This window comes from Megalops cyprinoides, chromosome 9 (assembly GCF_013368585.1).
Source record: "Megalops cyprinoides isolate fMegCyp1 chromosome 9, fMegCyp1.pri, whole genome shotgun sequence".
Classification (NCBI taxonomy): Eukaryota; Metazoa; Chordata; class Actinopteri; order Elopiformes; family Megalopidae; genus Megalops; species Megalops cyprinoides.
In genome coordinates, this window is record NC_050591.1 from 18,914,762 (window position 1) to 19,058,940 (window position 144,179).

The 144,179-nt window shown below is 43.3% G+C and overlaps 3 protein-coding genes across 6 annotated transcripts; 2 read left to right on the forward strand and 1 right to left on the reverse strand.

The window, feature by feature from the left end:
* Positions 1-28,739: 28,739 nt before the first annotated feature.
* gria4a (glutamate receptor, ionotropic, AMPA 4a) lies at positions 28,740-108,103 on the forward strand. Of its 4 annotated transcripts, none has more exons than XM_036537815.1 (16): positions 28,740-29,042; positions 30,093-30,251; positions 62,343-62,582; positions 68,201-68,385; positions 70,123-70,176; positions 71,095-71,253; positions 75,828-75,995; positions 76,325-76,429; positions 77,429-77,539; positions 83,240-83,446; positions 85,142-85,515; positions 97,964-98,162; positions 99,689-99,936; positions 103,830-103,944; positions 105,750-105,887; positions 107,324-108,103. In XM_036537815.1, exons 1-16 carry the CDS (start codon positions 28,955-28,957, stop codon positions 107,486-107,488), a joined length of 2,715 nt encoding a protein of 904 aa, XP_036393708.1. In that variant the 5' UTR covers positions 28,740-28,954; the 3' UTR covers positions 107,489-108,103. The 4 variants fall into 4 exon arrangements, with proteins under 4 accessions (XP_036393708.1, XP_036393711.1, XP_036393709.1 ...); XM_036537818.1 differs by lacking the exon at positions 103,830-103,944 and adding an exon at positions 104,577-104,691; XM_036537816.1 differs by having other exon boundaries at positions 105,750-106,006; positions 107,324-107,401.
* Positions 108,104-113,985: 5,882 nt separating this feature from the next.
* On the reverse strand, positions 113,986-117,661 carry msantd4 (Myb/SANT-like DNA-binding domain containing 4 with coiled-coils). Its single transcript, XM_036536844.1, has 2 exons — positions 117,081-117,661; positions 113,986-116,832 (listed from the first exon to the last, which is right to left on the reverse strand). The coding sequence occupies exons 1-2, from the start codon at positions 117,540-117,542 to the stop codon at positions 116,134-116,136; spliced, it is 1,161 nt and encodes a 386-aa protein (XP_036392737.1). The 5' UTR covers positions 117,543-117,661; the 3' UTR covers positions 113,986-116,133.
* Positions 117,662-120,724: 3,063 nt separating this feature from the next.
* aasdhppt (aminoadipate-semialdehyde dehydrogenase-phosphopantetheinyl transferase) lies at positions 120,725-129,484 on the forward strand. The gene is made up of 6 exons (XM_036537120.1): positions 120,725-121,347; positions 122,238-122,466; positions 123,433-123,554; positions 124,459-124,620; positions 127,476-127,553; positions 128,038-129,484. The coding sequence occupies exons 1-6, from the start codon at positions 121,177-121,179 to the stop codon at positions 128,203-128,205; spliced, it is 930 nt and encodes a 309-aa protein (XP_036393013.1). The 5' UTR covers positions 120,725-121,176; the 3' UTR covers positions 128,206-129,484.
* The last annotated feature ends 14,695 nt before the right edge of the window (positions 129,485-144,179 follow it).

Sequence of the window (144,179 nt, forward strand, 5' to 3'; positions counted from 1 at the left end):
TGACAGTGATTTAAAACTTTGTTTCTAAACGTGCACAGTGCGCGTTGCACAGTGCACAGGTTGTTGCGTACTAATAAACTTATGCTGTAATTCTGCAAGCTGTTTTTCTACAATACGGGTGAGTAATGAACAGTTGTGTACGTTGTTATTTTTTATTGACCAAATTATCGATGCATTCCGTAACAGGCTAGCCGGTCCGTTACACGTTTTTTTTTTTTTTTTACCTTTAATTAATGGTATAATGACCAATATCCAAACCCAACTCAAATGCAAATTATTTATTCAAAAAGGACTATATGCAAACAACATAAAACTTACTCCCTCTTGCAACATATGTTTAACAGACAAACAAAAATGATGATAAATGTGATATGTGATGTGAATGATGATAAATGTGAAATGTGAATGATTAAATGTGATATTTGCATTAATTCGTAATTAATTATGTGACAAATACTTAAGAACGTTTTAGTAATCGATGGATCCAGGCCAATTTCAGATTGCTTTGTAGGACTAATATAGGCGCTCCCAACAAAATAACATCCATCCTCTGTCACATGTAAGAAACATTAAAATATGGCTTGCACTGTTCATGTTTATTTTAAGTTCTCAAAATCTGATGTGCACAGTGCATTTTCAGGTTTTTAAGCAATTTCGGAACACCTGACACAGCGTGAGAGTAGGTTATTTCTGGCCCCTGCGCCTCAGTGAAGACTTTACCCTTAAGCAACAGAGTGTTCCTCACACTTCAGAAGAGCGCAGCTGCTGCCCCCTGTGCTGTGTGCTATGTCACAACACCTCCATTTTAAACACTTAAAGATAAAATACCCAAAAGCTCTTCAGGGATGTGAGTCTGTCCAGGAGCTTTCTGTCCTGACCTCACACTTGGTGGCAGCGGCAGAGAAATTAACCCCACAGTGATAGCTGGGTCTTGCTCCACAAAGGGATGTTCATTTTTCTCTCTCTCTCTCCCTCTCTCTCCCTCTCTCTCTCTCCCCCCCCCCCCCCTCTCTCTCTCTCTCTCCCTCTCTCTCTCTCACTTTCTCTCTCTCTCCCTCTCTCTCTCTCTCGCTCTCTCTCTCTCTCGCTCTCTCTCTATCCCTTCCTCAATTCCCCTTTCTCCCCTCTTCCTGCTTTGTTTCCCTTCCTCTACCTCCCTCTTCTCACTCCCTCATTTCTCTCTGTCTTCATCTCCCTCTTGCTTTGTCTCCCTACCCCCGTCCCTACTATCTCTGCCTAAATTTTCATTTCTTTATGGTCACCCTGTTAAATTTGTTAAAGCTTTTTTGCTTTGAGGAATGAGGTTAAAAGCGCTCAGTAGCTTGTCTGAGCTCCATCTGTCAATGGTAGTGAGGCAACAATCTATCTAGATGACTGTAGTTCTCAGTAACATGACTGAATTGACCCACATTTAGAATATGAGTTAACAAAATCACTGTCAGCACGTTCACCTCTCAAAATGCTACATCTACATCTTTTTTTCAATTAGAGTTTGAATGAGTTTTAAAATAGACAATGATGGTTATATTTCCAGTTTGCTGAATGTTCCTTCATTAACAAAAATATGAGAAAAGATGAATGTGCAGTTTTTATAGCATTCCCCCGTAATATTTTAAGTCACATACCCACTTTGTCTGTAACAAATATTTATGCAGGGAATGTGCTGTTATGGGAAATCCAGAAACATTTTTAAGAAAATTGTGAGCAGAGTCATTATTTCTCAACCTGCACTTCTGGCTTTCAATCAAAGCTTGCGGAGTGTTTTGCTTGAATGATGCACAGAGTCTGATGCATCTGAAGCTTTCAGTGAGCATCCTGTGTGTCAGAGTGCATCTGAGATTCAGAGCTCTGTAGCAATGTGGTAAACATGTGCTGCGTGCTGTTGGGATTCAAGAAACGGCTCCTTCTTAGACAGCATTTCTGAGCATTTTCTCTGCTGAATGTTGATACGTACTGTAGTGATGTATGGATGGTTAGGTTTTGTTCTCCAGGGGTCCTCGGCTAAAAGGATTGTGGGTGAGGAGAGCAGAGCTCTGCTTCTTGTCTCAGTGGCTTTTTCTGACTCATTCCCTCAACGCTGGCCTCCTATGTTGTGAGCTAAACATAAGCATACCTCCTCTCTCCTGCCGTAATGCTTTCATTTCTCTGTCTCCTTTCTCTCTTTTTTGTTTCTCTCTCTTTGTCTCTCTGTACCATACTAATTAGTTAAAAACTGCAGTTATGCCCCCTTCTGTTAGCTGTGATCCCTAACCCTTACCTCACAAACACCAGCAGATATCAGGTCCTCTACACACACACACACACACACTCACACTCACATGCACGCGCACACACACACACACACACACACACACACACACACACACACACACACACACACACACACACATACATACACTCTCCAGGTGTCTCTTCTTCAGTGAGGTGTTCCAGTTCAGCTCCATACTCATCAACAGCACAGGGCTTTCCTGGCTTTGTTCCTTCATCCCATTTTTCCTGCATGTTTCTTCATGGGCTTTTGTGCCAAAGTTCAAAAGAGAGGATTTGGGGAAGGAGATTGGAGATTTGGTGTTGGTGTTTCTCTTGCAACAGGAGAGGTTATCAGAGACAGGCAAAACAGCTTTCAGGGGGGGGCAAGGATGAACCCCTCCCCCATCCTTCAAATTTGCATGAGTTTAGAGCATTACAGCTGGACTTCAGGGGACCACTGTCAGGCTCCTTTACAGCAGCTAGTGCAGAGAGGAGCGGTTTGGGAAAGCACACCTCTGCTTTTCCAGAGATAAGTACTGGGAAAGCGTTTGATGCTTTGCTGAGTGCTGAACTGGTCATGAGAATGGTGTTGTCTCACAACTGGGATTTGTTGTCAATTTGAAGAAGAGGAAAGAGCTGTGCATGCTTCCTCTCTTCACCTTCATAGGTGCCTGTCGCTCCTCCTCCCCAGGAGCAGGTCCATGGCTGCACTGACTCATAGATCTCTTTTCATGGCTTTGAAAAGCTTCTGTAAATGAGATTACCTGATGAAAAGATATTCTGGACACACGATATCCATGGAGTTCACCATGTGGTGTGTGTGTGTGTTCGTGTGTGTGTGCGTGCGTGTATGTGTGTGTGCATTTGCGCATACATGCGCACACCCGTGCATGTGTGTGTGTCTGTATGTGTGGTTGTGGGGGAGGGACTTTTCAAGTGAAACATGTATGTCTAAGTGAAGGGAGGGGGAAGGAGAGGAGCTAATGCAATTTTCACATTCTTTATTCAGGGTGCTAAAAGAATTCATTTTCGACAAGAAACCATCGATCAAACTTTAATACACAACCTCTGAACCTGGCCACTTTGAAATCATACACTAAATGAGTAAAAGAGCTCCGAAAGGAACTATGTAGCCTTTTATTCCACTCTTCAGTTCATATTATTTTTCTCATGAGGATGATATACTAGGAAATCTCACAAGTTATTTTAAATATCTAATATTCCACTTGAATTTCCTTGGCAATCTCCCAAACCCAGGGCACCATATAAATCCCCTGTCATGATACAAACATATTGCCTACAGTGCTTTTTCTGGGCAACTTTTCAAGCTGACATCAGAGACACTATTTTACCATGTTAGTGTTTGTGCATATGTTTTTTGAAAACACAGAATTACCAGAAATTTCATAAAATTTAACAAACTGTACTGCCTGTTGGTCAATTATTTCTAAAGAAAATCATTTTATTTGATAGCTTAAGGTTTAATACTTTTCCCTCCAAAATATGGCCCTAGAGAACTGGACTATGTTTATTATCTTCTGAACATCGGCCAAAACTATCTCCACCAAGAATTCTTTAATTACTGAATTTGCAGGCATGAATTTCATAATCCACTGGTAGTTCACCTTCTGCCTGACACTCTTGCCAAGTTACAAATCTTTATCTTTTTTGGCATGCCATACTTAAAGTATGGTGCATATGTACATACACATGCATACAAACACACACATTCACACACACATGCACATACAGTCAGTGCCACATTCCTACAAATGTGTTGAGCTGTAGCATTTATAAATCAATTATTGTCTTCAAAAAATGGTGATCTTTGACTGTTTGCTAGCATAAATACCCAATCAAACACATGTTTGTACACTGCATAAATTGAGAGATGCAGGGGCAAGCCATAAGAGACAGGGTAGAGAGATATTATTGTAACATATATTGTGTAATATCACTTTGTAATCATCCCTTTCTGATAAATAATTTCACGTATTTTGCATTTCGCAACTGCTATAAAGTAAGATGGGTAACACATATAACATCATTTGGATACTTTCTATGCAGATACCATAAAAGGCAACTTAAAGCTCACCTAGGATTTTTCAATACCATGTGGTGTAGCTTGTTGAGAGGGAGGAGGATGTCTGTCATTTTACCTGTCACACAAATAGGCTTTTGTGAGGGGGAGGTGGGGTTGCATGACTGAAAGAGTTACTGGTCTGAAATCAGAGCCTCCCAAGAACTAATCACACAAGGCCTCTCTGCCAAACACCATTGGACAGGGGCTTGATTTCTTTGTCTTGACCTGCAGCTCCAAAACGATGTCACGGTATGAGTCACACAGCCTAAGTATGGCACACCAAAGTGGCAGGGTGGAGGGGTGATATAGCTCTTTTGGCTCAATTCTTTCATGGTGTGCTCTGCCAGCTCGATCAGTAAGGCAGGCTTCAGAAGAAAGGGCCTAATTATACCAGTGAATAACTCACTGCATAATAAAAGTAAATTGTTCCTGTCATAACCATTTGAGTAAATATCCCCTGCAAGGCTCCAGGCTGACAGGCTGCAGCGGGTGAGAGTGAGATGACACTAAGAAAATGCTCAGTATTCTGGCGGACAGTGGAAGGAGACCTGGGTGGAGGTGACACCTGTTCTAGGCCCAGAATGTTTCCTAATCCAATACTCTTTTCATTACCAAAGAGGCGGAAGCTTTATTTCTCACTCTTGTTTCAGCAAAACTGTAAAAAATAGTTTAAAAATGCTTTAGCAATTAAAGAAGAGGGTTGTCAATGTATTTTAACTTTAATATTCCCCAATAATACTGTAGCATACTAACACTAACCCCCCACTCTCCTCTCTCCCTCTCTTTCCCTCTCTCTCTCACTCACTCTCTCATTCACTCGGTCTCTCTCTCTCTCTCTCTCTCTCACACACACACACACACACACACACTCACTCTCTCTCTCTTTGCCTGTCTCTCTCACTCACTAACTCTCTCATTCACTCTCTCTCTGTCTCTCTCTCTCTCTCTCTTTGCCTGTCTCGTACTCTTTGTTTTTTTTTTCCTTGGGTTAACACACTGATGCACTTGTTGTCTGGGGAGTTAGTTTGCTGTTGGTATGTAAATGAGATGAAATCAATGTGGCTGATTGTTATTGCAGTGCGGGACTGCAGTGTGCATTCTTCAGAGGAAGGTTTGGATTTTTTTTTTTTGGTTTTAGAGGGTTAGGGAGGAGGAGGGGAGAGACAGCTGCTTCACTGAGCTGAAAGTGTTGTCTCTCACCTAGTCACTTTGCTAAAAGCTTATTGACGTTTTGCCTAGCTGCTATGGCTCCCTAATTGGTGACAGCATAAAAGCCTGAAGAAAGGGATCAAATGATGGTTATCAGTCTATACTTTACCCAGTTGCAATACCGTAGTCCCTCATATAAGAAGCAAGTTTATTAAAGGACCAGACTGCTCTAAATTTGGTGTGTCAAAGTAGGGGAGGAGGTTAGCAGGTGATGAAGACATGGAGGGGCAGATCAGATATAGCACGTATAGGCACAGTGGTGAGCCCATTGTGTACCTTTGCATGTGTGTGTATGTGTGTATGTGTGTATGTGTATGTGTGTGTGCGTGTATGTGCATGTGTATGTGCATGTATGTGTGTGTGTGTGTGTGTGTGTGTGTGTGTGTGTGTGTGTGTGTGTGTGTGTGTGTGTGTGTGTGTGTCTGTGCGTTTTGCAGCTGTAAAAGAAATAAAATATTAAAACATTTTTTTTGGTCTTTCATGGCAAATGATCTGTTGGTGATCATAACTGACCTGACCGCTCTTCACCACAGCCTGTCTAATCACTCCTGTCCATAATTTACTGGTCCACTACAGAAAACAGATTACCTGATCACTCATGACCATGACCATTATTAATGCAAATAATCCAGCTGGCCATTGCTGAATGATCACTCAAGAATGAGGTATTTAGATGGAGTTGACACACCATACTGGAATTTGATCCACACCACAAAACAGTGTAGAGAGAGGATCAGACTAAAGGCTGCTATTCCAATTATTTGAGCACTATTACACTGGATGGCTGAGAAAAAGGAAAGCTTAAATCTCTCACTCAAAGTAAAAACTGTGAACAGGATTGTGAAGTGTGTACATTTGCATTGTCATGGACACCCAGTGCAACCAGTTCTGAGAGTCCTGTGTAGATTCTGGGTGTGGGTGATTATGTGTCTTCAATACAGGTCTTGGTTCCCTATTCTCAAAGGAACCCATGCGGATCTCTACTCTGAGATATGAATACTAGTACAGCATTTCCATTAAATTCCATTACACTATCTGCTTAGCAGATGCTCTTCTCCAACTGACACCATTTCTACAATCTATTTATACAGCTGGATATTCACTGAAGCAATTCAGGTTAAGTACCTTGCTTAAGGCTACCAGTACAGTATCCCATCCTGGAGGCGGGCCTGCTCCTTAACCACAGTGGTAAACGCTTTCCCCATATTACAACCCCGTCGTGAGCAATTACACCTGCCATGGGAGAGCAAAGCCGTGCAGTGTAAGGTCAGGCCTTGGGTATTTGTGTGGTAGTACACACCCCTGATAAGAGTTGCAGGGGAGGAAGATTTTAGGTAAATTTTGAAATTTTCCACAGGAATTTTGTCTTGATAACTTTGGGAATTTGTGTTTTTTTTTTTTTTTAAATTCAGCACATGCTGAACATTCAGCACACTGTAGCACACTGCATCTTAAGTTTGGATCAAGCCCACCTTTAAATTTATTAATAAAGGGGAATTCCTAATATTTAAACAATTCTCTCATCGCTTAGATTATACTGTTTTTACTGCTGAAAGTCCATCCAGTCCTCAGTTAGGAGCATCAACACACATATCATGCTTGCTTCACAAGCACATTGGCAGAATGAAAACTCACTCCCAGCTCTCTGCCTGCAACTACTGTTCAACTCAGGGACCTTGCTCTTGTGGATGAGGTTGGTGGTGTTGATGATACCTGTGGTGGTAAGGTGTAAATTAATCTGAAAATGTTATTGTGATATTTGTTGTTATGAGTCTACCATTTTAAGATGTTATGTACATCATACATTTTTTTAATATGACAGAAATCTGTATTAAATAGAATGGCGAGTCAGTGTACTGTTTGATGCTAATTATTACTAACCAACGCTAAGTTTCCTAGCAAACATACAACACGTATTGTAGCTAAATTTAGTACTATATTTGTATGCACTGCTTTGAAGATTACACACAGCTATGCCTGTACGTCCTGGTAACATTCTGAAGAGTATACAGATAGAAGAATTATTCAATTGAGTTATTATACCCACACAAACGTAACAGCAGGCCTTAAGGTTATTGTAGATATTAATCTACAACTTCAGTTTAATTAACCGAACTAACAAATTAATTAACTACTTAATTAATTGCAAAGTCATACTTTTGTTTCTGTTTCATCATTCATACAAAGACCAATGCACACCGAGAACAAGGGCACCCCCGACAGTCTGTCGGGTGATATAGCCACCAGAGGGTTACAGCTTCTGCAAGGAGCCCGGTTAAGGTGTATGATACCTGTCCCATTCCATAAAAGGTGGCAGGTAAGGGTTTGCTGAACTGTGCTTGCCTTCAAGCACCCAGCCTCAGATCTTGACCCGTTTTCTAATGATTGATGTTTAACACAGACAACGATCAGGGATGTGTAACAGCTTTATTGATAATGCCGTTAAATGACACACTGCCATTAATACTTTGGCACTGTGCATCTGAGCTGTTAATTTTCTTAATCATGTGTAATAAGATATTTCCAAACATCAATGCGCTATTACTCAGTTGAATAGAACGCATATCTAAATGTATGGACACATATTTAAATCCATTTTGTGCTAAGAAAAAAATGAAATGTTGATTTTCCTATGTATCCTCACATTTAAAAAAAGAAATCTGAAACAGAAAGAAAAGTCAGAAGTAGTTCTCCACAGAACTTTGTCAAAGGTGGCTTAATTGAAACCTCTGCTCCACAGTTACTAAGCAACTTCTGTTTAGTGCTAGAAAAGTAGAAATGGCATTTTAGCTTCTTCTTGAGATTGCTTTTGATTAAAAATTCAAGAATTACCAGTAGAGACAAAGAACATAGCTAATGCATTAAAGTTTCTATGTTTAGCTGGGCAGATTACATGAATATTTATGGAATTGTAAATGCTTGCCTTTCTCCCCTACACCGGTGTGTCTAGTGGGTAGTGGCAGGGGTATAGGAGGTGACTTGCTGATTGACCCATTTGGATTCGGCATGATGCCCACTGTATATAGGGGGCGATGTAGCCCCCCCCCCAGGCATCTCCAACTCAACAGTGTGGGGCAACCTTGGACTGCCCCCCCCCCCCACCCCCCCCAGGCACACTTCGGTATGCATGGGGTAGAAGTGCGCTCGAGTTCCCAGAGGTCCCCGAGGCAAAGGGGGAGGGCAGGGGGCTTTTGGCAGTGGAGAAATGAGCGGTGCTGCCTATACTCTGTCTGTGAAGGAGAGTAACGTCTGGCACTGAGCTTGTGAACAGAAGATCACAGTTGGGGAACCCGGGGGGGCACTTCAAGGTTCTTCAGTGTGTTTCTCCATGTTTAATGCTTGCCTTAATATGCAGAGATATAAACTGTAAGGATACATACTGGGCACATACTGAGAGCAGTTCTGGGTAGGGGCTTGGGCTTGGCAAATAAATGAGGTGTGTTCTCATATAACGTGTCTCCCTTTTGATTCCTACAAGAATGTTGGGCAGCTTAGTTTTACAGAGCATCACCGCCATGGTGCTGTTTGTCTGAAATGCACTAGTTTGTTTGTAGAGCACTGCAGTGTTCAAAATCGAACAGCAAGCCCTTTGTTTAACTTGCAGTAGGTAAGAAGTTAATTGTATTGCTGTAAACCATTTGGGTTGTCTTGATGGAGGCAAGGGGATAAGGCTACGGCATTGTTTACTCTGCTTATGAGTACACAAAGAAATTTAATGCATGTTTAAGACATAGCCAGGCAAACAGTGCAAATTTTCCTTTCTTTCCCAATGAATAATTGATTACCATATTTTTGTACACTGTAAATGCACGGCTCTTCTAGCACAGCTTGTTTGATGTTTGCAAGCTGTAACACAGAGTCTCTCACTCTAGTGCTCACAAGTGGCTTAACACAACACAATGTAAGAGTAATGAGAACAAACAAGTCTTTCAGCAGAATCTGCTGTACAGCTTGGTAAAAATAGGCTATCAATGTCGTCATGTGATTGGGTATGTTGCTCTCAAGTAGTAGCAGTTATTACACTGTATTGCTTGACTGCCAATCAAAAAGGGAGCACTTCCAGCCCAGGATGAAATGCTAGGCATCTGAATGGAAAAAATATATTTTTTTCTTTCTACATTTCCCTCTGCTGCTGTGCAGGCCACAGTTTGATGCTGAAGCATGTCACAGCATTTGAAGATGTGATAATCACTGTTCTTCCCTTCCAATTCTACATGCACATATGCAAGACAGTTATGCAGACCCAGAAACACAGGGGTTTTTTTTGTCCACAAAGAATGGAGTCATATTTTGGCAATAGTTGTTTATGTAGATATGGCTGTTCTTTTCACACTAATAATACAAATACTTTTACACGATTTGATACCCAAACCATCAGCAAAGTGGAGTATCCAAATGGAGCATTTTAAATGGAGCTGAAAGCAAACAAGAGATAAGTTAATTGGAGGGGGTTTCAACATATAGCTAGTTCACCAATTAGCAATAAGGTTTGCAGAGAGGTCCCTGACACTACACTGAGGCTTTGTATGATTGAACTCAATGTCATGCTTAACATCCCTCTGCTGGTTTTTCATTCATTCAGGCCCTCATATAATCACAGCCTGTGGCCCACCCAGACATTCATCTGCACATAGTGGCCCGCCATCCCTTCCTCTTTAGCACCAAATAGATGCTGTTGCCAGGCAGTTTTCTGAAGGCCTTCCTGCACAGGAATGAGCCATGAGCCTAAGTGTTGCTGTGTCAGAGTGCTAATCATACACAGAGTGAAATGGGTTTGCATAATCAGCTGAAAAAGGGAAACAAATTCTTTTATTAGAGCTCAGGTGTAACAGAAACATCACAGGCATATAGATCCTTCCCCTGAGGCTGAACATCAGATTTTTTTCTGCTGGATGCACGAAACATCTTTAAAAGGTTGTCTTGAATTTTTTCGTATGTTCGTTCATAGAATCAGCAGCACAACCCCTAAGCCCAGCATGCAGGCTGCAGACAGCCTGTAATCTGTGTGATTTAACCTGGTCCCCGCTGATGCACACAGGTACGGTCTGGACTGTCCGTTTGCCTCCAGAACCACCCCTGCTCACAGGCAGAGCAGCTCTGGATCCCAGCCCTGCATGCAGATGATGTCATTTTGGGCGGGGGGCGGTGAAGGTTACAGGAGAAACGCTATACAGAGCCTCACAGTAAGGCTGGGTCCCCGGGGGACCAGGGGAGGGAAAGGTACCGTTTGATGTCCAGTTTGTTTAAAGAGGCTGAGGGGGAGGGAGCCAATAATGAGCAGGAGCAGCAGCGCTCTATCAGCACTACTGCAGAGGAGGAGCACAGGGAGAGGAGCGCAAAATATCAAAAAAAAAAATGCTGCTTGGCTTTCTCTCTCTCTCGCCCTCCTTCCTTCTGTTTAGGATGCGTGCCGACCCTCCGCTCTGCCTGTGATGTGAAACAATTTCAGCAGTAATCAATCGAAATGCCTCGCCCCCCTTAAAAGGCGCCCATGCGCTGCTGTCTGGCTCTCCGCTCTGTCAGTGATGAATACCTCACCCGTGGCCCAGGACGCCGCGGCTTACACGCGGTACAGTGTGTTTGACTTTATTGTTTTATGGGCGTCTGCGGCAGCACGGTGTGGCGTGACTGAGCCGCCGGCGGTCTGGACATGACCCCCACGCCGCACCCCGTGGCAGCCGGGGCTCCACCTCCCAAGCACCATTCTCACGCCCTCCAGCCACATCGATCAGGCGTCTGCCAGGCGCTCTGCCTCGCTCTGACATCCTGAGGGACTCTATGCACGTCCACCCCCCCCCCCCCCCAACCCCCCGCGCCTCCCTCTTCATCTCATTCCTCAAACCACCGTGTTCCCGCCCCGGTCATAACTCAGCCCTTCCCCATTCTCAACCCCCCACACCCCAGCCATAACTCTCAGACCTCCTCCCCCCAACCCACCCCCCTCTTGCCCTCCTATCCTCCATTTTATATCCCACCTGTGTCATGTGACCCTCACCCCCTTTCCCTGTCCATATCTGTGAGTTATGTACTTGCATGCATGAGCACACAGGCCAGGACAGGCATAAACAGCAGGGGGTCTAAAGTGGTTGGGGACCACTCTGTGTAGAGATAAGCTAATACTGCGCAGGCCTCTACAGTATCTTCGTATTGAAATATTAGCATTGATATCGATATCCACTTTAAGAGGGATATTAAATTAAGCATGTCCGAACACCACAAATCACACATAGGGGGATTCCTTTCAGTGTGTGGGAGCAGTGATTATACTGTAGCACTCCAGACCTGAAGGTTATGGGTTCAAATCCCCAGTCGCCGTATCATTTTTCAAAGGCCCGTAAGGAGGCCTCCATGCCCAGAGTACTGAAGTGAAATGCTGAAAGGCTGGAGCTATTGGAGTGAGTGGAGTTTCATGGAGACTCACTTCTACTTGATGGCTCACAGATTATGTACTTTACACAGTAATTGATTTAGATGTATTTTATATTATTCTAATACATTCCTTTTGCTACTACACGTGCATGTAGAGTCCCTTAAAAATGAAATAATTTCATAACAATAGAGAAACTTGACTAAATGTATGATAATTATACTCCTCCAATTTTTTCAGCTAAAGTGCTTTTGAAACTATCCAAACAAAAAACTGAAAATGCATTTAACTTCTTTCACTTCTTTCTAAAAGCACAAAACTTTCGATGAATTTAAATTCTATTTTTTTTCCCTTTAACTTTTAAGTTTATTTTTCCTTTCATGGGACACTTTAAAACTATTGAATAAATGTGACATTTCATGAGAAATAGGTGAACTGAATGCTGCATGCGCAATATGAATATGTTTTCCTTTGTAGAGGACTGTGATGCCAGTTTTTTGTTTATTTTCAGGATGGAACAGAATGTGTCAGGCTTTAACTTCTTGCAGATTGTCAAGAGCTCTTTAAAGCAATTTGTGCTTACTTAAGACAATGGACTGGTAAAACGCACAGCTCATCAATGAGGGCACAGGACAAGTAAGGCACAATCAAGGAGCTATCAAAATAATGGAGGAGGATTGATGTAGATTGATGGTGAATTATCCAAAAAGTCTGAAGAATAAAGGTTAGGTTGGGGAGGGCAGGTGGATCGGTGACAAACAAGTACCCTGATAGGGTCCACTACAATATCATACATTTGGCAAAGCCCTCACAGTGAAGCTCATAAGATTTTGTGGTCATCAAGACAAGGAGGTGTGAACACTTAACACTCTTTATACCTGATCACCACAAGGAGCAAATTATCTGGTGACAGCAACACTTCTCATTGGCTGGTCATTCTGTGGTGTTTTCTTATGCCTTATCTTTGGAAGCCACAGACCTCCATAATCACCTGCAAAGATTGAAGATGTTGAACCTCCAGAAATCATTCAGGACAGATGCGGAAAAGTCCACACTGTTGTTGTCAATAGCTTTGCCAGGACTCCCAGGTGTTTGAGCAGGCTTTTACTGCAGACACTCTTCATCATGACAGAGAGGTGTCACCAGCCTCAGCTCCCAGTTATGGGATTAGCCCATTAGAAACAATTACAACTGCCAAAACGTATCAAAGAAAATTTCACTTTACTGCAGTATGGTGCTGCATTAATCGGGGATAGTTTATTTCCTGAATCTCATTTGGATGGTTTTTATTTAATCCAGGAGTTAGTTGCAAGAGAAGGGACACCCATCAACATTTGAGCCTGCATTAATAGGATATGTATCAAAGCCCATTATTTTGATCCTACTGTACTCTACATTTGTTTCAGTGACATACTTCAATGGAGGAATTGTCACCATAAACAAAATTACTGCAAAGGGACTGAACCCTTTAATCAAAACCACTAAGTCATCTGATGAGAATCTGCACTGCAGAATCTGGCACAATTTTACAGTGGAGTGACTTGTGGTGTTGATTGAATCCAAGGGTCACCTTTGTGTTGCCCAATTGTGTTGCCCAAAAGAGTGCTAAATTAATCAGTGTTTATTTATTTATTTGATTCATTACCATGTTCATGGTAACACCACCAGTGTAAAATATGTTTTATCTTCAAATTGACTCCAAGGATGAATCCCTGCTGCCAGCATTGCTGAATTTCCTTTAAGATTAAACATTTTAAAAGTCCAGTTTTCCTCCTTTTCCCATCTCATTACCAAAAGAGAATATATGGACACGGACAATGCAAGAACGCAAAGCACACAAGTCATATCTCACTACTGCATGGATGGATCTGTCTGTCCCTATGGGTAAATGAGAGGCCCCCACTATAGCAGAGGTGACAGAGCTCTGCTGAAAGCGATACAGGCAGCCAAGTGTATTACGGGCACTCTATATGCAACAAAGAACAAGGAGGCAGAATAAGGGGAAGAATGCTATTACCCTTGGGTGTCTTTTAAGGATGTCAGCCACCCACAGTGAGTGGACGTTGCTTGTGTAATAAAACCCTACCTCAGTGTTTAGCTGTAGTGCAGTGGCTGTACAGCCTGTCCAATTTGCTCCTTACATGAATACACACAGATTAGGAGAAACACACACACACTGAAGGTAATGTCCTGCTACAGCATATTCTCAAAGCTCATATCTGAGCTGAGGGCACGTCAGTGATTTAACACACTGAAAGGCAGCACAGTTAAATCAATACAGAATTCCATGAATTTTCATAGTTGTTTACTTACAGCCTGTTCTGAACATTTATGGTACATAAATGTTGGTGTACATACACATATAAACATGCACAGTTTAAACAAACACACGCAATGTCCTCCGTATTTATTTATGTCCCTGATTTCATAGGAAGAATGACCATTAGATAATTTTTCTGATTAAAAAATGTTGTATTTTTAATTTATTTGCATTGTGTATGGAGGTCACATTGTTCACAAAATGAGGTTCCCAGAAACTGAGAGTACTGGCGCTATATGCATATAAACACACATACACACACATACACACACACACACAAACAGAGCTGGAGACAAACTTCATTGGTTAGGCCATACATGTGATAAGCTCTGACGATCAGAGTTCAGGTAGGGGATTTGTATTAGACTGGCCATAAAGATGAGAAGGGAGTATACCAGAAGGAATGCTACGATGGCAGACTTTGCATTTATCGTGAACAGTAAAATGTGTCTGGGACTGATCAGAGGGGACGCAACAATTAAGCACTTCTCACAGGCATTGCAATGATGTTGTTTATTGATGCTGGTAATTCGCATGAGTGCATTGCCAATATGCATGATTTACATATGCTCCTAAAACCCCATAAATGCATGTACACATGCACACACAGTGAGAATCAGCAGGAGTGTGTCTGTTGCGTTGCCAAATGAGACACGGGAGTTAACTGTCTGTTTTTGTTTTAGCTAAAGGGTTAGAGCAGGCATTGTGGGAATATTTTGCTCTCATTGAAAACAGTAAATTTCAAACACAAGCTGTGACTGATGGCCTATAATCTCCTATAAGATGAATTATGATTCTCTGAAGTGTAGGCTCCATTCCATGTTCACTGACCTGGAATCCCCAACACCAAGGCTCACTCTTATGAGCGTTCGCTGGAGCTAAGACGGAGAAGGAGAGAGATATCACAAACAGCTTTTTTTTGACAAGTGAGGACCTTTAGAGTGTGTCTCCCAACACGCATGCTTTTTAAATGTTTCATGGTAATCCATTTGCAAGATTAGATCTTTCACTTAAGGAATGATAGTTCTAAGTTTGCCATAGCTCAGGGCCCGGAGCTGTGGGGTTCAACCAGAATATTGGAATTATGGGTATTTTCCAGTGCTCTCTCTACAGAACAGAAAAATTCAATTCTGCAGGATGTGTTCTTCTCGAGAGTCAGGGACAGGCACATGGCATTGAACAACGAACAGTTATTCTACTGATGTGAGACAGCTGTTTGTGTGAAAAATATAGTTTGTTTCTGTCATTAGAATACATACATAAAATTAAGAGGAAAATTGAAACAAATATCAGTTAAGAGCCTTCAGTATTCTTCTAAGCTCTGCTCAAGTTGCTATGATTTTTCCTGGTGGAAAGCATGAGTGTGCATGCATTTGTGTTTCTGTGTGACTGTATATGTGCATGTGTGTGTATGCATGTGTGGAGCTGTGTTGTAATTAAGGCTGACTTGTACAAGTCTGAGGCCAGGGCTGGTGTGTAACAGGCATTAACATTTAGTCCAAATCACAATGAATGCAGAATACAAACTGGTATGAAAATATACAATATGTCTACCAAAAATTTCCACTTCTGTTGGACAATATAATTTCATATGCCTTCAACAGTACAATCCATATTTGAGACATACTGTACATGAATACAGTAGCTGTGGTAGTCCCTTGCCAACTGCAGATTTGATTTTAAATGCTTTATGATGAAAAAATTACATCGCGTTATTTGGAGTAGAATGATACTGCTCATGGTGTTCTAAGGTGATTCCCCTTTGGCAGAAAGAGCAGGAATCTCTTCACCTCTGGGACAATGCCAAGTGAGGGAAATTACCTTTACAACACAATACACTTTATTTAATAATGTGGGTGTTTTCTTTATTAGCAGAAAAAGTCAATGGTAGGAAACACAGGGAACATTTAGTGGCATGTACAGAACACAATAGTCACTGACAGTTTTATTCTTTGATTATTGGCATTTTGCTAGAAAGCTAGTTAGCTGAGAGTTAGATGATTAGATCTGTGTAGTACACAGAGGGAAAATGGCACAATCTATGTTCAATCAAAAGTAGTAACGCTCAGGCCACACAGCTACATCACCTCCTACTGTATGAGTCTCTATTTATTTAGATAGTCTGGAATGTCAGATACAATTAATTGATTTGGCAACCAAGTCACAGCATATTAGCAAAGAGTCCTACACTAATGGAATCACAAAAATAGTTAATATAACTTGCTAGCAGCAAGCAATATAAGGGCCCAGTTATGATTGCCCCGAAACAAGTTTTAGTTTTTAACTGGACATCAGCAGTCAGCAAAAATTAAAACAGTGATATTTCACCTTTTGTACTAGTGTGGGAACTGTAATGTATACTGCAAGAAGCATTCATTTCAGTTGCTGACTTTCATCCACTTTTCATCGATTGACATATTGCTGTATGTTGTTACTTTAATATCAGACTATGTGATTGACTTTGGAGCATGGCAGCAAGGTATCATTGTGTGACAGGTGTGCTGGACAGCAGAAAACAGAACCACTGGGTGGATGTCACTATTAGTCTCTGAGTTGGTGTCTCCACAGCAATCACTCCTTGGCATCTGGAGAAAAGGCCACCACATCACCCCTGTCTAGTCTGTACTCACCGGGCACCTGCACAAGCAACTGGGACCTTTCACATATCAATGAGTGTCCAGATGTTTCTCTTCCCTCAAACTATCTTGCAGCTGTTTCTGTCCTCTACCCTGGGACTGCTGCACTGCAGTGCACTGCTGTATACATGTATGCATGTATGTATGCATTCATTTTGTAATGATGGTGGGTAGGAGTGGGCAGGCGGGTTGGAGATTGACGCACCAGCAACAAATAAAGTGTTAATGAACTCTCCTTTCGACTGTAACCAAACGAGGCCCACATTTACATGCATCACTTTGTCCTCTGTCTTGGAGCAGATAATCCTTGTGCTGGCTTGGAAAGGGCCCAAAATGTGAAGCCTGCCAAGCCTGGAGCAGCTGACTCAACCCAATCTAAAAGGGTTGGCATCCAGCTGAGAAGGTGGGGAGACCACACACCCGTGGGCACCATAAGAGACAAAGCTAATCTCTTCCTCTTGGTTGTCACATTCAGAACCCACCTCTTCTTTCTGGAGACGTTCGCTCAGGGTCTCTCACATCAAGTGCTTACACCTGTTCACACCTCACAGGCACTTCCTCCTCACATCCGAGTACAAGACAAAAAGGTTATTATTCAAAGGAGGCATCCTTAACTAAGGCATGCTCTTCCTCAGTTACAACCCTGTTGCCATCTTGAACAGCCCACCTGTTTTCTTTAAGTATGACGTGAAAAACTGCTGGTGCAAAATAAAGTAAAGTTGTGGGGAGCAATGTCATAATTGATGCCCAGGATGCTAAGTTGAGAGCCGGTGTGGTGAGAAATAACACTGAGGGACAGAATGGCCTACACGTGGGTTAGGACACCGATGCTGGGGTCCAGATCATCTCTCTGAGCACCGCATTAGACCAGATGAGAGGTGACGGCGGGGCCCAGCCGGGGTACCTGCAATACGCGGCACGCGAGATGTGGCGAGACAGCGCCCGACTGCCCGCTCCCCTCTGCCGGGCATTGGTGCGACTACTCGGGGGCAAGCAGCGTCTAAAAATACCAGGCCCTCCAATGAGTCAGCCAGCCCGAGAGCAGCCGTCAGGAGAGGCAAGGTGGCGCGGCGGACGCAAATTAATTTCCCAGGGAAAATGTCATGTGTGTTAGGCAGGGACAGCTGCCCTGGTTCACCCATCCAGTGCGCGGGGACGTGAAAAGGGTACAGAATAATTACCCGCACTCATTCAGGGGGGAGAATCCGAATCGCAGCCGAAATGGAGCAGCGAGGGGAGACGTCGCCAGAGGGTGTTTGTGGCTCACACCATCGTGAGGTGCACCGTGTGTTTTGCGTTACACGCCTGTCATCTCTGCATGCCTGTTCAACAAGAACCGCTGCGTATCACCTGCCAGGATGAAAGCAGCCTAATACACAGACTATCAGTGTCTCCCAATGAAGCTTCACTGGTGTTTCTGTATTTTAAATGTATGACGGGGAACACTACTTTGACCAGTTTTCATTTTTTTCGAACTCCTCAAACTGCGTCAAGAATAGATCGAGCAAAAATCGTTTTTTTGCTCCCCTAAGAGCCCTCTTCGTTACGCTGAGAGGTGGGGACATTGGATCGATGAAAAATTACATTTTGTCTGGAAGCAGTTTGGCTTTTAATTCCCAAGCCCTCAGTGGAGGGAGTCAGGAAGCTGATTTGGAGCTGCCCTGCCTGCCCCACTTCTGAGCTTTTCATTTTAAGTAACTTTCTCAGGCCCCAGTCTCCCTGTGAATAATACTGCTATGTACCCTATGTGATTTCCTCCAATCAAACTGTCACCCCTCCCCCTTGACATCCCAGCCCTGAATAATTGAGAAAACGCAGCACATCCACATACTTACCACAACCCCCCACTGCTCTGCACACAAATATGGGGCTTGGCAAGCGCAGCACTGTCTCTCTCAGAATGGCAGAGGCCTTCAGGCCTGCAGGGTTTTTGCGTGAATCGAGAGGAAGTCTGTATGAGGGCGCCTGCCAAATAAACATATAAATATATAAATCTCCGAATGTGAAAAGGAAGAGGAAGCGAAAAGGGAGCTGTACTGGTCTTGTCCAGGGCAGGCCAGAGTGCTCTGCTTTGTAGGATAGTTATAAAGTGATCTCCTGCTGTTCTAATTTCTTTAATGTTCCTTTTTTTCAGACTTCACAATGCCCCAGCCCCTGTAATGGCCCTCTCAAACTGTCACCGAATGGCAGAAAATCATTTGTGTGAGTTTGAGTCCTGTGCCAGCCAATCCCAAAACATGCTCCTACAAGATGCAGTTTGTACATTGATCTCATCGCAATAGCACTCCAATATAATAAATGCCATTTGTTTTCATTTTTGGACTGTTCATTTCACATTTTTTCACATCATCAGCCCCATAAAATTTGGCTATGGAAAGAAGCGAGGGATGCAACTTAGCCTTGGCATGGGGAAAAAGGGAGAGAGGGGTGTAAAGTCCAGTCTGCAGTCAGCGTCTGGAGAGAGAGGGTGAGGAGGGGGGAGTCTGACACTAGAGAGAGAGAGAGAGAGGGAGAGAGAGAGAGAGAGGGAGAGAGAGAGAGGGAGAGAGAGAGAGAGGGCCAGCCTTCCGTTCAGCTGTGGGCCCTGGCATGCGCTGAAAAGCCGCAGCTCCTTCCGCACGGAGGAGGAAGCCGACAGAGCGCCATTGTGCCCTCCCGCAGTACTGCTCTTTGTGGTGGGGCCCTGTGTGTTTGCACAGCTGGCCGGGCTGGACCGAGACTTGCCGCTCTGGCGTCCAAGGGCTCGCCATCTTTCGGCAAAAAAGCGTATTTCTCTTTTTCGCCAAGCTGCTAAATGATGTTACAGAAGAAAAGAGCCATCTTTGATTCCTCTGGGAGATAGACCAGAGTATTAGACTGACCAAAATCTGAGCTAATTCTATGTAGAATGTGGCAAGAAAATGGTATCCAGTTGTATCTGTGTCATTCTATTTGTGTCATCGTGGGCATTATGGGACTTGCATTTGCTGTAGTATAAATGTTGGTTCTGTGCAAACTTGACCTTTCCTCTGACATAATGCCATGGCTACATTATTTCTAACCTTACAGGCTGCAGTAAGCCAAATTTTGACATCTGTTTGATAGGACTGAGAGAAAATGGAAATGCAATATTCCAATCAACAATGCAAACATTGTTCTCTTCTTCTGTGTGTGTGTGTGTGTGTGTGTGTGTGTGTGTGTGTGTGTGTGTGTGTGTGTGTGTGTGTGTATTGAGGGTGTATTTTCAGCTCTTTGTGAATCCACTACTGGAGCTAACAATGAGTCCTCTTGTGTCTCAGCAATGTACTTTGACATTTGATACAATCATAGAGTCATTATATACAGAGGCCAGGCATCACTGTCTTCAGACTCTGAAAGTAGGTCAATTAAGAGGCCTTCCAATTAGTCCCCTCTCTTACTTATACAGAATTATTGTCTTTTCAGGGCGTTAGATGACATGTCTGAATGTATTACTTTACGACAATCAGGGCTGCAATATTTACACTTGTCACAACTGTTAGGTTCCTGTTTTATTCTCTTATCAAAAAAACACAAAAATAAGAACTTTTAAATTATACTCACGGCTACATAGCCATGAGCGGTGACATTAAAGGAGAAATTAAAATGGCTATAATTGTCATTTGGATCTACCATTACTGTACTGTAGCATAATTTAATTAACTCACTCATTGAACATGTCAACATAGTAACATGGCAAAAAATTTTCCCTTTAACTCATGGTCGTGTGATGGGGTCTGTCTTGCCAGTGCAAGTGTAACACTTTGACGTGTGTAACCCAGTCATGAATGCTAAATGAGCTTATTGGGTACAGAGGAATAGTGCACAGGGCATGGACGTATAGGAATCCACATCCCTGAAGGTTTCGGCAGTTAGAAACGTTCACGGCTACACCAGCGTCACTAGCAGAACAGCATGAAACCGCGCTACTCTTCCCTTGGCTTTGGGATGCCTCGTTTCATCGTGACCAGCACAGCGAAAAACTACAGATGGTGGACACCTGACCTCCCAACCTGCAGCCTGTTTCTCCAAGGATGGGTGCAGAGTGGAGGATGTCCAAGAATAGCGCTGCCTCGAGGGGTGAACGATGAATTAAAGATGTCGCCATGAGGCTGTGGAGGAAATGGCTCCAGAAATGAAGCAGAGAGCAACCAGCAGGATGGCACTTTGGATCTATTTCCCTTTAGCACAAGAGTGCCAGCCACACCCACATCTTCATATACATTCATACTAAATATCTGAATCAAATTTCAGCTTTTAGCAGCACAAAAAAGAAAAAAAAAACATTTAGGATCTGTAATATAGAATTATTTAGCACTCAGTCAATGGAGGTATTAACTTCATACGGACTTGGGACCTGAATGTTATTTAATATTTCCATGATCATCATTCATTAATAGTAATGCCATTTTGTTTCATGTCACGCACACTAGATACACACTCAAGGTTCTCAAGGTTGTTGTTTTCTTGCCTTCTTTTCTTCTTATCTTTATGATAGTGTTTTAAGAGGAATCAGTCTCTCGTCTAAATATCCTTTTCAGCCTAGGCAACCTACATGATGCACTATGCAACATAGTGGGACCATAATTGTTACTAGTTTTATTCTATTACTTAGCAGCCATCCAAATTCAGAGCATCTTACATATTATGTACTTAAATAAACCAGTTTAAGTGCTCATGAATGAATGGGAAGTTGTCCTATGGTATGGAAACATACTGGACTGATTCATGCTAGCAGATGATAAAACTGGATCTTATAAGAGTGCTGCCCACATAAGTCAGTGAGTCAGTGTGGAAGCATTTTTTTCTGAAGATTCATTTCAATATGACAGCAAAATAAACAAAGATGTCTCCCAAAGTATGTTCTGCATTATCTTCACAAACAAACTGTTATGAATGATACTTTGGCCTTTCTAAAATAACTGTGTGAGACAGTGGGTGAAGCAAACAACAGTGTCTGTAAAATGTGGGCCCATATTATGTCATCTTAGCAATGCGTGGAGAAATGACATAATGTGAAAATCTTTTGTCAGGTGCCTGTGAGCTGCTTGGATGATGTCAGTGGAGTATTCTCCAATCAGTGTCCACTTCACAGTGATGCACTGAGTGACCACTTTGGCTATATACAAGTGTATTGGAGAATCAGATTCATCTCCTGCATTAGTGCATATTTGAGACAAGCTGGCATATGCAATTGGCAATTCCAGAACAGGGCTGCATAAAGGGGAAAAAGCATAAAAGTTTCAATAACAAAGCTAAAGTTCTCATTTATAAATGAGTGCTAAAATACCCAAAATTTCTACAAAAAGTTAGCGAGTTTAAATAAAAACAGTTGACAAAGCATTGGGTCTTGCACCTCACAAAACCTCTAGACTGAAAACTGAAAAGTCAATAAATGTTTTTGGTCCCAAAAAGGTGACCTATGATCATTTCAGTCTTACTTACTGACAGCCGACAAAAGGAAATGAACGGTTCACCAGTCGAAATGAAAAGGGGAAAAAAAAAACCGTCAGGATGTAGGGATGGGGAATGCTCCAGGGCTGTGGGAGGCAAAAATAGAATGTCTTTAATGGCTCACTTTTCAGTTCAGAAAACACAACAGCGAAACTGTGAGCCTGCCTGCCAGTTGTTTTATTAATCCGAGCAAAACCAAGTTTATCTTCATTTGCTGTGTTTACACTCTTCAGTGCCAGATCTACGTGGAACTGCTGCTTCTAAGGCCAGGGTTCCTAATGTTCTCTCCACAGAGCCTTTTAGCCCGTACTACCATTTCCTTTTTTGTTGTTGTTGTTGTTGTTTGTGTTGTTTTGTTTTTCAATGAGTCCAGAGTGCAGTATGGGGTGCCACAGCATGTATGAGTGCAGCTCTGCCAAGCACAACTCAATTATTAAATTAATTACTCAATTATTTCATTTGTGGCATACTTGTCATGCATAAATAACACAGAGTGGCAGGAAACAGCGTTCAAGCACGGTGAAAAGACCTCTGAAATTACAGTGCTTTGACAAGACTCCGTGTTGTTTACAAAGAGAAACAAAAAACATCAATAATTCATTTTCATTAACAAAACAGTTGCTCAGAAAGACATGCAGCAAAGAATGGACACTAAATTTATGGAGTGTCAATCTTAATCAGCGCACACAATACGCTTCCTTCAGGGTGCTGAACTCAAGGAAGTGTTAGGGTCAGATTACTCTTAGCCTGTCATGTCGTGTTTGCCCAGATTATGTATGCCACATTTACTCACTCTTTTCCTTTTCTCAGGAAACACCACAGGCTTCTATTATGCTATGATGGTGGAAAAAAGTCTGTTTTTTGTCCACTGATCCCAGCTCTTTCTTCAAAAAATAAAAAGGAGTTTTGAGGAAACTGCGACATTTCTCCACATTAAAAGGTACAAACACCTTTACTTTCTCTGACCAATTATCATTGATTGTACACACATTTAACACCTTTCAGTACAAGGGCATATCCCCCACTTCTGTTTAGGTTTTTTATCCATTACCTATTTTACCCATGTTCCAGCATGGGATATTAACCCCTGGATTCAATTAAAATCATCAGGTTATCCTGCGGGGAGGCTGCTACTCAAACAAATGAGCACAAAGCCTGCCAGATTGCAATCTCATACTGTATTACATGAAAGTAATGAGGTTCAAGGTTGCCATTTTAAGGTATGACGTCAGATTGTTGTAGGATACTGTTTCTGTATATACTGTATGTATAGGATACTGCTCTCTCTTTAGGCGGCTTGTCAGTTTGGTTGAATCCGGGGTGAATTCCTCTGCACTACTGATTTCAACCATTAGAGATGGTCCATCTTCTATAACAACATGAAGGACAATACATTCTCTCCTGTCCTAGGCAGAGTCCTGATAAAGTATAATCCCTAAGCACTGATCAATGTGACTAAACTGTGTAGAAGCGTGATGCTTAAGTTTCTGAATCTTTATCAGTGGCCCTGCCCTTATGTACTAGAGCAGTCATGATCGGTAAGATCATACGTCTTTACATTGGGCTTGAACAACAGTGACTCCAAGGCCCACCCTCGAAGCCTGACCGCTCATATCAACTAGACCTGAAGCAAAGCCATTCAAATAACCGACTCTGCACAGGAACGCGCAGAGCGATCCAGTTTCCCTGGAAATATTAGTCTGCTGAGGATTGCCGATATTCGCCATCTTATCGGCGGGTTTCTAGGTTGTGTTACGAGGGTATCCTGAATGGGGTTTCGCCCTGGCTGCTTATTGACATATTTACATTAATAGGCAGAGCGGACGGAACGTGCGATTGCGTCTTACAACGGGAATATCACTGCCGCTCAGCTCGACCTCTTCCCTGGCCCCTCGCGCACTGCCATCCAGCTCCATTAACATATCATTAAGAAACATCTGAATTCACAGATGTTCCATGCTTGCCCGGGAGCCTCACGGCGCACTGACATGATTACAATACTCACTGACAAGAAGCTAGACTGGGCTGGGGTATCCAGGGCTTCGCGTGCATGTGTGCATCTGTGTGTGTCTAAACTGACTACATTACACTGTAATAATATCAGACTTCATCCACGGTATTTAAAATGGTTGATTCATCTAAACGAAGTTGATGTTTTGATCAGGAAATATAGCCTAATTCACCACTCTAACATGCATAGCACGTTTCAGACTAATAATCAGGTGGCAGTGTAGCATAGTGGTTAAGGAGCAGGACTCGTAACCGAAAGGTTGCCGGTTCGATCCCCGCTGGGACACTGCTGCTGTACCCTTGGGCAAATATCCAGCTGTATAAATGGATAACATTGTAAAGAACTGTAACCTATGTAAGTCGCTTTGGATAAAAGCGTCTGCCAAATGAATAAATGTGAATGTAATACGAGTGTATCGCAAATGCCACATCACATTTCTACCTACTTTTACCAGTTCTTGGATAGAGAAGTTCCTCTACGTACGTAATCCATAAATTCCGTCATCTTCAGTGGACCTTGTATTTGTACTACAACAATAAAAACCATAACATTAGCTGTTTACCAGGAGAATAACGCATGTTCTCTCATTCCAGTACCAATTTCGGGACAGGTAAGGCCTGAGTATGAAATCTGACGAGAGCGGTGACAAACATTTGCGATGTAAATACGATGGACTGACTATTTTCCGACGATATAACACCCTACGGACAAGCCCGACCTTGACAGTCAGCAATTGGCCGCCGCAGTTAGATCACACGCGGACGGTATCTTCTAAATTGTGCGAGGTACAGGGGTGGAGAACCTGCGTCTTGCAGAGCGAGGTGGTCGTGGAGCAGCGTGCATTCCTGTTCGACTGATTAGCAGAATCATCAGCTCAGACAAAACCGAAGGAGGCCCAACCATTGGCAGCTATCCCTCGAGGCGTGCACTGGAATGGAAAAATGAATTTAGTATGTCGCGCTTTACCGTCGAGAAATGGGGGGGGGGGGGGGGTGCTAGACAGAAAGAAACACGGAAATTACTTCGAGCGCCACATCTAATAAATACACAAGCTGACCACCAAGGTCTCATTGAGTTACAAGTTAAACAGTCAACTAATTAATGGTCAGTAATCATGCGTCTGCAACACCTTCTATTGGTGTTTTGTAATGATATCTGGCAAGCATTCACATGCCAGACGGTTTGATTCCGTACCCTGTCAAAGCTCATTCGTTTTTAAAAGTAAGGTAATTCACATGAACTTTAACTTACGTGTTTACTGTTATTTTAATACTCAACTGTTATCTAACCTTCGTTTATCATTTCTAATTACGTCTGCTCCTGTTTGTCCTTTTTATGGTTCAGGGTTAATGGACCAATGTTGCATCTTCATTCTTTCGTTTCACAATAATGAGGTGTCACACGACCTGTCAATAAGACAGAAACAATATCTCGGAAGGATAGAGATGTCAAACTTAACAAATTATTTTGGAATTCCCAAGAGAGCAACGCAGGGATCCCAAATGACTGAGACGAGGAACGTGAAAAATAGTGAGTGAATTCAAAAGCTGCAGAAGACTGATCAAACCGTCTGCAACGTCTCTGGTCTGGCATTTGTCATAAGGGAGGATAATCTATATGACATCGCCAGTAGGGATGTTTTAGCATATGGTAGCTCTCTAAGCCTTTTTCCTCCTGGTTAGATAATCATCTAGCTCTCTTTAATAGAAAGCCATAGAAATTACTTACTGATAGGGAATATTTGACTCATCATGGCGTTGGCTTTTGATTGAAAAAAAAGTCTCATTGAAAAGTGAATTTGCGCACGTAACAACCATTGTTCTTGAGCAATGGCAAAATGCAGCTGTAGCGAGCTCAAATACAAAATTCTGAAATTACTTTTTTTTGGGGGGGGGGGGGGGGGGGGGGGGGTTGCTGGCGCTAATGGAAAGGTTTTATAAAAAAAAAACAAAAAAAAACAAGGCCTTTTCTTCTTTATACTGTATCAGTGAATGTCCTATTCATGTTCTCTGGGTGGTTGTATATGGGTGAGGTGGACATTTGGCCCGGCTTATATTTTGGAACAAATCAACTCATTCCTTTAGAAGACGCTTTCTAAACGCTTTAGCTTTGCATAAACTAGTTCATAATAAATGCCAAGTCAAGATTAAATAAAAGCTTCAAATATATATATATATATATATGAGGGGTCTTGATTAATATGCATTGTGATTGCACGTTGTGATTGCGCCACTAAGGGAATCTTGTACTGCCCAGGACTTAAGTGAGCATTTACACAGAGTTGCCCTAATGCGCCATGAACCCATCTAATGGCTTATATAGCAAAAAGGAAAACCGTTAACAGCACTCAGATCTTAGATCTGCAACCAACTTCTCGACAGCTCCGCTATGTCTCTTCCTCCCTGTTTGATTCGCACGTTGGATTAATCAACAATTAAGATCAATGGAAAATATTTTACTGCGTGCGCAGTGGGTCCGCAGGAACACTTCACAAATCACTTCGAACCGAATCGCACTGCCCTGCACAAAACATTTATGCATTTATTTATTTTTAGCTAAACAAAATGGTTTCCTGTGCACAGAATGATGTCTTGATTGGCTAAAATTAGTCTGTTATTAATGACACCTTATAGCTCACTACGTTTAATAATACGGTTCAGCCTGTCTCACGTGCTGCTTATTAGTTCTGACTAATTGACTACGTGGAGAGGCCTTCAAAAACAACATTACCATGTACGCACAGGATGCAACTCGCGTAGGGTTGGCAGGGTTTCAGTACCATGGAGAGCGGCCACCGGAGTACAGCTGCGTCAGACAGGGTTAGTTTAACCTGCTGCAGGTGGTACTTTAACCAAAGGAAAAAAACCTAACGCCCTGGAAATGTGCAGGTTAGAACTGATATGGTGGAATTGCAGTGGGTTTGTCTTTGCGATCTGGCGGTTATTTATGTGCGGTCGATCGCGTTCTGAGTACCTGTGCTACTAGCGGCACGTATACTCCATCTAATGTATCATTCGTTAAAAGCTCTTAACGTTTTAGAATCATCTGTATAGTCTTTAACATCACACAGGTATCGAACTATTTAAATGTGCTAACGCACAGGTGATGCTGTTGACTGATATTATATGTCAATCACAGACACTGTGCGCTAATAGGGGTCTCTTTCGTTGGCAGGTCGGACTGTCTTTTTACAGTAAATCACATTTTGCATGAAGAATGAGGAAACTTGTCTACTTGTATGCTCAAAATGCACTTAAAATGGCACCTGAATTCCACAGATTAAGGAATATTGGCAATCATCATCCAGTGTATTTAGATTTAGGATTTACTGCAATTTACTGGAGAACGAAAAATCATGAAAACCTATGACCTAGTACGAAATGAGGACTGATTCCATGTGGAGAATGTCACTAATATTCTGGTTAGAGAGCCGTCGAGAAGTTCTCTAAATTCCCACGTAACACTCACGGAACAGAAACATTTCTTTGGAGTTCCTGCTGCACTGTCCGATGAGACGTTTTAGCGTGTTGTTGGTGCATCGCAGTTACGGTTTGTAAAGGCCAAAATCAACGTTCAGGTTACATTCTGGGTGTTCCAGTCGTATTAGCAATTTACGACTGATATGTACTATGGAATGGAATAACAAATCGACATTATATTGTGACATTAATACAACCAAGACCCTATGATAACGTGCGTTACCTACCTATTTCTTTGTGCTAACATGTAAACGGCTTATGTCATAAAATAAAGTTATTCATGAATGGAGTAATTCCTAATCAATTTCAATATCTTATGCGAAGAACATGTGAGATGTAATCGTATGGATTAAGATGCAGACACTTCGTACTTCCCATGATTTTAAAGGGTGTAGCACTTTAAGAGCTCAGTGTTGCGTTCAGTTCTTCATTCATTTCCCCCTCACAGCGATGGGAGACAAAATGCTGTTTTGTTGTATTTGTATTGATAGCGCAATGATACAGCACGAAGTTGCGGCTTAGGAGTGCGCTTGGATGTCTGGGTTTCAGAGTCCCGAACTGACTGCACATACCTGAGCTCTACGTGCTCCAGAAATCGAAAGGAGCATTACGTCGGGGTGATAATTCCATCAAAATGCAGTCAGCCAGTTAGAGTACCATAACCAAGGAGCTAAATGCTGTCACAGCTGCAGGAATCACTTAATGAAACTGTCATGGGGCACGCGGAGAGTTGTCTTGGTTTACAGAGCTCGGCGATACATGGTCAATGGAACTGAATGAGTCGTAGTAATAACGAGTTAGAGGAAGGGAGGGGAGGAGGGAATTTGAGGGAAGAGCAAACGGGAGCGAATGTGTATGTGCGTGTATGAGAGAGAGAGCGAGAGAGAGAGAGAGAGAGAGAGAGAGAGAGAGAGAGAGAGAGAGAAAGCGCATGTCTCATCTCCATGCAGCCACTAGACGCTCCTCACCACTGGCGAGTCTCTCCCCCATCTTGCATGTGAAACATTTACCCCCGGACAGAGCCTTTCCAACGGCTGTGGACAGTGCAGGGAAAATCACACGGAATGGATTGCTAAAACTCGTTTTCTTGTCATTTTTCCCGCATGTCACCATCCTCAATGTCTCCCAACAGTTTTTAACTAAACAAAATGAGGATTACTTACCAACAGCTTCTCTTGCTATTTTCTGGCTTTTGGGGACTGGCAATGGGGGCTTTTCCAAGCAGTGTTCAAATTGGTAAGTAAAGACAATTAAAAATGTACAATTCAGCTGAGGAGCGGTGAAGATGGTGGTAAAATACCGTGGGTCTGTTTTGCTCTGGGTACACTTTTTGCAGTGTCCTTTACTACATACATGTATTGGTCTTTCATTTTACGGAGTGGCTTAAACGAGAATTTGTCAATGTGGATAAACTGAAATGGGCTAATTATTCATGTATTTTAATGGTGACTTTCCTTCAGGTTGTAAAACACTGCATGCGTTCGTTTTCTACGTTTGTGGTGTTTTTATTGGTGTCCAGCACTCATAAATGTTTTAGTATGCTTTGTTCTATTCAGTTTTAAAGCGGCACTGCAGCATTCTTGCCGTCGGTCTTTGACGGGATGCCCTGCCTTATGATACTATCAAATCATTGATGGGATCCGTTGAAAGTTTCATATTGCACAGGATCACTGATTAGTATTGGCGTATTATCCATGTTTCCCATAACCTGTATGATTTTCAGTCACATCTTCTTTTTTTTTTCACCGAACCGGGAGGTGGTTTAATTTATTCCAACACTGCATCATTTATTGTGGAGTACAGAAGACGTGGTCTAATGAGATTCTGGTAGCTGACTCTGCCTTTCATGTCTCACGGAGCCGCTGATAAACTTAATACGTTAAATATGGTCCAATGAATTCACAGAAACCCTCATTTACTCGACAACGATATTTGCATATCACTGCAGTGCACTGCTTTCCTTTGGTTATTAAAGGTAACTGACAGTGTAACGGATTCACTTTCAGGCAAAAGCAGGGAACAGTTCATGGACTGGATTTAATCTGATTTGCTCGAATCCGAATCTTAATTTATGCATTTAGTGTGTGCAGACTCGATCTAGTTTATTGCATTCTGTGTGTATTATAGTTAATCATCAGATTAACCAAGATCTATAAACACTTAAGTGACATTGTCTCATTATTTGTGAAGGGATTTTTTGCTGTTGTTTTATGAGAGCCATGCCTTGCTCAGTTCGTGCTGTTTGCCCCTCTCCTCCCCTCTCCCCCTCTCTCTGTCTCTCTGCAGGCGGACTGTTCATCAGAAACACAGATCAGGAATACACTGCGTTTCGTTTAGCAATCTTTCTGCACAACACCAGTCCCAATGCCACAGAAGCGCCTTTCAACCTGGTCCCTCACGTAGACAACATCGAAACAGCCAACAGCTTCGCTGTGACCAACGCCTGTGAGTACATCTGATGAATTGTGTCAATCATTTGATTGGAAGCATGTAAAGGGGTCTGCAGAGTGACTTTGGGGTGCTGAGGGGGAAGGCAAGAGGAGTTGAGGTGGAGGTTTGGGGTCAGCCCATCAGACCAGTCCATAAGGATGCTTCTGTTTCCTGTGCCAGGACATCAGTGTGCAGGACCAGTGCTGCACAATGTCATGCATCCAAGCTGTGTCTCTCATCCAAGAGTCTGCATTAGAAGATGTGCAGATCATCAATACTGAGGGTGCTTATGCATACAGTGTAAACCCAGGACACCAAAAAATATACATGCATAAATGCATAGAATTGAACACGGATACATGCAAGCACATACCCCGCAAGCAACCATACATGTACACTCACTTACACGTGCACTCACACACACATACACAAACATATGCACACACGCTGTCTTCAAGGACAATTACTTTAGGTTTTTATTCTTTACATGTGTGGGCCGATGTTCTGTTCATTTTTGCCACTCTGCAGTGCAGGCTAAGCCGAGCCGCCTAATGTTGTTTTAAAAGCCGCGGCTCGTGGGTCCTGGTTGTGGCATTTGGAATAAAAATAGTAGGTGCTGTGAACGGAGTGAATTGTGACATGCCCCAGGTGGTCGGGATGTGACTTGTCCCTGGTTTTTAATGACGCCACACGGAGACCGCCCTCCCCAGTGCGTCTGGTTTTTCGTCGGTTCCCATCACTTCATCAATGCTCTCTCTAAAGGGGACCGTGAGCGTGGCTTTGCACTCACGTCACTGCATCCCCGCCTGGTCTGGTAGCCAGTGTTTTCGCTGTTGTTTCCTGGACCTGTCTGCGGAGTGAACCTGACCTGCTCTGCCTGCACCGGAACAGTTACCTCTCGGTTATTGTTTTATCAGAAGGATTTCATTTCTTGTAAGGGATGTATCTGCAATGAAGAGCGAAACCATTAACTTATTAGTTTCTATCAATGGTTCCATTTCCAGAGGCAATGACAAGGGAGAAAAGCAATTTATCATTTCTTTTTTGCAGAATGATGAGAAAATCAATAGCTAAATTAAGTACTGAACCTGTGTGTGAACGATGGTTATGAAAATGGATATTCTGAAAGCTCAAGGATCAAAAGATGCTCATATCATGATGTCTTTTATGAAATCTGTTTCACTTAGTACGCATGTGTTTCTCATCTGATTTGAGAGTCACATTTTTCCAGAATTGGCACTGCAGCATTTAGAAATATTTTTTGGAATCGAGGAATCAAAGTCAAGCAGAAACCCTTGCTTTGCAGAATTGTTAGAAAGCCTTCTCCTCTTTGTATTCATACATTTTTTTCTTTTTTTTTCTAAATAATGTGTGTACATTACAGTACCTCAGAATGGCTGTACCATTTCCTGATGTCTTCTTTGAACTCTTCATAGACGGGTCCAGCCTTTTTCACCAATGCACAGTTGCTTACATGCTAATGTTGGCAATTCACAGTGAAATGCTAGTATCACTCAGCAGCAATGACTCTCTCATTCTCAGTTTCACCAGCTCTGAGTTTCTCCTGCTGTCACCAAGATCTGTGTCTAACAGCATGAGAAACAGAGAGAGAGTGAGAAATGATGCATGTGTCTGTGTGTGTGTGTTTATGCACGTGTTAGTATGTTTGTGTGTGATTGCATTTGTGTCTGTGTATGCCAATGTATGTATTAATCACAGGTGAATCTGGTTTTTGCTCAAGAGTGGCATTGAGGCGAACCTCCAGCAGATGCGGTCAGGTTGTGTTCTGGTGCCTCATTCCCTCAGGCTGTGGGTCTCCAAGGCCAGAGCATCCAGTGCATCGGGATCCATCTCTGCTTCCTCTTAATGGTTTTGGTGTCAAATGCCAAGGATTAAAAATAAAATCATAGAAAAGAAGAGAAAATAACAGGAACAGAAACAAGGCAGAGCTGATAATAAAGAGGGCAAGTGGTAAGGGAATGAGTGTACTGCGTGTCCCTTATGTTAAATCCCAGTGGAATCCAGGCAACCAGAAGCCCATGGTCCACTGGCTATAGGACAGGAGGATCCATGAGATCGAGTGCAAAGCACTGTTAGGGACTCCCCAGCGGGTCGCTCAGCTCGGCTGCACAAACATTCCCAAACCTCATTAAAGGAGAAATGGCTGATCCCATTTTCTCTTTCTACGCCCCAAAATGGGCCGTCAGCCTAGGGCAGCGGTGCATAGCGGGTCGTGAGTCCGTCTGAGGATGAGGTGCAGATAGATCCGTGTCGGGGAGCAGGGATCGGATCCCAGCCCTCCCTCCGTGCGCATTTATATCCCTGGCACGTGCGGCTAATGCAGAGGACCGGCAGTCAGGAGCTGGCTGAGAAGGAATGAATATTCATGATAGGTTAACATTCAACATGCAAGGTGACGTGAGCGGCGGTCAAGCTGGGTCGCAGGTCTCTTCCTCCCTCTCTTTTCCCTCCTTCACTCTATCCCTCTCAATTTCTCTACCTCTCGTCCTGTCCTTCTTCTTCACTTTCTTTCCCTCTCTGTCTCTCTGCCCTGCAATACTGATGACGGTTTGAATCACAGAGCCATAACCTTTAGCACAGCGGGACACCACTGCGCATGGCAATCAACCTCCTGCGATTTGGCCAAGAACTGAGGAATGATGGGAAGTCAGGAATGCAAGCAAGCCCAGGAAATGATTGGTTCCCCTCTTTGGTCTTAGAGTCACAAGGACCCATTCCTGGATTCATGCTGTGCCCCGTCTATCCATTGTGCCAGAGGTGGGCGACCATGGAGGAGCAGCAGTGCTCACTGGCTCTGGCCATTCATTGGATAAATTATTGGGCTTGATTAGTCCAGATGGCACAGGTTGGAGGTATTCAGCAGTAGAGAGACTGAGAGAGCCATTGAAAGCTCACCTGATTGTGGCCATTTAGGAGAAAGAACTTTTTCTGCCTTGTCGGAACTTGTCAGATCCCTCACAACGGAGCTCCTGATTTCAGGCCAAAGAGGAAGGGTGTTTCATTTCTTCAGACTTCGCTGTACCTCCCCACAATTTTCCTGGACCGCCCACATTCTCACCCTTGACACGAATGCCTTGTTCTGGGCCAGAGTTCTGAAGTGTTCTGAGCCCTGCAGACTGCCAGTACAATATTGGAAGACAGGTAGTAAACTTCCAGAAATGAGCTTTTCCAAAGTTCAAACTAATATTCATATGAATTCTTATGTATTTACAGAGATGCATAGACTAAATGTGTGTAGCTGGTACAAATTGAAACAGATTTGGCCAATAAAATCAAAGGACTTGGAATGAAAAATTCAGCATATATTTTCCTACAAGATTTGAGTTTTAATTCCTGCCATGGCAGCTATTCATGGCATTGAAGTTCAGGTGAATGGGGGAAATCATATCAGACTTGTGTAGCATGCAAATGTGTGTGGTGTCCATAGGATTTTCCTGCACGATTTCTGAACCATGTCATCCAAGTGCCGTTCTCTATTGTATAAATTCACAAGAAGAAGAGAGATAAATTGAAGAAGAGAGAAGATGCTGCTCTCTTTGTACACTTGTTCACATTACTCTATTACGCAATTACTGCTATTATGCAGGATTTGTTTTTTGTTTTTTGTACCTTTTGTGGGAGGGGTCTGGTTGGTTTATTGCCTCAAGTATGTTGGGCTCGAGTGTGCCCAATGACACTATTACATACCTTCTTTGGCATCACTGTCTTCTGCCGAATTGCATTTTGGCGTACCACTGGTACACTTGTCTCACCACATAAAGGTTTTTTTGAACCACGGGTGGTATCATGCTGTTTTTCATGGCAGAGAGGTCCCTTTCAGCCCACCTCATTTCCCCCCACCCCAGCAACTGACAACTGCCTCCCTCATTAAAGCTCTCTGAGACTCGGCTCCCTGTGCGCTCTGAAAGGATGCGAGTGCTGGGTGTCACCAGACCGGCGTGCCCCCTCAATGTCTGCAGTGTCCCAATGGCAAGCCCTGTGGCAGATCTGCTTCAGAGCCAGTGTTTCATTCAGCAAACCCCTCTTCTGAACGTGTCTTTGTGCCCCTCTGGCTGCGGGTATCATGTGGCCCATCTCCAGCCTGCCACACTTACACAGACACACAGACACACACACACACACACACACAGAATCACCACCTGGTGGGTCGCACGTGTTTCTCCTTCACCTAAGCAAATAAATGCCGTACCTTCTACATGCATATTCATGGTCCTGATGGCAAATTCTCCTGATGTGTGTGTATGCACTCACTGGTGTGCATATGAGCGTGTGCGTATGTGTTTAGCTGAGGGTTTTCTCTGCATTGCTGTCATCTTTTGTTCTGAACGATTGCAGCGTGATAGCATGAAGATGGGAGGCAGGCCTTCCACTATCAGTGGAAGGAGAACACGTGCCTTTGCTTCACCTCACAATTTCCACCTCGCATAAACTGCCCTTCTTCAGTTTCCGATTTCTGTTTTTTTTTTTCTTCATTTTGCTCTTTTGACCAGACAAATGCCATTGTTTTAAATGTCCCAGGATGGTTGAGTTTGACAGAGGCAGATGGGGTTCATGTAGGAGCTGAGATGAAGGTGTGAGCAGTGCACACAGATGGTGCTTTCAGCGCTCCACCACAGGTCAGTTTGGCCTGGCAGTGAGCCTCTTTCTGAGGGTGACAACGCTCTCCTGGGCAGGCTAGGTTAATGGGAAGTGGGCAGGAAGTCTTTCCCCTCTAACGAGGGATTAGGCAGCTGGAGAGGGAGATGAAAGAGTAGCGGGAGGTGTCTGTGCAGTAAGGGGGGGGGGGGGGGGGGGGCAAGCTCATGCTAAGCACGGCAAGCTCAGAAAGCTCACACAAAACCAGGTGAACAGAACCCTAGTTAGCCACATGGATTTACAGCAACTCTGAAACTGCTGGAGATTAGGGGGATGGTAACTCCTAAAGCTAAAACCTGAGCTAACTAAACTGGAACTTAAATAAAGAGGAATACTTTAAAGAACTAGTTTGTTTCATTGTGGCTGTGTGTGTGTGTGTGTGTGTGTGTGTGTGTGTGTGTGTGTGTATGCGTGTGTGAACATGTGCCTGTCAGATGTACGGATCCCCCATTTTGCGAGCAATCCATTCAGAATTTGATACTGTCATTATAGCCTAGGCCTGGCATTCTTCTCTACTCTTGCACTCTTCTTACAGATGCTGTCACACCACGCACTGTCCTTCAGACTGTAGGGAGACATATTTTGCAGCATGAAAGGACACAGCACTATTGATAAATTTCCCCTTGTCAGTTGTACTGGGACAGCGGGGGGAAGCAGGACTGTGGCTGCCTTGTCTTTGGTAGATGTGCTCTGGTGCAGTGTTGTGTCAGGTTCCACTGGAACTGTGTGTATGACTTTGCTGGAATGGCTTGTGTTGGGCTGTCAGGCAGCGGGACCTGAAACGAATGCAGCCACCACTAGTCTCTGATAAATGATGAGTCTGGATGAAAGCGTTCAGCTATTTTACATTAATTTTTTGCCTCGATTCATTAATTTATTTTCCCTGCCAGCACAAGGAGTAATACATTAATTGTTGGTTTCATGACAACTGTACTCTCTTCTCTGAGAATCGCTGTTGATGCTATTGATGGCTTCACTTTGTCGTTTTGTTTATTTTCTGGTTATAAATCTCATGTGGTAGCCAATAAGGAGTATGACCCATTTGGCATTTGTTTTCTTTCCATTATTGCTGTTAGACTGTCATCTTTATGAACCTAGTTGTGTTTATTCAACATTATTTCAACCACTTTTTGAAATAATTTTGAATAATCTTTAAGGAGTAAGTCAATGGCCTAATCATTAACACAATGAATGTAGTTGTATCTTTCTGTAAGTGTGATTGTCTTTATTGTTCAAATAGTTTATATGTTTATATAGTTTATTTCTTAGAATGGATGCTTACAGGTTGTTTCAGAGGCCAGCTGAAAGAATCAGACTCGTTGCTTCAGATGCAGTTACAGGGTCTTATGCTTCAGATTCACTTTCATTAAAATCATCTGATTGGCTTATCCCATTTACTGTGCAGACTTCACTCGATTCACACTCCATAAACATCTGCGAATCCACACTGAATTCTGCACTGCATGACACAGTGAAACATAGCCATAGATGCTCGTAAACAGAGCTCTGTCCATGGTCCTGAAAACACAGCCAGGCTTCAGGACTTGTGTGATCGCACAGCTGCTATGAGGATGGAACCCACAGCGCCACGGAGGAGGCTCCGTTCACTTCCTGCCTCTCTCCAGTACCAAATAAACGACCTCATCAGGTCCCCTTTTCTGTGTAAGAGTGAGCCCTCCCCCTCCAGAGAATCATTCCTCAACTGTTACTAGTTTCAGAGAGGACCTGGGGGGGCTGTAATGGCCAGATTAAAGCCATTCATCTCAGTGCTTTGTCTCTGCCCTGAAGGATCAGCGCTACTTCGTTTGCATCGGGGTTAAGTGGCCAACGTGAATTATTTATTTCTAAAAATACATTTCCCAGCACTTTCTGCTGAGTACAGAAAAAAAAGACAAAAAAAAAACTTTCAATCTGCTATGACACGAGATTAATTCAGTGTGACTTTTTTAATTTACACATATTTTTTACAAGTTCATGTTACACCTCTAATTTGTGATGTCTCTCAGTGCATACCTGATTAAATCTGCATTCTCTTTGTGTTCAGCTCCTGACAAGAGCAGGCTGCACTTTTAAAAACTCCTGAGAAATAATTGCAGAACATCTATCTCTCACTGAACAATATCCTTGAACAATTACCAAGCATTGCCTTTTGTAATTACGATACATGTCACAACACAGTTTTGCATGTCGGCAGTGGTTTTAATTTTTTTTTCATTTTGTGTGTTTTAAATTTACATTGATTCATTTAGCTGATACTGTCATGCCGAGCAATTTCCAGAATAAGATACATAAAATGCACACAATTAGGAGACATGCATAATAGCATGTACCAAATTCATCGCCACGTTTGGGTTGTGTTATTTGTTGAAAGTGATGATGGATTTCAAGCCTCGTCTGCAATCATTTGCAACAACAGCCCAGTGATCTTAACGGCCTTCACTGTGAGCTTGTGTCAGGCTGATTGCCTTGTAGATTTTGTGTGGAAAAACACAGCGACGTTTAATAATGATGAGAGCTGATCCCTGCCATTTGTCACCGTCATGCAGAGGTTGACCTTTCCCAGCTCCAACCGGATGCTCAGACAGGAAATTTCCCCTGGTGATATGGCTGGCCCCAAAGGACTTTCTTGGTTTTAATGGGTCAATGACGAGAGAGTGCAGGGGTCTCTTGACCTTTAACCTCTGCACCTAGGCTGCCTCTCCAAGTCAAGCTCTCTAATGTCTATTATTAGACCCAGCCCTTTGGCTTAATTAGGGCTGAACGAGTCTCACTGTGTGTCTCTGCACAAGCAGTTACATTATTTATTTGCTTGGCAGATGCGGTTATTCTGAGATGACTCCCACAGCTTGCCTTTTTGCAGACTATCTATTCATACAGCTGGATATTTCACAAAACAGTTCAAATTCTTCACCCAAGGGTACAACAGCTGTGCCCCATGCTGGATTCAAACCTGCAATGTCCTGGGGACAGTGTCCAGTGTCCTAACAGCTTTTTCACAGTTTCAACCAACAGAAGACTTGATTCAATGAGGTCTGCCTTTGGGAACAGGGTTTGAAAATTGCATTTTGTCTGAAGCTGATTTTTCTAAAAGCACAGCCATTTGATCCCTAAAAGAGGGGTTTCTCTCATAGGTGTCCACCATTACAGTTCATTATTTCATTAACCAGTGACTCTTAAAATCTGTTTATAAATCGATGTCTCTGCATCTCCAAGATCATATCTGTCCAATGGTATCTATCTATATAGAAGATAACAGGAACAGATGTTGAGAGATACACTGAATCCTTTGTCTGAACCTTCAGTGAATGGACATGAACTCTATAGTATTGAATTTCCCCCTAAAACTGTGCTGTGTTGTGAGTACAGTTGTTCCCCATCACCTAGTGCAGTCCCAATCCCCGTGTGTGCAATATGTCCTTGACTTAGCAAGAGACGCTCCTGCCTTTACACATACTCACAGATCAGCTAAAAATGTGCTTATGGAGACGGTAATGAGTCTGGCAGAGCCCCAGCTGGGAGAGGATGCTTCGGCGTTTCGCCTCACTCTCAGCCGGGCTCTCATTGTTCCCGACATCACGCCGTCCTGCGCAAAAGCGCCGGGTGACGCCGCAGGCGGTTCTGCGAGCCACAGCATGGTGCAGTGCTCAATGGAGTGGCCTCCCAGCCAACAGGATGCAGGTTCAAATAGCAGCTGGGATGCTGTTGTTGTACTCATGAGCAAGGCACTTGGACAGCTGCATTACATATATAAGAAGCATATAGGTAACATGTTTTCATTCTGACACGGGTCCCCCCTGGGGCAAACTCTGAAAGTCATTTAAGTTCACCCACCTGGTCATGGAGTGAAGGACACTGGTGTAGATCCATTGGTAATTTGCAGAAGCAACCTGATTATGCATTTAAGAGGGCCATCCCTGTCAGTGTAGACTTCAGTTGTGCCCACACTCCCTGCCCTAAGCCAGCACTTCCCACCTCTTGTTTAATGATCTGTCACCCATGTGAAGTGTGGAGCCTTGTGGCTCTGCGCCCATGCCATGCTTTTTTTTTAAACATCACCAAGTCAGCTTTTTCAGAACTGCTTGCTTCGGGATGCTGTCACGCACAGAAGGCACGGCGATGTGGCTACAGTATCACCCAGCCTTAGAATTCCGAAACCTCAAATTCCGTGACGCAATGCAATGAAGAGTCGATTTTCCTGGGCAACACAGTCATAATTGGATTTGAGAAAGCTTCAGAGCCTTCTGCTGTGACCGCCATAGTCGTCTCTTATTGTATCACGTGAGACATGCAATGATATGTTCCAGGGGCTGAGCGGCCAGTACGGAGTTGTGAGGAGAAGCAGGGCAATCTTGTTATTATTTCACTGTGGACGGCTAATGCTGTAGCACCGTCTGCACGCTCAGGGAGTTTCCATGACAGTCCTGCCTAACCAGCTTTCCCAGGATGTGGAGTGTGGCACCCGTTTGGCCCTCATCCGTGCCCAGGGAGCATGTGTGACTAACTAGCTGAGGCTTTCCCTCTGAAATCTGGGGAAATGACATCCCTCTGTGAAATGAGAATTCCTCCCAATGAATTAGTTCAATGCAATTGAGTTTGCTTTGTTAGAAATGTGGCGAACCATTTGTGCCTTCAATGTATACATGGAGTGACTAACAAATTCAACAGACAACTCTCTCTCTCTCCTTCTTTCTCTCCACTCTTTCTCTCTCTCTCTCTCTCTCTCTCTCTCTCTCTCTCTCTATCGCTCAATAATTCTCTACCTGCCTCCTTCACCATTTCCCTGTCTCTCACTCACTCTCTCTCTCCCTGTCTCTCCATCTTCCCTCTTCTATTTCCCTCTCTTCCTCTTTCTCCTGGGTATGGTCCTGGTAGGTAAATGAGGCAGAAAGACTAACTGATGGCTCCTGGCAAAGATTTTCCTGTGGAAGTCAATCTTGGAAAAACTCCCCACTGAATCCCAGAGTAATCAGGCCTCAGTAAGGATGCCAGGAAAGAATTACAGAGTCAGTCTTAATAAATAAAAGTGACATGACATTGGAAAATCTCAAGACATACCCTTTAGTGGATGTACCTCCAAACTAATGCCCTGGAGCTGCGTAGTATCACATATGGCAGAGGATCCGTACATATTCAGATATGTGAAATGAATCTTGATATCCCTGTGAAAGAGGATATTTATTGTAATGTGAAAAGGGGATCCATGATGAAGGGGATACAGTATGCATGGTACTGTTCTGATCTGTGATGAAAGGGAATCTCCAGATTGCACTTTAATTATAAGGATCTTTGTATGGCCACATGGTGAAATACGGAGGAACCGCCAGTCCTCTGGCTGAGTGAGCACTGCTTATGTGAAATTACATTAGTGCACTCACAGAAATGAATACGTGCATCAGCTGAGAGCGTATTCTGAGGGAGAGTGAGACGTGGAATACGCGCTGCCTCACATCTCTGACATTTACCATGGTCCTTCATTTTTTCCACTTGTTTGGCCATGCGCTCTGAGCATTTTTTACAGTAAGTGCGGTAAGAGCTGCTCTTCAAAACAAAGTGAGCACATCCGTGATGTAGGTTAAAATGTATACATTGTGTAAAGGCCGTATAGTCATTTCTTTAACGATGAGTGACACGTGGGATGGAAATGTAATGTTTTCCTAGGGGTTTCAGCAGGAGTGGCATGCCGTGCCGGCTGATTCAGAGGACCTCACTGGTCTGTGTTGTCTGCCCCGCTTTCTACAGCATGAGTCACGGTGGATTCCCTCACTCGTGGTCCCATCCCTCTCCCAATGACCCCATAGTTCAGCAATTGCCCTCAGAAATGTACAGAAATAATCTTTTCCACTGTTTGCTCTGACTTTTGACCTCCCCACATTACATATTTTATTGAAATGTCAAAATGCACGTGTGCTGCCTTTCCTGAGTGTTAGATGTCAGATCTCATAGTAAGCATGAATTAAAGCAGGCATCTAATGCAAGATGACCCTGCAAGAACTGAGACCTTCTAAGACTGAATGCTGGAGCTGAGAACGCAAATGCATATAAATGTGCATCCCAAATGTGCTTAAAACCAGTGTGCTATAAATATGAATTGCTAATAAATGAGTCCTTCACATTTCCTGCTGATCTCGGTTTCACTTTCAAACCCAGATGTGGAGAACAGCGCTTGCTCATGGTCATAGCATTTGACTGTATCAGCATGTGGTCATAGGTGTGGGTTTGTAAAATGAGTAGGACATAACACATTTGTACTGCTGTTGCGGATGTTTTCCACTTTAATCACACAGCCATGTGACTCAGCGTGAGGTAGCATTGAACTAATTTCTGTTGCAATGTTCAACTGGCTAAATAGTGCCATAGGAGCATAAGTCCATCTCAAAGCAGTGGAACTTAATGGTGACCCAACATAACAGAACATATCCTTCCTGCCTACCATGCCCAGGGCAAGCCAGATTCCAGGCGCAAACCAGCCATTTCTGTGCAAACAGGGTTTCCTCAGAGATGGTTGATTTACAATCTGACTTGCAACTGGAATAATTTAATCATTTTAAGGAGTAGAGTATTTTCATCCACATTCACAGGGCTATTGCGTCGTATGTGTGCGTGAGGGGTGTGTACACGTGTGTCTGGGTGTTTGTACACATATGTATGAAGGTGTGTGAGGTGTGAGCAGTGGATGTGTGTGTGTGTGAGAGAGAGAGAGAGAAAGAGAGAGAGAGAGAGAGAGGGACTGCACTTGTGTTCACCAATTACTTGTGTTCTCTGATTACTTCAGTTTGAATGAGCTTTTGTCCTAAGAATGAAAATTAATGCAAATGTCGCGAGACTGTTTTCGCATGCACACTGTTGACTTGACCCTCAAGGTTGGTCTCGCACAGAAGGATTCGTTCATTGTCAATTTATCAAATTTAATTGATTATGTGTAACACAAAAAAAAAACCATAGAGGCTTATATAAAGCTAAAGCACAGCGCTGAGAAAATAAATAATACTGCAATTAACTTACTGACATATGATAATATGACACTTGGTTTGAAAATAAATTACTTATTTAAACTATAGTGACACAAAGTAGAATTTTTTCCTCCATCACCCTCAGAGTTTCCTCCAAGGCTGTGTATTTTTTGGTGGTACCCTGTTCACAGGCAGACGAGCAGACTGACAGACAGCCATACCCATGGGGGTGATCGCATAACCTCCACTCACCAACAGGTGGCAGACATTATGAATGACACAGAAACAGGCGGACAGACACAAACAGGATGTGAAATGTCGAGACGTCCAAGATTCTGATCTGAGTTTGCAGCACAGTTGACAGTCTGTTTATCTATTCATCTGTTCAAAGTCTACAGGAGGGGAGAAAAAGACACAGTCTACAGTGAAGTTTTTTTACAGAGGAAGAACAGATTATTTCAGTCCACAGTGAGGGGTATTTACTGATAAGGAACAGGGGGTTTCAGTCTACAGTGAGGGGTATTTACTGATGAGGAACAGGGGGTTTCAGTCTACAGTGAGGGGTATTTACTGATGAGGAACAGGGGGTTTCAGTCTACAGTGAGGGGTATTTACTGATGAGGAACAGGGGGTTTCAGTCTACAGTGAGGGGTATTTACTGATGAGGAACAGGGGGATTCAGTCTACAGTGAGGGGTATTTACTGAGGAGGAACACAGTCTACAGTGAGGTTTATTTACTGAGGAGGAAGAGATAAATGCTATCTACAGTGAGGTGTATTTACTGAGGAGGAACAGAGGGTTGCAGTCTACAGTGAGGTGTATTTATTGGGGAAAAGAAGCATAGGGTTGGAGTCTCCAGTAAGGTGTATTTATTGAGGAAGTGAACCAGAGAGTTGCAGTCTACAGTGAGGTGAATCATTGGGGGAGAGCGGCGGGAGGATATTGCTGGAGATAAATCCCAGCTGAAATAGTGCTTTAATAATGCTTGTTACAGACTGTAATGAGGTCACAGTCTCACTGTCTAGGTCTGATAGAGATTTATAGAGATGAATTTACTCTTTGCTATACTCCTGTATTTCAGCACAAGAATGTCCCTTTGAGAATAGAGGGTTTTGCAGGGCAGGTGTGTTGCTGTGGTATAACATGTGTGGCAACATGAATGAAGCACTGTTGTGTTGATGGGACTACCCTGGGTGCCAGAAAATCATAGATAATATTCCTGTGATGGAAAAAAGCTTTTTGACTCCATTTGAAATGCAGGTGATAGCTTTATATTATGCTTCCAAAAATGACTACAGCAGAGGTCATGTCACCTGGGGATTTGGCTAATTTACTCTAGGATGTTATAATAGATCATCTATTCCTGTACAGTAGTTCTATGTCGAAGAAATACTAGAAAATCGTCTGTTTTTCTTGCCTTTGCAAGCTTGGCAGTGAGCAGGTGCAGTGTGTCATTCAATGTGACAAGGCAAAGGCTAGTGATATAAAAGTACAGAGATAATCATATGGTGTTTATTTGATATATGATATTAAATTATTCTTCCTTCCAAATCTGAGATGAGCTGTGAAAACAGGGCCCACCTGTGCTCCTGAGAGGTAGCATGTGGAGCAGTGGTGAACATCTGTTCGTGTGCGTGTGTGAGTGTGTTTGTGTGTGTGTGTATTTGTGCTTCTGTGTGTGCATGCATGTATGTATGTGTCTGTGTGTGCGTGTGTGTGTGTGTGTGTGTGTGTGTGTGCGTGCGTGTGTGTGTGCGTGTGTGTGGGTGCAAGCATCAGTATGTGTGTGTGTGTGTGTGTGTGTGTGTGTGTGTGTGTGTGTGTGTGTGTGTTCAGGTGTGCGTGCATGAACATGTGTTTGTGTGCATGTGCGAGCATGTGTGTGTATGTCAGTATGCATGTATATATGGGTGCCCGTGTGTGACGCTTTGGTGTCCCATGAAGGGCAATTTCCTTCTGCTGTGTAGCAGAGTTGGAGGGCGGCGGGTTAATTTCTCCTAATAACTGTCTACATCCATCTGGTATATGACAACAAAACTCGTCATCAGGCTCGTTGGATATATTGCAAATAACTGTGGGGAAAAGGCACCTCACATATTGCACTGGTTAGTTAAACAGCATTGATACGTTCAACAGCGATCATGACAGGTGAATGCAGGGACTCTTAGAGGACTCACTGACCCTCGGATAGAGTTCACTTTTTTATGCACACGTTCTTCTGTGGTGAACCTGCTCCTCTTACAGTGGGCTGATCTGGCAAAGAGATTATCCAAAACTAGGAACCCCAAACCAGAGGGGAAGTGAAGCAGAGGGAAGAACCCCTTTCATTTTGCTAATACGGAATAGGTCACAGCAGCTCCCCACCTCCCCAACTCAGCTACACCCATCCCACCGGGACCGTCGCTCATTTGATTCACAAAATTCTTATGGTAATCATCTGCATCTTCCTGAAAAAAAGTCATGCATCTCCCAGAGCGCAGGAGGTTTTAGAGACAATTAAAAGGAGGAAGAGAGGAACGTCTCACAGTGCCGACAGCAATTACTTCTCTGTGGGAACGTGTGGTAATTGGAATGTAGCGAGCCTTATAAGGCAAACATATCCCATTTGTCTGTTCTCTCCCTGTGCACCCCACACCGCGCTTCCACAAGGTTTTCCTGATCCCTAACGATGCTGATAAAGGAACACATCAGTCCTTCCTTGAAGGGTGATTATTTTTTTCTACATTGGCTCCATATCTACGATTTTCCTGGAAGTCAGACTGCTTAAAGTGGCATTCACACATGGAGCTGAATGACATGATGTAAAGTTTAGGCATAAATGACTGGATGGAGGCTGTATGACTTATCCTGTGTTTTCTGAAAGGAAGAGGGCCTGGCAGCAAGATAAAAATGCATCACCGTGGTAAGAATGACTGTAACACTTGTCTTTGGTCTTCAGCTGCAGAGTCATAACTTGATGGGGGGATGAGTCTTCGTGGCTAGGCGAAGCCATCGATTCCTTTTGGTCAGCGCTGACCCGCCTATGAGAGGCCTGAGTGCGAGAGTCCCAGCCCGTGGCTGCGCTCTGCGTCACGCCCTGTCTGCTGTAGCCCCGCCCCGCCCCGGCCCAACGCAGGCGAGGGGCATCTCCCGAGAGTGGCACAGAGGGCAGCAGAGGTGACGGCCGCCTTATCGGGGGCCCCGCAGTCATCGTGACCGTCCCGCTGCGGCTGCTCTGTGACTGACCCCCCTGCCAGGCGCCAGGAAGCATCCCTGTCACAGGCCAACAGCGGGAGCTGCGTCCACAGCAGCCAGCCCCGGTCACCGTCAGAGAGAGAGAGAGAGAGAGAGGCAGAGAGAAGGGACACAGAGAGAGAGGGGGACATATATAGAGAGAGGAGAGAAGGGGGGATTGGAATGTGCTGAGACAGAGAAGAAGGCAAATAAAAAGACAAGTAGGGAGAGAGAGGGAGACGGATGGACAGAAGCAGACCGACAGCAGTGCTGCCAACTGCCTCTATTGTGTGCTATCTCCTCATTGAATTGTGTGCCAGTATTCATTGTAATGGACATGATCAATCATTAATAAACACAGGCAGGCAACTCAGTCTGCCTATGGTTTAGTGAAGTATGCAAATCGGTCTTTGCTGTGGTGTGTGGCCAAAGTTCAGGATCACACATGTGCCGTAATTGTACTTCTGTGCCTGTAGGATTTGGGCGCTGAGTGCTGCGAGTGGGCGGGCTGGCTGCACTTGGGCATGACTGTCTTTGTTGACCTCCAAGTGCCTGTCTTGTGCTGTTTTCTGACCACACTTCCTGCATGCCCCACACCTATCTGTGTGGAATTTTCTCCGAGAGGAGGCTGTGCACTGTATAAAGCACCTCTCCATAATCTAATAAGAACTCTCCCCAGGGAGGAGACATATTACTAGATGTTATTGCTTTGAGCGGCTGAATTCTTCTCTCCGCCTGGGGTTGCCCCACATGCCCTCACATTCGCCATGTCCCCTTCACATTGCTCAGTGAGCAGGACAGCCACTGCAGCATAAGCAGTTCCTTATATGCCTCTGGACAGGGGATCCGTTTCTCCACTCACCTTTAAAACCCCCCTCGGTCCTGTTTGCGAACACTGGTCTTACGGTGTGTCACTGCTCTTTCTGTCTCAAGCTGGAGGAGCTGCGATTTTCCCGCTTGAAACGGCTTTCATTGAATGATTTGATTTATTTTTCACATGCCAGTCCGGGATCGCATTCATTACGGCCGCGGCGGCTGAGACGGGCCTCCTTCATTTCAGCCCACGGTTCCTCCACGCCGATGAAATGCCTCTTCCATTAAGGAATCCGACTGCGGTCGACTCATTTCATTACCGCCGGTCACGGTTACACCCCATAATGATGCCTCATTCAGAGATGACACCGTTTACCGGGATAATTAAATTGGCTGACTCCATCGTTAGTGCCTCAGCTGTACGGTATGTCTTGTATTTCCATCTGCTGAATGTATCTCCTGGAATGGGATCAGAAAGATGGAACAATAAAGCGGGTGTTTTACCGCAGTCAGACATACCACAGTCATGCCTCACCTAAGGCGTTTGTCTTTGAGGTTGGTGTGAGGCACATACTGGCAGGTATATGGCATGTATTGTTTTTCCAGTGATGGGGTGGTGGTGGTGGTGGTGGTGGGGGGGGGGGGGCAGCTTTAAATGGCAGCAAGGGCTGCTAAATGAAAAGTGCCGGGCTCTGCTCTCTCTGGAGGGATACCGCAGTTCCACGCTTGCTTGCCTTATAAAGGGCAGCCCTGTGGAAACCGAGTTTATGAATGGCTTCCAAGGGCTTCCTTCGGGTACAAGCATCTGGCCATCAATGAATGATGTCTGAACTGAGGAAGGGCACTCTTTCCAAATTAGGCCATGCACACACATCACACGAATGAGGTAAAGGAAAGCAGAGAAAAGCACGTCTGGGACCGGGAAGGACCTTTGATATCTGAAGAGGAAGTCCAGGATTGTGGGTCATCTGGGTCTCTTGTCTGCACACTTATCCTCCATTCCCTTGTTCAGGGCGTGAAGAGACGGCACTAGTCTGCAGATGGCCCCGCTCTGGAGAGAGCCCTCCAAAGCGAAAGACACAGAGCTGCAATCTGCTAAATGACACTCATCCACTATCAAATACAGTGAAGCTGCCCTCGCTTTTTTTGGGGCTTGTCTCAATCAGTGCTATTTGCTTATGTCTGGCACCGCCCACTCAGGGGTCCGGGCCAGTCACCCTGATGAAAGGGCCGGCTGCCATGATGTGAGGGGTAGCCGTCAGCCCCGGCATTCGCTAGCGCATTGCTGTCCTCACTCAGTGCATTTTAAAGGTTGTCCCTTCTGTTACATTTACATTTACAGACGCTTTTATCCAAAGCGACTTACATAGCTTACAGTTCTTTACAATGTTATCCATTTATACAGCTGGATATTTTACTGAGGCAGTTGTGGGTTAAGACCTTGCCCAAGGGTACAGCAGCAGTGTTCCAGCGGGGATCGAACCGGCAACCTTTCGGTTACGAGTCCTGCTCCTTAACCACTATGCTACACTGCTGCTGTTCAGCTCCTGCCTGTCCATGATGATGATGATGATGATGATGATGATGATGATGATGATGATGATGATGATGATGATGATGATGATGATTATTATTATTAGTGGTAGTATTATTATTATTACTTTGTCACTTGTGTCTTCAGACTCACTCATTTTACATTTTTTTAATATTTACTGAAACAGCGTGTTAAGGACCTTTTTGAAGGTCACGCACAGTATGGAAACCTATCTCCATCCAGTTACAAACCACTACTCGACACTGAGTATAGTTGTACCCCTCCCTAGTTACAGTAGTGCTGATTTGACTGTCTTTTGTCAATTACTCCATGGAAGCTGACACCCCCCCACACATACACTCTCTTCCTCTCCACCTCTCCTTTCTTTCTGCTCTCCTCCTCCTCTCCACCCCATGGCCCCCCTCCCCTCCACCTCTCCCCATCCTCCACCCGATGCCTCTGTCTGACTAATGGCCTGCATCGGAGAGCAGGGGTTGTGGGCCGGGGCGTAAACTGAAGCTGTGTGTGAAAGAGGGCCGGGAGAGGGGGAGCGAGCGTGCTCACGCTGAGCGCGCTTCGCGGAGCGGGGCCAGAAGGATTTATCACCCACTCGGCCTTTCATGAGGGTGCTTCTGAAGAGGACGGCAGTCTGGTCTGCCCTGGTGAAGAGCAAAGGCCCTCCAGAGGAGAGCTCTCTCCATCACACTGAGAGAATGAATCACTTCAGAGGGAGAGAAAGAGAGAGTCAGACAGAGGGACAAAGAGAGAGATGGAAGGAGTGATGTTTCGCTGTACAGAGGGGGGAAGAGAGCGGGAGAGAGAGAGACCTACACCTTAAACAAATCCATGACTGCTTTCTTCCTGCACAAAAGAGCGGAGGGCATAAACAAATGGCCACTTACGTCTAATGGAGCCGTTAGAGAATTAGAAGACACTCGAGAGGACTTTACCTGTTAGCTGAAGCAGGGGGAATTCATCACAGTCACACCAACGTTCATGTGTCTTTATTACCCTTGTCTGTTGATTGGGTAAATGTTGTATTGTAATGAGGGCACCTGAAACTCTGTCATAAGTCTCTGTCACACAGCAGGGACTCAGGGGAGACTACAGAGCATTTTCTAAAACCACCTGACTGTAGTATTAGTGCTCTACACTGTCCTTTCAGACCAAAGTAGTCCTCTAGATACATTACTGTTCAGTTCTGTGTGTTCCATCAGGTTGCTTCCTTATTATACTTAAGCTGTACATGCGCATGTACTTATAACAATCCTGAGTTCATGTTGGTGGGTGGGTACATAGCAAAGAGGATGCCTCAGGCTCTTCACTCCTGAAGGAGAGAAACTTAAAGCCATCATGTTGCTCTCTTCCAACCAACCAGACTTCAAATAGTTGTGATTCTATACCAGACAGCAGGTCCCTGTACACATCTGTGTGTTTCTGCAAGACACGTGTATTTCTCTGTGCTTCTCTGGTTCACTTATTTGCTTCTGAGTGGTGTGGCCTTGTTCAGGGTTGGTGTGTTTCTGCAGGACAGCTGTATGATTTTGAAGTAAGCCAAAAAGCAGCTGCACAAATTTAAGAGAAAAGGAAGCCAGTCACAAAACAGTTCTTTGCTCCTCACAAGAATCTCCAGTCTCAGCTCTGTAGGTGTCCTTATTGGGTGAACATGGTGAATGATAACTGCTGTGCATTACCAGTCTGGCATCAGCTACTGCTGCTCCCATTGATACACAGTCATGGGATAAATGCTCCTTCACACACTTGGCACTTCTCTGTGTTAGGACCCTTCTGATTTCAGTATAGTTATGCAGTAAGCACCTTTAACAACATGGCTCTCATTTGATAATTTGATCAATTTTCATCAGTATTATTAAGCTTTTCTTAAAAAAAAAAAAAAAAACGTCAGGAATCTGGTGAGTAGGTTTTGATGCCTAGAGTGGGCCAGAGCAGGACTGGAACCTCATCCATGCTGAAGCACAGCCCAAGCAGGATGGATGGGCTGTCAGCCAACACCACTGTGACCCTGTTCTCCTCCCCTCCTCCAGCTCCCCTCATTCCTCCCCTTTCTCCACCTCCTACTGAACTCGCGAGTTACAGCTAGGGAATGAGCGGGATGGAAAATAGGGTGTATGGAAGAAAGGCGGCGATGACAATAAATAAGGATAATATAATGCCCTGAGGACACTGCTGGGTGTGTGAAGTAAGGAATAGTGTTACAGGAGGAGCAGGGAGTGTTGCGCTCAATGGGGCCTGACGTCACCGTTGATATCATCCACAGGGACTTTGGGAAGAGGTGGAATCCCTGGCCAAATGGAACATGATGCAGTGAAAGCGGGGGGTGAGAATGACCGGATAAATATAGATTGCGGGGAACACCGGGCTGGGACAGGGCTGAGGACAGAGTGTAGGGAAGTGAGGCTGCAGCCTGTGGAGTGTATATCAATCTGAGAGCAGGAAGAGCAGCACCCTGCCGTCCGTTTCTGGCTTTTGGCCCAGCCCCTGGGTGGAGTGCAGGGTGGCGTGTGCTCTTCACCTGACCCATACTTTCACTGTCTCACTGTCTCACTCTTTGATGCTGGGTCTGTGCAATAAATCCAGATGGGAGGGGTGTAGCTCATGTCTGTTGTGGGGTACAACAGGAATGAAAGTGACCCAAGCGTGTGATTGATTGAAAGTGCGCAGAGTTTGACTGTTAGGCAGCAAAGTGCAGTACTCCGAATGCAATACAGAATCCTAAAATATCTGTTACCTTCTATGAGGCATTTTCAGGCCTGTTATACACCTGCTTCCAATCATAAAGGAGCCCTACAGCTCTGGGCTGCAAAATTACAACAGAGCAGATAGCACTGGAACCGAAGTATATACTGTGATTGGTTCACCATACAAGTAAAATCATATTCCTTCTGAGACAGAAGATTTAAACTGTTGGCTATAAACCAGACCAGATTCATAACTTGAACCGCAAACATCTTCCAATCCAATGTCATTGTGCTTCTCGAATTGAATGGCTTTGTGTCACGCAAGAAGTTGTTAAGTGTTCTGAATGGTTATGCTTGTGCATCTCTGTTTTCCCGTACTTCTTTGTATGAGTCAGTGGTAAGTCTCTCAGAGGGCAGAGACAGTGAGCCTGGAGCGAAGTGTCTTTTTGAATGGAGGGAAGGAATATACACTGCTGAAGGGGCCAAAACATCGTGAGACAGGCACAGCTTGCAGATGTGTTCGTAGCATTATAAATTGGGCACATCATTGTGGCAGAACTAGCTAGCATATCTGGCTCAGAGAACTAAATTACATGCTGTAGTTAACTGTCATATTTAATATTACAAAAAAGTCTGAGTCTGTACCCACTATGTAACCATTATGCCTGGGAAACGCGCAGAAGGTTCTTGTTCTCTGAGATGCTGCAGAAAGGTCGCTCTCCGGCTCTCGGCCCATGACAGATCTAGATTGTGGCATGGGTTGGAGGTAGTTAGTTGATGTTAGGTCTGTAGTTGAATGTTGTGCCACACATGATGCAAATGGAGGTTTGCTGGTTACCTGTGATAAAGAGATAATTTTATGAATGTCGTGAAGGTGGATTATTGTAAAATGGATGATTGCAAAAAAACAGACTGCCTCACCACTTTCACCTGTAATTATATTTGAACTAATTCACCTAAGTAAAAACATGGCATTTGAGTTGCATGTTTTCATTGGCAAATAGACTGGCTGCTCTAGCGTAAACAGGGCAATGTCTCTTAAAAAGTATCTAATAAGAGTCCATCTCATTAATTTAGCAAACCAATATTTGATCTTTATGGTGGTCTGCCATTTTTAATGTGAATAACCTTTGAGATCTCAGTCCCATACAATATTTTCTCAACATGACAAACCTTACCATTGGCTGGGATTTAAGCAGTGGGCAACAACATCTGTCAGACAGCTTCTTCTGAGAGGAACAGTATGATTTATCACTGTGTCTCTTATCAGAATTTTCCTCTCACATGCTGTTTGTAGCCTTTATTTCATGTGGATATCTTTTAGTCAAAATTTCCCAAGTCAAACATAGACTAGTGATGGAGGGTTGGTACAGAGATGCTAACCACTGCAATGAAGCCACAGCTGTGATTAAGTACTTGGAAGGAAAAAATACACCCTGGCTTCTGTGTCCATTTTTTGCTGTAATTAAAACAGGTATGGAACCTTTAGATTAAATTAACTGCACCAATGCTCACACCTGTGTATCTGTGCTTATCTGTCTTTTTATGTAGCTTTCATTCAAGAGAAATAAAAATGTTGAGAACTGTAGCAAAGCAGCTGTACTTTCGCCAGCTTTTGCTTTGGATCAGGACTTGTCCACCTCTCTCTTATCAGGCAACCAGGTGCATTTGTGTTGTAGTCCACAGAATGTGGCAGCCAATCAGGTGTAGCCTGTTTTTACTGCTGTGCAAAATAGTCAATCCACAATGCCGTATCCCTGAAAAAGGAAGGCTCTGTACTCGCCAATTCCTCTCCATGTGGGAGAGAATTCTGCTGGGTGATAACACCGTTATAGAGCTTCGTGAAGTGTTAACTGAATTATTCTTGAGCACTCAAAGCAGGACGCATCCGTGGTTTCATATTTTTATATCGCTGTGCATGTTAAACCCTCTCTCCGTTAGGCTGTCGACCATGTTTAACGTTGTTGTGACAAAAGAGGAGTTTGAACTAATGCTACCCCGGCACAAGCTTGCTTTCAGCGTCAATAAAACATCCCCCTCCAAAGGCTCTAGGTGGTGAATTCTTGACCTCAGTCTCTAGATTTGTTGCTGGCTGCCCTGAATTGTCGGCCGTTAATAATTATTTCATGTAATGCTGAAATGGCTTGCAGATAGGCACTTAAGGGCATCCCTGTAGTCTTGTTTTGCCCTTTAACCATGGGTTGTCGGTGCTGTACTCCAGTCTCTCTGAAGGCACAGAGGAGGGTTCTTCTGTTGTATGCATCATATGTCCAACAAAACCCCTTTCTACTGGTTAATTTTCAAATAATTGACTTTCAAATAGACTTTTGCTTGGAAAAGTGGTTCCAAATACTTTTGGAAAATTGGGTACATTTTTAGAAAGCAGCTCTCGGTGTAAGTTTGGTGCAAAAAAGATTGTGTAGGGGATATAAAAGCTTTACTTTGCTTACAAGGAAAAGGATAAATACATGCATAAATGTAGGCATCTTGATTTCTCTGAAATAGCTGGAGAATATTAAAAAACACGTTTGTCTTCCTCCTTTAATTGTTTTGCTGACCCCACATGTAGACAGTTGATTGTATGTATGGATGTCAAAGAGATGAGCTCTGGTGCTTCCTGAATAACTTCAGGCAACCATAGACTGCTTGGTGATCCAGCCCAATTTGAGCAGTGCATGTATAGTTAAACTTTCCATCATTTTGGTCTTATGTCGACCTTCAGAGACACAATATAAAACTCCCTTTGCAGGATTAAGCCATAACACTGGGGACAATGAGCAGAATTTTAGAGTGCATTTTAAGTGCATTTAAAATGCATTTAAAAATGTTGAGACACTCAAACTACTTGTGCAGCTCTCTGATTTTTCTGGCACACTCCACTGCACATTAGGAAAAAAATAATCACTATAAATACAGATATGTCTCCTGGGAGCACAATTAAACACAGAGAGTGTGTTAGAGAGATGGAAGAAAAGAAGGAGAGAGAGGTATGTGTGTGAGTGTGTGGGTGTGTGTTTGGGGGGGGGGGGGGGGGGGGTTCTGATATTATTTGGAAATTATTCACATTACTTTGGGTTAGAATTGATATTTGCATCAGTGCTGTGTCCAGAACAATTACCTGAGTATGTTGTTTGAATTATAACAAAAGCTAATTTTTCATCCATATCAGATACAGCCACATCATTCTTGCATACCTTGAATTGTATTTAGTCAGTAGAATCATTCAAAAAAGAACCATCTATTGCATGTGAAAGTAGGGAATGTACATATAAAAAGCAAATACAACAGAAAGTTGTGTAAGACAAAAATAAGTGAATGAAATTACATGGATTTACTATAATCAGTAGTTGCTACAATAACCCAAAAGTAATGCAGCATTCACTGCCTGAGTACAGTCCCCATACAGACCTACACTAACACCACAACCCTGAAATATCCTTTATAATACCCAACCTTTAAATAAACGCATAAAGATAGTGGTCTATTAAAGGGATGCTTTGAAATGTGCCTAATCAAAAGCAACGTACTGAAAAAGGAACAGTTACTGGGAATGGTGAAAATATATCTTAGGAGAACAGAAGAGATTGCAACCTTGAGGTGAACATTTCTTAACGATTACACAGGCATAAAGCATCATTGAGTTAATAAAAACACTCAAAGTAAAGGCACAGAACAAGACAAAATGGCCATGACCTGCATTCAGATGTGTGCAACATGTGCCTGTCTGAGGAAGACTGAAAGTGTCCTTGCTCCTATTAGCTTTGCACCTGTGTTATCATCAGAACACATTCACCATGCGAGCTTAAGACTATTTTTTTTCAAGGTACTGTATGTCTAATACCTGTAAGGAAGGGAAGTTCCTGTGTCAACATCAGGTGTCACCTATGTCCTGTGTTAACTTCAGCTGGGGTCGCAGTGTGGTCAGTCATGAGGTAACAGGTCTCATTCCAAACTGAAGGTTGAAGGTTACGGGTGTGACTCTTATATGGAGCGCTGCAGTGAGCAAGGTTATTTCCCTGAACCACTACTAGAAAAAAAAAAAGAAAAAACACCTGTGAATAAAATACCAGTCACCCTGTATAAGACCATCTGCTGAGTAAACACATAATGTAATCAGACTTAAAAGCACCTGCCATTTTATAGAGCATGGCAGCTGAATTAAATCTCATGGCCTTATTTAAACTTAGTCCTTTCATATTTCACTCACTCCCAGGCTCTCCTGCTCTCAGAAGGATAACTCCATTGTCAACATCACACAGGCTATGAGTGATTTAACCCCTTTTGTCTGGTCGGCTGATGGTTTGCAAACATGGAGTTATTACTCGAGTGCTGAAGACCAAATTACGTGTTTAGGTGTCCCAGGGGTAGGTATGAGCTTTTAAAGCCTGAAGTATAAAATCAGGAAACTGATATCACCACACAGTACCCCTGCTCTGTGTATGCACTGTACAGTCAGAAAGAGTGTACAGGGAACAGCAGTCAGTCTGGAGGAATTAAACAGATACCAGATGAGGATATGGAAGAATTTCCTTGATTGTATTTCTATTTTTTCATCATTGTGTATTCACTAACTGATCGAGGACTCCTTGAGGTAAAGCTAATGCGCTTTATGAAGGTATGTATTTAGGATTTCAGGCAAGGCGTATACAGTATGATGTTTGCCTCTTTCAGCATGGGCCGCATGTAGTGCGAAACAGTTGTGTTCCTGAAAATATCCCCCTCTGGATAAATCTGTGAATGTTGAAATGCTTGTTAAAACACATAGCAGAAAATTTTATAGGTGAGCATGCAGTGCTCTTGGATGGTATCATTTTTTATCACACAGACTTACACAGCAACGTAACCATGGGACTACCAATGAAACACATAGAGAGGTCGAGCGCTAGTGAGGTTCATTCTCCCTTCTCTTATGTGGCCCTAATGGTCACATGCTTTACAACATACTATGTGCTTCTATTTATTCCTCTTTCTTCTGGACAGGAGGCCCCCCCCCATTCTCCTCGTAGATGTTTGTGAGACGATTTGTATTACAGCTGAAGTGCTTTCAAACACCTCCCTGTCTTCTTACTAGAAATAGACAGAGCAGAAGGTTGTCAATAAAGATCATCTTGTGCTGACAGAGATGAGCGTAAAGACTTGGCACTTAATCCATAGGCGTGATACTGCACATATGCCCTATTTACATTTTGTGTTCACAGCAGGTTTGCGAAAAAAAAAAGGAGTTTTCTTCCCCTTTTCATCAGCGTTGTATTGAATTCTTGCTAAACAGCTGCTTAGCTCCATTGGGCTGGCTAATGAAAAGAGCTCCTGTCTTTAAAGACTACCCCACCACCCCTGCCCCCCTCTCCACTTTTGCTGTGGGGTTCTGAGGCCACAAGGTATGTCTTGTAATCTGCCATCAGGTTAAACCTCCAGAATGAGCCAGGAATGATAATTTTCATATTCTTTCAAAAGTTAAGGATGGGAATGATTCTCATTATTAGAAATGAGTGTTTTCCTACGTCAGGGCTGTCTAAAGAAGAGGTAAGCAAATGACATTTGAATTCTCTGGCAATGATGAGGATGTGTGTGAATAAAAAGATCACAAACAGCTACGCAGGTTTATTGTACATCTGAAATATGGGCATGCATTCCAATGCATTCTATCAAAGAAAGTATAAAAAGTACTGACAAGTGATAAATGTTAGACTACTACATTACAGTGCACTACTGATTGGATACCCACAGATACCGCATATCATAGAAAATGCAACATATTTACAGAACAGATCCTTTCTAGAATGTATCCCATATGACACAGTTTAGGCTTCAAAGAGCAGGGGGAGCTGTTTGCATCTCTAAGGAGAGTGGGTTTCCAGAGAGATAATCTGATTGAGATGTCTTACCTTCAGTAGTCATGTACAGCTAATGAAGTCACCAAGCCATCTATGGTCTGTGCAGTGGCACATGATGTGAGATGGAGCTTTAGGGCTCACGGATTCATGCGTGCCCAGCCAAAAGCTAGCAATATCACATTACAATCTCTGAATGATTTAGCTTATTTGATTGTGTCATTAATATCGAGACTACTTGTGAGCACCTTGCCATTGCTCTGTAGATAGCAAGCTGTAATTTTGAAAAGGGCAGTGTGGCAAGTTAGTTAAGTACAGTTAATTGTACCTTTCATACAAAGTCTTTATCTCGATTTAATCTTGTTCTTTTCTGTGGAATAGTATGAGGTTCTCGAGCATGTCTTTTAGGAGAGTGGTTTGAATCAGTCTCCACAACACTTGTTGCTCAGAGTGCTATAGCCCTCTGCCACACCTGGGATATTGCATATAGATGTGCCATTAAACCTGTTATGTGTTTGAATTCCAAAATGCTCTCAGAGAATGTTCTCTGGGTTTCTGTCTTCCGTTTTTCACAGCAAAAAAATCTTCTGTGACACAACAACCAACAGTATGCAGTGGTAAGGGTGAGGTGCGGGAACAGTGAGTGAAGAGGGGAACCGAATGCATCAGCTCTTAAAGGCATTGTGGGATAAGTGTGATAAGTCATGCAGAGCGAGCGCAGGGCTGTCCGCATCAATCACGCGCTAAGTGCAGCGCTGCCTCACCTTGTGGAGGGCACCGTTTACACAGGAGCAAGAGCAGGGACATCGGGAGCACAACTTCAGGGGTGGATCTCGTCCTTTGTGATTTAGGCTTTAAATTAGATCCCCGGAAAATTTGTTGCTGTTTTCAGTCTTTTTTGAAATGATAGTGCATTTATTCCATATTGTAAATATGTGAAGTTCTTAGTGAGCAACACTCAGTACTGTTGTACAGGAGTTTTCTGTGTTATTTTAGTTTAAATATAATAATAATATAAAATAAATATATTATAAATAAATATAAATAATATATAATAATATAATATACTAATAATATGCACAGTATGTGGCACTGTTTGGCACTAATATGTTTAAATGTAAATTAATGTTTAATATGTAATTAATTTTAGTATGTTTCCATGTTTCCCAGCGGAGTGTTTTATTTATTAATGTCCAATGGCAAGCTGACAGTGCATCTGGAATACTTAGTGTGGTGGTGCATTTTAGTACAAATAACAATTTTGTTCAATTATTTCTGGAATGACGTAAGTGATCAGACTTCAGGGTCATCAGATATTTGTTGTGGTGAATGTGCCACATTGCCAGAATTGTCAAACGATCCCAAAGACAAACAGTAGACTGACGGCATATCCTGTGAATGTGGTTCAGAGGAGTGCAGGGGGGATGTGGGGGTGTGTGGGGGGGGGGGGGGGGGGCAGCTATGGCACAGCTGCTATTCTGCTCTGTGAGGGAGAGAGGATAAGTACTGAGAGGGAAAGAGCTCTAATTATGAAGAGAAAGAATGGGAGCGAAAAGCTTTTGCAAAAGGCTTTTCTTTCCCATCTCCCAGCCTTCTTTTCAGCAGCAGCCCTCTGCCCTTTGCATCTCGCCGGGCGGTTAGAGGCTTCCCTGCAGGATCCCCATTCACAAAGGCCAGCGCCGGCTCATATGAAGGCCCTTTTTAAACACCCAAAATGGAAATGAAAAATTATTATTGCCATTTTTTTTAACCAGCCCAGGCTGATGTCAGCTGGATATTACCCAATCAGTCAGATAAACAGGTGGAGATGAAGCTGGCAAATTATTATTGCCATTTTTTTTAACCAGCCCAGGCTGATGTCAGCTGGATATTACCCAATCAGTCAGATAAACAGGTGGAGATGAAGCTGGCATTGTTGGTCTCTCAACCAAGTTTTTTTTTTTTTTTTGCTGTTGTTTTTAAATCAATCAGTGACATGCTGTCATGGAGCAGAGGGAGCCTTTCCTCATGGTTGTTGACTGAAATTCATATTGTACATCAAGCTGTTTCATGCCTGGTGGATTGGGTTAGCAGGTGGTAACAGTAGCTTCGTTGAGGAGAGACCCAAGTGGAATAAAATAATTCTGCGATGAGGCGCTTTGACGATGTGACTCAATCAAGCTCAAGGACATGAAATTAAAGAGAAAGAGACAGAGAGGAGCAGGGTCTGAGAGGTCAGTGCATGATGGACACTCAGAGAGTTTTGGACCAAGACAAGCAGCTCACAGCTGGCTGGAACAGTCCGATTTCAAACTGTTAGCCTCTTTTCATTTCTCTCGCTGTCCCCCTCTCTGATTGTCACCTTGGCAGGAGTACATCTTTCTCAGTAGGACAACCTTTATGACTGAATGGGTGTCCTCTTCATCCAGCTCCTAGTTTCCGGAATCTTGGCGAAGGTGAAGAAGCAGCTCTCTCACTCCCAGTTTGAGTTTATGGGTGTAAATTAAGAGACTTTGGAATGGCCTCTGCATCTAAACCAGGGGCAGTGGGCTTGTTTTTGTTTTGTTCTTTCTCCAATATTTAATGCTTATAACGTTTACCCAGTCTACGCCTAGAAGCTTATTTATCTGAGGCTATTTATGAAGATAGTCTTTGGGATAGCTGAAAATAGTATTGTTGAGAACTACTAATAGAACATACATTTCAACAAATAAATTTGAGCTCCTCATACAGGCAAATATACTACATGCAGGCAAATATGCTATATTTTATATAAAATAATAGCAATCCACTTAGTAATGTTTATAAAATGCACCCCATGGCATATCAAGAATGATATCAACATGAGCTGTTATGTTTGTTGTCTGATGTGTCGTGAAAGTAAAATGATGAATATCATAAGTTCGGTGGGTTAGCGATCTATTACAGATGCAAGTACTTACTACTGAGACTGGATTTCATGAGCAGTTAATATTTAATGTAGCAGAGGATACTTTTTATTATGTCTATGGCATTTTCATCTCCCTGGTTCTGCACAGTAGATGTACAACTGTTCTGTAAAAGCAGTTTAAAACAGTGCTTTTGCTATGCAATATGAAAACCCTCCTGACACATTGTGATATATATCATCATCTGAAATTCACTGTTTTCAATCATTCTTGCCCTGCAGCTGAAAACAAGTGAATCCAAATGGTGTCCTGATTAAATGAATTATCTATTTGTTGACCCTTTGATAAACCAGGCAGTCCCAATGACATTCTAGAGCTCCTTTGCTGACAAATCTTGCAATGAATGTCCCACAGAACACCCACTGCAGGAATGTAGAATCAAACTGTTTGAAGAACAATATAAGACACAATGTTTCAGTACATTGGCTAAGTCATTTGAGTTATTCTTGTGGAAACCCGAGATGTTGTACATTCAGGGGGTGTAAAATTCTGAAAGAAGATTTTAAAAAGCATGCACATTTTAAAGACGGCCGTTTTGATATGAAATATGTTGTCGTCTCTAGAACCTGTCTCTCGGTTCAGGCTGTAGCCCTGTTTAATTGCTACAAGCAGTGCTGCCTCTCCATGTTGTTTACGGAGTCGGGGCTCATTGTGGTTAATTGAATTGGTTTTATTCCCAGAGAGAGGGGGACGTGAGGCTAGGAACAAATGCCATAAGTCCCACGGAGAGGCAGCAGGCAATTAAAATGACACAAATTGAAGCCCCGGTTTCACTGCAAGGGTTCTGCACTGCCTAGAGGCATATGGCCCCTAAGGTAAGGCAACAAGGACTCCCCCCAAAAAGCACCAATAGAGGACTGCTGGAAAAAAAATAGCACAAGTTTTACCACAAACAGGTAGGTATCAAAGAGATGAAAAAACATCTATGGGGCTGCACGCATGATGGTTGTTTTGTTTTGTTTTGTTTTTTTTCTCAATAGAAATCTACACAAATGAGCCAAAAAATGAGTAAGCTTGTGTAAGTGGGGTGGAGTGCTCTTACCACACAAAGCACCTGTCACTGCAGTAACAAGTGTCCTTTGGTGGAAGGAGGGGAGGGCTTTGAGATGAGATGGCATGTCTGGCACAAGCAAAACCTTCAGAGTCCTTTGGTACATGGAACTAAACACCGGCTCTGAACTGGAGATTATGGTGGCTGTGGACCTGGCAGCATGCCACCACTTTCTGCTCTCATGGCAAACCTGTGGCAAAGGAGGCTTCTTAGGGGAGCAGAGGTAGTGGAGTGGGGGGGCTGTCCAGGTCAAGGATTTCAGAGGGAGTTTTTTCAACTCAGGAAACTTCAGATAAGTCAATGCAATTTAATGGGGGTGGGGGGGGGATAGTATGGTTGCCATGGCTTCAGAGGCCAATCTTGGACTGTCCCAGAGATAGAGGGAGTTATTATGGTGCCTGAAATAAAAACTCTCTGGGCTTTGCTCCAGACTCACTATATTATAAGACAGGGACACCTGGAGGAGCTCACTGTCCCCTCTCTGATTTTCCACATACCCTGTTTGTCTCCTACAGTCTGGGTCTATCACTAGGGACCTGCTCAAAGTGTAGTCGGCGGTGACAAATGTGTGTGTGTGTGCATGTGTATTTGTATGTGGGTGTGTGTGTATGCTTTGTGAGTATACTGGTGTGTGTGTGTGTGTGTGTGTATGTGTGTGTGTGTGTGTGTATGGTTACAAAAATAAGACAATCTCTCTTCTTTCACCCTGCAGACGTTGAGCTGAGCGGCCAGGGGCTGGGAGTGTGTCGGAGGATTGAGGCAAACACACGCTCAGCCACAGCTGATCTCACTTGGCCCTCTGCTTGTATTGACTCGCCCCTTCCTCACCTTTTCTCTCTGGGGACACACCAGATGTGAGGAGGAGCTGCCTGACTCTCAGCGCTCCTGCCCCAGGGACTGATTCACATGGCTGCACACTCTCCTGGTGCATTGCTAACCCCGCCCCTAAACCCACCCTGCTGAGCACATAATCTCTGGTGCACTAAATACAGAACCAGCACTAATGAACTGCACTGTCGGGGGGCCAGCACATAACAGATCACCTCTCCACTCATTGCACAGCCCTGGACAAATACACTGGTTATGACAGCAGCTGTGGAATTGGTCTCATAAACAGAAGGTTGTGGTGTCATATCCCAGGCTGGGGAACTGCAGTGGTATCCTTGAGTGCTTGAACTGAATTATATCCAAAAATGTAAAAGTAATATATACAACACAAGCTATATACATCACCCTGGATAAAGCTCTGTCAAGCAAACAAAGGATAATGATTCTACAGTCATCAGTGTACAGAGTGTAATTCCATACCTCAGGTACAGCTATGATTTTTCATTTATAATGGGAAATAATTTAAACCAATATACCAGGCTATGGCAAACAGTGAGGAGTTTAAGCACTGTAATGTTCCTGTCTGATTCCAGCTCAATTCAATTAAGTTGTAGGAAATGGAGTTAAAGGAAATACTGAGCTATTTAGACATTTGTTGCATGATGAAATACAGTGCAGAGGTCAATACACAGCACCTATTAAAGGATGCCAGTGTTGTCAATGACTGGTATTTTCTTTGTAGCTTTGTCTTGTTTTACTGTCTCTTGTTAGTAATTTTTTGTCATTAAAATACTATAGCAATGCAACGGTCTGATGGAATGCTCTGTTCCACTCTGCTTACAAACAGGGTGTACAGGGCTCATAGAGTCTCATTAAGCACGGATGCCTCTCCAGACAATATCCCAATACATTTTGCAACTGCTCATTAAAATATTCGACATGCTTTCTGAGAACAGACAATTACGGTTGCCGCTGAAAGTTACAGAAGATAAGTTAATGAGCACGCCCTCCTAGGCAGGCGTTTTTCAATCCGTCAATGATGCAAAACCAGCTTGCATAAACAGTGGACGCTTTGGCATGGTGCTGGAATATCAAGCTATCAAGGGACTGTGCTTCTCTCGTTACCGCAAGTGCGTTTTGCACGCTCAGTGATAAGAAAAACGCACTGCGTGGTTCGCCTCAGGGGAATGTAACGCGTCAGTCACTCTAGAGGCCCTTGCAGAGGAGAGTTACAATTCACTTCCACGCACTTTTAATATTTGGAACAGCACACACCTGCTTTAGTTATATCAGTGAGGCTGCTTCAATACTGTGTACCTTCGTGCTTTCATGTACATACTATATTGTAAAAGCCTAAATTCTGACCCAGTCAACCTAGACTGCACTTTGGTCATTGTCGTGGCACTCTAGGTCTGGGTCTTGATTTCATTAGGTCCTGACTTCATCTCTGCTCACTGTCTGCTCTCATTATTTAATGTTAATATTACTTGGAAGAGTGTGGCACAGTCCCTGCTCTTCTCTCCTCTCTTACCTCTCCCTGTCACTCTCTCCTCTTCGCATTTAGAGAACTGAGGCACTGATGCTCTTGCTCTTCTCTCCGCAGTCTGTTCGCAGTACTCCCGGGGGGTCTTTGCCATCTTCGGCCTGTACGACAAGCGCTCGGTGCACACCCTGACCTCCTTCTGCAGCGCGCTCCACATCTCGCTCATCACGCCCAGCTTCCCCACCGAGGGCGAGAGCCAGTTCGTCCTGCAGCTGCGGCCCTCCATACGGGGGGCCCTGCTCAGCCTGCTCGACCACTATGACTGGAACCGCTTCGTCTTCCTCTACGACACCGACCGGGGTAAGGGCGGGACACAGCTCCCCTGAGGGCAAGGGCTGGAACATAGTCTGAAGCTATTGTGTCATTGTTTTACTGTTCATTCCAAGCCTAGACTCTCTGCTCTTGTATCACTTGGTCATGTCTGTAGGGATTTGAGTATGTTGATGTACATGCAAACAGGCTGCATCCCAATTCAGCAATAATTGGCTTGACCATATTCATTCAGCAATTCATTGGGAAACCAGATTCAACAATTTCTGACCTTGGCATCTTGCTTTATTACTCGAAAGTGAGGGGTATGTCATCAAAGTGTTTATCTTCAGTAGTCTAAGGTGCAGGAAATAATGGCAACGTATGTGAACATCTTTATTCACTATAATGGCAACAGAACATTAAAGTGTCAAAACCAAGGGAATGTATAAGTACAGCAATAATGCAAATGCAATTACATGATATCATGTAATCATGTACAATATTATTAATCATATGTAACATCATTTCATATCATATTATCATATGGTAATGTTTAAATATAAACTTCTTTGATGTTGGACTTAGTCTCATATTTTAACAAGTGTCATTTGGGTGGGGACAGGGCTGTAGCCACTTTTATTCATGCATCTACCTCTTCATGAAACCAATGTACTTGCACCACATGTAAAGGAAAGCTTTGAAGAATACCTAAAGTTGCAGACTTGGATGAAATGGATGTCAGAGGGTTTAATATGTCCCTAACCCCTCACTGAATTTCACTCTCTAAGCTTTGGTTTGCTCAAAACTGGGACATTAGGGGCAGGGGAAATGGCATAGCAGCAGGACCAAAGTGCAGCAATAAACTTAGACAGCTGTATGATTTAGTGCTTTCAGACTTCACTGAAACAGCTTTGTCTGGAATCTCGTTCACCCAGTAAACTAGAACAGTGAAGGTGTGGCGCTTGGTATAGAGGGAGAAAATGAAAAAAGAATTTCTTTTGTTCGGGAGTTTTTTTTGTTTTGTTTTGCAGGGGCACTTGTTATCGATAAAAAGACTTGTTTAGATTCCTCTCAGGACATGGATGGTCATGAGGTCCTGTCCCTCTAACGAGCGGCACTGTGTCGGCACCGTCACCATACCGCGAGTGGGGTAGTGCCAGTGTGCACGATGACTCAAAGGGCCATTCTCTGTCACACTGCGGGCTTTGCATTTAAGTCACTGCTTCCCAGGATAACTGTTAGTCTTTAACGCTTCACTTTATTCATTCAGGTCCTATTGTTTATGGTTGCCGCACAGAAGTACACTTCAAAGAGAGGAGGGAGACAACCTCACATGAATGGGGGATTTGTTGCCTATGCATTTTTTTCTTTTCCCCAAGCTTAAACATGTCAATTTGTCTTTCACAAATAAAGGTGCTGGGTTGAGAGTTTCCACTGCACCCCATTATTTGTGCAGTGTACAAGCCAACCCTCTACAGAGTGTTGTAGGTGGCGTTTGGAGAGATGGTTGGTATTTTAGCAACAAAGACAAAAAACCCACGCATTCATTAAAAAAAGGACATTTCCATGAAAAGAGACCTTTAGATTATGAAAAATCTTGTTTAATTGGCCATATACTGGTGCTCAGATAAACTTGCAAAATGTGACAAAATGCAGAAGAACAGCTGGGGACAAAAGGACAGCTCAGGGCCACATAAATTCTGAGCATAAATGAATTTTATACATAGTTTTTTTTAAAGCTTTGTTTTATGTGTTTGTCCCCTTTGGTGACACTCGGCAGGGTTCATACTCTCACATTACCGTCTCTGTGAAGGACATCTACTTGAGATGCACACGTCTGTGATCTACCCTTTGTTGAGGCATACTGACAGAGGGATGCGACTCCTGTGAACGTGTTGTGGCTGATGCCTTAAGGAGCTGTGGTTAGGCCACCAGCAGTTACGAACATAGTCACAGGAATCTGCAGCAGTTACCATTGCTGTTGCAGCCCAGCTTAATAAATTTGAAGAACATGAACAAGACAGGGACATTTGTTGCTTTTTGTGAGATGCATCTCCTTGCAAGGTGCCCCACCCCCCTCCCCCTCCATGCCGCCAAGCCCTCTGCCCTTGCACTTCTGCATCCTGGACGTTCCGCCCATCAAATAGCCAGAAGGCGTTCACCTCGGAGTGGCGGGGTGGCGGTAGCTGATGGCCGCTGTCATGTGACGATAGCGATTGGCGTCACTGAATTCCTGCTCTGCATGGTAGGGCCCGTGTGCCTGCTTGTGTCCTTCCATTGGCGCCCAGGGAGAAGGCCAGGCAGTGCGCTCTGCTGGGAAAAAAAAAAAAAAAAGAGAAGGATTTTTCTGCCGTTTGGTCTGCTGTTTGTAATGTACTGGAAAATACACCCATAAATATATTATTATTTTTATTTGCCCAGCAGACAGAGCTTATTTTTTTGCTGCTTTTTTACAGATCGAGGAGCACTACTAAAGCTTTGGCTTTAGTGAAGTGGTAAAGTACATTTGCTCACGGGTACAAATGCAGCAGGACTCAATTTGCATTCAAACCCACAGTGCTCTTGCCCTGAGTACAGAGCCCACGTTGTTCCACACGGCGCTGTGTGTCATACAATCTCTCAGTCTTTCCGCAGTAAGAGCCACGGTGTTTGAAGAGGGACTCAGCTCCTCACGTAGGCTATTCCGGGAAGGTGAATAAAGATGTTAAAGGAATTCCACACGAAAGCAATAAACAGTCGGCCGGGTCGGCTCCTGCCACAAGAACGCGAACGGTGCTACGGCGCAATGCTCGCTAACAGAATGTGGTAAAGTTTAGCAGGCACCAAATGTTAGGGTCGCGGGGTTTTGAATCCCGGTTACAGCATTGTTATGTTCACCTTGAACACGATACCTTTTAAATGGGGGGGGGGGTTCTGCTCGGCGAAGTAATGGCATTGAATATATGCTAGCACATGCTCACGTGCGGCCGTCTCGCGTTAGCGCGGTAATGAAGGTGCGCGTTTGAGTGATCTGTTTCCCCCTCGCTGCTGGCAGTGAGACGCAGGGGTCAGCCTTGCGTGGAGTGGCTGAAATGCTCTGGAGCAGAAAAAGCGCCGGAGGAGAGGGGTGGCGAAACGGCAACGGGGCTGCGGATGATGAATAGCCCTGTTAAGAGGTTAGATGTTCTCTGGATTGGGAATTTTGACTTTATGAGGCTCACAGGCCTTCCTCGCCTCCCCCCCCAACCCCGGCGCGGAATTCACTGCCTGCTGCAGAGGCCCCTGTGGATCACTACTGCCACCTATTGGTCGTTCCTGCATGAGATGAGTGATGTTTGCTGTGACATGGGGGGAGGGGCAGTAGTACCGTTTGGGTGTGGAATGCCGGTCTCCAGTAGCTAACGCTTGCTTGCCTCTCGGTTAGCTCCAGGCTACAGATGCATCAGAAATAAACCAACAACATTAAACCTGCAATGCATGCTCTGTTAGAAATTTTAAATTAGCCTCTATGAAGAGGGCAATCCTGGATTTTATATATAGCATTATGTTTCATATGGGACCAACCATCTTGGAATATGACATCTAATAATCTGGCTCCCAAGAATACTGTAGACAGTATTAAATAATTCACAGGGTATTTATATTCTATTAAAATGCAGGTTCCGGTTTACATGGAAACACACATGCAAATTTCTGTTTAGACACAAAATAACATTCATGAAGATGGGTTCTCAAGCTGTTTTGTCAGTGTCCCCATGTTCCGCAGTGAGAAATGATAATAATCCCTGATTTGGTGATAATCTCATACACACTGTGAGCAAACTGCCTCTCACGAGAGGGGGGAGATGGCGGTAGGGGACATTGTGGTGGATAGATCTGTTCCTCAATTTTATCACTGTCCCCATCAGTCACACCTAATTATGCATGGTGTGCTCTCAGAATGATTGCAGAGCAGCACTTTAATCTTAGTCAGCAGTCAGTAGTGAGTCAGTGCAAGAACACAGATACAGCTCCCCAAACACTTATTATGATTGTTTAATAAAAAACTATTTCACCATCTGATGTCCCATCAAAAGTGGTCAACCTTTTTGATATCTGTTTCTTTTTTGCTTTAGTCTTTTGCCTTTTTGCCATTTTGCCATTTCTTTTTTTTGTATGTGTGAACATAGTTATAAATACGCATGCTGTCTATGCTGTGGACCACCAAAGCTTATATTTTGTATGGCACTGTAATGTCAGCTAATGCATAACATCAGGGAAAAAACATATAGCTACGTGGTGATTACTGTGGCAGCATCATGTCTTGGGCTAGGTGATTCCTGGCACAGGACTCGACCGCACACAGACAGACTGTGTCTCCCCAGGAAAGGGATGCACTACAATGTGCTTCACTAACTCAGTTAATTGTATTGCAAATCATCCTTGGAGTAGCGTCTGTCTATTGTCTGGGAGTTTACGGAATCCTGAGAGGCCTTCTGCCATCATTTGAACTCCATAATTATGTCCGTCACTGATCACGGCCCTTGGCACAGGAAATTGCGCAAGAACGGAGGCAGGAAGTTGCCAGACTCTAATGGGTGTCATGAAGGGCAGTTTAGGGGGACATCTGTTCGACTTGGCTGCAGTCTCAGGTGGCTCAGTGGCTCTGGTGACGGTCTTGGGCATGAAGGAGCAAAGGCGGAGACAGCGGAGTGATGGGCACCAACCAGGGTATGACAGGAGAGGGGTATGGCTGTGGCTTTCACTGAGAGATGGTCACGCTGAAGAGGCCTGGAGGTGGGGAGGCACAGGTGTGTGAAAGAAAGAGAAGCAAGGAGGAGGAAGAAAAAGAGGATGCAAAGCCAGACAGCGATGATGGCCACTGAAGTTTTCTGAGTTTTCTGTCTCACATTGCAGGGGGGGAATTGGAGGGGGGGTCTTTGATAGATGGGGATAGAACCACCCCTCTGTTCCTACCCCCCTGTGTCTTCTCAGAATCATTCTGCCAATCAGCCCCCTCGTCCTGGAGCTATTTTTATGTTCATCAATGTCCACAGGAAACAAAGCTGTTATTAAAATGAATATCTATTAGTGATAACTAAGTGCCGTCACATTAAGAACAAGATCAAGACATTAATTTAATGTACTGCATTGTACTGACAGTTGATTGCATGTCTTCATAATTCTTCTTTCTTCTGTGTGCATGTGTGTTTAGTGTGGAAGTGTGGGTGAGTGGTTATGCATACTGTGCACTGTCCATGTAAAGCTACAGCAATAGCTGAACTGACTGAATGTTTTGTGGGACAGCAACAGTACTGCGTATTTTCTCAAATATCAGTCACAGAACAAATCATATGTTTTCAAATGGAGACATATTGTGTGGGGGGACTGTATGCCATTGATAATGTTAGATGTAATGTCATTTTAAAAGACATTTGACTGTATACAATCAAGTGTTATCACAACTGCTGAGTAAATGCAGTTGACTGAAGTAATTCCCCACTCATATTTAGATAGATATTTATGTTTTTATTTAAAAGCATTCCGCCTTGGTTCAGTTTAATTTCTGGAATGTAGGCCTAGATTATTTTTTGGTGTTTTTGTTCTGATGACATGATTGCTGAATCATCAATGATTTTCCTCTTGATTGTCCATGAGAATGATTGTCTTTCTGCTCTGTAATGTGTGTGTGTCTGTGTGCTGGTCAGGATACTCCATACTCCAGGCGATCATGGAGAGGGCAGGGCAGAACGGCTGGCAGGTCAGCGCCATCTGCGTGGAGAGCTTCAACGACGCCAGCTACCGGCGACTCCTGGAGGACCTCGACCGCCGGCAGGAAAAGAAGTTCGTCATCGACCTCGAGGCGGAGAGGCTTCAGAACATTCTAGAACAGGTGAGTCGCTGGGATGAGAGCGGGTCCGCGCGGCTCTCCACTCCTTCCTCGGCCAGAGCTGGAAGCTCCGCTCCTGTTTAGCAAGCACGCCGCCGAGTGCTGCTCATCGATTTTCCTGCCGCCGCTCCACTGTTTCACACACTCCCCCCGAACGCGGAGCCACTGTTCCCGAACGGGCCCTGTCCTGACATTCCACCAACCAATCCCTCCACCCGTTGCGTGAATAATTTAGCTGCGTTCTCGCGTCTCATATTCGCCCCGTGTAGCAATCGGCTTGCCTGCCATCCTGACACCCACCAAATAACCTGCGAATTGGATGGCGGGGTAGAGGCGGATTTAATCCAGGGTTGATTGGGTTCAGGGAGACCGGGGTGTTGCCGTGACATAGGTGACAGCAGCTTAAGTTGTGTGATTGTGAATCCTGCCCCACATCCCCTTCTCTCACGTCTATGACCTCCCCAAAGCCCCGAGCTGCCGGCAGCTCTGAATGAACAAGAATGCATCATTCCACCATCATTAAAAACTCACAAGAACTGGTAATATATTTACAGGAAAAACACTGGTGGAGTTAAACAATAAGAACAATGTTACTTTAACAAGAATAAGAACACTTGTTCTTTCATCGTTTGATATGTTTTTTCTTAGGAAAAACACTATTCATCCCTCTCATGTGTCTACAGTCTTATCACTTTTCTTCTGATTCACAGTGACCGCCCCTCTGCACTTTTCACTGGAGACTGCAGCCACTCACACTTGCAGTCTCTTTGTACGCTGCAGGGGTCTTGCATGTCAAAGCAGCAGGCACCTGGATAACCTCTTCATTTGAAAACAGATCAGAGCGGTGTGAAGTTGTGCCAGCTGTCTCTAAGTGCCCGCCTTTCAGTTCGTGTTTACCTCCCCTCCGAGCCGCAGCTGTGCGGGGAGCGGCGCTATGTGCCAGGTGCGGGCATCGCGTGCGGCCGCCAGCAGGCACGGGCAGAGTCCTGGCGCCCGCCAAATGGGGAGGTAGCTCACCTGACGCTGCCCGACTCGTCCACTTGTCCCTCTGCTCTCCCTCCCCTGTACAGCGCCGGCAGGTCGCTGCGCGCCTCGGACACTTGATCCGATGGGTCGTGGTTGGAGAAACCTCTGCTGTCTGTCTGTCTGCCCCAGTTGCTCTCTGCCCTGGGTTTAGGCGCTTCATGTTGTTTTTGACAATTGCAACCAGATGAACGAACAGCAGTATGTTGCATGCTGGTAGAAAAAAAAAAATAAATATTAGAGAAATAGAGAGGCATCAGATACATTTCTGTATCTCACAAAACTGACATCATGTTGGTACAGGTTCTGGTGTGAGTGAGGCAGTGCAACCTGTGGAAGCAGGTTTGCTGTATGGGGTGGGTGTTCTAATATGCCTGCTCCCAGCGCTGCCCTGCACTTTAATCGACTGCAATTATTAATCAGACAGGCAATAAAGTAATCTGTATTCCCTGCACTGTGGCTGTCTATTTCTGTCCCCTACCCCCACATGCCCAAACTCCTAGGAGGATTGGGCATCCTTAATTAGCCCTGATTACTGTCCATTAATTTATTGTGCGATGCTGCTGACTTATTAAATACAATTAAAGATAGCCCTCGCAATGTGACATTCTATGCGTTTGCTAAATGCTTTTGAAAATTACAGTATTTGTCACAGAAAGGCGTGCTAATTCCCGCTCATTGTTCTTTCACACACCCCACTCTCCACTTCTCTTCCAGATTGTCAGCGTTGGGAAGCACGTCAAAGGATACCATTACATCATGGCAAACTTGGTGAGGAACGGTTTAATTGTTTGGACCTGTGCTCTCCGGGAATGAAAGACTTATTCAAAGAAGTTGATTAAAAATTGTCCTTGACTTCAACTCACAGATAAATGCAAGTTTTGCTTTTCTCCAGTACAGATACATTTCTTTTCCATTAACCCTGATGATAGCAGTACTTACCAAGCTGTGACAAAAGTAGCACTTGCATGTAATTGTGGGTCAGTTTTGAGGATGAATGCTGATTGAATCCGGGGATATTGAGACTCAGAAATGGATTTTCAGACTGTACTTCCACCTGAGCATGCCACTGTGCAAAAGACGTGAGAGGCAAATTAGTAGTGAGTCGGCTCATACACTCGGACAGACACGAGCATTCATTCAGGACAGTGAGGAGAACTCTTCCTGTCGGGGTGAGCCCCATCCGGTCAGGGGGCGCGCGGCAGTGTTCTGTCGATTCGTCTCAGACCAGCAGCGAGCAGACAGCCTGAAAAATCTGGGTTGATTTTTAGCGGGCAGATGTTTCTGCCGGATTGGGTGCAGCAGGTAGATTTGTCCCCACGGGGTTATGAGCGCTAATAAACTCTGAAAGGGTGAGCGCGTGGGCTCCTGGAACCAAATTATCCAGTCAGCACTGAACGTTAATTTCAGTGGCAGCTCGAAGGGATGGGAATAATTATATAATGGTTTTTAAAAAGGTTGTAATAAATTAATATTAGCCGATATGAGCCGAGCATTTGCAGATGAGAAAGAGTGCAGTTGTGGGTGTTTTAAGGTAAGGGGATGTGGAGATGTACTATGGCTAATTCAGGAGACATCTTGTAGATTTTCTGTCGGAAACGCATGGAGGAGAAGTTTGTGTCAGATTGGTAGTCATGGTGACCCGTGTATGTTTGGGCCCCTGACAGACCCTCCTCTCTCCTCTCCCAGGGGTTTAAGGACATCTCTCTGGAGCGGTTCATGCACGGCGGAGCCAACGTGACAGGCTTCCAGCTGGTGGACTTCAGCACACCCATGGTCATCAAGCTTATGCAGCGCTGGAACAAGCTCGACCAGCGGGAGTACCCCGGGTCCGAAAGCCCGCCCAAGGTGAGGCGTCCCAAGTCCCCCTCGGGCCTCCTGCGCAGTCACCTGGGGCAGCTGTCCAATCAATCTCAGCCAACTGTCTGCTGCGGTTCTGATTCTAGAACCCTGTTCGTGGTTCGCGGTGTGACCAAGCAGGCTCTAAGGAACGGACAGTCAGAAAAGACCAGGGAACGCTGTGTGGGTGTAAGAGCAATGCCGGCATGGCGGTGTGGGAGGTCGTGTCGGCGCGGAGCCGGGGGAGATCAGCGTAACGGAGCACAAGGCTCATGTTTAGGATTTATGATGACTTTCTCCCTCTCTGGTCTCTGGGTGCTGCTGCTATTGATTGGAGTTCAAAGGAAATGCAGTGTAGCCGTCGTGAGTGCTCCCTCATGGAATACTCGGTGATTGGCTCACTGCAGAGGTAACCCAGTCGACTATGCAGAGGGGTCAGTGGGTTAAGAGCTCCACAATGCCCATGGATTATGAATCACCATCATGCGCCATGTCAGTGACTCCTGCTGCAGGTACAGTACTGCTGATTCTGGCAGGAGGGAGGGGGGATATCTGAGGTTGGGAGATGGCTGTTGGGAGATCCACTGCCCACAGGAGTCCCCCCTAGCAGTGCACTCTTCTCTGAAGACTGACCCATTTTCCTGGCGCTGTGACTTGATTGGAAATGTCAGATAGACAAGTATGCTAAAGAGGCTAGGGAAATGGCTATGCTTTTCCAAGACAATATGCGTGTAAGTGTGTGCATGTGTGTATATCTTTGTGTCTGTAGGTGTGTATGTGTATGTTTATGTGCTTACATTCTGTGTTTCTATGAGCGTGTGCTTATACCTGTGTGTTTGTGTTTGCCACCTTTGTGTCTGTGAATATGCATGTGTGCGATTGCAGCATCCGTGTGAGTGTGTGTGTGTGTGCGCGTGTGTGTTTGTGTGTGTTGTGTGTGTGTAACTACAGGGTGTGGTTGGGAGGTGAGGGCGTGGGGAGGTGGGTATGGTTTTGATTCTGTTTGTTTTATAGATGACGACACCATTGGTCATGTCTAGTGCTGCATTCTGAGTTCTGTTTTGGGCTGCTGAATCTGTCCCCGCCCCTCTTGGGCAGAATGCAGTGGCCATTGGCTCACGGAGCCCACAGGAGGAGCACGCAGCCTGTGCTCTGTGGCGGACAGTGGAGCGCCACTGCAGTCATGGTTGTCAGGGGGTGCGGGGGGGAGGAGGGGGTACTACCAGAGACCGGGCTCTCAGACAGCTGCAGGCAGACGAAGCGCGGAGCTTCTCACCGTACCCCAGAATGAGATGAAGGTTGAGCCAAGGTGAAATGTTCCAAACAGGCTCCAGGAGGCGGAGAAGAGCGGCAAACTGATGAGTCTCATTAGTGTTAATGAGGAAGTCACCATCAACAGGTGTGCCCAGAGCAGGACCCATTGCTGAACAAGTGTGCAGCTATTGCCGACCTGGCAACACGCACAGCAAATCATGTACGCTCCCCACCAAAAACTGCATCCCACCCAGACTCAATACAGGGAAAACGGACCTGCCCACCTCCACTAATCTGATATACATTCCCACATGCAAACCAGTGTTTAGATGGAGGAGTGAGGGTTTGCAGGAGGCCAGATCTGGACATCTAGCATGTTGGGTTTGAGAGGCTGAGGCGGCCGACTTCAGTTAAATCTGTGTGACTCAAATAAAGGACAGACAGTGGTGGAGATAATAAAGGGTTGGATACATCATACTGTCTGTGTTTGCTGGCTTTGCCAATCAAACATACTGTGCCACTGCGCAGAGTTGGTTTAATGACATGACAGCTTCACCCATAATCCTATGATGTTTTTCTGGCTCTGTGACTTGAACGGCTCTTTTGTTGTCCCTTGGCTCTGCATGACAGTGTAAGTGCTGCCCCCTGGTGGAGTAGGCCACCACAGGCAGCAACAAAGAGAGGGTGCTGAGCCAAGTGCAAACGTGGAGTTTTGCGCCCCTACTAGAGCCCCTGGCACACTGCAGTCTCCTTGCCCTCCAGGGGCCCCCCTGGGGTTTTTCGGAATGCAGTGTCAGGGTCAGGGTGTTCCAGCCCAACTCAGATTCCCCCTCTTGACAGCATTATGAATCACACGCCACAAAGGAGCGCCATGGTAATGAAACCCGCTCCTCTCAATGGAGGGAAATGAGTGAAGGCAGGGAGCGAATCCGTGGTGTAGCAATGTGGTGGTCATAGGTCTCACTGCTGAGGCCGTCCTGACACCTCTGCACCGGAGAGACGGGAGCCAGCCTGCTGTGTGTTCTGCTACTCACTTTCAAACACCTACATACATCAGTCACGTATGTTCTGAGCAGAACGTACTGACCCACAAAAATGTGTGAGTGTGTGTGTTCATGGGCCTGCGCATGCATGCGTGTGTTTGTACGTCCGTTCAGGTATGTTTGTATACATAGGTGTACATGTGTGCACAGTATTTTTCTGTGTTTCTGTGTGTGTGTGTGTGTGTGTGTGTGTGTGTGTGTGTGTGGGCTCTCACTGTGGAATGAAGAATGCGTTGTCACACGTGATTGGATGGATGGGTCCAATGTGATAAATCCCATAATGCCTCTGTGGCTGTGTGCTTCCCCCTTAGCGAAAAGCTCACACCCGCTTTAACGCTGTTCTCCCTTGTTTAACACAACACAGTTTTGAGTGTCACATCTCATTTGTTTAACTTATTCTGTGGAACAGGGTGTGAGAAATTCTTGGCCCTAATTCGGAATCAGCGTTTTTTCCCTCTCCTTTCTGCCCGGTCTAATCTCCCCCTTGCGCTGTCTTCTGGCATTTACCCACTGCTTTTATCACAGTGTGGAATGAGAGAAGCAGCCGTTCACAAGTGCAATCAGCCCTGCTCTGAAAGCACGCTTGCCCTTTCTCACTGTTCCCTGGGGCAGAATGTGGGCCTGTGGTCACTGTGGTGTGCTCGGGATTGAATTGCCGTGTGTCCCACTGATGCATGCACCACCGCCTCTCCCTCTCTCCCTCCCTCTCCCTCTTCCTGTCATTCATCCTCTTTCTCTGTTTCTTTCTCCATCTCTCCTTCTCTCTCTCCTCCCCCTCTTTTCTCTCTCTCTCTCTCTCTCTCTCTCTCTCTCTCTTTCTCTTTCTTCTCTCTGCTTCTCCCAAGATGGCCCCAGTCCTTTCTGTGCCTCCTCACCCTGCCAGCCAGGCCCAAGGCAGTGCGTTCTTTGTCTCTGTGCACGGGCATCGGCTGAACATCCCTGCCACATTGTTTAACTCAGGGCTCTGCAGACTGAGATAGAACTGGAGAGAGAGAGGGAGAACGAGAGGGAGAGGGGTTACGTGAGGGGGGGAAGAAGAGAGAGGGAGAGACAGAGAGGAAGATAAAGAAACTGAACGAGACAGGGAGAGAGAAGGGGGACAGATTTCTTTTCAAGAGTCAGCCAAATGCATGACACGTCTCCACCATCCAGTGCTTTACTTTGATAAAAAGAGAAAACCAGGAAATTCAGCTTTAACAAAATCTGTTCTTAGGCCCTGAGTGAGAGCAGCAAGTAAGCTCTGAGGAGCAGTAAATTCAGCGCCTGTACTGCTACAAACAGCATCTGGGGGATTGTGGTGAAGCAGTCTCCCTCTGTTTTTCTCTCCTTGTATCACTCCCCCTCTTGCTCTCCTTTACTGCCTTTTCCTCACCCCCTCTCTGTTTTTTCCTCTCTCTCTCCCCTTCTCTCCTTTTCTTCTTTCCCCTTTCTCTCTCTGTCTCTCCCTTGCCCTCTCTCCCTCTATCTCCTTCTCTCTCCCTCTCCCTCCCCCTCCCTTTCTCCTGTCTGAACAGCAAGTCTGACTTCAGCCTCTGAATAATAATCTTGATGCCACAGCTGCTTAGAGCCTCTCTCCCTTGCACACTCTGCAGCATCAATAACACGGAGGTCTTTAACAATTATTATTGATCTGCAGTCAACCTCTGTTGTGCTGGGTATATATTCACTGTAAATACAGCCGCCACTGTGTTAATATATTTATTATCTCTGGTTAAAGATGCAAGCTACAGTGGGGGAGCTGCGCGGAGTGGGTACTCATCCGCATGAACACTTGGCAGAACATTGAATAGATAATGGCTCGATTTTACAGGTCTTAAAGGCTGCTGGTTGGGTGTCAATGCTTTCATATTAAAATGATGCATTCTAATTAGGTGAGATTAGATGGCTTGAAGTCATCTGCAGACTGTACTGCAAAGCCCCATTAAGGAGCAGTGGATTCACCCAAAAGCAGCGTAACCAACCTTGATGTGATAAACTTTTTTCATCAATGAAAACTCTGAGACATCCCTGACACAAGTATTTCTCATAATGCATGTTATGATACTTTTGAATGCATTATGTAAAATACCGCCTTCAAAAGCAAGGGTGAATAATGGCTTGTTTTTTTAAGGAAATGGTTTAAGGCCAACAACACCACAATGGAGGATAAGTTACACTTGTTTTCAGTTGCTATTGAGGTGGTGATTTGAGACAGCAGGCATTTGTCCAAATTGGGCTGTTGCTCACTCCTTCTGTGCAATTGTGGAATCAGAACAGACTCTAACCTAGTCTCCTCCTGCCTTTCAGTACACGTCTGCGCTGACCTATGATGGAGTGCTGGTAATGGCAGAGGCCTTCCGGAACCTGCGGAGGCAGAAGATTGACATCTCTAGGCGGGGGAACGCCGGGGACTGCCTGGCCAATCCGGCCGCGCCCTGGAACCAGGGGATCGACATGGAGCGCACGCTGAAGCAGGTGAGGGGCGGGGGCAGCCCCTCAGTCAGGGAGGTGGGAGGAGCCGAGGTTCCCCCGTTACCAATCAGGAGAGGGGGGTGAATGGAGAGGCAGCGGTCATCTGATCAGAATGAGGGGTGAGAGGGGAGCATGTGTTTTTTATGGAGGTGAGAGGAAAGGAGCCGGTTAGGGCAGTTCCCTTTCACAGATTACCTCACTATCAGCTCAGCATGTCAAAATACGTCCTTTTTATTTGACTGTAAGCTGAAGCATGTGTGGTGTTTGGGAAGCTAGTGTGTCGTTGAAAATAACAGCTCTTTTTGTCTTTTCTCTCTCTGCACACTGCAAAGGTGCGAATCCAAGGCCTCACAGGAAATATCCAGTTTGACCACTATGGGCGAAGAGTCAACTACACCATGGATGTGTTTGAGCTGAAAAGCAATGGACCTCGAAGGGTAAGTCTGCTTTATAAAGCCCGCTGTGCACAGAGCAGCAAGTCTTAGCACAGAGGTGAGGCTTACTGGAAAATGCTGACAGGCTTAACATTGTGTGATTATCCAAAGGAGAGCCAGCATCCTCTGCAGAAAAGTAAGCAAGACAGAACCTTCCGTGAAACTGTAACTTGTCAGTGCTACATTACAGGTTATGTTGAAAGACATTTTTACAGATGCGTGGGAAGATGTTCAGGTGTGGCTGGTGTGAGATATTCTATGGTTCACAGACAAGAAGATTCATATAATTCAGAAAAATGTGCACACAGCTAGAGACTGCAAATCAATATGTTTACTGCACATGAAGGACAAGAAATGAAATGACTTTTTGCAAGGGAATATTACCTAGAGCAGAGCTGGTAGCAGCCACTGTGGAGGCTACCCAACAAGTAGAGGGAAGAAGAGAAAGAGAGACAGAGAGAGAGAGTTACTCTCCCCTCTCACAAAGAAATAAAAAAGGAACCACCGAATAGAAGATAATCATTACTGAGACAAGAGAATCATCCTGTTTATGCAGCTGCTCCTCATGAGCCCCCAGGTCCCTGTCAGAAGGAAGGGAACCCGTAACCGACAATTCTCCATTCTGCACACCACACTGAAAATCCACATCTCTTCCCCACAGTGCTTTGCCACACACACAAGCACCATCAATCAATTAGTCACGTTTGGGTTTAGTCAGGCAACCTTCGCGATAGCATTGTGACAGAAGGCTTTGCAAAGAAAACAAGCACAAAAAGGTTTTACCACTAATGGAGGAAAATGAAATGATGTAAAACTGCCAGGAAGATGCTATATGGATAATAGACTGATGGAATGGGGAATCGGTGTAACTGTAACCAAAATACACACAATAGAATTAGTGTAAACCAAGCAGGGAATGGCTGCCACACACACACACACACACACACACTCACTGTCGCTTGCTCTCTCATCAACCAGTTCCATTCCATCTCTTGTCTCCAGATCGGATACTGGAACGACATTGACAAGTTGGTTCTGATCCAAAACGAATTACTGCTTCCAAATGAGACTGCAGCCATGGAGAACAGAACAGTTGTCGTCACAACAATTATGGTAAGATACCCACAAATTCTCTGTCCTCCTCGCTAACCTGAAAGGCCAGTACTGCCTGTACTCAGAATATCTCAAGAATTCATGTATCCTTAGCTTAGGAGTGATTTGCTCTGTGAAGATAAGCAGTACTACTAATAATGTATACGGTCAACGGTAAAATTGTATTTTGTAAGCAACCTTTATTTAGGCTTGTTAAATGGGTAGGAAATCACTCAACAAATGTATGAGGGTTACTTTGCCTTTTTTGTATGAAAGTTTCAGTGTTCACATCAAAAACAGGAGAGAACTCTGCACGATTCTTGTCTGTCATAACAAATAAGAGCAAGGGAGGATTCAATGCAAGCCACGCAGTGTTTGATCTTCACTTCCCTTTAAGAGAACACCTACTGTAAAGTGCATTGTGTGTTGCATGTAATTCAAAGTGTCCCCGTTTCCTTTTTCTTTAAATGACAATAAAGGCCATGGAGAATTATACCTCAGCAGCATCCTCCTCTTTTCAGCCTCTCATGAAGAACCCCTTATTAAGACATTGAGCAAGAAAAGGACAGATATGCGGCAATGCCAGAAGGCCATAGCTCTTCTCACACACCTGGTTATGTGGGACTACTGCTGGTCCAGACTGTACTGGACTGTATTGGACTATACTTCTCTGGGCAGGGAGAGGAACGCAGCCACACTGCTCTGTGTGAGAGGGGGTTCAGTCATTCTTAATCCCGATTGGAGGACTTGCTGTCTAGAAAACAAATCCCAGTTATTTGCTTTTGAGTTTTTTGTTCCTTCCAAGCTCGCTTTTGTTACTGTCTGTTTTTTTTCCTGGACCAGTGTCCCTCCAGCTTCAGAATGACTGTGAAAGACCAAAAGGTGGATCATAGCTGATCATACTCTGAGGGGTGGCTCTCAGTTTTACACAGCGCCCCTTCCCTCTGTCATGTGTGCATCCACAGCCAGATATGGAGACATTTTAATAATCTCATAAAACCGAAACCATTCATCAAATTTCCTGAAGTACAGTGAAGACTATTGGTTGTGTAGTAATCTCAGTTCCAGAGGTTGGTTGTTTGTGCACTTATAACAACAGGTTTCGATTTTCTATTCAAGGATGAAATTATTGCATTTGTTTTGTTTAGTTGTTTTTTGTGTGGCTTGCTATTGGTTTGAATATGGTGACATCATCATAAAACTGTACAGTACATCATAAAACAAGAAAAATAAAATGGGAATCATACAGTTCCTTCCATAGTTTGCAAAACTATATTGCTTTTTTGCAATTTGTTTCCCTTTACCAATAACTCCCCTAATAAGCAAACAACCTGGCAAGATTCCATTCACTCTTCCCCAGATAAGAAAGCTGCTTTTTGAAGCTGTCTCTTAAAAGAATATCAACAAGAATGTTATGTGAGTTTCTTCCTACTCTTCGCTTTCCACTGTGCCATCGTGAGGTAAATTCTCCAGATTGCAAGCATACATCAAATGCTCAACCTATGCAATTGCATCGCCAAGGATAAGTCAGAGAATGCAGCCTCATCCAAATGTGGCGAAATGCAATTCAAGAGCACTGAGGTGATGGGTTTGGAATAGCTTTTCATTCATGCTCTAAAAGAAGGCAACAGGTCACGGAGACCATTAAAAAAACCCTTGGTTTTTCTATGCCCTGGAAACCCTGTTTCTCCTCTTCTTGTTCTTAAATCAAATCTGATGAGGTGGATGCAGCTGTGTGCTGAGAAATTGCTGTAAATTCAAGGTGGTGCTTGGGCCCTGCACTAACACAGTCAGTCATGTAGAAATGTGGAGGCCAATCACGTCCCTCACATGGAGCGTGGATCATTCTAAATGCCATAGAATGAGAAGGGAATTATGGGGGCCTGTCGTTCTGGCACGCGCACATTTGCACCCAGACAAAATCCATCATTATTCTATCTGTGACTGTGTGCAAGAAGCATGCTTATGCGGGGTAATTACAAAAATGGCTTGCTGGTACCAGACAGAAAATTATAGCTTGGCAAAAAAAAAAAACACTACTCACCCACTGAGGAGATTCCAGAATGTAAAGCAGAGATTTATTTCATATTTTGCCAAGTCGATACTGAGTAATTATAAATTGATTTGTTGTGCTTTGTTTATACTCTCCGACTGCCCAAACCGCGTCATGAGCCACACTGAATGAGGTCCCAAGGTTTCGAGATGTCTCTAGCTGGGGTCCGCTGGGTTCCTGTGCGCTGTTTAATTAAGTCCCCTGTGTTGCAGAGCTCAGGAGCTAGCCTATTCCTGCTGCACAGTGTCAGTTCTGCCTATATATCCCTTATGTGTTTCTGCCTGTGCTCTTGTGTTCTGTCAGAGCCCATGAAAATGAGAAAAGGAACAAGAAGCTGAGAACAATGAAAATGCACAACTTTTTCAGTAGTTTGTGTACAGCCAGCTTATCTTTGCCTGTTCATATGCTAACTCAGTCACTGCAATGTTCAATGTGCAATGTTGTATGTGTGTGTGTGTTTTGTCAGTGTGCGTGTGTGTGTGTGTGTGTGTGTGTGTGTGTGTGTGAGCTTGTGTGTGTGTGTGCTTGTGTGTGTGTGTGTGCGTATTTGTGTGTGTGTGTGTGTGTACGTGCGCGTGCGTGCATGTGCGTGCGTGTGTGTGGTAACTAAGCTGCAGTCAGATGTGGAGTTGTGTTGAGAGGATTGATATACGGGCATTTCAGATTTGCTGCATAATTGGTGTAATTAGTGTGCGCTGTTGCCCTGAGGAATGTGTGATCTCCATTTGGCGACCATTAAAATAAAGCCTCAAGACCATGCTTATTCTGAAATGATACATGGGAAAAAAACACGCTTTGTTACCCCCGCCAGCTGATCTCTACCAAACTCCTTTCCTTTCCCTCTGGCTCCAGAGATAGTGTATCATGGGGGATGCAGTTTAACGGCAGTCAGCACAAGAAATTGCACTGGGCATAATTTCTTAATCTGGAATTTACATTTATCCTCTGCTGTGGAATTATTTTGGGGCAGAATGAGCTGACATTTACAGTTATTTCTTTTTTCACAGACATCAGGATTAGTCATCAAAATTCAATCAGAATTACTCACCGATGGCTTGTGCAGTCATACATATTCACTGCAAATATGATTGCATGTTTTTTATTATTATGACAAAATATAAATGTATATGTCACGGAATCTGTTTCACTGATACAAAAGGATGTAATTTTTTCATCTGTTCAACAAGGATTTTACAGCTGTGAGATCATTTTGTGCATCTAGTACATCTAGTGATGGTTAACTGCTGACTGTATTTTACATTTTGTTTTATTCATTTAGAAGATACTCTTATCCAGAATGATTATAATTTATGGTGAGATCTGGACATTGAATGTAAATGGTCAATCAGTGTTGAACTGTACTGTATACATGAGACAATATACTGTGTCACTGCAGACCCAACATTTGCCCTGCCCGTTACATGTATAATGAACATCACCCAAAAATGTTTCTCTTTCTGTACATCCTGCTGTGATCTTGTAAACTGGGCAACACAATTCAGTGATATTAGAAAAAATGTTGTCCTTTCAAAATATTCTGCCATTGGCTGCTTACTTTCCATGAAACACTGACTACGAACTAGGGTATTTCACAAAAGAATTATCTGTTGGTGTAAACTCACATATATGATGCACATACAAATATGACTGATATATTAAATGCCACAAAAAAATCAAGTTTCTATGACATATGGACCAGATATTCAGCTGCCTGTGTTTTGAACTGAAAGTTCTACCTCTGCTGTTGTTGAAGATGTAATCGTTCTGATTATAAAGTTTATTGAATGGGGTATGGTCATAAACAAAACAACCATAGCCGACCACAACCTCCTAGATAAGGAAGTAATGAGGGCAGAAGGAACACAGGAGCCACATATCTAGCCATAATGTCTGTGGTTCTACCTCTGAACCTGATGTGTTGTGTCTGTGTTTGTTCAGTGTTGAGCACAGTCTCTTATGGGAGTTCCAGGCCAACGTTTACTAGAGTTCCACTCAGTTTCTGAGTGTGTATGTCACACACACACACATACACACACACACACACACACACACACACACACACACACACACACCTGACATCTCTAGAAGGAATCAAAGCATACCAGTTGGATATATTGCATCATTCCAATGTTATGCTATATGTTTACTATGGTAAGCTCATTAATTTAAAATCAAAAGGCTTAAGATATTTTAATTGTACAAATGTATTACGATGAATATGAGGGTTTTTCAAGAATATAAATGTCAACGCATTAAAACAGAATGTTATGTCAAAATATGTGTTGTACACAAATGTATCAATTATTTCCATAATTATGTGACAAATTAAAATATTTGAATTTCATTTTACAGTTTAGCTTATTTTCTTCTTTCTTATTTTCTTGTATAATTATGAATATATTTAATACATTTTTCTAATTATGAGAACGATCAGTGTTCATGTTTCACATGTTTAACAAGGAAACATATATTTAAAGACCATTTAAGGCCCGAATTTTTCAGGTTAGGCTGCCTAGACAAATTTGTTTCTTTTTGCTACTGTATTGTTTTTGTCATTTTGTTTTTGCTTTTCTTTATATGATTCAAAATTCCCAAGTGTCAGTCATTAGTAGATACAGACATTTTGGGTCAATCTTTATGTTTTCCCATCTGCTTTGCCCGAGTGTATTTCCAGATTTCCCAGTGAAACCCACTGTGTAAATGAGAGAACTCTTAGAAAAAAATGTTTTCTCATTGTGAACTGCATCTATGATTCACCTCCCAGTAACTATGCAACAGTTCGTCACCATGGTGATTTTCCAGTCATATTTGACAGGGGAGCACTTTTAAATATTTTTTTTTCAATGGCATTTCTTTTTGTTTTTGATGATTTATTAAATTACTTTTATCAGATGTTTAAGACTTTTCACTCAACAAAATATTCTTAAATCATTTTAGCTGTGTCTACTATTATATGAACATACTAGAGTATCAAATATATTCAAAATATAAAAAATGTTGCATTAATAATTATCAACCTTATTTATATAGTTTTTACAAATATTCATTTAATGTGTAACTGTTCCATGACCTTCACTTTGTGAAATCATGCTGTATGGTTCCATTTTGTGTTATAACAGAATATAATATTATGGGTATATTGTATGGCGTTAAAGAAACTCATTCCCAAAGGGGTATAAAAGTGATTCATGCTGTGCACTGTAATACCACAGTCATTTTTAATGCAGCTCATAATCGATGCAGGTTTTAATCAATTCCAGGATAAAAATCCTCGCCTGTGTTTGCTGTGCTCTCATGGCATGGTGCTTGAAGTGTAATTAGATGGGTCTCCCAGTGAATAAAACATTTATGTTGGTCTTCAGATGTGGTGCAGTCAATCATGAGGTGGATGTTCAATTAAGGGTTTTTTTATCTCACACAGATTTATCTGTATTGCTTCCTGAGGTGAGACTTTGTTGTGGGATAAATGCTTAATGTGACCCTTAATAATGCATCTGCATTTTGAACATTTTAAAATGTTTGTAAAAAATTGTAGAAAACTGTGTGATGCAAAGGGATGTGGCTGCACGTGTGACTTTGTCAGTTTGCCATCGCTCTGACGCACAGATTGATAGCAAGGAATTTGAATGGTCAGTTTGATCTCCTCTTTTGTCCTCTGGTATTTGCAGGAGGGACCGTACGTGATGCTCAAGAAGAACTGGGAGCTTTACGAGGGAAATGACCAGTATGAGGGCTACTGCGTGGACCTGGCCTCTGAGATCGCCAAGCACATCGGCATCAAGTACAAGATTTCCATTGTGCCTGATGGGAAGTATGGAGCCAGGGACCCGGAGACCAAGATTTGGAATGGGATGGTCGGAGAGCTGGTGTACGGGGTAAGGGAAGGCAGAAAAGACAGGTTTTGACTGGTATCGACTGGTTTTGATCAGTGTCAACTGGTTTTGACTGGTCATGACAATAATGTCACTATCAGGACATTATCTGCAAGCATCCCCTCAAACCTCTGCCAACCAATTTCAGCAGTGTCTCTAGAGTAACCTACATTACTGAAAGATCAGATTCTCGCCAGTTTTGTAGTGACCAGCCTTAGCTGTATGTGTACTGTTCTAGTAAGACTAGAATATGGCTGTTTGCATTTCAGCTGGAAGCTCACCCTTTGTTAAAACATTACAGATCAGAAAGGGTTTTTTTTGTTATACTTTAGGAAAGAAAGGGTTTTCTTTTTCTTGTGTTCTGAGCCATCAATGATATGTATATAAGACCAAGCATTAGTACAGTAGCTACAGTAGATGCCTTTTGGCTCTGCTGCTTTACACAAGATACGTGTGCCTAATTTCACCTCATTCACCAGGTAGGGTACATTCATGTAAGGTAAGTGCATCCTCTCTAGGAATAGCCAACATACTGCCAGCCCAGATCAGTTTTCAGTAGAAATGCCCCTGGCTTGCCTCAGGTAGGACTTTGTAAGCAGACCTACTGCAAAGGCAGGTTAGTGGAAACACGAACCCTGTTGTTTGTTTCCGGTTTTCAGGTGATGAGTGGTTTCCTACGGCTTTCAGGGTCCTGAAGCAAAATAGCTGTGCTGGTATTACACATACCGTCAGCCTTGGTTATGAATACCGTTGAAAAAAAGCAGTCGTCTCCTGGGAGATGTTTTCGAGAAGTCTTTCTTCAGGGCAACACAGCCTCCGCTCTCAAAACTGTCAGCAGTTCCTTTTGCATTCATTCACTAAAATGCTTTTTTAAATTGAACTTGAAGTTAACATTTACTTTCACACAAAAAAATACACCTCAAAGTCGAAAATGAACTACAATGGAGGTGGTTAGTGGCTAGGTGGCTAGTCTACAGTCAGTCAATGACCCTCACAAGGCAGAGTAAAAAATGAATGGGACATTGTTTATTTTCTCATTAAACAGTATGTTTTGAACACAAAGTATCTGAATGCATATGCAGTCTGACAGTCATATCTGATGATGGACATGGTTGGGGGAAGTCGCATGCTGTTATACATACTGTAGACTGTCTTTGGCAGATTTATTCTGAGCCTGCAACAACTTCTGGATTGTGGAAGCATTGTTAATAAATCAGTGAACAGTAATCTTGTTCATGGATTTATAGTGCAGAACTACATGACTGCCTGCTTCAGAAGCTGTAAATTAAAGTTTATTATTATACTGGAAGCATATTTTGTGGAATTAATTTTATTTCCAGGTTTGAGCTTTGGATTACGCCTGCTGTTAAAGCATCCCAGTATTGAAATTTTACATGCAAGTTCATGTTCAAATCACCAAAAAGCGAAATACTGTATCATAGGGAGGGTTAGCCTTAGCACCCTAGAAACTAGTCTTTACATTTTCACTGCATACATTTGACTCACTAAACTAAACTACAACAAATCAAAGCAAAGGGAAAGATAGAGTAGAGGAAGGCAAAAGAAGAGATAGCGGGAGAATGAGAATGCTTGAGAGGAAGGACAGGTTTTCAAGTGCTGCCAAACATGTTGTATCTCTAGATGTGAATGTGTTTCCAGAACTGAAAAGGGCATGTGTTCCCTTACCCCCACCTCCAGAAAGCAGAGATCGCGGTGGCCCCTCTGACCATCACCCTGGTGAGAGAGGAGGTTATCGACTTCTCCAAGCCCTTCATGAGCCTGGGCATCTCCATTATGATAAAGAAACCACAGAAGTCCAAACCAGGTGTCTTCTCTTTCCTGGACCCACTGGCCTATGAGATCTGGATGTGCATCGTGTTCGCCTACATCGGTGTGAGCGTGGTGCTGTTCCTGGTGAGCCGCTTCAGCCCGTACGAGTGGCACACCGAGGAGCCGGAGGAGGGCACAGACGGGCAGCCCAGCGACCAGCCACCTAACGAGTTTGGGATCTTCAACAGCCTCTGGTTCTCTTTGGGTGCCTTCATGCAGCAGGGATGTGACATCTCCCCAAGGTGGGTCTCCGCCTGCCTCCTGTCTCCTGGCTAGTTTTCTGTCAGAATTTTGGAGTAGTGGTTAGAGAGCTCGGTTTGTACCTGTTCAACTGATGGTCACTCTTTATTTAATGGGCCTACTGAAATAATTTTCCAAAAAGTACCTGTGATAAGTGCATTCTGTTATTTTGGTTGAGTAAAATTATAATGTTAAATTTTCAGTTGCATTTTATGCATTTTGTGACTGAAGTTGTATCCCAACAACCATGTGGCAAGTGGAAATCTTATTTTAGTACTGTTATCCACTTGGTATCTGTTTATTAACTATTTTTAAAAGTATGTCATTTTAAACTGTTGAGTCATGAAAAATTAAGTGCTAAGATATTTTGAATGTTTTCTAACAGTATAAACATTCCCATAAAATAAAGTGTGCACCAGTTGATCAGTCTCTCAAAGTGCACCAAGGTTACTGACAAAAATAAGCTCTTTTTTACCCTTGAGACTTAAAAGCACTGTGACTAGACAATAAGATGCATGCGGTAATACAACATTGGCTGTCTTTCTTGGCTACTATATTTTTACTGCGCATTGGGTTTGAAGGTCAAGGGTTTAGGTGAATATGAAATTTTAATGTGCTAAGTGATAAAATCAGGTTTTATTTTTAGAATATTTATAAGAATATAGTATTTTATTATTGATAACCTTAGAATGCAGTTTAGTGAAAAATTCATGGTCAGAGTCCTCAGAGCATTGTGGGAGAAAGTATTTTACCAAAATTATATGAAACAAATGGACGTCACCTTCTGCTCTGGGCAGACACTCACCATTGTGTGGCGTTCGATTAGATCTCAGCGCTCTCAAGGACTCTGACTGCTTGATGTATCATCAACACCAACACAATACCTGTCACTGTTTCTCATTATAATGTGTGGCTATTGATATGCCGTGTCAGCACCATGTCTATGAGTTCTCCTCATATAAACAGACTGTAGATTTCACTGTTGACCTGCTACCTGCTCTGTCTCATGCTTCTCAGTGTTCGGAATTGTAATGCTGCGTTGTAACGATGTATCGCCCTTCCTTCTGTCCTGATCTCTGCAGTATCACGTCATTACTGTCTGTCTGCTCTGTGAAGATGTGCGCAATCACTTCTCTGAATTGGGGGGCCTTGAGGTTGGACATTAGGGGAGGGGGGCCATCATACCCATCCCACAGCGAGGTGCTCTTTGTGCGCATCCACACCTGTCTCTCAGCTGAGATGTACCGGGAAAAAAAACATCACGTCCTTCCAGATCCTGCCCCATCCTTTGAGCCATTGGCAGCATGGTTTCATTATTTCCTGCCAGTCCAGTGTCTGTAGTACAATACAGTAGTATGCATGTCCTTAATAGAGGTCTGAACACTCATGGGTTCCTTCAAAAAAGAAAAAAGAGAATGTGTTTTCCAGCCCCACCAGATAAATGGTCACTCAAGTGACAGAACAAGGAGAAAGCAGGAGCAAAAAAACGGCGGCGCAGGACCCCAAGGTACAGAGAACACAATCAAAATAATAGTGCCCGTCACTCCTGACCTATAGCACCACAAGGAGCTATAGCGGACCTATGATTTTGATTAAGATGATATTTCTCATTTAGGTTTTCATGTATGCAGAGCTCATACATTATAGAAATAAGAGAGGCACCCTCTACATTAGCATGGTAGGCTTACAGGTATTGTAGTTTGTGTATGTGTGCTGTCCAGTTCCTAAAGACCTTGCGCTGACACAGCCTGAGGGGAAGTGTGTGTGTGTGTGTGTGTGTGTGTGTGTGTGTGCGTGCATGCGTGCGTGCATGTGATATCAGTGTACATGTGCTCCTGCAAGTCTATGTTAGTACATGCAGGTAGTGTAGGTACATACATATGCGTGTGTGTGGGAATGGATGAAGTGTAGAATTCTTAGCTTCCTCCTCTCTGAATCTGACAGCCCTGGTTTAGTCTCATTGGCTGGCAGCAGCCCTCGGGCTCACTTATGACTCATGCTGTCTGACAGCATGTGTCTTTAGAGTGATGGAGACCCGGTGTGTACTGAAGGTCTCCCATAGTGCAGAGGACAGACCGTCACGCAACCCTCAGCGAGGTTCTATCCCTCATGGTGATGTACACTGTACAGAGCTGCCAGAGTATGGCCATTCCCCCCTGTGTCTTCTATTTATGATAACCAGTAACCTGTAGGTTCCCATCTGTCCATAGATTATCACATACTCATTCATGATAAGCGGCCAGTGGGAGAGGGTCGGCATGAGGTAGCCCAAGATTGATGACACAGGCTAGCTCCTCTTCCCAGTGCTCAATGTTTATGTGCTTACTGATAGTGTTTGATCCATCTTTAGAAATATTCCCAGAGACCCACATCTGACCATTCAGCTAATGCGCATGTCGTGCCCCTGATGGCTCTGGTTCTTGAGATTGATTACAGCTACGATTCAAGTTACATGTCTCTCTTTCTCTTCTATCACTGTCCTTTCTCTCCCTCTCCTCCCCCTTTCACTCTCTTTTTCTCACCCTGGAAAACCCATAGGATAATAGCCTTTCGCTTTCTGTTTATTCCCTTATCTCACAGGCCACAGGTCTTCTAGGTATCAATCTATAAACTGCACACATTTGTACCAGAGAATTACTTTGTATCACTCTAATGGAGGATGCAGGAAAGTAGCAAAACAATGAGATACAGAAGGGTTGTTTTATGCTCGGCAGCTTTTACATACCACTTAGTGCTTTTTTAAAATTATTCCCTTCCAAAAAGGACTGAACACAAACATTATTGTTCTGATGGGAACATTACAGGTGGCGAGTCTTTCTAGATGGGCTAACTCAAACAACATTATGATTCTTATGAGCATTAGCAAGAATAGAGCTATATCGGGCAGGTGGGGGAGGAGCAGACCTGTCTTTGCAGAAGTGAAGGGTTTCCCACACTAGAGCGGTGCTCAGAACCTGACATGATCCGTGCTGTAGCGTGTACCAGCCTCACACAGTACAGCAGCACACCTGCCTATCATAAGAACCCTGTAAGAGGTCACCATTCATTTATTAAAGGGGCGCTGTGAAAGGTGATGTGTCCTTGTGCCTGTGTTTTCAGCTCACAGGTGGTACCAAGGGGAGGTTTTTTTGTGCAGAAGTTTGTGTGTGAGCCATCAGTTCTAGGATAGGTCCCGGCACCCTCCTTCAAAGGTTTGAAGGGTACTTATAATCTTCAGTCTTCAGTCTGGCCACCCCTCTGCCCATTCCTTCACAACAGGGCTCTGGAAGCTCAGATAGTCCCCACAGAATGTTAAACCAAGGAGCCCTGCTCCATTAGTCTTGATCCATTACGAATCGATAATCAGACCAGGGTCATTGAGTTGCCTTTAATGGCATCTCCATCACGCCTTCACCAAGGCATGCTGAGAGACACCAGAGATAACACAATAACACAGGGGACAAGGGGTGGAAAAACAAGTAACTTAGTTAAAGTTAAACTTGGTGTTACTCAGTGTGTTTTGCAGTTCTCCTAATTCTCTGCTTCTGAATATCATGTAAAAGGACACACTTGTGGCATTTTGGAGAAATAGAAAAAGTCGGCATTTGCTTTAGTCAAAGATATTGTAGCTCATTGTGGATCATTTTAAAGGACTTTCATTTACAGTACATACTGCTGTGTCTGTCATTTCATGATAACAATGCTTGTCATTTTTTAAAGATATCAAGAACTGGAAAATGCTTGGAACAGATGAGATTTGGGTTTCTGTAAAACTAGGTCCAACTGTATTCATAATCTCTCCGGGGCATTTCCAAGCTTCTGAAAAGTAGTGTTTTCATGATAATTACAATATATGAGTGGAAATCATTTGGTAACCATGGAACAGTACCTGGACAGTCACACTGACAGCTGTTCTCAGACCTCGGTGTATCTGGTTACATTTTGTCCAGACCTGAAACAAACACTAGCGACTTTCTTTCAATCACAGTACAACTCAGTACACAGTAAAACCTGCTATTTCTCTTGTAAGAATGATCAGGATTTGGGTTATATGATATTATTTAGGAGGTATAAAAAAGGTATATGAATTCATGATTCATGAGTCCAAGACCTTGATTGTGTGGTTGAATTTTGAGGAGAGAATGTGGTAGTAGAATAGAGTGTGCTGTGCATTGTGTATATATCATGAAATGAGTTCTGACTGTGGACACATGTATGGCAATGAAATAGCTACTGTCCACCTTCTTCCTGAAATGTAATACAGCATCATTAGAACTCATTTGTTTAGGCCCATGTCCAAGCCAATTTCAATGGCTCATTTATAAACTTACACACATTCATACAGTTGGATATGTACGTGCAGTCATCTATGCAGTTTTTGCAAGTCAAGTACCTTGCTCAAGAGCACAGCAACCTGCAACCTTATGGTTATAAAGCCAGTTCCTCAATAATTTTGCCAAAGAGTGGCCCACTGCCTTTTACAATATCTTCAGTCCAGAATTCAATTGTTGAATCCAGAGTTATCTCCTTTGTCTCCAGCAGGGCTCCCATGATTAGTTTTAGCTCTGCGATATAACCAGGTGCACAGGCTCTGTGATTAAGTCTGAGGTGAGGGAGTTTTTAATGAGCTGCAGCGGTTGCCGTGGGGACCGCGCTGCTATTCCTGCAGATTGCGCGGGAGCACCGGAGCCCGGCAGACAGACGGGGGTCCGCTCCAGAGCCCGTCACGGTTGGAGTCAAAATATTTATCCAAACGAAGGTTAATTACTCTGCGTCCCGGCTTCCTGGTGCGGCGGGGGGGGTGCCGCTGGTCCTTCGAGAGTGCTCCACTCCTGGGCCTCACGTCAATCGGGGAGTAATTAATTAATGGTTCTGGGAGGCGTGTGTGTACTCACTTCTCCAGCGGTACCGTGGGGGCTTCGAAGAGCTTGGAAGTGTGGGAATGCTCTTACACAAAGACATCCCATCACTAATGGCGGTAGAGGATGATACAGTGCATAACACTGCGGTCCATTTGGTAGTGTGTCAGTGGTGGCCAGTGGGCTACAGACAGGTGAATATATGCGAGAAATTATCTTTAAACTGATAATGGTCCTGTGCTAGTTTTTCATGACAAACAAGCTTGCCAGTGTTAGTAAAGACTTCCATCAGACTACCATCAATGGCTGATTCCTTTTATACATAATTGTTTCTAGTGTAATATCATTACCTTTGTACACATCACATTAAATCATTTGAATTTATACCAAAGAGATTGTTTCACATTAAATTATTACACTGAACTATTAACAAAGAACATAAAGACTGTTTTTAAAGTTTTGACAGTCTGTTTTGTTTTTGTTTTTTCCTGACCATTACATTGTAATGACATTGTATTCAAATACATATACTTTAATATGGAGTTGGTCCCCCTTTTGCAGCTATAACAGCTTCCACTCTTCTTGGAAGGCTTTCCACAAGATTTTGGAGTGCTTCTGTGGGAATTTGTGCCCATTCATTCTGTAGAGCATTTATGAGGTCAGGCACTGATGTTGGACGAGAAGGCCTGGCTTGCAATCTCCGTTCCAGTTCATCCCAAAGGTGCTCGATGGGGTTGAGGTCAGGGCTTTGTGCGGGCCAGTCAAGTTCTTCCACACCAAACTCATCAAACCATGTCTTTATAGTCCTTGCTCTGTGCACTGGGGCACAGTCGTGTTGGAATAGAAAAGGGCCTTCCCCAAACTGTTTTGCCACAAAGTTGGAAGCATAGCATTGTCCAAAATGTCTTGGTATGCTGAAGCATTAAGATTGCCCTTCACTGGAGATAAGGGGCCTAGCCCAAACCCTGAAAAACAGGTGTGGCCAAATACTTTTGTGTTTATATATATATCTGATGTTTAATACTTATCCAATTAGCAATTAGCTACAGTTTCTCATTAAAACTTTCCACAGTCCATTTCTACTACACCTACGTACTTTATAGTTTTCATTTATTTTTGAGGTTTCTACATGTGTATCTTTTCATTTCACATAACATGCTGTAGCATTGTCAACATACTTACAGTTATTTATTTGAAGTTGTTTGGTGAGGACCTTTGTATGCCTGTAGGCATTGCAGAGATTGTTTTTTTTTTTTGTATTATTGAGGGAGCTGTCTGTGAAAGAGCCCTGTTGCTGTGAAGAACTGAGGACAGTGATTGCTCACACTGAGTTTCAACACACACTACAAACAGGAGTGATTACTCCTCACAGACACAGACACAGCTCAGGTGCTACAAACACCACAAATTGCTGTGAGTGTAGAAGCATCTAGAACCCCACAGACAGGGGGAATCATTTCACGCACAAAGTCAGCTCGAATACTACAGACAAGCGAAATAATATCAGACACAGATACAGCTCAGACGCTAAAGACAGGAGCAGTTCATTTCACACCCAGAAGAGGCTGCCAAAGTGACCTTGAAATCCCATTATGTTGACACCCTCCGCCTCCATCTGAGGGATTGCAGCGACAACCCAATGTGCATTTGAAATAGAGTTTAATTGGCTTGTTATTCACAGGTATGAAAGATTATGGTGAAATTATCCCAGGAAAATGTAATCAGTCTTTAAAAATGTAATCATTTTTAAAGACCATTGCCTGGTTGATGGACTGTGAGTGACTGTTCTCCTTTATCCATAATATCAATATATTTCAATATACTGTATGTATGATTTCAATTATTTCAAAAAGAGAACATCATTATAAGAGGGGACCTATGAAAGATGACTAAGAAACATTTAATAACGACTAAGTTTATTAAATATAAATATAAATAAATAAAAAAATATAAATAATGAAAGGAAATGCAGTTGATATAATGTGAATGTGTGAATTCAAGGCTACTTCGCAATAACATGATACCTTTGCCATTTTGTTCTGCTGGTCTGCAGCAGGCCCATTGAATAATCTTGGCTGGAGGCATGCAATTGTTCCCGTCAATAATCAAACTGAAATGAAAGTTTAAAAATACCTCAGCATGAGTCGTGGCTTGAATGTGTTAGCCTGATGCGTGGTCAAATTGATTTGCAGGTATTAAATTCTTAATCAGAGTAATAGGAAGAAATCACAGGAATAACTAGAGTGGGTTGGTGGTGGGAGTGCGGACTGACCTTCTCATTTATTTATTGTTTTTCAAGGTCAGCAATGCAAGAGACGCTAATCTCCATCTCTCTCTCTCTCTCTCTCTCCTTCTACCTCTCACTCCCTCTCCTTCTACCTCTCTCTCTCTCTCCCTCTCTCTCTCTCTCTCCTTCTCCTTCTCTCTCTCTCTCTCTCTCTCTCTCTCTCTCTCTCTCTCTCTCTCTCTCTCTCTCTCTCCCTCTCCCTCTCCCTCTCTCTCGCCTCTTTCAATTCCCCTGTCTTTCTTTCTTTCTTTTTTATGTCTCTATCTCTTGGTTTTATATCCCTTTCCCCATTTCTCTTTCTCTCTCATTCTCTCCCTCTTTTGTTCCCTTTATTTTTCATTCAAACTATTCAAGTACTGTGTACATATTCTTACTGATTCAACGTGCAGCATAAACATGGCTGCTTAAAAATGTAATCCACTGTGTGCCAAGTCCATTAGAGCTGTCAACATTCTCATAATGTAATTCAGTAGATATTAATTTCCACACAGTCAAAGTGTGAAGACTTGGGGTCCAGCTAGGGTATCACACCTGGCCATGAGCTACGGTTGTTGATCCCCCCATGTGAACATTATAAACAGAGGGAAAGAAAGGGGCAGATGGGGTAGAGGAGGGTTGCTATGAACAGCTGATGTGGAAAGGCAGTGGTAAGTGCAATTTTTGTGGTTGTAGTTTGTCTAGGTTTGGCTAATTGTGAAGAGATTGTCTGTGAATTCTTCTCCTGAATCTACATTTTGAGCTTCAATAATTCAACCACTGTAGAAGCTGCTGTGATTTCTGTATGCCCGGTAGCACCACACTATGTCAGACAGTGCCTTATTTAAGTGCAGCAATTCTGTATCAACATGCATTTGTATGTTTACCACTGTGAACATCACAATATAAATTCCACTCCTTACCACTTCAGAGTCGCTTTGTCTGAATCTCTGAATCATTTTTTTGTTTTGTTGTGTTTTTTGCACACACACTGTCTGTAACGCTGGAAAGGAAACGTCCCTCTTGCAGTAAGATCCTCTCCGGCCCTGTGGTAATGCCAGCAAATGCAGACGCTATCAGGACAAACAGTGAGACTGGCACAAACAGTAGGATTTGGCACAAAACCAGTGTATATTTCATCGTCCCATTTTTTTTGTTTGTAGTCATTGTGTTAATAAAATATGGTGAATGTAATTGTAGCTGTTGGAAGAAATGTCTTTGTTATCAAATGGTAGTTGAATTAATTTTAAATGCTTAAGTTAGTTAAAAAATTAAATCATAGCCACAGAGGCAGGAAAGACCATTGAAAAGTCATGTTATTTTAATAACATGTTTATATTGTTGTCCAACCACTACATGCCAGTTATACCTTTGATAAGATTATATTACGGTATAATATTTGCCATGTTAATAACATAACATCAAAATTGCAGATCACAACAGATGTCTTCACTTTTAATTGGTTTTATGCAAATAATAAATTAGCAATTAACATATCTGTAAAACTGTAAAAAAAAAAAACATTTTTTGCATGAATCATTTAATTGTTAGCTGTGTAAATAGGCCCTTAAAATACAGTCAAATCAAAAAACGAGAGGTTGCTTGTTATCAAGGTCCCTTCCGACACCACAATCAAATGTGCTTCACAGAGGAACAATTACCAGACTACTGACTACCCCCCTTCAGAGTACACACGCCCCCTCATTTGAGTGCAAACTCAGACATCAAACTGCGAGTCTGTGACATTGTACATGATGCGTCATAAATCTTTGGCGTGACGGGAAAAAAAAGCAATCTGAAAGTCATCACGAATGATGCATTGGCTGTCATCTGTGTCAGACCCGTCCTGTGCCGTTACCTCCACGTGTCACTCTCACTTCAGAGGCAGCGGCCTACCCCGTTATTAATGGCTTTCACTTTTGATTGATCATCAGGCCGCTGACACGGAGACAAGTCCACCTCTTTAATCAGCGCGTGATTAAAGAGCGGGATAAATTAAGACAGCGGAGAAATGCTCCTTCTGAAGTGATATTATTGTTCTGTTTAATAACATCAGTCGGCTCTGTCGGCCCACCCCACGCCCCTGTCTTCCTTTCTGAAGCTCTTCGATCGTCAGTCCTGTGGTAAGTGCACTGACTGAATCACTAGAATGAATTCTCACTCACAGGCTGAACGGTGTTGGCCACTTCTGAGAGGTTACAGCCTCAGGGAAATGGCAGTGTCTAGCAGGTTTGTGGTGGAACTTTGTTCCTGGAGACTCTTTGACAGTTTGCATTCTCTTCCAGGCTATGCACATCACTCAGACAGTTTGAGTTGCTGCTGTAAGGCGTGGGTTGATACATGAGATATTCAAGCCAATGTACTATCTGCAGGACAGGTCACAGGTCACAAGGTCAATTCACAGACCTCTGTATGATATGACTTGTGATTGATGTACTGATGTATGAGAGCTGTGTGTGTGTGTGTGTGGGTGTGCGTGTGTGTGAGTGTGTGTGAATATGGCTGCCAGGAAATGGTGATGTACATGTGTTATTATAACAATGAGAAAGGAATATACTACAACTGGATGGCTCCCATGGGGACAATGATGGTGTTAAAGATGATGGTGATACTGCTGATGGTGATGATGATGTGATGTGATGATGACAATGATGATGATGATGTTGTTGTTGTTGTTAATAAGAGTAGTGAGGATGAGGATGGTTCTGCTGCTGGCAATAATGACAGTGATGGTGATGATTATACAGGAAAACCTCCGTGAGGATTCATGTCAAGGCGAAAGTCTTGATTTAGCAAATCACTCATCTGTAAGATTGGATGTGTCCATTGTGTGACTGACATTAACACTGACTCTGTCACAGAATGTCAGCCAGGATGTCTTCAAACTGCAGAGCTGTCTTTACAGGGTGAAATTAATGACACCTCAATCTATGCGTGACCTGTCAAAGCACTGCAGGAGATCGCACAAGTGTCACCCTATATGGTAAACCAGATGGAAACACACTTGTCCCCCCCCACCCCCCATCCCACCCCTCTCTTTCTCCATTGCACGTGAATTGATCAAACACCCCTGATAACAAAATAGCTGGCTTTTTACATTGTATTTTCACAGTGTCAGTGTGCATTTGGCCTGTCTCTTCGGCTCAGGTCCCGCTGAAGCTCGGATTAGTCATGGAAGCCATCAGAATCCCTGTTTGCAAGACATGGTCTGGGAAAATAGATTATGACATGAGCTAGTTTGTGTGGCTTAAAATTGACCGTGGTTTAGATTGGGGTCATTGCATTGGAAAGTGGCATTAGCACTGTCACTGTGGAGTGAATAGTGTAATAACCAGACAGTAATAAATCATTTCAGCAATGGACAGAATCTGATTTGTTCAGATGATTTGGATTAGGAAGAAGAGAGTCTCATTTCTAATTCTTATCTTCATATCTTGTCCAATTCATTCCGCTGTGCTTTTCTAGGAAAAATGAACACCACTCTGGCTAAGAGGTTAAGATGTACAGCTGCTAAAAGCAGTGGCATCTTCAAGTATAAGAATCATGTCCAATTCGAGTTTGGTTAGGAACAGTGCTTGTAACGAGTGGAAATGGAATTATTCTTTCTTCTGTTTAAATGTTTAACACTTTCTTGCATGAGATGCAATATAATAATTGATTTTCCTAAACAACATGTTTGTTGCTCATTTCATGTTAGTACTAGGTAAATAATTAATACTGAAAGGCAGACATAGCTGTCTGTAGTGATAGCTACAGGATTTGCAATGATAGCTCATCGATAGCTGTAAGGTAATTTGGATTGATGCTGTAGGGTGGAATGCTGATTTATGTGTAATAACAGCAGCATCTAGCATCAGGGCTAATATTGGTATTGTGTTTAAGTCAGTGGTTTTTTAGAGCGGGGAGAGAGGGAAGCAGTCTCAGCTCTCTGGTTGCTGGGAGTGCGGTGATCTCAGGTGTGGTGGGTAAAGGCCTGCTAATGTGATCACTGTTATAGCCCAATGCCTCGCTATACACTCCCTTCAGCGCAATAAGGGCCTACTCTGCGGAATCAAGGTGCTCCCTCATAGGGCCCTGAACAACCTCACAACTGGTCATCTATTCATACAGCTACTCTCTACCAAAGAACAGGAGTGTCTTGCTTAAGGCCCAGCACCTGGAATTGGAGCCTGCGAGCCTAAGATCTTGAATCAAATTCCATCATGCTACACACTGCCAAAATCAATGTCAGCACAACCTTGTATCATATCTGCTTATTATTTTATGTTTGTAATGCTTGTGTTACATAATTGGCTTTATTTGGTGGTATTATCTCTTTATTACATTCTACTGACACACAACATAATATGTAGCTTGCTGTTTGAGCAACTTTGTCCTCAATTACCCCATGTTAGCGATGGTGAGTAGGGAGCCTTTCCACCACCTTTGTCAAGTGCTGGTCCACCTTCATCTGATGAGTCCACACATGCCTCTTTCAAGAGTTAGGTCTCACATGCAAAAAAAGATGACAACTGTGTTCTTTTTGGAGGGGGATGCATGTCCTCAGGGGATTTTTCCTCTCATCCTGCTCTTTATAAAAATGACGGAAAATGCCAATCTGTTCTTTTAGATGAAAGTCACTTCAAAGTGAAGAGGAAAGAAAAGAGTCTGTACGTGTTTGTCTCTCGCTCTCTCACTCATTCTGTCTCTCTCAGTGGAAGTGCTCTATGCCTATGGCACTCTCTCAGGGAGAGTGGGGAATGACTAGAGGCCATCTTGTTTAATCTCAGTCTATATTTGTTGTTCACATGTCAAAGAACTGAGCACCTATCACTTTGTGTACATGCAGGCCTGGGGCCTTGCCGCTTCTTAAGCTGGTATGTGAACATGCATTTAAATAACTGCACCGTAGAAGTGTTTTTGAGGAGACTTTTTTTTTTTTTTACTTTTGAAGTAAAGGTAGGGCTGACTCAGATTTGACAAGAGGAAAGGTTCTGTTTTGTGATTCTGGATCAGCTACCTGATTTCAGTAGGTACAGCACGTTTTTGACGTCTGTTTGATGTTTAAACACACTTGCTGTGTTTTTATAATGAGATTCCTTGTCCCTGTGTTCTCGGGTACTGACAGAGTTGTCAAGTGTACTTTAAGGAAGCTAACAAGAGACGCAGAGCTTTAAACTCTGCAGTGGAACAGACTCCCAGCTCCCCTCTCTGATTGTTATCTCTGGAGACAGATGAAGAGGGTACCTGTGTTGACTTTTACTTTGTCACTTTTCCTCAGTCCTGGTTTTTGATTAGTTGGTGATCGACAGTGACCGTGGTATTGCTCTCCCTTCTGATTGCCACCCCATCCCCATTCCACCCCCCTAGGTCTCTCTCTGGACGTATCGTCGGAGGGGTGTGGTGGTTCTTCACCCTAATCATCATCTCATCCTACACGGCCAACCTGGCAGCCTTCCTCACGGTCGAGAGGATGGTGTCGCCCATCGAGAGTGCGGAGGACCTGGCCAAGCAAACTGAGATTGCATATGGGACACTGGATTCAGGATCCACTAAAGAGTTCTTCAGGGTGAGCTGCATGTTTTTTTTTTATTATTTGCTTAGCTTTTCTTTATTATCTCTCATTTTCAAACATCAAAAAACTCACTTCTTGTCACAAAATTAAGTTGTCACGCAAACACTCAAGTTTTACGATCAAATGTCATCAGTGTGGCAGAGGATATCGGGTACTTGCAGTGAAACAAACAAAAGAATCATAGAGGTGCAGGAGAGAAACCAGAAGGATGTCATGTGCCGCTCAGCACTGTCCAGAAGAGTACACTGACGAAGGCTGGCAAGAACAACCACCTCTGTATGTGCGTATATGTGTGCATGTTTGTGTGTGTGCATGGTGAGGAAATGAAGAGTTAACGCCCTGATTGGTAGCTGGACTTAACAGACAGCGTCTGCAGCACAGCTCGAAGGCCCATGTGTATTCTCAACATAACGAGCTGACTGAAATCTGTGGAGGGTGAAAAAGCAATTTATTCTGAGAAAGTGCTGAAAGGGATTTCGGTTTAATTAATTACTTTGGCTTCTCACAATGCTGCATGAGGTCTACTCTCATTTTATCTGAATACAGTCATCTAGCGTGGGTGGCATTTTCGCTTACCGAGCGAGCCACATTCAGGTGGTCAGGAAGGGCAGACAGGACGTACCTCAGAAATCATTAGTGAGGCGGGCATTGATGCCCCTAAAAAAATTTTTTAATGATAAAAGAATGTTTGGTGATGGACTCCGCTTCACCTTGGGTTTTCATAATGTGTAGACCTCTGAAACAAGCAGGAGTCTTTTTTATGACTGAGCTGACAGGACAGTGGAGAGACAGCGGATGGACGTGACTAACATTATTATCTGTGTCCGTCACACCCGAATGAGATTCACACCTAACCGAGCTCCAAGCTCGCTCACACTGACCGTGAGTGTTCGCTAACACTGCAGCGTGACAGGCTAATGTAGCAGCCACCAAAAGATATTTTTGCATTTTAAACTACAAAGCATTTTTGTACTTTGGATTCAGGGAAAGGAAATACAAGACATACCATGAATAACAAATCACTCATATTTTATTCCTCAGCAGATTGGTGTATCATAGCCTGGGTGACAGGTCACATAGTGGATTCATTCAGTGAACTAATGGATGTATTCATTTATAAGCTTGTATTTTTCTCTGTCCCATTGTTTTTCAGGACTGATCTCTCGACCACCTTTTACAGGGCTCAGGGAATCATTTTCCAAGTTTTTCCTCAGTTGGCCTTGGGTTCCTGTTTGTTTTCTTATTTCTGCGTCATGTTCGCTGTGCAGCAATTTGAGACATTTGTAAAAACGCGGTAGAAAAAATGATTGACTGAATGATTGATATGCAATTAATCAATGAAGCAATTGCCAGTGTGTTTCCATTTACAATGACAGGTAAAAAATAGTGTGTGGAGGAGGCCTTATCACAGAATTAATTATTCATTATGTACACACTCCAAATAATGATCATAAAGTGTGCTGTGCCCCTGTCTGTATCTTATCGTCTTTCATTGACATTTTTTTTTTTTTTTTTGGCAGAGATCGAAAATAGCCGTGTATGAAAAGATGTGGACTTACATGAAGTCCGCCGAGCCCACGGTGTTCACCAAGACCACGGCAGAGGGCGTGGCGCGTGTGCGCAAGTCCAAGGGGAAGTACGCCTTCCTGCTGGAGTCCACCATGAACGAGTACACGGAGCAGAGAAAGCCCTGTGACACCATGAAGGTCGGGGGCAACCTGGACTCCAAGGGCTACGGCGTGGCCACGCCCAAGGGCTCACAGTTAAGGTGGGTGGAATAATATAACAATATGTCACGTGTTGTTATGGTATTCCACCCTCCCTGATGTGCCTCTTCTGTTTCTTTCTCTCTCACTGCTAGCTACTCTATCTGTGTGTTGTGTGTAGAGATACATTACTGTGGTATCTGCCATGTCTATCACTCTCTTTCCATGTTACAGAGATTCATGCAGGTAACCATCTATTCATTTGTTTTCATGTTCTTTTTCATAAGTCTAAACTCAATGAGAATTTGTTTTGTTTTTTTTTTTTTGTTCATTTGTTGTGTGTATGTGCGTGTGTTGATATTGCATTGAACTGACCTACTGTATGACGCAGCCGTGTAAATGCACAGCCCTGTCTGACACTGCTGGGCTCCTTCATTGCTCTGTGCCACATGATGGAATTTATAGACTTGCAGGAGGGCCGGCTGGGCTCCCAGAGACATGGGGAGAACCTGATGGTTCAAAGCGAAAGAAAAAAAATGAATGTGGAGGAGTTCAAAGACAGATGCATCTGTATGGAAAGGGCTTTTGTGATGGAGCAGCCGAGGAGCGCGCATGTATGCGTGCATGTATATTTTTGCGTGTGAGTGTATATATGTGTGGGCATGTGTGTGTGCGTAGTGTGTGTGTGTGTGTGTGTGTGTGTGTGTGTGTGTGCGTGTGTGTGTGTGTGTATGTGTGTGTGTGTGTTTTATCTCTCAGCATTAAATTAAGATAAGCAAAGTGTGGGGAGAAGAATAGCAGTTGAGCATCAGGCACTGACATGTGGAGCACCACTCAAACCTCTGGGTGGATCCTTTACTTTAACTTTGTGTGGATAGCGTTCCCTGAAAAATGTGCCCCTTATGTGGATGGAGGGAAAAGGATGCACCATGAAAGATCACTGTAGCCACACAGACAAGGTAGCCCACAAGTAGACAACACACAACACATAGATTTGTATGTCCTCTAAATCTGGACTGAACTGCCTGAAAGCTTCCTTATATTGATTTGTGCATTTATATATTTGTATATTATAATGTATTACTTTTGATTTGTCTGTTGTTTTATGTATGTCATTATCCTGGGTAAATGACATGGCTTATGGATATTATAATTATACATTTGCACAGCTGGATTATTGAAGGAATTCAGGCCTAGTACTCAAGGGTTACCAGTCCCATTCCCTAACATTACATCTAGCTGCTACCCTGATGTTAGAATCGATTGATGGCATCACAGTGATATCAGAAATGTCTTACTTCATGCTAGCTTTAAAGACGAGAGTCTCATGTCAGATGCTGTCTCTGCCATTCAGCGCCGGTGTTTCTGAAGGCACCGCGAGGCGGGCCAAGTCAAGAGCCTCCTGTTTATAAATTCCTCCGCCGCTCTCTGGAAAAAAAAGCAGCGTTATCATTCGTCTCACGTCTGCCTCGCGCATTCTGCCATGAAAAGGATTTTCCACTTTTTGTAAGAAAAGTGACTGACATTGGACAATAGCTCCCTCATCCTGCAATTTCTGGAGTTATCGTTTTCTGTCAATCACTTCTCCTAATCACAAGGAAAATCACTTCCGAGCGCCAAAGTGGCCGGGAGCGTGCGGCGTCAGATGAGGCTGTTATTTTACACGGAGACCAAGCACAGCACTGCTCAAATGAAGCCAGTTTTACTTAAAAGTCTTGTTTTGTTACATTCCTTTAGTTCTCTTCAGCTTGATGAATTTCCTAGCTATATTATTTTCCCCTCTCTCTTCCTTTTATTTTGTGATTGTTTTTTGATATTGCAAACTCATTTTGACACGGCTTGCAATTCACTCCAGATAACCCTCTCACAAGTCGGGCAAATCAAAGCCTTCAGCAGTGGTGTGAGCAGACTAAAGCAGTGGCCCGTCAATCTCTAAAGCCAAGGCTGAAAAGAAAAGACTTTGTTTAGTGTTGTTTTCACTAATTAACATCTGCATGTATGTATGAACAGAGTAGCTGAGCTCAGCGATAAGCCTCCTCCGTTGTTTTGTCTCAGTCATATATCTTTTACATTTTGAAAGGAACTACAGATGTTTCCTGGTGCAAGCTCGAACATCAGGAGTATTAGAGGGAGCTGCAGTGCAGTCATCGTCTGTGTGCTCGGTACATTTGGTGGTCCTATTATAAGGAAGCGAATCGATGCGGAGTTCACAGAAACCTGCTTTTTCCAGCCCAGCGTGCTGGTTGTATCAGCACCGGCAAAAATAGGACTGGGGTGTAGCGGCAAAGCAAAACCGCACTCCCATTGTGCAGACGAGATCAGCCATCCTGATTACAGCCCATTCTTGGCAGAGAGAGAAAGAGAGAGAGTCGGCGAGCCAACGCTGAAGTGAGAGAGCAAGAGCTGTTAAAGAGGATCACTGATCACACCCAACACGCCACAATCTGCACTGCTGTGTGTGCATCTGAAATACAGAGTATGCCTCTGTCCATAGACTTACAGACACATATGCACACACATAAGAGCACAGACTTCTACATATAGATATATGCATAGATATACTTATACATTGTTGTACATCCAGCTTATTTTTAGTGCTTGTTAATAGATGTGAATAGACACTGGCTGTAGTGCTGCCAGAAACACAGAGCCAAGCTCGTGCTGGGCTCTGCAGCACAGCTTGCTTATTGGGCCATTTTTTTGCCTTTATTTCCTAGCATCATCGCTTGAAGGTTATACCTCTCAACCACACTGAGAAAAGGCCATCAAATCTCTGTGTTCTGTGTTTGCGCCCATAATGGTGCATCCAAATGATTATGCATTCTGCTGTGCATTTGTTGTCCTCATTTTAAAAGACACTCAATTAGTTTAAAAAATGGGTATATTTATTATCAGTCTCTACCTACGGCGTTTAGCCGTCTGCATATTGAGCAGTTGGTTCTTGGAGGGAAATGGACTGTGAGGATTTTGGTCTTAGCTCGGCTGTTCCAGGCAGTGACTTCACTGACTGGAACCGCCATTTAAATTGTGCGTCAATAACCTGTAATTATGTAGGCTGGTGCTCAATATCTCAGCATTCAGCAGCGGAACAAAACCAAGCCATCCCATATTGAGGGCGGTGTTAAAAGGAAAGTGCAGACGCACTTCTCTCCCTCGACATTACATTATGCTGATTGAGTTTTGGCAGTCAGACTATGCAGACTCGGTAGTACCTTCTGTTATCGTCCTTTGTTAAGTGTGATTTGTTTTATTCATGAAATGCAGCACTTCCATATCAAAAGGGGAGAAGCCTAATATTCACTTGTTAATCTTGTGCCAGCACAGTCAGTCTATCTTCAATGTAACTTTGATTGTCTTTTCACCTCCTCTGTCATAAGAAATTGAAAGTCCGGTTCCATAGAAGGATGGTATTGGAAAACTTGGCAAGCTACTTTTATCCATTTTTTCATCATAGGGCACATGGAAGTCTTTCTTTTTTAGGTTGCAGGCCTTGGCTTTAAATGTCATGAATGTGGTTTCATTCTAAGATGGACGGGTCACTGTGTATGATAGCCTCTTCAGAGTTAAATAATCACTTACCCCTTTAACCTCTTAAATAACACAACAGTTTGGTAATTTTCTTGTATATGAATACAGCTTTGCTGTCAGGGGTAACATAGTTTGTAATTTTCACAGTTTTTTTAAGTTAATGAATGGTTTGGACCATGTGTTTGTAAATAACCTGTCAGACTTTCAAAAACTTTCACTCCTGCTCTTCTACTCTTTGTGTAAAGCCTTGATCAGATGTATGAAATGAGCTTTTATGGGCTGCAGAAACTGAACAGAAACTGACAGAAGAGTGGAAGTAGAGGGGTTTATCTGGAGTGGAGTTACACTAACAGAGCTTTCCACACCTTGTCTTTTCTTTACCTCTATGGCTGTTCATCTTCTGACAAATATGTTTTATCGTTTCAAGAAATGCTGTTAACCTCGCAGTTTTAAAACTGAATGAACAAGGCCTGTTGGACAAATTGAAAAACAAATGGTGGTACGACAAGGGAGAATGTGGCAGCGGAGGAGGTGACTCCAAGGTTAGCCTCTATGTCACCAAATGCGGGTAAACAGTATCTAGTGTAATTGGCGCATCTGCCGTGGCGACCTCTGAACCCTGTGCCCTCCCAAACACTGGGCATGTAGCCCCCTGAATCTTCAGAGGAGAGCAATTACTGTCAAAGCAGAAATATTTGCCAGGTGTGTGTCCACAGCAACACTGTGATTCAGGTGTTGTATTGTATTGTACTCTTGCACTCTAGTGTATTGAACTCTAGTGTGATTGCTTTCAGCTCAGTTTGATTAAACGCAGTTTACCACAAGGCCAGTAAAACATATTTACCAGCCTTTGCTTATAAATCTTCTGGGTGGAAATAAAATAAGGTTAAAAATACTAAAAAAAAAGGTCATCTTTTCGCAAATAGTCCTGTGTTCACAGTAATTGCCTCCACTTGTTGTGAAATAGGCTACGGCAGCATGTGCCTGTTACCTGAAGCGATGGAGCAGGCCCCACTCATATGTCCGTAGCTCAGAGCCGGGCCCCAGAGCCTACAGACATGTATCCAGTGGGGCCTCCGCTCTGTCACTTTGAAGTACAATTCTGTGCAGTTTTAACTTAATAACATAAAATAACATGATATATGATGTTATTTATGTTATTTTCCACGTGAAGAACGCCCGTAAACCTTGCCGTTTTGAAACTCAGTGAATCAGGCGTCTTAGACAAGCTGAAAAACAAATGGTGGTACGATAAGGGGGAGTGTGGACCCAAGGACTCTGGAAGTAAGGTCAGTCACCACAGTTCGAGACCTGCTGTTGTAAATGCACAGAATCCTGTAGAAACTGAAGCTGTATGCAGTCTGAGAGAGAGGGACAGTCACACTAGACACACAATACAAGGCATGCGTAGACACTATTGCAACATACAAAGAAGTATATCATTTCACTGGCCTATGTATAAGTGCTTAGTGACATTATTACTACGACTGATGGCCTTCTGCTGTGATAGCAGATGAAAGTATTTGTGTACTCTGCTCATAAGGTTAAAGAGACCCACACACTCCACCTGGTTAGCGTTTACAACTGATCATGTTAACAATTGCAGGCACTCTCAGTGACAGAACTTTAGTATTCATTTTAGAATGGTGTAGTTAACCGTGTAATCCAAAGGTTCTTTTGCTTACCATAATTGCAGCTTTTTCGAATGCTATACCACATAGGGAGACAGGCTGAAGAATATCTGTCATGCTATACGTATTGAAATGACTGAATGAATGGTTTGAAACCCCACAGGGCAACGTGAACAGAGGAGAGAGGGACATTGTTATGCGTTATGAGCACACAGCATTAGCCTAACCTCTGACAACACTAACAAATAACTGGATGTTTCATTTCACATTTAGAAACAGGGGTTAGCATGCTGCTTGGCAGCTCAACAAAAGCTCCCATAACAAAGAAATAGGATGTAATGAATGTACAAATTGTTTTCACTACAGTTGATGTCAAAGCACTTTTCTCACTCTAGCAGCTAGTCCTGTTGTCATAGTAACCTGTTTCTTGGAGATTTTCATGAATGCGTATTGTTATTATTGCTACATTAGTAGTACTAGTGGTGGTGGTAGTGGTAATAGTAATAGTATTAGTAGTAGCAGTAGTTGTAGCAGCAGGAGTAGTTGTAGCTGTATAACAGTAAAGGGCGACTGCAGCTGGTTGTTTTGGATCTGAATGCTGATGGTGTGCAACAGTGTTACTGATGATGGTGAAGATAACGTGTTCAATTTGTTTGTTGCTTGCTCACCCTCGCCACTGTGGGTCACGCTGATTGGCTGTTTCCCTTTCTCTCTAGGACAAGAGCTCTCAGGCTCTGAGCCTCAGCAATGTGGCCGGGGTGTTCTACATCCTGGTGGGCGGGCTGGGCCTGGCTATGCTGGTGGCCCTCATTGAGTTCTGTTACAAGTCCAGAGCCGAGGCCAAGAGAATGAAGGTGGAATCGACCGAACAGAATTTTAGCCCAGCTCCCAGTCCATCACAGAGCACCCAGAATTTAGCCACATATAGAGAAGGTTACAACGTTTACGGAACCGAGGGTGTTAAAATCTAGGGGTAGGAATTAGGGTCTCCTTTAGTAAGTGGGGTGGTGCTTTTCTCGTAGCGCAGCGTCTTGTGACAATGTGAACAGTGGTAAAAGCTTCTTATATTTAAGTTTTTCTCTTTTTTTCCTTAGATGTTTTCTGTTTTGTTATGTTTTCATTTTGAATTTAATTTTAATTTCTTTTAACTGCTTCACTCCAGAGCTTTCTGGGGGCGGACTTGCAATCGCAACTTTTGGTTCCATCTTTATGGCTGCAGATGATGTGAACGCTATTGAATATTGCCCATAGGCACCTGCATTGCATAAATCATCGAATTATTCACTCACAGGTATTTAGACACATGGATATTTAGAGGAAAATTATAAAATCAAAATTGGCAAAGAAGAGAAGTTAAGAATGTGTATGAAAAATGGTTAAAGCTAATGACATTCCAATATTTATAAAAGAAGAATCCAATACAGTATTTGGATGTTGAATATCTGAGAAAACATAGAAGGTCTATGGAAATACCTGTATTGTTACAGGTAGCAGAATAACTTATATCTAAGGTGCATACATACACTTTATATGGATCTGCTCATTGATGTTGTATGAACATACTGTATTAATGTTTTCTAAGCATGCAATATATGTTTGATAACTGTGTTATATAGTTTGAATAAGGCATTATGGAACCTGAATAGCTTGTCGGTATCATTGATATGTATTAATCTGTAATGCATTTGGCCAAATAAGAAATTTCTGCCATTGCAGATGGCCAAATCATGGCCACGTAACCAATGTTCATTATTTAATGAAGCAGAGCCTGGATTTAGGGTCAATGACAGCAAACTGAACGTTTGTCTAATTTGTCTATAATGCTTTATTGATACTGTATAGCACTATTTATTATCTGTTATGTTTATAAAGCATTAATGTAAACATCATTCAGCAGTATAATAATATAAAGTGTGAGTCCGTATAGAGTACTAAAGTAAATTGCAAATAATAACCTGGATAGAAACATGCTTGTAAGTCTTATCTGAACAATTAGAATGAAATATGTTCCACTGAATTACAAAAACTACAGAATACAAAAAAAACAATAAAGACGATTAATGCATGTATTACCTGTAACATTAGAAATGCAGATGTCTAAAACTATATATCTGATATGGTTTGGTGTCTGTTTGATGTTGCCTGCCTTTTGTTTATTTGTTCATGTTTAATCACGTGGCTGTGTTTGATTCTACACTGCAAGGGAGAGTCTGAGAAACTTACATGCTTTTTTTCCACCCCGTCCCCCTTTGCCTCACCCCGCTGTACCTCACCCTGACTCCGCCTCCAGCTCACCTTCACTGAAGCCATGAGAAACAAGGCCCGGCTGTCGATCACGGGCAGCGTTGGAGAGAACGGCCGTGTCCTGACCCCTGACTGCCCCAAGGCCGTCCACACGGGACCCTCTCTCCGACAGAGTTCAGGACTGGCTGTGGTGTCATCGGACTTACCGTGAAAACCAAAAATATCCTAGTGCCTTATCACAACACAACACAACAAACAGACGAACAAAACAAAAGGAATGAATGAACAACAGAGGGGGGAAAAAAAAAACAATGGATGACATCTTGCAAACCGATTGATGAAACTGCCTCCGGAGCTAAAGGTGAGGGGGGGGCAGGATCAGAGGAAGGAAGGATACCAGGCGATCGACTGAAGGTAAACGCAGCACAGACCGACGACATCAGAAACAGAAAAAAAAAAAAAACTGACGACTTCAACTTTTCGACATATCGCGACCAGGGTGCACCGTGCCGCGCCTCGCAGACGGCATGTTCCGCCACGTCAGCACACGGAGACTGCCTCTGACTGCCAGGCAGAGAGCCCTGCACCGGGATGCCTCTGTCTAGCGGCAGAGTTGGAAGAGGGGGAAAAAACCTATAAGACCACAAAGCTGTACTTGAAACATAAACTGTGCTAATTAGCATTTCTGCCATTAACTATTAAAACGAACATGCTTGTTAAACACTTGGCTGTAGTCTTGCCAAAATAACGCTGAGGTCAATGAGCCAATTAGCCTACAACTCACCGAATATCCGCAGCTGACATGGGTGGCAACGGCAAGTGTCGCAAGGGGTTAAAAATCATATATATATTATTAATAAAGTGATAAAAATAATATTGATAATAATATATAAATAATCACTATACTGTGATGGAAAGAAAAGTAAATATGTACATTCTGTGAAAAAGAAGCTGAAGAAATTATTTACGTTGTCTTTTAAAAAGAACGGAGGAACCTGTACAAGATGCTTGCTTTTTAAACAGATGTAAATAACTCAGTAGTGGACAGAACACATTTCTCTTTTATAACCATCTTAGGAAATAATTCATTGCAATAATGAATATAAGATGATGCCACTTGTAATTAAGAAAAGAAATTGATCAAAAATATTTTATAGAAATACATATAAATATATATATATAGATATATATACATAAACAGTATACAAGAACATGAGCGCCATCATGTTTGCAGTGTCATCTGCTCTGTTCAAAGTCATTTTAATGTTACACAGACTGTATCTGTCGCGACTCACGCTGAATGTTGAACAGAACCACACATGTCCTGCACTGTAAAGCTGAACACAGGCCACAGGTTGGGCCCACGACCAGCCTCACACCAGACCCGTGTCGCGGCTGATAGCAAGTTGTTTTCTTTTGTATCCACCTGTTGAGAAGAATAAAACTGAAGCGTTGTTACGATCATCCACAGTTCTTGATGTATGTTATCTGCTAATTATACTTTGTCTCTGTTTCCATTTTAGAAGCTATTAACATTTGAGCTGTTGGGGGAATCAGAAAAAAAAGAAAAAAAAAACAAAAACAAAAAAACAAAAGAGTTTTATTTTTTCATTAAAGCAACTGTATTAGAGTTTCAGACTGAAATAATTTTTAATATGAAAAATCAAAAGTAGACACTGTTTTAGTGTTCACAGCCATGGCTAAAGGGAAGCCCGCTGCTCTGGCCCTTGTGTTTTAACACTGTGGATTGTCTTTAGGCCTTTTCATTTTGGTATCTAACACTTGCACTTGGGACATGCAGGGGGGAAGCAGCAGTGTTGTAGAGAGGACTTCTCAAAAAGAGCGGATGTTGTGTCTAGCATCATATTCTTTTTGGACCATTCAGGAGCTGAAGACAGTAAGGCGTTGAAAGACAATCTCTCAGCCTCGAGGCTTCGACAGAAATCTTTCCTTAGCTCCTCTCCTTTCATTCATGTTCTGTCTCCTAAACCTGCTTCAGCTTGTATTGTTGTCAGACACAGTGCAATGTTTTATATATATATATCTATATTTTACCCTTTCCCCCAAACCTGTCATACTATCATACACACGAGAGATGTTCTTAATGTTTTGCCAGCAGTTACATAGTGCAGTCCAAGAGAGCAGGGATCCAGTGCTCAGATCCAGTCTGCGTTCTGACCCGTGTCTGTAAACTAACCACATTGGCTTCTTATTTTGGCTTTCATTGGACTTCTTTATGTTAATCTTTTTTAGTAAAATATCAATATTTCAACACTGTTGTCTTGGTGTTTTTGTTCAATTGATAAAATAATGATCTATAAATATGACTAGCCTGCTGCTGACAGAGACCTCCGATGTGTGTCTGTGTGTGTTAGAATGTGTGTACGGGGAAAGTGTATACATGTGTGGTAGGGTGAGTGCATGTGTTTGTTTGTGAGAATGTGTATGGGAGTAGGAGTGTGTTTGGATTGGACACTAAATGTCTCCATTTCAGCTGACAGCTGCACAATATCATACCATGCTCCTCCTGATAAAACTTCCACATCAGGGCCTGGCATCAGTTTCAAATCAAAAAGCTTCATATAGGAGTGTAGGACACAGCACAAGCAAAACTTTTCCCAGCCTAACCAACAGAAAAAAAGACTGACCTTAATGCCAAATGAAGAAAAATAAAACAATCTGAAGATAATCTATAGAGTCTGCTAAAGAGCGATGATCTTCTCTCGCTTTGATTTCAGCAGAAGGTCAAACAAACAAAAAAGCATACAAGCGCTGGAATGATTTTTCTTTCATGAACTCTGAAGCAACATGTGAGAGAGTAGAACAGAGAGAGCCCTGTGACCTTCAACTACAACTATTTCTCATCCGCCAGACTCCCATCTTGGAGAGGCATTTTCATTGACTTATTGCAGACAGTGTGCTCTGACAGGAATGTAAATCAGATCTAAAGGTAAGAGCGCATGCGGAATTACAGAGAAAGCAACCATCCAGAGCATTTGGCATTGTGAAACTCATGCTGTGCACGCTTCAGTCAAACATGACATGGTTTTGTGTTTTGTAGCTTTGCTTTGTTCTGTTTTGTTTTTTTGGAAGGGGGGGGGGGGGGGGTAGATTGTGGTATGACATCACAGTCATGATCAAGCAGTCATTTTCTATTGAGTAATAAGTCTGTTGAGTAGTTTCATGAAAACATAACAGTATGTATTTTGGCACCTAATTTTTAATCAAAGATAAGTACTTTTTTAAATGTTAAATCAAAGATAAGTTCAAATTCATTAGGACCTGCAATGCCTGGTATGGAGGTTACTTCTTTTAAAGTGAGGTTTACTGTGGTCTTCTTTCCAGTTTCAACTCAATTTCAGTCAATACTTGGTATTGCACCTTAAAACATTAGCGGCATGTAGCACAGACTGCTTTCTGATGATTATTTGCCCAATTGACCATTATGTGTCCATCTTGAAAGGAGTATTCTACTGTTTACATTGAAGATTAGGGTCTTTTTTCTTCACTTATCCTTCTGACAAGTAAACGTTCTCAACTCAGTTGTGCCATTCCACTACCTCATTTGTCTTCTGCCCAAAGAATGTCATAAAATCATATTTGTGTCAGTATTTTTCAGGAGCCGTCTGGAGTTTGAATGAAGTCAGAATGAATTTATTTAGTTTTCAGCATTAAGAAAGTGCTGTACCAGTAGTGTGCAGTCAGTGAACATTCCCATTCATTCATGTAAAATGATTGCTGTCAGCAGTTCAGCTGAGGCAAGGTTAAAATGGGCACTTGACTCATACTAAAACCACTGGCTGTGTTGTCCCATTTGTGCCATTTGTGACATCCCAAGGGACATCATACCAGCAAATCAATAAGCCACATTGGACAAGCATTTCCCATCAGTCAGTTTGATGATTACATTGTGACCGAAGATCAGCCATCTGTGGTCCCATTCCCCCTCCCCACCACCCCTCCCAAAAAAGCATGCTGTTCACAATCAATTCTAGAGCCTGATAATAATAATGATTTTCCTGACACATCGAACCCAATTCTAAAATCCAGTCCTAACCTTCTCAGATCCTTCTTGTTGTCTGTTGTTAATAACAGGTCTTACTCTATCCACTATAATCTGCCTCACCAAGGTCAACCTTTCTTTTGCAGAGATTTGGTATTTGCTGAGGAAAATGCCTAGTACTGCACCCCAGCAACACTTAAGAGCTAAATAAACACTAGCCACTTCATTGTGTGGCAGGTGTAATTTGCCCAGTCTATAAGCTAAAATAACTGTTTCTTCCAGACTCATCCCTACAATGGTAATGTATGCAGTTTTACAGGCATGTAAACAGGTTCTCAGTTAATTCTGTCCAAGAAATGAGCATGACTGTCGTACTTCCGAATATGAGGCGTATAATGCTGGCTGACACAACTGCCATGGAATAACTTTCCAGCCATTAGATGTGCACAGCTGGAAAACTCAGAACAGGCTCAGTCATTTGTTATTTGCTGAATGAACCTTTCATTCAGGGGTGATCAGTCCTGCTCCCAGAGGAACATATTCCAAGACTCTTCCACCTGAACATTTATGTAAATTATTCAACTAATTATCTATTTAAGTAATTATTAGCACTTTGGAAGTCAATCTGGATAAGAGCATCTGCTAAATGACAAAATGTAAATGTAAATGTAATCATTTTTACCACTATTGCCAATTCTGCGATTGTTAGGCATTTGAATGAAGTAACTGGACTGTGGGCCTCCAAGACCAGTATCAAGCAATCAGATGATGGGATGGACTGAAGACATGAACAAATTTGAAATTACAGGTATATGCTCACAATAACCAATGACAGAATTCAATCCTTTCATTGTTCAAATGAATCATCTATGTACAAGATCAACTGAGTGGGTCACACTTTAAATTAAGCGCAGCTTTAAAAGGGCCTCATAAAGCATACAGAGTACATGGAATTTCGACTTTATAAAGCATACATAAAAACTGCGGTGCACTGCAGCTCTGAAACAGTTATACATGTTATATGTATCTCAAAAATGAAATAATGCATGTCAAAATATGTGAATGTGGACATCTTTTCCAAAAAGACTGACAAACTTGCATGCCCTTGGTAACATTCTAATTGCCAAGACACTGAAAAATTAAGTAGTGTCTGAAGTCATCCATTTAGCCTTTATGCATTCATTTTTTGACACTAACACACACCACTCCATTGCATATCTACACCAACCCACAGTTCATAAATATTTCTGGATTCTCTGCACTGTGCAAGAGATAATTTAACTTACATTTTATGTTTAAGTGGGCTTCATATTGTTATCAATACGTTCAGCAGCAGAGCTACTCTACCAATATGTACATACTGAAAAAACAAATACATTGAGATATTACTTTCCAAGCTGACATAAAGCATGGTATTTGCTTGTAACTACTTTATAAAGTGGTAATGTCATGCATGTTAAGATGTTATATATGCTTTATGAAGGCCTTGTGAGGTAACACCTAATATAAAGTATGGTCACTGAATAAATTACATTCAGATTATGAAAAACATATACCAGTCTGACCCCATCTGTCTCTCTTCTGCCCCACATAGCAGCACATCTGTATTTCCTGCATAAATATGTGGCAGGTACCCTCAACCAGGGCAGCCAAAACAGCTTACATTATACATCTGATATTTACTGAAGCACGTTAAGTTCAGTGCCTTACTAAAGAGCACGCAACTGTGCTCCACTCAGGAGTCAAACCTTCTGCTAAACCCAGCTCCTTAAGCATCATTCAATAGTGCCACCCAGAAGTGTACTAAGCACTAGGCTAGACCTGATACTGAAGATGAAATTCCCTTGAGTCAGCAAGACTGCTAGAGACTTCAAAATCCAGCATGGGAGGACCACCATGTGAAAGACGAGTTATGGGTTTTGTGTCCTGACAGGAAATTCAACTTACCCAAGGCTGGCACATCTGTTGCACACACACTCACAAAAAACCCAAATTCATGTGTACATTAATTTCCCAAATTCTTGTGTACTTTATGCATGTCTGCTTACTGCAGGAGAGAAATTCTGTGCAGGAATGACAGTACAATTGTGGAGACAGGAAGACAAAAATCATCTAACTGGAAATGCACATGATCTGAGTCTTAAGTCTTTCAATGCCACAGAACACAAAGAAACTTCTTTAAGGGATCTATGGGACTATGTAAAGAGTGGGTGTGGGGTTCCATTCAACATTAATTTACATAATTTGAAGTCTGGTTCTGGAACAGGTGTATCAAACTCCATTCCTGGAGGGCAGCAGGATTATGCTAGTTTTTACACCAAACCCCAGTTTCCATAGTTTGTCTTATTATTTTATCAGCTGTAATGGCACACCCCTGCATTTCCAAAAACACTGCAGTAAAACGTTTTGAATGTGCTGCAGAAACCTTTGAGCTGTGACTTATCGTTTGTTCAAAAGTCGAAAAAGGTGAATGAGCCAATTAAACACTATGGAGTAAAGGCTGGAGCCGAGAGCAGCATAAAAATAGTATCTAGTATGTAAAATGACACTCATTTGAACCCTGGGTTAACCTACAAGGCTGATTCAGAATCATTCACCCCAAAACACAGCTTAGTTTAACCTTTTTATTTCCATCATAAAATACATGACGACAGAAGAACAGGCAGTAGTCTCCTTATTCATTTCTGTTTCAACAGTGTACCAGCTTTTCAACACATTAACAGGAAGGCAGCAGTAACGTCTAACAGCAGAGACGAAGAAAAACTGTTCTACAAAATCTCATGACTGCTTGAAAGGTGCTCACCAATCTCCTTATTTACACCATATAGTTGTGCTTCACCTTTAAATAACAGCTCTTCTACACACAGTACTGCAGTTTACTGTAAATAGCTATTTTCACAATTCACACCTATCCTCCCCTTCCTCTGAATAACAGCTTGCAGCTTCAAAGGCATTGAGTCAGTTGGTATGATTCAGATATCACATGAAAGATCATACTTACGGCACAGTGGACAAATGATCAGAATCAATCAAAGTTTGACCTACACAAAAGTTCTTAGATTATGCAGAAAACTCTATATTTTCTGTAGTCTTTGTCTCAATGCAATTGCAAGTGCTCATGACATTTAAGTGCTGATGAAGACATCTGGGTTTCTATGGCCTTCTACCACCTGGAAGAACTGAGCTGGTAGAACACACCACTCAGATGGTGCACAATTCTGTTATACAAGGTGCAAGTATTCCCTAAACCTCCCAAACTTCTCTAAATCATTCTACTCCTCTCCATACCTTGACCATTGTGCCTGTAATTATATTACACACATACAATGGGCATTTGGCCATGTTTAGTATTGCACGGGTCTCATGAAGACTGGTAACTGCAGAAACCACCCTTGCGAAAGAATATGTCAGACAGACATCTTGTGTTCTTAAGCATGGCATCAGGAAGTGTGACATTCCTATTCTTTGTCCGATACTCAGAGCAAATTAGCTACAGGATGAGCCCTCAGTTAACTAACAAAGAGTCACTACATGTGTCAGTACATATGTAGGTTTCATATGTACTGACTATATTTCTGTGAAAATATCTAGGCGAACAATCATCAGAGTGATGACTATCTGACTATCTAGTTATCGTTTTCAAGGTGACATTCCAGTTTCATAACAAACACGGTTTCAAAACAGTCATTCCTTGCACTGAAGACAGAGTGGAATCCGCACCAGCCAATTAAGCTATGGAATGCCCTTTGATAAAGGACAGACACCAGATCTCCAACCATGTATATTTTGTGCATTTAATTCATGAACTAAGCAGAGAAAACTAAATAAAACATACTAATTATAACAGGAGATCGTGGGGGAGAGGATGCACTTGCTTTATATCATTTAGGCCATGGAAGACAACAACCAGTAATTTTATCACTGCAGAGTGTAGATTGTCAGCTTGCAAATTATATGGGACATGTTAGTCTGCTAAGAGCTTCTCAAGCTGGACAGTTAAAATACAGCTGCTTGGGGGCCCAGGGGGAAGGGGGTGTTAAAGGTTGTTATACCTCTTCAAACAGATAACAGTCCTGACAGGAAATTTCTTCTACACTTTACAGACAGCACTTTTCACAAACACTTAACAGATCAACAAAGCATTTCTTGTCACTCATTTCATTACCAGTACAAAGTATGCAAAACCGACAAATATGACAAACATTTTGAGACTTAAGCTGTTACTGGAGTGACATACACTACAGATGCTACTGGCACTGTTTGATACAACATGGAAGTGTACCACAGCACTGATTACCATAAGATTCTCACACGTCTGGTAGGAGAAAGTCTGGGCGTAATGAACTTGCGAAGTGATGTCATCACTCGCTGTGTGTCATTAGGGTTAGGGGACCATTACAACTCTTACTTCCATTGCCCAGATTGGTGTGCTTACACAACATGGCTGCCAAAACTGGCAATTAAAAATCATGTAACATTATTTTTAAAAAAGTCTGAACACTGTTGAAGGGTGCACAGACCTGCTTCTGGAGGGCCATATTCCTGTGGATTCTCCATGTTTCTTCTGCTCTTACATTTACTGAATACCCTGCACACATAGTCATTAGAGCTACTGACTAAACTGACCATGCAATCAAAGGACTGGACAAAACAAACTGACAACACTCATTAGCTCCTGAAGACGAAGGTCTGCCACCCTCCTCTTGACATTAACCACATAAATATCAAAGCACATCCCTCTGTTTCTCTCTAATCTGATCTCTGTCCGCCCAGGTTTCTGTGCCCACCCACCCCGTCTTTTCTCTCTCCCGCTCTCTGTCTCTGTCTCAGGATGAAAGACCTCTTTGAAGGCTCTAGTGCCCCTGGTGTAGCGCCATCTGCTGGCCGTCCTTCTGCAGCTGCAGCCTCTCCTTCTCCACCTGGAAGCGCTCCTTCTCTATCTGCAGGCGGCCCGACTCGAACTTGAAGAACTGCAGCCGCTCCTTCTCCAGCTGCAGCCTCTCCTTCTCCAGCTTCAGCTTCTCTGCCTCCAGGTCCACGGCCGGCTGCCAGGGCTTCCTCTCCTTTTCGCAGTCCATGGCAGAGGGAGGCGGCGGCCGCTCCGCCTGGAACATGAGCAGCCGGAGCCGCTCGCGCTCCACCTGCAGCCGCTCCTTCTCCAGCTGCAGCCGCTCGTGCTCCACGTCCACCTGCCGCAGCTTGTCCTTCTCCACGAGCAGGCGTTCCTTCTCCACCTGCAGGCGCTCTGTTTCCACCTGCAGGCGGTGCTTCTCCAGGTCCAGCCTCTGCTTCTCCAGGGCGATCAGCAGCCCCGTGCTGTCGGCCCCGCCCACGCCCACCCCGGCAACGCCCACGCCGACGCCCACGCCCATGCCCAGCCCCAGGTCCCGGCTGCCCGCAGCCTTGGTGGAGCTAAGCATGCCGAACTCGTCGATGTGGGCAAACACCTCTGGGACGCGCCCCTCGCGCTCCATGTCCGGCAGGATGGATGGGAAGCAGTCTTCGTCCTCCTCCTCCCCTTCTCCCTCTCCCTCTCCACCTTCACCCTCAAGCTGCGAGGGAGAGCAAACACGAGACGTATCGTTCTTGCTCAGATACTCAACAATACATTTACAAATCACAAAATTTATCTTTGTTTACCATGCAACAGGCAGCAAGGACACACAAAAGTAAGAAACACAGAGATATATTCTACATTCTGTTCTCATGTACTTGCTTGTAACAACTGTCAACACACACACATCTGAAAAGCCAGCACACATAAAGATGCATGCACGTACGAGACAACAAAAAGTTGTACCCTGTAGCTGTTGGCTTCCTCATCCTCCATCTTAATGCCAGAGGAGGTGTGACTGCTGGGCTCGCCCAGGTCAGAGAGGTCCTGCCAGTCGCAGGCCGAGTCCTTCGGGAACCCACTCAGGTCCACAGACTGGTCCCCGCTCAAGGAGTTCTCGTTGTCTGGGGACGAGGGGTCATACTCGTTCTTGAGGCCAGACAGCTCCGCTCTGATCTGCTTCCTCTTCATCAACGCCCTCCAGTCCAGGTACCTCCGCTTGACCTCGGCCGCGGTGCGCAGCTCGCCCTCCCCCAGCGCGTTGACGCAGTCCGCCACCTCGTCCCAGGCCCGCCGCTTCAGCTCATTGATGGCAGTGTTCTGCTGCCTGGAGAAGAGGATGTCCTTGCGCTTGTGGATCTCGCGGATCAGCGTCTGCGTCTCCTTCACGCTGTAGTTGCTCTTCCGCTTGCGTTTCAGGTGCTTCATCTGCAGGAAATCCAGCTTGGCGACTTGTGTTGGGGGGGAGGAGCCGGAGGCGGAAGATTCAATGCTGAAAGGGTCTGAACCTGGGAACGACCGCACTTGGACACAGTGAGGTGGCCGATGTGGTCACACGTGGTCAGGTGGGCAAACGTGGTCACACACAGATGAGGACTGTATTAAAAATTCAATGTCTCCAAACACTGGTGAGAGAGAAAGTGAAGGGTAGTAGCAATGTATATGCCAAATGAAAACTATACTTTCAAGCTCAAAGAAATACAGACAAAAACAGCCACGACTCCGCCAACAAAATATAACATTTATGAGAGCAACACATAAAATATATATGTATATAAAGCTGCAAGCAGCAATACCAAGGTCCGTACAGCAATGGCAAAAAAGGGATTGATCAATTATGGGCCTGGCCATGTGGCCTGGCAAAAAAAGTGAGTCACAAGGCAGACAGTGTAGTACATTTCAAGCTAAAAGAATGAAATTCTTTGAACAACAAACCATCACTTGTTTGCATCAGCACAAGCACTGAAATTTTATTACCTCACCATTCACCAAACATTTCATTGTTAAAATGTAACAAAGTAACATAAATTATCATTATCATACTGACTAGTAATCATATGAGGAATTGTATGCTTATTGTGTTTAATGCATTGTTATTGCGCATTATATATCAAAATGGCAGGGGGAAAAAAGACAAGGAGAAAAAACTAAAACACAGAAATGCATTAGTACAGTCAATTGTTGACTACTGACCTAATTTTACCTCATTTTATTTTCTACAGACTTTATATGACCTCCTCTATTTATTGTTCACCACTGTAACGAGCTCATCAAGAGGTACACTTGCCCTAACTCTCCCCTCCCCACCCCCCTCCACAGCACCCCTGGCTCCATCTCTTAGGGTCGCTAGATGCCAAGTCATTTTTGTTAATGATTCAAACTCAGCGGTTATCAGTCATTTCACTAACTTAACAAGATGGAAAGATGCAGAGGTTAGGACCAGTGAATGAGTAAAACTCAAGCAGCAGCAAATGTGTAACTTCCCACTGTACCCTCTGATACTGGCTGATTTTCCTTGCTGCTTTTTGCCTTTTGCAATAATTGCAAAAGAAATGAGCAGAGTATATCATATTATTTGCTAAAATTAGCTTGATATGTCAGCTTGGGTTGTTAAATATAGGTAGAATAGATCACACTTTGACTGCATGTTAAATATGAGCCCCCCCCCCCCTTCACTTGACCTACGGCAGACACAATGTGGGTGTTAAACAATAAGTTACCACAGCAACAACATCTTGAAGTAATTAAATGAATAAGCATCAAATTAACATACTGAACTGAGTCATTTAACTGCAACATGAACTGAATCAGTTTTTTTTTCCTGTCAGAGAACTCATTTTTCAATAATTGCATGCAGTTGCATGTAAAACATGTTGTTTATACAGACTGTTTCAAGATAAACTAATTAGGCTAATTAGTCAGTTATTGACTGATTAGAATGTGCTAGAATGTAACCGATTTATTTCTGCTTCTGCTACTTTTGCTATAAAAATGTTCACTTTAGTCTCAATTTTCAAAGCTTATGTGAAAACAAACCATGATTAAAAGCTTTTCAACTAACCTACCTAACAAATGCTGATCTCTTAGCTGAAGATAAAACAGATGTGCCACACGCCATCTCTCCATAATAGCAGAGCATGTAAGAGACGTCACCATGGTAAATGTGGTAAAGGTGTGGTATAGCCATCTATAGATGATGAGCCTTAGACTATTCGGTTAAGTTACATTATATTACCCTCTTTTCCCAGCGCACTACTGGGGAGTCAACAATGGAGTTACACCTTCTTTTCTGTATACGCGTAACAGCGATACATTACATAACTAAACGCTATAGGTGAACAGGGAACAAACAGTAATAACTGTACTTTTAAATATTAACAGAGGTCCAAAGAAAGATCAAACACACCAATGTGTACAACAGGTAGCTGGGGGAGGACTGTTTGAATTTTCAACTGTATGGCATCCATTTGTTTGGAACAGTACCTCTCTAAAATTTCACAACTAGCGGACTTACAGCGGAATAATGAATATGACCCTTTGACCTCAATTCCATGCTTACGATGTATCCCATTCCCAGTCCGTTAACTTCTCAAGTTCTGTGAGATTTTAAGAAATTGAATGAGTTAGTAGCCATTTATACTTATAATCACAGCCCCGGTATAAAGAAGTGGCAACGTTACTAACTGACAGCATTAGGGCGGAAAAATCGGCTACTGGCTGTGATACCTGTTAACGTGGCAGCTATACCTACATCACCCAGACAGCTCAGAAGAAAAATGCTAAATCAATAACGTGCTGTATGAACTCAAAATTAAACGTGGCTGTTGTAACTGAACGTTGAAAAAGTTTACTGGTGACGATATATCCACAGCTACCTAGCACGCTACAGCAGCCTTCTTAAACTGGGCAATACTTTTCGTTTACTAAAAACTAAATTGCGGTAGCTGGCTGGCTATCTTGCTACTCTGGTGTATTCACTGAGACAACGTTACTGTACTCAGGACCACACTGGCAGGTAGCTAGCTAGCTAGCTCTCTTGAAAAACGAAAACAGAAAAGCAGACTTTAAGCTTGTTGCACACATAATGTTCAGCCAACATTAACTAACTAGCTATCCAACCATTCATTATTTTGTTTGCGTAATACAAGCTACTGACCCGTCTGTGCTAATCTTTTTTGCTGTTCAAAAGAAAGTACGCTAGCGAACTGGTCAGAGTGGATGGTCCCATCATATGCCCGTTTCCATTTCGACATGGCAAGATACCGTTGGCAGGCAAGAAAGATCACTGACTTGTTATTTGACACCCTTAGCTATTGAAGCTATTGAACTTGGAGGAATAAATCCTTTGCGGTGACACATTACAAAATGTAATAAATTAACACTGACAGCCCAAAATAAAAAAATAACTTACCAGACTACTAGCTAGCTATTAAATATCGGCTCACCACGACCACCATCATCATCATCAAAGGCAAAATCCTATCGGAAGGAGCTCGGGTACAGACAAGTAAACATAAGCTACTATTGGTCAACATTGTGTCACTCCGTGTCCACGACCGCTCGTAATTGTTCTTGTCCCGCCTCTACCGGAGTCCTTCCGGAGATCCAGTTTGCGTGTGTACCGCGGTTTGATTTTCGCTAGTGAGTGGATATCATGCACATACTGTGTGGAAAGGCTAGCGAGCTATTCCCCGTTTAGTCAAAAAGCTAGCGAGTGAGCTAGCTATAATGCTTGATTTAATATAACGCGACATACCGTAACGCTAGGGAAATATAATATGCAGAGGGAAATGCAAAATGCACAGGTCACACTGCTTGTCTCTGAGAGATAGGTAGCTAGATACCTATCTGGACAACTGTGTCAGCACTTAAGTTAGTAATTTCTCGCTTAGTAGGAATACTACCTAAACTACGCTACACCATTGGAATGCGATCTATCTAAATCAGCAAGGCAGGCTAGGTTGTCAGCTAGCTAGCTGGCTAACTATCGCATGTGGTCAGGCAGGTTGGCTTGCTACCTAAGCTTACCAGAAGCAGGAGTGGTTTGTATGGTTTGAAATTAATGTGCGCCTGGCGACGCATAACCAATATGGACAGTGTGCGCTGGGCATTTCGGTGCGGCTCGTGGACTCCGAATTGTTCCGAGTGGTTATTCGCCGCACGCTGTGTTCAGGCGGAAGAGAAAGAACGCATTGGACAGTTCGTCTTTGCCAAAGATGCGAAATCTGCAATGGTATGTCATCGGGAAAAAAAACTTGCTACAAATATCGTTGCATCAGAATTTCACGACAGTGGACACACTTTTTTTTTATCACTACTTACTGGATTACCTTTGTCAGTTGTATGCTGAGTAACATCACAACATCACACCAGAATTGCAGTCCCTCTCGAATCATGCCAGTCCTCTCTGCTCACGTAGCTATTAACTCAATATGTTCTTTTAGCAGCTGATGCGCACTCAGTTGAACAAATCAGTCGCTACAATGTTGTAGATGCTCAAAAGAACATTCACGCCAGAGATAAAGAGGCTGATAGGAAGCACAACATTGCCAACTGCTTCAGTTATCTCACAAGTTGAGAAGCAGCCTCCTACCTTCTACCTGTCATACTTATATACGTACACATATATTCTGGGGTGAAAATATTCAGGTGGTTAAGCTGAGCAAGACTGAAGTCAAAGTATATATCCAGTGCCCAAAATATGTGGCATCATGCAAATACTGATTTTGTATGTTGAATGCGAATTGTGGGATCTGGCAGAGACTGTTCCATTGGGCAACCGTTTATAATGAGTTTATTGTAGGATACCTTGTTCTGCCTGCCTCTCTGGGAATTTAAACTGATTGATAGGAGACTGTTATAGGCCCTAGATTATGGAAACAAAAAGGAGAACAACCTTTGTCTTATAAAGAAATGTTATTTAATGTTATGTTGTAAATGTTATGTAAATGTCATTTATAATGTTATCATGTGAAAACATGTTCAGATTTTTTGTTGGCCCCTCAAGCACCCAGAATACTAACACATCACATTGCTCATACCTGCCCTTTAGGTAGTTCAGGTTTCATTAGTGGTCTGTTTCATAGGGAGCTGGTGTAGCAGAAATGTGTCTGTCTCTGTCAGGCTGGTCGTCTGCTAATGAGAAAGCTCATCTCAGAGCGGATGGGGATCGCCTGGGACCAGATCCATCTTGCAAGGACGGCCAAAGGGAAGCCCTTCCTCGCCAGCCCACCTTCTCCCAGCACTCTCCGCAGGTGGAGCTTTAATGTGTCCCATCAGGGGGACTTTGCAGTCTTGGCAGCTGAGCAGAATCTGCAGGTGGGGGTGGACGTGATGAAAACAGCCATGCCAGGTTAGCACTGCAGATTGCAGATTGAAATTTGTCCTGATTCATAAAAATACAACAGGGTTTTTTGCTTCTGTTTAGGATTCACCAAATTCTTTGAAGTATTAAACTTATTAATATACATAGCCTGACTTGTGCTATTCAGAGTTTGTGAAACAAGTTCTTGATGGATGGCTTGCCCTTTATGTCATCATAATGCACTGAATTGTACATGGTTGCATGGTGTTCAAGCTGTGTGTTATGATAAAGGTCAACGTGTCCTGCCTGCTTTTGACATGAAAGAATATTTCTATGCAGGCAGTTGGACAAAGTTGCTTGCAGTATATCAAGCAAAACTGTCTTTCCTCCAAAAGTTAATTTCAAATGTTCCATTTTGTATTTTTTCACCGGTAAATCCTATTTTCCAAACTTGAAGACTTTGACATTAATCTTTAAACAGGTCTGTCACTCAGAGAGCATCTTTCTAAAATCCCTTTAAATTCTCCAGGTCCTTCCTAAATAACACACCCAGCAGTCAAAGAATTGGAAAAAGCAGCAAGCTATATTCTGCTCAGCCATAGGAAAAAATGCTGAGGTGCAGAACACAGAGGCTGCAGTGCACTCACACCCTCCCCACAATGTGAGAACGGAGCAGCGTCTTTCTGACATCACGCGTCAGTTATTTTTTCATATAAGTAAAATTCATCTAAGTCATTTTCACAGAATTCCACAGTTGACACATTACAAAATGAACTCTCACAGCAAAACTATGAAGGCGTGGAACAAAATGTCCTTATGGAATGTTTTATTTGCCCAAGTGGACACAAGGTGGCTCTGTTGCTCTTCAGTTTGGTGCTTATGCTATAGAGACTTCAGCTAATCAGGCTAATCTGTTTCTGGCTGGCATGTAATAGTCAAGCCTGTAAGAATTTGAGGAGAGAGATCTATTGAACTCGCAAACGTGTGTTTGTTCTTTCCATTGGGGTATTGCAGGCAGTAGCACAGTGTCGGACTTTTTCCGGATCATGAAGAGACAGTTCACTGACCACGAGTGGACAGCCATCAGGGCAGCGGGGCCGGAGTGGACGCAGCTGGACATGTTCCACCGACACTGGGTAACCATGGAGATCTTAATGTCTCGCATGGATGCTCTCTTGTTAACAAAACCACATGCTGTTAATGGTTATACCCCTCTGGCCTGATAGTTTCACCACTGTTTAAGATGTATATTGGGAAAACAAACACGGCACAGAAGGTTGACAATGACAGAGATCATCAGTCTTAACCATTTTCTATCTTTCTAGTTTCCATAGCAATTGCCTAAAATTGTAATTGTAGTTTCCATAGCAATTGCCTGAGATTATAATTGTGATACAAGGTTGCTTTCGTGTGAACCTCCGTACAGGGAGACTTAAACCACTTACATTCACCTCTTATTTTAGTGTTTTTTAATGATCTGAATCCGTTTATAGTCCTTAAAATGTATGTCTGCTACCCCCTTCTCGAATGTGTAAATGTCTGCCAAATGAATAAATGTAAATGTAAATGTAATGTTTAATCGACAGACTAGTCATGAGACCTTTAAGTTAGCCATGAGCACTCCACCCTGCTGAGATCACGCTACAGTGGGGATTGAACAGGGTTGGTGCATGTAGTCTCTGAGACCTCAGGTCCAGTTTCACAACTGAGCACCCCTCCTGCTAGGAGGGCCTGGGAATGCTCTGTTGTGCACCACAAGAGGAATTTTGTTTATGGTATCCTGTTTCCAAAGTAAATTTGACTGCAGTAGCACTTACGATAACAAGATTCTTTTGATCAAAAGGCTCCTCTGCTCCTGTGGTTTTGTGGTGGTTCCATTTTCGGTCAGTCGCTCTGTTCTCATCTTTCATCAGTCAACATACGCCACATATTAGATGGAACACCTTTGACAGAGCCCCCTGGTGGCTGAAGGCTGCAGGCAGATGGCAGGATTTATCATCCCTTTAACCAGGAACTTTTTTCTCTCGTTCTCACCTTCAGACCCTGAAGGAGAGTTTCATCAAGGCCATTGGGACAGGACTTGGGTTCGATCTTCAGAGGGTGGAATTCCATATCTCGCCTGTGCAAATGCAGGAAGGTCAGGTATACAGAGAGACCAAGATGTACCTGGATTTTGAGGAAGAGGAGGACTGGGTGTTTGAGGTGAGCAGGATTGCACCTACAAGGCAATTAGAGTGAAGTGCTTCATCTCACTGTATGTTCACATGAAAATCTTAGTACCGACTGCACCTGAAGCAACGCCACTCTCAGAAAATCGTTTTATTTATTGGCCGTGAGATGGTCTTACAAGTCTGAATCATCAGTGCTCTCAGTATGTCCAATTGAACGCTTACCCTTGGACTGAATTTTTTTTTCAAAGAATAATCCTTGGCATTTTTTTTAGTTAGTTCAGAGGATGCAATATGCTTATTCATAAGCAAGCTTCACAAATAAGTTGGGCATGACTCAAATTCTGTCTTCTTCCTTATGCATTCTACCAGCCACAAAAACCTAGTCAAACCTTACTTGATGGTAAAGTGGACTAAATAATGTATAATTCCACATTACACACCACCAACAGATGTTCACCCCCAACCTGCCGTATCCTCCCGGGATTTCAGTAATACTACCTATTAGAAAGGCAGCCTCACAGATCTGAGATATGTGTCCCAGTGCAGCTGACGGCTGTCACACTGTCGGTTTGGGAAGTGTTAATCTCCTCATGATCATTTTAAATTCCCGGGGGCGTCACCTCGAAAGCTTCTTGGAAATGCAGTTTGCACCTTTTAAAAAAAATAACTGAAATGCCAGGAGGTTTTTTTTTTAATCTTAAATTTCAAAAAAGCCTTGCTTGAGTGTAGCACCTCAGATGTTCCGGATAATATCACCCTTCCTAGAACCATTAAAAACATTCAGCACAGCTCAGCTCAGCGTCATGGAACGCACAGCACAGAGACTAAAAAAAGCAGGAAGATGATTGTGGCAGTATGTTCTGCCATGTGTGGTGCGTAGAGCCACTGTACAGCACACTCCGGACCAAGGGATGAAGAGACGGCTGGAGTCGTGAGTCGAGACAGACAGGGGTCCCCCCGCCCTGCTGCTTCCATCACCCCTCATTTAGGTGAATGGGAGACAAAGCTGCAGGAGTCTAAGGGCAGGCACCATGGTGTTCAATTATAATTCCCTGTCAGGTTCATTTAACAGCTGATGCACAGGCATTTTGTTTTCTGTGGGCTTACTTATCTATTTTTTGCTTCTTCTTAATCTTCACTCTCTTTCCTCTTTGCTGTTAGATGCATTATTGTTTGCTTTGTAGTTAACCTTGGTCCTAAGTGATATAAGAGCTTATATTTAACACCCTCTCCATTTATACATCTGGATATTTAATAGAACTATTCAAGTATCTTGCTGTCGAGTAAAATGGCAGCACTTTATGATTTATACAAGTTGTGTTTCCAGAATAGCATGGCACATGGTATATGTGATTTCTGCAGTTGTAATGAGAATTCACCCTGTTTCCACTGAGGGGGAACAGGTCAGAGTGACCTATTCTTCTCAGAGCTTGTATTTAGTCTCAAGTGTTCACCAGTCCATTATGAAGAACATTGTCAATATTTTCGCCGAACATTTTGAAGTTTGTCAGCAGTAGTTAAAACTTTAAGCCTTTTTGGAAGTTGCCTTGCTTCATGCTACAGTGTTTTCAGGTGTTAGCAACTGCTCATATGCATCAGCATCACATTACAATTGGTGAAGTATAGCAGAGATTTGATTTATTTTTGTCAAGCTGGTAAAATACTCTGTGCAAAACACGTGTATACATAAATTGAACAGAGAATTTCCCAAAAAAGCAAAATTTTTTAAGGCCTCAGTGTGGTCTAACAAACACACACACACACACACACACACACACACACACATACCTGTGTATAGTACTGGTGGAGTTCAGCATGGTAATCAGTAAGCAGTGGAAAGGATCGATGTATCTTGAAGCACATTATGAGGTTATATACCGGACAATACTGACAATACCGGACTTAATGATGTGTTGAGTGAACGAGTGGGGGCAAGTGGAAGACACTGTACTTAATTGCGGGGCAGGACTGAATGACCTGCGCTGCACACAGCAGTCAGCAGTCTCTGCCAAACTGGACTGGCCAGGTAGAGCCAAGTGGAACAATGGGCATCTCTGTTGGCTCAGAACAGCCATGTCTCCAAAAATACTGAGCTATTCAGGTATCTGCTGGGTAACTTTAATATTGTGATAAAGATTAAGAAAGATTTATTATCCGCTTGCAGATGTGTGCATGTATCATCAACATATATCTGAATTGCTAGTAAATGAACAAAAATAGAAACAGTGCTGGAACATATTTTTCCCCTTATGATCTGGCGGTGAATGGCTTTGGTTAATGTGCCCCTCTCACACCGTTCACTGCGAGCCGTGCCTTTCCTGGCTGCGCTGCGTCAGCAGCCATCGTCTCCATGTTAACGGCGCTCTGAAAGGGGCCGCTGCGCTCTGAAAGGGGCCGCTGCGCCGGGGAGGGGGTGCGTTTCTGAGTAACGCAGCTCCGAGGAACAGGAGCGCACCACGCATTTGTCAGTGCGCCCCTTTCCGAGTGTCAGCCTGTCTTCGCGCACGCCGTGTTCCCACGATTCTCGGCGAGCCCCACCGTGCATCTGCGGCCAGACCCCGCCCGCCGAACGGAAAATGGAAACCATTTAGAGCGCTGCCCATTTTCCCAGCCGGTCTTGCGCCCGCTCTCCAGCGGGTCCAAAATAGAACTCTCTGCGTAAACGTTTTCAAGTAGTGCACTGTGCTGTTAAATGCACCTTTGAATCACGGACGGAATGGAAATTGGTCATGGAGGACACTCACCGTGCAAGTTCACAGAGGTGCCAAAGGATGTTTTTAAGGGGAGCAAAGAGGAGGAAGGGATGAGGGTCTGAGCCTAGGCAGGTACAGTATGGGAATAAGTTTCTTGGTACTGACCAGCCAGGTGATGTTGATTTCCCCACAGGAATGCCTCCTGGATGCAGACCACCATGTGGCCGTTGCACTGGGGAAGTGGGAACGCCCTGGTGATGACATGGGTGATGTACGTGTTTATTATGGCCTAAAATTGTCATCCCTGGTCTATCAAGGTGAAAGCAATGATAATGTAATTGGAGAATCTTTGCAAGCATTCTGTATCCCAGGAGTTGTGGGATGTAAGTACCTGGTTTATTTACTCATTCTAAAAAGGTGGGTTGTCTGTTACTCAGTAGAGCAACTTCTCATAGGTTTAGCTAGGTATTCAACATAAATTAACCACCAAAGCATTGATGCCAGTGACTAAGCCCTCCTGTTCAAGGGGACACCAAGACACAATGTGAAGAAGCGTGTTATTTCAATTTAGGATTGCGGTATATTGCAGTTGTATATTGTGTTTTTATTTGAATATTGATAATAATGATGTTAATCATAGCAAGAATATTCACTCAAATTCCCCCAAATTGTGTGTAGACCACCAGGGCTGTATAAAAAATTCTGCTGGCCTCTTGCAAAGTAAACATCTGACTGACATGTGCCCTTATGCACAGGACTGTCACACAGCCTTTTCCCCCCGCCCGCCCCCAAAGTTCACGCTGCTGAGCTTTGACGACCTTGTTTCGGGAGCCGTACCCCTCACAGAGGAGGACCCCTCATACTGGGAGAGCTTCCGGAAGAAGCAGGAGGCACCGTCCCGCCAGAGCGACCCGTCCAGATGATTCCAGACGCAGGCCTCGGAGGGACTCAAACACACCCACGCCTCAACCGGCAAGGGACACTGTCGTGCCCTGAGCTGTCCTGCACTGCACCGTTTAAACGTTCATATCGCAGGCTTCCTTCACTCTAGCAATTCGGGTGAGATTTATTGTTGAAAATTAGAGCCACAGTGTCCAGCATTTTAAGCCCATCCGCTTTGTCTTTGTGTCCGGTGTTCGCGCCGTTCCCCACTGCCGCAGAGAGATTCCATCAAAAGCAAAACAGAACAATAGTCATCATCTGCACCATGTGAATGCCTCATACATACAACAGAAAGAAATAACGTCTTTGTTAAAAGTGTCTTCTGGAGGGAAGATTTGATAATATTCCATTAGTTTTCCATATTGTGGACATTCACTCACAGCACTTGAGGCCTAATGATAGGCTGGCAAGAGTGAAATGCTGTCATCGCCACCGATTGTCACACATGCTGTGCGTTGCATTTTTCTCAAATTGCCCAATCAAGGACATGAGTGAAATTGTAAGTGAAATTGAAAATGGCAAAAAATTGAATTGCATGATTTGAGTTGTGTTTTTTCCCCAGTTATCTGTTGTCTTCTGCCGTGTGCCGTGATAATAAAAAATCCATCCCCATCACGCTTCGCTCGAGACGGTATGTCAGCAGTGGCTAAATGCGAAATCAAATCAACCAAATCAAATCATTGTGTAATTAATTATTCCTTCTTTCCCTCTCTCCATCCTCTTTCTGCCTGTTAGTCTCCAGCCTCTTGCTCTCTGTTCGTTCCTCCTTTCCGTCCTGTGTGGACTTTGTGTTCCTCGAGTTGTGTTCGAGTTTCTTTTGCCTTTTCCCCCTTAGAACGGCGTGCCCGAGATTCCTCGCTCTCTGCTTCACACTCCATCTCCCATATCCTCTCCCTCTAACCCCCACCCCTCCAAATCCATCCACTAGCCTTCTTACACTCCATCTGCTGCGCAGTCTATTTTTGTCGGGGAAACATTTCGTGGGCCATTAGGGGTTTGTATGGGAGGCATTGCTTTTAACGAACCAGCTCCGCGCTCTTCCGTAGGAAGCCGCGGCTGCGTTTCCGGCAGCTCTTGGCCAGGCGGTGACTCCGCGGTGCCGGCTGTGCAGAACGAGGAGCCCATGAAACAAACGGCCAATTATCTTCCCTTCGCAGCATCCAGGAACGACAACATTGATTAAACTCTTTATCGCTGAGCTTTGAGTCACACTGTGTGTCACCATGGCCCAACCTTCCCCTCCCCCTTTCTCTGCAACCTCCCCCCAGAAATCCTCTGCAGAATTAAAAAAAAAAGGATGAACACTTCACATATCCTTGCATGGGAATTGTTTTATCTTTTACCGAAGAGGTTCTTTTTTTAGTCTGATCAGCTGTTAAATCCCTATGAATTTTTGTGGCGTCTCCTGACATCAGACAGCTGACAGGTGTATGAGAACATCAAACATGTATGTGAAGAGGGAGAACATGAAAGCAGCTATTATGAAACTGTGTGTAGAATAAAGCTCTAGAATAAATGTAATTAAACGATTATTTGAAGCATTCAGAACCTAAAATTGATTTTTTTTTTTTATGTTGGGCTTATATGGCAATGAGCAGTATTTAACACTAAGTCTGTTGTTCAAGCTACTCGCATGCAGAATTTAAAGGTCCAGCTCATGTTTCTGAACTTCCAACGGGGCAATTTCCTTCTTAGCCAGAGCAACTTATAAGGCCATCACGGCAAGACATGCATTAAAGTATACCTTAAAAGCGTTTGCTAGGTCATATTATTCCTATGTGTGTGTTCCAGTTCTAATGACCCTGTTTTTCTACAATGCCATTGTTCCTGGTGTCCGCTGTGAAAGTTGCTCAAGGTTTCATCAGTGAACCTAATATACAGAGTGGTGCCTTCTGTTGCCGTCTGACCTGATGTAATTGCAGTGTCTCCAAGGTCCTGGCTTCACTGCTACCAATTAATGGCAGCATCTCTGGAAACGCCACGTCCGGGTGACTGAGCACTTGAGGGTAGGAGCCTCAGGCGAGAGAAAGTGCTCTTAGCGTTGCTGTTGGACACAGAGGTGGCAGTTCTGAGTCTGAGCACGGGCACACACACACACACACACAACCACAACTCTGTAGGATTGATCTCAGCAGAAGAAATAAACACCAAATGAAATTATAAGAATTATAGAACTTCATGGGATTTCAAGTTCCATCTAGCTGTTGCAGTACCAAAGGAGCCAAACGAGGGGCCATGTGCCTGGTGGGTGGTATTGAGCAGTGCCTTTATCTGCAATAGCATAGCTTATATGTATTGGCTTAAGTAATTTTCCCTGCTGTGTAAAAGAGAATAACAGTGATTTTGTGTATCCCTGCTCTAGGTGGATGTAGGGGTATTATTTGTCTGTGCTGTTTTCCATACCAGTAAACTGCCTGAGTCAGGTGTGCAATGGGCCCTAGTTGCTTGACACAGCTGTTACATCAAAAGTAACTCAGGCCTCTAAATGTAGAAAAGCACACACTCGCCCTATTGAAAATTAATATAAATAGTGAATTTGGAGCACGGAAGAAACATCTGAGGTCTCCAGTCAGCAGAGGGGACCTATGTTACGCCATGCTTACGTTTTTTTAACACCCAGAACTACAAAATACATATGGTGATTTAATTTCAGGAAGTGTTATTTTACTGTTCAGGTCAGACCTTTTTTCTGCAAGCGTTTTAGTACTAGTATTATAGGGGAACAGATTATGATTAGATATCGTAACCAGAGGGTTGTGGGTTTCACTTTCAGGTGATACTCTGCCATTGTATCCTTGAGGAAGGATCTGTCTCAATGCCTTCAGTAAATGTACAGGTATATAAATGTGTATTTGTAAAAAGAAATGTCAGCCATATAAGTGACCTTGCATTAGGTTGTCAGCAAACCAAAATTTGTCATAATAGGAAGCCAGATAGACTGAAGCCCTAACAGCAAGACCTAAGGTCAGACACAGAACTCAAAAAGAAGTAGATCTCTCTCCAAACTGTCCTTGTAATGGTACAGTCCTGATATAAACACTGGCTTTATTACTGATGACCAATGGTTCTCATGTCCTGTTGCTGTTGTGTCCTTCTTGTTCTGTGGCTCTCTCGTGCGCCTTTGTTTTTGTTTGACAGGAAATAGCTAGCTGGAAACATCTGCTAGAATGTTACTTTTTTGAGAGGTTATTTTTCATTTGTTACTGGAAGTCTGACAGGCAGGCAGACTCTCATGACATGTACTTGAGAAACCCAGCAGATGCTGTAAAAAGTTTCTCACTTGTCAGAAAGTGAATCATTTGACATTGGTACTCATAAGAGTTCATAAGCACCTGAAACACTACACTTAAGCCAATGTTTGATTTCAGCATGCATGCAGCAAGTTTCAGCAGTAGTTGTAGCAAATTAGTAACCACTATGAATAGGACTAAACCATATTTTGTGTTCACAGCTTAACTGAGCAGCTGTAACCATGTACAGAATCAGTTTCTGATGAAAGTCTGAAGACTGACTTTGTATTGATGCACATAATTATGTAATGATTGTAGTAATGCAAATGCAGTCCCTGTAAATGTATACCTCAATAAATTACATTTAATGTAAATATACAATCTTTAAGTAGTTAATACTTAAACTGCAGGGAGCTGCTGTTAGAATTAGTAAGTTAGAATGCTTATTTGGCTTTGGACATCTGTTCCATTCCAGCACATTTTACTAGTTGAAAAATAAATCTTTTATATCATAGACACAGAAGTAAAAAAAGATTAGTTTGGCATATTTTCTCTTAATTTTAGTGTGTGTGTGTGTGTATGTGTGTGTGTGTGTGTGTGTGTGTGTGTGTGTGTAATATCATTGTGATAAACTTAATTTAGGCTGTGTGCATTTTGTTTGACTTGTGAATTTTCTTTTTTGGTCAAGTTTCCTAACCTAAAATTGTGTGTAGCATGACTGTGACAAAAGTGTAAAATAAACATTTTATTTGTTTTGAAATCTGGTGTAAAAATGCTATACAAATATTACTTCACAAAAAAGATGATTAAGCCATTGGTGCTCATATTTCAGGAAAACTGTACATCGTTTAATTGATGTTCAGAAAAAAAGAAAATTCTGGGTTCCCTATAAGCTCAGTGGCAAAGGAGCAGGCTTAGCTCTATGGCCCACATTCAATTCCAGCTGTGTCATCAGCCAACAATGACCAGGAGCCCACACAGAACACAGGTCACCCAGGGTTTCCTAATCTTACTGTTCTTAGGCACCCTGTGATTTGCCGGGTGCCTGCATGTTATTCGGATGACATCATCAGAGCAACCCCTATCCTCCAACAAGTGCCCAACCCCCTGTAGTTGCTGGGTTATTTGCAGCGAAAAAAGTAGCCATTGGCTACACAGGAGTGTATTAGAGGATTGCATTCATCTCCAATAAGTGCTGCTGCACATGTGCAATGGTTTCACGGTGAGACAAGCATCGTGTATAAATGCCGTTTCAAAATACAGGAGGTTGCATAAAAAGAGGGAAAAGCATAGAAAAAAGAATGACAAAAACTTTAGAAGCTTTGAAATGAAATGTCCTTTTGTAATCACGTCAGCAGTGGAATACAATTTCTGAATTTTGGAGAGAAGTGATGAAGACAAGCTGTTGAGGGATGGACTGTCAGCAGCTGACCTTTAATTTGGAATCGGTGTCATTGTCATGGCACTTGGGAGCAGGGGGAAAGCGCTGCCATATGACACGTGAATGTCCATATGTCGTGTCATGGTGGCACGGGGCTGCAAATCAAAAGCCTTATTTTATCAATCGTTTGTAGAATTTGTGCCAAGATTGTTCTCAGGCAGGGATTGTGGAGTGTACCATGATAAAGTGGTAGGCTATGTAGCAAACCTGCATAAGCATACAGTATCTCTATATAATTACTGCTGATATAGCCCACCTGCCCTAAACATGTGCTCTGCTGTATGTGTGCCAGAGTTTGTCTAGAAAAAGCCCAAAGTCCTGCGTGGTAGATGTTTGCATGACTGCAGTCTATTTGTGCAATATCATCACACTAAAATAGTACGCAGCTGCAGCCAAAATGGAATTTATCTGGAGAGGCAGTGGAAGAGATAGTCTCTAAGGTGTTGAATAAAGAATGGTTTTTGTTTGACTGTCTTGGCAGCAGTGTGACAAATTAGATTAAAACTATTACTTGGCAGAAAATCACATGCACTTTTTTCTGGCCTCCTCGGAGTGCTGGGCAGTCAGTAACAAAAAGAATTGGTTCAATCTGAAGACTGATGCAAAGGACCAAGTGTCTGCAATGTGAAGGCACAGCGAGCTGTCACTTGTCATTCCAGAGGCTGACACTAACATGCCATTCCCTCAGATGGCCCCGTCTTTTGTCTGCAACAATGGTAGTGTTCTACAATTAGCAAGAGCCTCATGCATTTTTTGCTCCCAGTAGACATAAACAACCTTGTAACAGTACTTACATAGGGGAATTCTGCAGGTATTGCTAACAATAATATTCATGCTTATGATCATAGTAAAAATATTATATCGCACAATATGTTTATGTTATGGTACTAACAATACTTGTGCCTTTATTAGGTTACAGAGGTTACAGATGAAAAATCTGATGCTTTGATCCTGTTCACTCTGGAAATCATTATCTCTGTTAGTAATATTTATCCTATGTCAAAATGTGCCTGACCAGCCATCAGTGGGGGATAAACTCAACCTGTACCAGTGGCCAGTCCATAGGGACATCTTCAGAACATCTTCCTCTTGTTTTAATTGAAATCCACCATTTTTGCCATTATTTTTGTCCTTTATTATTTTGCATTCTCGCCCACATGCATCAGCTGCGTACTGCAGTTTCCTGTTGCATTAAGACCAAATGAATGGAGGAAATGGCAAGGGCGGGGGGCTCAGCTGCTCATGGCTTGTGCTAAAAGGACATACTGTACAGCGCTGCAGCTGTAAGCGCTCCAACCACCCTTTCCCTAGTTATGTGCTGCTCAGTTTCCCCCAGTAGTCTTCAAGCCTCGACCCGCTGATCTGAAGCTCTGTGTGACTCTTTATTCTCCAAGGCTTTTTGAGTTTGAAGTTGGGGGTAGATGATGAAAAAGCTGCCCCTAACACTGAGCACCCTGGAGAGTTCAGCACCGACTCAGTCAATTAATCAGTAAAATTGTACGTAATATAGTTCTCTTAACAAAGTAATTGTCACGGCGTATTACCGAGGAATGATGCGTGCTTCATTTAAATGTAACAGATAGACAGTGGCTGAAACAAAATTGACAGAAAAAGAAGAAATTGTGAAAAGACAACAGAGAACAGATCACCTAGAGTGACAATATTTCAATACATATGCTGGTTTGTGAACAAAGACATTTACGCAAAGGAACACAGATACTTTGAAAACGTGTCAGCGTTACCTGGGGGAACTTTGGAGAACAGAAAATGAACACATATGGAGTGTTTTTCGAGGCATGGTACATCACATTGAATTACTTTTTCAGGTGTGTGACGAGCCTCCACTCTTGCCTAAAAGGAATGTACTAAACATGCTGTCATGTTTGGAGATGCCGTATGGGTTGTCACCCATTTGGGTATTCTGACCATCAGTCATTGCTGTTGTCGATGTCAGGTGCTAGGCACTGTGTGACAGAATGTACTATATGTATTAGGCTACAGGATGAAAAGGAGTCACAGATACATGTCATTCTGTGATAAGATAGTCAATTAATTGTACTTTCCCTCATTGTCAAGTAAGCCATTGTCTGTTTGCTGTTACCTTTCAAATGGAATTTGATTTTTGTGCCACAGAATGCTTCACGCTCAGTGTTGATTAAGGAAGTCACCGTAGAAAATGAACTGTAACACCTGGGTTGACATTTTCACTTTTTCAGTCTTGTGTGTGGTATTTATTTTTGCATTCCAGTCGAAATCTCAGTTGTCAAATATTCTGCGATGTTCTCTGATATTCCTTGGCTGTCTCCAGTTTTCATTTTGCTGTGAAAATGACAATCCTGCTGTAGTTTGTCATGCCCTGAGGTTGAGCATCAGCTCATATTTTTTTTTCCTGAGAAGTCAAACATAGCCGTGCCGCGAAGGCTAGGCAAGGATTTTGGAAGCTGTCACAGATGTGGCCCCCTTTTTGAGCTCTATGCAGGCTGCACCTAAGAACGGTCACGCTCGCCTCCGCCTTTTCCCCAGTGTCGCTTATTTTTACAGCCGGTGATGCTCTCCCTCCATTAGAGGAAATTTGTCACTCACAGTATCTGCTGCTGCCGTCACACACACACACACACACACACGCACACAGAGCGTACGGCTCATCCTCCACAGCTTGGCCACTGTGGAAACTGGAGCAAAACGTGATCCGTCCAGTCAACCAGACTAATTCAATCTAGCCTACTGGCTGAGTGCCTGCCCGGGCCGGGAGAGACATAACCAGGGAAATAGCACACAGCATAAGCATCTGGCCAGAGAAATGGTTTCTGCTGTTTGTCCACACATAGATCAGTTTTAACCTTTCCTGTTATATAAAAGCAAGGGTTTGGAACACACCCAGACGTGCATGTAAAGTCCAGATCAAAGGTGTGGTATATCAGCTGCTTCGGCCCCAGAGGGACAGTCCCCAGAGATCTGCCAAAGTAATGGCAGCACATGGTACGCGCTGCCATTAAGTATGACTGGACGACTTGAAATGCCCCTTAATCAAATTTCATCTGTCACCTGCAAGAGCTTGTTGTGGCAGTGGAAGGCAAAGACAGAGTGTTGGGTGTGACAGGAAAGGTGGGGATGCATCCATGTTATCTTATGGAGATGCTACGTACAGTTTGGACCGCGTCCACATTCATAACAGTATGCGGTTAATGTGATTCTTTTGTCCCTCATTACCTCTCTGTGAGAGGGAGGGTGGAAGGAGGAGAAGAGAGAGGAGGTGGAAAGAGGAGGACGAAGAAGAGTGATGACAGTATGAGGCAAAGGATGAAGGAGCAGAAGGAAAGGGTGGAGAGAGCAGGATGGGAGTTTTGAGACGGGCCAGATGATGGTACAGAGCCACATTTTACCCATGGGGGTGTGGACCTCCTTGCATCTCCGCTGGAGCATGGAAGCCATGGCATAAGCCAGGCTGACACTGATGGCCAGCAGTGATGTACAGTGGTTAGGGGACTAAACTTGAAACCAGGGGCACTTTTAGGGGGCTTTGCCATTGCACCATTGAACCAGACACTGAATTGTGTTCGTACCTATGTGTAGTCCTGTAAATGCATTGAAATCATGTGTGTTTTGTAAGATATCCTGCATAAGGCCATTTGCTTAGGAAATGCCCAGTGTAATAGGGAGAGGTCAGGACAGATCTTCTCTGGGGGAAAGAGTGCACAGAGCAGACTGTGGGACACAGCCTCGGGCCACGTCTGCATGTTTAAATATAGTAGGGCAGAATTGGGGTGAGAGCATGCTAGCTGCACAATTTAGAGGTAATACACTCCAAAAAATAGAAGTTAACTGAGGTCTTGTTTACACAGTCAGTTTAATCCTCATATGGCTTTTTAAAGCTTTTGTAAACAGCAATACAGAAGTGTTGTAACTGGAAGTCAATGTGAGTGACAGGCATTTCACTCACATTGGGAGTAAGTGGTCTATCTTGTCATAGAGTCCTGGATTTTCTATATACATTTTAAAATTTAATCCAATATATAATCTCCTTCCTGCTTTAAACAGCAAGCAAATATACTCTGTAACATTATGGATTACAATGTTTACAAAATAAATATAATTGTGTACAAAAACAAGAAAACATTTGCATGTCAAATATTTCATTTATAATGTGAGGAATGTATTGGATATGTTCCAAAATGTGTTTAACTTCTTTTAAAGACCATTTCATGTAATAGCATGTTGTGAGTAAAAAAAATAATTTTAAAATATATATATCAACAGAAAAATGGCTTTGCATATATGGAGTTTACATTTAAAAATTAATTTCCAGTGGATTTGATGAGGTCTAAAGATAAACAAACCGTAGGTGGTTCAATGTCAGACTAACGTCAGAATTATGTCAGTGTAATGTAAAATCTATAGTGCTCACTGAATGGGCTTGACCTCGCATTTGAGGCCGTGCGTCTGTGTTATGGGCACATGATCTGGAAGTGCATCAGTTCCTGGGGGGTGCACAATACTGGCTCCTGAGACACACTCTGCTGTGCATTGTGACCTTACAACATTGTGACCTATGTGTGATTCGTGCATTCATCTACTGCTCTCCACACGCACTGCGAGCATTTCAGTCAAAGGGCACGTCCTGTCCTGCTAAGCAGAATGAACCTGTCTTGTAAACATCCTTTTCTTTACTCTTTCTTTCTTTTCACCCCATCCTCTCTGTGAGGCTGTGAAGCCTTTGGTGCAGGGAGGCTTCCGCGGATTCTCTGAAGGTTTTATTTTGGGACCAGGCGCGGTGTTCCCAGTCCCACAGGACCAGGTGTCACAGCGCATCAGTGGGCTTCTGGCAGATGTCCCCACTGGGCACGGCGCGCTCTTGACCACGCGGGAGAGTAGCAGCTTCTGCTTAATGCGGCCAAAAAGCCCCGGCCTCTTTCTCACCCACAAACTTAGTGTGGGAGTACTGCGCCAAAACAAGTCCCGGGGCGTGCCACGGTCGACGAGAAATCTGTTCGTGACTCCGTTCCTGCCACAACCTTGATTTTTTTTTTTTTCTATCATTTGTTTCTCTCTAACGGAATAATAAATCGGATGCCGGAAATCCTGACATATACAGAGCACTGTGTTTTTCCTGCAGATTGAATGCAGATGCCGAACCAAAGTACCATAGACGCAGATGGTGTTAATGCCTGTTGGTGCTGCGGAGTCGCCCTGTTCCTGCTTCTCTCGTCTCCTGATAAGCTCTGTGAGATATGCGTGGCGACATTATGAAGCGTGATGCTTATCTGTCTAAATGAAAAACCATACATCCAGAGGAGAAATTCAATATGTCCCCCCGTAACAGTCATGGATAGTATTTTCCAGAGAAAAAAAAAGACCTGAATTCAAACACGGCAAAAAAAAAACATACCTAAAAATGTCTAGACCACGGGCAATTGTAGTAAATGTCTAAAGCGCAAATTACTCTAAATTGCCTGATGTGTTGGTATCCCATTTCAAATCCCGCAATCATTTCATCTTGGTTTTTTTTTTTTCACCTGAAGGGCATTGAACAGTGCAGGGAATAAAAGTCTAGCGTACATTTCATTACATTTTGTTTTTACTGCTACCGCACACACGCACAGCTTTTATTTCAAAAGAGCCCTTGGATAGAGCACACATAGTATCTACTTTCCATTAAGAGCTGAAATTGGACATTAATGAAACAGTGCTCCCAATGAGCTCCATTGTGAGAAAGCCGATACTGTCCGGCTGTCAGTGCCAGAGTGCCTCCCACCACTTAGGACAGCAGTTCGATAACCACAGAGCTGCATCTTGAAAGGGACGTTTTATTAGAGGGAGATTATTGTTTTAGCCTGAAGATTAAGATCTCTGTCCAGCTCTTCATCTCCCTCTCTCTGTTGGCCTGGTCTGACATAGGCCCACCAGTCCAGCGGAGAGGTAGGCAGAGCATAGGCCAACAGTTGTAAATGATGCATAGCCAGTATTGGCCCCCTGCACTATTTGATTCAGGACACATTCTAGTTGTGCGTCTCTTTTGCGGGTGGCTCAGAGGCCTAATGAGTCATCAGAGAATGACTCCTGGTTTGACTGAATTCCAGCTCTGCTCCCGTCGTGTCATGCTCCTTTGCTTGTCCACAGGAGAGCTGGCAGAGAAATAACAGAAGTGAAGGATAATCTTCCAGTGAGCGCACGCTCTCGCGTACCACGCCGTAGTCCACCAGCTCCCACCTGGCCTGCCACCCTGGTGAAACACCACACAAAGGCGATGGGCTTGTGTAATAAAATCCGTCACCTCAGCACGGATCTCTGGACACTGAGGTGAGTCACAGCGTGCCCTCATTCAGTCACTGTCCTCTCCCCTACAAAGCAAAAGCCCCTCCATCAGGGGAAGCCAGCTGTCGCACAGAGAACCCTCCACCTCCATTCCTCCCATACACTCAGAATGAGATCAAGCCATTAGGTCTCCATTCCTTACCTCACACCTTTCACTTTCTCCCTTTCTCCTACTCTCCTACTTCAACTCCCCCCCTGCCCCCCACCCACGAAGTTATGTGTGTGTGTGTGTGTGTGTGTGTGTGTGTGCGTCTGTGTGTTGTGTGTGTCTGTGTCTGTGTGTGTGTGAACTCTTTATCCCTCCTTTTCCTCCTGTGTCCACCAGACAGAGGTGTCAGGGCCTATAATTGCACTTACCCTGGCAGGGACATCAGGCAGACAAATTAAACTTCACAGTATCGTGTTCATAATGCACATTCTGCACCTTAGTATTGATGAAATTAAATGTTATTGTAACACTGGAGATTTTAAAATGATAATTTGAAAAACGTTTCTTTTTCCTCTCATCGCTCATTCTAACTGAAAAAGGAGGGTAATCTTGTCATCAAACAGACAAAGAACAGAAAGGAAAGACATTAAAACAATCTGGAGAATAATGAAGACCATGCATCACCTCCCCACAGCATGGTAATCCTCAGGCTTCTCAGCGTTTTCCCCTAATGGTATTTTAATGGTGTTAGATTCTGTTATTTTGGTTTATTTTGCTTGTTTATTTGTGAGCACTTTCAATTTCCTGTCACAGAAGAAGCACCAGATGTTCTTCAGGCTGGAATAGAGCCGGCTGCTTCAGAGAGGATAGGGCGGAACACAGTCCTTTGGCTCCCTTTGTCTGCCGTGAGCCTCACATGGTCCTTTGCCAAATGGCCTGCACTGCTCACTGGCAGCACCATGTCCATACCTCAACTCTGCCCCACTCACCTGTACCTGGATTACAAAGTACTCTGAGGCCCCTGCATTACTTCAAACTGGTGCATGGTACCTTTTTTCAGCCACCGTTTGATATGTTACCCATGAACACAGATGGAACAACTGCACAAACCATACTTTGCTCTGGCAGGCAACACAGCTGGTTCAGTCCCACAATCATCTGTGCTCCACAAGGCCCTGCCCTGACCTCTATGCACCTTTTATATCTTCCTGTCCCCTACACACCTCTAAAAATCTATCTTCCAAAAAGCCATCCATGGCAGACGTCATCTTTCACAAGAAAAGCCAACGCTATGTCCAGCCACAGCTTTTAACATCAGCTCCCCCCCACTGAATGTGAGCGCATCAGTCCTGAGTAATAATATGACAAGCCCGACTTCTGAAGTGAGACCAGGATGAAGAGGTTGACAATGAGTAATGGACAAGCGTGAACGCTGACTCACAGATAAGATTAATAAAGAGGGTCGTATTTTACTGTGGGAAAGACCGGGAGTGACTCAGAGTGTTGGCATGCCCAGTTCTTTATATGCAGTAAATCACTAGCCCAGGAATAAGCCACTAGAAATAAATGTTTTGCTGTTTGATACATTTCAGCACAGTTCTTTAAATTTGTAGGTAGCATTTAACATTTACAATCTTTGTGATTTTTGTGCCGGGAGAAAAAATGTCTCATTCTTTTCATGCTAAGGTCCACCTATCAATATAAACCTATCATGGTTTATTTTGCAGGGCAGAAGTGCACAAGTATTAAGGCAGCTCACTAATTTTCTAAACCCAGTTTTCAATGAACCAACTGAAATTTTACTCAGTAAACATCTATCAAATATCAGCATGGGTATTCATTTTTGCATCTGCCTTTTGAGAGGTAGAGATCGTGGTTCTAGGATTTTTGTTGCTTCCAGGGGAAACCAGACTGGAGTGACGCATGAGATGAGGGAGATCTCTTTGTCAGCATCTTAGTCAGAAACAGCGCTACTGTGAAAAGGACAAAGGAGAATGTGGCCGTGAAAACAGGGGCTAATCTTTTCAATCAGTCTGCACCTCTCATAAGGCTGTCCCTGTTTTCCGTATCTTCAGAGCCATGACAGCCTCCCCATTTTATAAAGGGACATCCACTGAAGACGAAATTTTGTATGAGTAAATATGGGTGAAATATTGGGAAATATGTATTTTATAAAATTGTTAAATGCATACATGTCCATGAAGGTAGTTTCAAAATATACATCCCCTAACAAAAAGACTCCTTGTTAATCGGAGACCTGTATTAAAATGATAGGGGTTTTTTAGACGGCAAGATGGACTGGTGTTCTCATCTCCAAGTGTGTGGTGTGTTTGGATGTCCCTCTCAGTGAACTATTACTGTAAGACATCATCACCGGCTCTCACTTGTGCCACTGCCGCTTCCATACACAGTGTAGTGCAGGCCTGCCCCAGGGAGGTGCTTTTGGGGGCCACCCCAACTCCTCTGGCATTTAGTGGGGTTTTGTTTCTCTTTCAGCTCCAAGAAAAGGTGTGGAAAAACCTCACCGTTTCACACAGAATCATCGGATGTGTCACACCAGGTTACCTTCAGCACTAAGCACTCTCACCACGCCTGGAGAATTCCTTTTCTGTTCTGCAGGAAGCTGCTAATCCATTCCTGTTTTTTCCCATGAGCCTCAGTGGGAAAGTGGCTCCAGACGCTCACTGTGTGTGAGTGGTGGCTCACAGCCGGGAGTAGGGGTTTTGGGGGGGGTCTTGGAGCTGGGATGTGCAAGCTTACATTAGTACATTATAATTTTAGGTCTACATAGTGCTACTATGATTTTGTTACTATTCTTGTTGAAACCTGGCACAAACATACCAATCTTGTACCCCAGCTTAAGACCTTAGACATGTGGTGTCAGAAGCAGTGATAATTGATTTACTGGGCACCTATAAAATGCCTGTGGACTTCAAGTTGGCTTGAAATTTTTTTTTGCCAATCTCTCTGTGGTGTTGTCTTTTACAAGCTCTGAGGGACTGCTGACAGCTAATGAGAAATAGCCAGTCTATAATGGAATATTCCAATAAAAAGCAGCTATTTTCAGCAAGATGTGCTTCCTTTAAAACCACAGTGAAAAAAATAGAGAGATGTAAGAAAGATACAGTGTGAAAGTGGCAAGCTGAAAATACATGCTGGGCATAAACAGAAGGAGAGGAACTGTGGTGAGAATGAGGGTTCTTTAATGTGTCTGCATACACCAAGGTCCCATCACACAAACAATGGAAGCACGATGAATTGAAAGAAATAGCTTCTGGGAAACATAATAGAGACAGTTGTTGACTTTGTGGTTGGTGTCCGAGAGTTATCATAAGTACTTTAACCTTATAGAGCACCATCACTGCTGAGTGAATGGCACCGCTCTGAAATCATTGCTTAGTCCTGAGGTGGTGACACATGGTATGATTTTCCATTTTCAGAACTAGCATGATGTGCAGTAGCCCAGCCATATAGTGTGTCAGGGTCACTTGCAGTATGTTTGTGAATTTCAGGAATGTCAACTAATATGTGTACTTGGCTTAAAGAGATTTTTATAAGGCTTAGCAGGTCAAAATGTGACAGGAAAAAGGAAGTGGAGCTCCGTGTGAACCCTGTGAGGGAACAATCTCCCTTGAGGTAAATTTTAATTTGTATCAATTTGATCTTTGATCTACATGATTACATTGACTTGGTATTTACATAAATATATATGTATACAAAATATAGAAGAGAAAAATAATGACACTAAAACTATGTAAAATATCAACACACGTGTGCTAGGAATAAGCGTTTAAGTAGGAAATGAAACTGAAACACTTCAGTGTCCCCAGTCACTGGCAAAAATGTGCTGAGCTGATCATTTTATGACCGTCGGAGACATAATGACAAAAGTGTTAATTCCTAAATTTGGGCATTCCTTAATAGGATAACTGAACAAGCTTTCACTTGTTCTATGATGGAGAAGATGAAGAGTTATTTCAAGGCTCTGTTGAAGCATAGCAATGAAACAAAATTAATGGGTATGGAGCTCAAGATTTTAGGCCTGAGGAAGAGCATAAGCTCCTCTGTTTGAATAGGGGAAAATGCCATTCCAGTTGACAAGGACCTGGTGATGCGTCTGAGGTGGTTCTGCCTGAAATCCTAGAGATTTATATTTCACCTTTAGCCAATGTTGAACAAGCTGTTAAAATTGACTTATTGATGTTCACTCTCACTGTGAGAGTGTATGTCTGCGTATATGCCAATATTTACTGGGGTGATAATCAAAGTCGTTGCTCCAGCTGTATACTTGATGATCCAGCCGTTCTCAATCCATTATTTGACAAAAAAATATATGTGTACAATTCTCTGAGACAGCTGTGGAAATGCAGACATGAGCAAAGTGACTGCATGGGGGGATGTGGACAGTGAAATGCACTTAATGTTTTCCTCGTCATGGTGTGTGACCTCCGTGCAAAACTTTTCTCTAAAATGTCACAAGAACAGCCCAGCTTTTTCCGGCAAGGTGATGAGAGGAAGCTCCAGTGCTTATCTACGGAAAGTGTTTTTGAAATGCCTTTATTCATATTGCTTGGAAAAGGAGGAGAAACTGCCTACAGGCTGAATCATGTATCATACCTCTCATATATTTTGTTTGCACACTCATTAGGAAAATGTGGGTGAATGTGCATATTTATGACTGTTTTTATTTTCAGTCGTAAACTATGTGAAAATTGTAGCCTATGTAAGTCACTCTGGATAAGAGCATCTGCTAAATGACAGTAATATAATGTAAAGTAATGAATCGCGTGGTTGTTCTTTTGTTTGATTCATGCTTTACGACCTCTGTATATTAGACCTCTAATTTGGTTGCGTATCTTGTAAGTCCATATGGCTTGGTAACCCAGAATGAAACACATATTCCAAAAGAATTCATCCATTCGTTCACTCCGTATCTTTTGCTAGTGAAACGCCATGGCTGACAACAATGAGGGCAGACATACACTTGACTGCATTACATTTCATTTTGCATTGTACAAATCCAGTGAGGCCAAAAAGATGTGT

Coding starts and splice junctions, on each gene's coding strand:
- aasdhppt (XM_036537120.1), top strand. CDS start 121,177: ATGTGCGCCTGGCGACGCATAACCAATATGGACAGTGTGCGCTGGGCA. Junction 121,348..122,237: donor AAGATGCGAAATCTGCAATG/GTATGTCATCGG, acceptor TGTCTCTGTCAG/GCTGGTCGTCTGCTAATGAG. Junction 124,621..127,475: donor AGGAGGACTGGGTGTTTGAG/GTGAGCAGGATT, acceptor ATTTCCCCACAG/GAATGCCTCCTGGATGCAGA.
- msantd4 (XM_036536844.1), bottom strand. CDS start 117,542: ATGAAGCACCTGAAACGCAAGCGGAAGAGCAACTACAGCGTGAAGGAG. Junction 116,833..117,080: donor AGGAAGCCAACAGCTACAGG/GTACAACTTTTT, acceptor TCTCCCTCGCAG/CTTGAGGGTGAAGGTGGAGA.
- gria4a (XM_036537815.1), top strand. CDS start 28,955: ATGAGGATTACTTACCAACAGCTTCTCTTGCTATTTTCTGGCTTTTGG. Junction 29,043..30,092: donor TCCAAGCAGTGTTCAAATTG/GTAAGTAAAGAC, acceptor GTCTCTCTGCAG/GCGGACTGTTCATCAGAAAC. Junction 62,583..68,200: donor CCTCTACGACACCGACCGGG/GTAAGGGCGGGA, acceptor TGTGCTGGTCAG/GATACTCCATACTCCAGGCG.